Source organism: Gobius niger, assembly GCF_951799975.1.
Source record: "Gobius niger genome assembly, contig: SCAFFOLD_54, whole genome shotgun sequence".
NCBI classification, from domain to species: Eukaryota; Metazoa; Chordata; class Actinopteri; order Gobiiformes; family Gobiidae; genus Gobius; species Gobius niger.
In genome coordinates, this window is record NW_027639121.1 from 15,813 (window position 1) to 159,505 (window position 143,693).

General features: G+C 42.9%; 3 protein-coding genes across 3 annotated transcripts in view; 1 reads left to right on the top strand and 2 right to left on the bottom strand.

The window, feature by feature from the left end:
• Positions 1-27,738: 27,738 nt before the first annotated feature.
• LOC306982862 (structural maintenance of chromosomes protein 1B-like) lies at positions 27,739-75,431 on the top strand (the record flags this gene model as incomplete). Its single annotated transcript, XM_079583313.1, has 28 exons — positions 27,739-27,847; positions 29,791-29,979; positions 35,413-35,525; positions 35,599-35,802; positions 37,377-37,615; positions 37,678-38,008; positions 43,604-43,981; positions 44,064-44,354; positions 44,458-44,730; positions 44,866-44,948; positions 47,362-47,569; positions 50,209-50,394; positions 50,470-50,535; positions 51,535-51,660; positions 57,731-57,877; positions 59,172-59,309; positions 61,779-61,895; positions 62,131-62,237; positions 63,598-63,739; positions 63,804-63,949; positions 64,016-64,169; positions 64,964-65,062; positions 66,697-66,853; positions 68,104-68,258; positions 68,334-68,485; positions 68,601-68,670; positions 68,791-68,901; positions 75,240-75,431. The coding sequence occupies 28 exons, from the start codon at positions 27,739-27,741 to the stop codon at positions 75,429-75,431; spliced, it is 4,683 nt and encodes a 1,560-aa protein (XP_079439439.1).
• A 12,083-nt stretch (positions 75,432-87,514) lies between these two features.
• wee1 (WEE1 G2 checkpoint kinase) lies at positions 87,515-113,771 on the bottom strand. The gene is made up of 10 exons (XM_079583309.1): positions 113,304-113,771; positions 108,030-108,238; positions 105,763-105,829; positions 105,499-105,671; positions 101,555-101,823; positions 94,734-94,826; positions 94,581-94,666; positions 94,333-94,503; positions 89,225-89,370; positions 87,515-87,672 (listed from the first exon to the last, which is right to left on the bottom strand). The coding sequence occupies exons 1-10, from the start codon at positions 113,766-113,768 to the stop codon at positions 87,516-87,518; spliced, it is 1,836 nt and encodes a 611-aa protein (XP_079439435.1). The 5' UTR covers positions 113,769-113,771; the 3' UTR covers position 87,515.
• Positions 113,772-124,339: 10,568 nt separating this feature from the next.
• znf143b (zinc finger protein 143b) overlaps positions 124,340-143,693 on the bottom strand; it is a gene marked incomplete at its 3' end in the record, with an annotated part of 28,509 nt that continues 9,155 nt past the window's right edge. Inside the window, exons 5-15 of the mRNA XM_079583311.1 lie at positions 143,249-143,442; positions 142,696-142,770; positions 142,421-142,531; positions 142,262-142,337; positions 142,060-142,185; positions 138,609-138,788; positions 136,386-136,616; positions 131,576-131,709; positions 130,820-130,996; positions 130,590-130,712; positions 124,340-124,423 (exon numbers count right to left, since the gene is read on the bottom strand). Of these exons, the coding sequence (XP_079439437.1) occupies positions 124,340-124,423; positions 130,590-130,712; positions 130,820-130,996; positions 131,576-131,709; positions 136,386-136,616; positions 138,609-138,788; positions 142,060-142,185; positions 142,262-142,337; positions 142,421-142,531; positions 142,696-142,770; positions 143,249-143,442 (1,511 nt within the window). The remainder of the gene's footprint in view (positions 124,424-130,589; positions 130,713-130,819; positions 130,997-131,575; positions 131,710-136,385; positions 136,617-138,608; positions 138,789-142,059; positions 142,186-142,261; positions 142,338-142,420; positions 142,532-142,695; positions 142,771-143,248; positions 143,443-143,693) is intronic.

A 143,693-nucleotide genomic window follows, 5' to 3' on the forward strand; every position in this document is an offset into this window, starting at 1 on the left:
GGTCCTCATGGAGCTCACAGTCCTGCTCTTTGGTCCTCATGGAGCTGACAGTCCTGCTCTCTGGTCCTCATGGAGCTGACAGTCCTGCTCTTTGGTCCTCATGGAGCTCACAGTCCTGCTCTCTGGTCGTCATGGAGCTCACAGTCCTGCTCTTTGGTCCTCATGGAGCTCACAGTCCTGCTCTTTGGTCCTCATGGAGCTCACAGTCCTGCTCTTTGGTCCTCATGGAGCTCATAGTCCTGCTCTCTGGTCCTCATGGAGCTGACAGTCCTGCTCTCTGGTCGTCATGGAGCTGACAGTCCTGCTCTTTGGTCCTCATGGAGCTGACAGTCCTGCTCTTTGGTCCTCATGGAGCTCACAGTCCTGCTCTTTGGTCCTCATGGAGCTCACAGTCCTGCTCTTTGGTCCTCATGGAGCTCATAGTCCTGCTCTTTGGTCCTCATGGAGCTCACAGTCCTGCTCTCTGGTCCTCATGGAGCTCACAGTCCTGCTCTTTGGTCCTCATGGAGCTCACAGTCCTGCTCTCTGGACCTCATGGAGCTCATAGTCCTGCTCTTTGGTCCTCATGGAGCTCACAGTCCTGCTCTTTGGTCCTCATGGAGCTCACAGTCCTGCTCTTTGGACCTCATGGAGCTCATAGTCCTGCTCTCTGGTCCTCATGGAGCTCACAGTCCTGCTCTTTGGACCTCATGGAGCTCATAGTCCTGCTCTCTGGTCCTCATGGAGCTCACAGTCCTGCTCTCTGGTCCTCATGGAGCTCACAGTCCTGCTCTTTGGACCTCATGGAGCTCATAGTCCTGCTCTCTGGTCCTCATGGAGCTGACAGTCCTGCTCTTTGGTCCTCATGGAGCTGACAGTCCTGCTCTTTGGACCTCATGGAGCTCATAGTCCTGCTCTTTGGTCCTCATGGAGCTGACAGTCCTGCTCTTTGGTCCTCATGGAGCTCACAGTCCTGCTCTTTGGTCCTCATGGAGCTCACAGTCCTGCTCTTTGGTCCTCATGGAGCTGACAGTCCTGCTCTCTGGTCCTCATGGAGCTCACAGTCCTGCTCTCTGGTCCTCATGGAGCTCACAGTCCTGCTCTTTGGGCCTCATGGAGCTCACAGTCCTGCTCTCTGGTCCTCATGGAGCTCACAGTCCTGCTCTTTGGTCCTCATGGAGCTGACAGTCCTGCTCTCTGGTCCTCATGGAGCTCACAGTCCTGCTCTCTGGTCCTCATGGAGCTCACAGTCCTGCTCTCTGGTCCTCATGGAGCTGACAGTCCTGCTCTTTAGTCCTCATGGAGCTCACAGTCCCGCTCTCTGGAGGCTACTGGATGACCTGAGGGTGCGGTTGGAGGGTTTCCGTGATATGAGTTCTTGCAGGTATTGTGGAGCGTGACCAGCAGGATTTTATAGTCGATCTGGGCAGAAACCGGGAGCCAGTGCAGTGAAAACAGGACAGGTGTGATGTGCTCGTACTTCCTGGCTCGCACAAGTGTTCTCGCTGCACTGTTCTGTATGTACTGGAGTCTCTGGATGTCTTTGGCAGGAGCCCAATAAAAAGTCCGTTACAGCCGTCCAGCCTTGAGGAAACAAAGGCATGGATAAGTTTTTCTGCATCAGGAACGGTTAAGAGAGGACGGAGTTTTGCGATGTTTCGGAGGTGAAAAAAGGACGTTTTACACAGGTTCTTGATATGATGAGAGAAGTTTAGTTGAGGGTCGAACCGGACGCCGAGGTTTGTGACTGCAGGGGAGAGATTAATGGTCTGATTGTCAAGGATGAGCTGCGGTATGGATGAGGGGTGAGTCTGATGAGATGTGCCAACAAGTATTGCCTCAGTTTTGGTGCTGTCCTCAAGGCCGTGACTCGCTTCAGTGCTGCAGGTGGACTTGGGGCAGTTCGGACATAAAAGCTGTGTGTCATCAGCATAACAGTGGCAGGATATCCCATGTTTGCTGATGACATTACCGAGGGGGAGCATGTAGGTTGTGAATAGTATGGGGCCGAGTACCGACCCCTGTGGGACCCCACACGTGACTCGGTGTGGCCTGGATTTGCATGTCCCCAATTGGACAGACTCGGTTCTGCCGGATAGGTATGACTGGAACCACTGTAAAGCCGTGCCTGACAGTCCAATGGCGGTGTGGAGGCGATCCAAGAGAATGGCATGGTCCACTGTGTCAAAGGCCGCCGTCAGGTCGAGGAGGAGGAGTAGAGATGGTGAGGTCATTCGTTACCCTGAGCAACGCTGTCTCTGTGCTGTGGGCAGAGCGAAAGCCTGACTGGAACTTCTCAAACAAGTTGTTGTACTTGAGGTGGTTCTGGAGCTGGCTGGCAACTACCTTCTCCAAGACTTTGGACAAGAAGGTGAGGTTGGAGATAGGCCTGTAGTTAGCAAGAACCTCTAAGTCAAGTGTGGGCTTCTTGAGACTGGGGCGTATGATGGCAGCCTTGAGAGAAGATGGAACATGGCCATGGTGAATTGAGAGGTTTACACATTGGGTGATAACAGAAATAACTGCAGATACAAGTGGCTTGAGCAACACAGTTGGGATAGGGTCCAGTGTACAGGTGGATGATTTCATTCCTGCAATGATTTGTTCAACATAGGTTTGCTGAACCTCTGCAAAGCAGTGGAGGGCAGGCACACTGCTGACTGAGGCAGAGGGGACAATAGATGACTTAGAATTTGAACCGGCCAGGGATGAGCGGATATTGTTGATTTTGGATCTAAAAAAGTCAAGAAAGAGATCACATCGCTCCTCCGAGATTTCATTGGAGGATGATGGTTGAGCTTTCAGCAGGTGGTTTATAGTCCTGAAGAGCTGCCTGGAATTTCCAGAATGTGCATGGATGTGGATTGAGTAGTATTTTGCACGTGCGTCTTTCAAGGATGTAAAATAGGCCTTTTGATGGTCTCGGAAAGCCAGCTTGTGGACAGTAAGTCCAGACTTTCGCGAAAGACGCTCCAAGACACGGCCTGCTGTTTTCATTTGGCGTAGCTCCTGCGTGAACCAGGGGGCAGAGCGCTCAAATCTGACTTCTCGAGTCCTAATAGGAGCACGGAGGTCAAGAACACTGCTCAAGGATGTATTGTAGTGCTCCACTAGTTCATCCACTGTTGTATTGGCCGCACAGGTGATAGACTGAAGGTCTGCAGCCATGGAGTTTAGGTTTATTCGCTTCCAATTTCGAAAAGTGATATGGCGTTTAGGTCTTATACTTGGTAGAGAGAATGCAAGCGTCATAGAGACCACCTGATGGTCAGACACACCCAAATCATAGACTTCAACACCACCAATGGAAGGAGAGTCCGTGATAACCAGGTCTAATGTGTGGCCTCTGGAGTGTGTGGGGGTCTTCACATGCTGCTGGAGGCCAAGACAGTGTTGTGGATTTTCTTGCTTAATAAAGCTTAAGAGAAGTTTGTCTAGTCAACATGTGAAGTTTATTACACAATGCATCGCGGAGAAGTTACCCATAACGCTGAGTTATGTTTAAGCTCTCCCTGCTCAGCTTTGGCCTCCTCTTTTATAAGGTGGGCACCACAGACAGAGCAGCAGGACAGGGGTCATGCACAACAAAGGGAAGCCCAGAAACACAGAGAAATGGTAATACAGTTGGAGATGTTAATGCAGCCACCAAAAGGCACTTTGCATGGTAATGAAATCATGGTGGCGTTTGGAGGCAGAAGGAGATCTTTTGCTGTTGGAGAGATGGGCCATTTGGGACCTTTGTCTAAAGGTGCGAGGGCCTCGTCTGGGGTCCAGGGAAGGCCGGTCTCTCTACCTGGTTTAGTCAAAGGCCCAGCAGGGGACCCAAGACAGGACGCCAGTGTGGTCACCTATCTAACTAACTAAATACTAATACTAAAATGCCATAACAACAGTCAAGCAGGCTAAGAAACTCTGCAGCAGTATGACAGGAGGGACAGAAGTGCGCGACGCGTGTGGGAGAGGACCAGATGGATGGGATTGTAGCCGCACTGTGTTGGAGGAAAACAAACTTTTTGCGGCCGCTTCGATGGATGTACCGTGGCCGGCGTGCAAGCCCAATCTGCTTTATGGCTGGGTTACAGGGCGGAGGGAAAGCCCTATTGTTGCTGAGCAGTCTGGAGATGGAAGGTTTCAGCATTTCGTCCGGTCACCGCGAGAGCCGCCCAGTGCGCCAGGCTTCAGATAGCAGGTAAGTTACGCAGTCCGTCAGGCATCCAGTAGCAGCAAAGTTCCAACAGCAAAAGGTTTTAAAAACAGTACTGTTTCTTGAAATAAAAACGCGTTAAGTTAGCATTAAAATCCTTTTAAAACCAATAGCAGGGACGGAGAAGCGGCGAACAATCAACGCCAGCCCCGGGTCGTCCTCTCCGTGGTTAAAATGGCGGTGGTTAAAATGTGGTTAAAATGACCACATTTGAACCACATTTTAAAATGACGACCCGGGTCATTTTAACCTCTAAACCTAATCAAAGTTTAACCTCTTCACCTCCACCTGGACTGAGCACATTTTCTCTAGTTTGGCTTTACCCAAATCTAAAAGCTTCTTGAGGAAAAGAGTCAAAATAGTGACGATCGAGACGTAAACCAGGGTCAGAACACGACAAAAAAAAGATGAAAAGTGGAGCTCCGTGGAGACTCTGGAGCTCCGTGGAGACTCTGGAGCTCAGTGGAGGCTCTGGAGCTCCGTGGAGACCCTGGAGCTCCGTGGAGGCCCTGGAGCTCAGTGGAGGCCCTGGAGCTCCGTGGAGGCTCTGGAGCTCCTTGGAGACCCTGGAGCTCCGTGGAGACTCTGGAGCTCAGTGGAGGCCCAGGAGCTCCGTGAAGGCCCTGGAGCTCCGTGGAGGCCCTGGAGCTCCGTGGAGACTCTGGAGCTCCGTGGAGGCCCTGGAGCTCCGTGAAGGCCCTGGAGCTCCGTGGAGGCCCTGGAGCTTCCATTCATCTCCAAGTCATTCCCCACAAACACACAGGAGCTGGAGCGACATGACCTTCAGCGCTGAAATGGACCCGTGTCTGAGCAAACACAGAGGAGCCTCGTGACCTTCACAGCTTTAACATCACAGATCCAGTTTCTGTATCTGTTGGTTGATAAAAGGATGTTTCCGTTTTGTCGGCTCTTCGTCTCGCCCTCAGATCCTGGACTTTCTGCTGCCGTTACATAAGGCTCTAAGAAAAGGCAGCGAGGTTAAAAATAGCTCGCGCTGGAGTATTTTTAGAAGCGGCCGTGTCTCTGGAGCTGGATATAGAAGCGTCCGACCAAACGTTTAAACGGCTCCTCTGACGGGGGAACATCACGGAAACATCTGTGCGGGACAGTGTTCCAGCCCCATCACCATCACTTCCACAAATACATGTTTTAACCTCTTACCACCCGCCATAAACAAGTGCAGTCTGTCCTCTTTTGGCTGTGGAGCACCTCATTTGAAAGCTAAGACCTTTTCATTTTTGTCACATTTTTGTTGAATTTTTGTAATTTTTTTGTTGAGTTTTTGTATTTTTTTTGTATTTTTTTTGTCACATTTTTGTAGTTTTTTTTCCACATTTTTGTTGAATTTTTTTCACTTTTTGTTGAATTTTAGTAATTTTTTTGTTGAATTTTTGTCACATTTTGGTTGAGTTTTTGTCATTTTTTTGTTGAATTTTTTTCATTTTTTTTTGAGTTTTTGTCACTTTTTGTTGAATTTTTGTCACTTTTTTGTAGAATTTTTGTCACATTTTTGTTGAATTTTTGTCACTTTTTTGTTGAATTTTTGTCACATTTTTGTTGAATTTTTGTCACTTTTTTTGTTGAATTTTTGCAATTTTTTTGTTGAGTTTTTGTCACATTTTTTTTGAGTTTTTGTCACATTTTTTTTGAGTTTTTGTCACATTTTTGTTGAATTTTTGTAATTTTTTTGTTGAGTTTTTGTCACATTTTTGTTGAGTTTTTGTCACTTTTTTGTTGATTCTTTGTGACATTTTTGTTGAGTTTTTGTCACATTTTTGTTGAATTTTTGTAAAGTTTTTGTTGAATTTTTGTAATTTTTTTGTTGAGTTTTTGTCACATTTTTGTTGAATTTTTGTAATTTTTTTGTTGAATTTTAATCACATTTTTGTTGAGTTTTTGTCACATTTTTGGTGCTTTTTTCCCAAGAAGCTTTTAGATTAGGGTAAAGCCAAACTGGAGAAAATGGGATCCGTTCAGGTGGGAGTTAAGAGTGCATTTTCCCCAGGTCGGCTTTTTATTATTATTCTTTTGATCGGCATCATCAGCAAAAAGAGCGGGAAAGGCGGTCGTAGAAACAGAAGCAAAATCATTCATATAAATAATAAATAATAACGGTCCCAAAACTGAACCTTGTGGCGCACCATACTCCACGGAATTCCTTTTAGGTTCATGTTTTTGTTGTTTTTTTAATCATTTTTTCTAGTTTTTCTCACGTTTTTGAAGGGTTTTTTTGTCCGTGTTTTTTTTTTTAAATGATCTCATGGAGTCAGACCTTATGTAAATTAGAGTTTTAATATTTCCTGTGAAATCGCCCACACTGCTCAGACTGTAAAGTAACTGTGCAATAACCTCGGTGCAAAACTATGTGCAATAACCTCTGTATCAGCTGCACTTATGGACAACCAGACTGTAAACTCTGCACCTCCATATTCTACTTTTATTATCTGTTCTCATTTATCCTATTTTTATTTATTTCCTTATTATTATAGCTCCGCCCCTTGAGACTTTTGTTTTTACTGATTGTTCATGAGATTCTGTTTCCCCCCGAGGGACCTCACTGAGGCCGTTTGAAGATCAAGAAAGGGTTTATTTATTTCCTCCAGATAAAGAAAAGAAACCAAACACTTACTTCAAATGTAGGATGTACTTTACTGCAAATACTTTTAAAGAACATCACATCACTACTTCATTATAACTGTACTCAGGCAGAAGTAAAAAGTACTGTAAGATAAACCTACCTGAGAAAATGTAACTGAGTACTCCTCTGCAGTTACCTGAGTGAATGTATCCGAGTACTCCTCTGCAGTTGAGTAGCCCCCCCTCCCTCCTGGTCCCTGGCGGGGGCTCATGCCGGCCTGTAAAGTCAGGAGAAAGTGCTAAATTGTGTCGTTTTCTGGGGGGGCCTCGGCGGAGCGAGGCTTCATGAAACATTCAGCGGCTCCACCGGCTCCACCGGCATCACCGGCATCAGCGGCATCAGCGGCTCCAGCGGCTCCAGCGGCGCCGCCGTGAAATATTCAGGCAAAACGAGCGGAAAGTGAGTGTTATTTTTAGACGCGGCGCCGTGACAGAAACACAAGGAGGAAAACATGAAACATTCAGGCTTTACATAAAGAGCATGAATTATACACACGGCGGTGACGGCTTTATTATGCATGGAGGAGCTAACGCTAACGCTAACGGGGGCACACGAGGCTCCGCCCACAACACTATAACCAGAACACTCTGAGCTAACGCTAACGGGGGCACGCACTGAGCTAACGCTAAAGGGGGCACAAGAGGCTCCGCCCATTAACTACAACCAGAACACTCTCAACTAACAAGGACAAGCGCTGAGCTAACGCTAAGGGGGCACGCACTGAGCTAACGCTAACGGGGGCACACGAGGCTCCGCCCACAACACTATAACCACAACACTCTGAGCTAACGCTAACGGGGGTACACACTTAGCTAACGGGGGCACACGAGGCTCCGCCCATTAACTACAACCAGAACACTCTCAACTAACAAGGACAAGCGCTGAGCTAACGCTAACGCTAAGGGGGCACGAACTGAGCTAACGCTAACGGGGGCACGCACTGAGCTAAAGCTAACGGGGGCACGCACTGAGCTAACGCTAACGGGGGCACACGAGGCTCCGCCCACTACACTATAACCACAACACTCTGAGCTAACGCTAACGGGGGCATACGAGGCTCCGCCCATTAACTACAACCAGAACACTCTCAACTAACGAGGACAAGCGCTGAGCTAACGCTAACGCTAACGGGGGCACGCACTGAGCTAACGCTAACGGGGGCTCGCACTGAGCTAACGCTAACGGGGGCACGCACTGAGCTAACGCTAACGGGGGCACGCACTGAGCTAACGCTAACGCTAACGGGGGCACGCACTGAGCTAACGCTAACGAGGGCACACGAGGCTCCGCCCACTAACTACAACCAATACACTCTCAACTAACGAGGACAAGCGCTGAGCTAACGCTAACGGGGGCACACGAGGCTCCGCCCACTACACTATAACCAGAACACTCTGAGCTAACGCTAACGAGGACGAGCGCTGAGCTAACGCTAACGAGAACAAGCGCTGAGCTAATGCTAACGAGGACAAGCACTGAGCTAACACTAACGAGGACAAGCGATGAGCTAACGCTAACGAGGACAAGCGATGAGCTAAAGGGGACACGCGCTGAGCTAACGTTAACGAGGACAAGCGATGAACTAACGCTAACGGGGACAAGCGCTGAGCTAACGCTAACGAGGACAAGCGATGAGCTAACGCTAACGAGGACAAGCGATGAGCTAAAGGGGACACGCGCTGAGCTAACGCTAACGAGGACAAACGCTGAGCTAACGCTAACGGGGACAAGCACTGAGCTAACGCTAACGGGGACAAGCGCTGAGCTAACGCTAACGAGGACACGCACTGAGCTAACGCTAACGAGGACAAGCGCTGAACTAACGCTAACAAGGACAAGCACTGAGCTAACGCTAACGAGGACAAGCGCTGAGCTAACGCTAACGGGGACAAGCACTGAGCTAACGCTAACGGGGACAAGCGCTGAGCTAACGGTAACGAGGACAAGCGCTGAACTAATGCTAACGAGGACACACGAGGCTCCGCCCACTACACTACTAACCAGAACATTCTGAGCTAACGCTAACGAGGACAAGCGCTGAGCTAACGCTAACGAGGACAAGCACTGAGCTAACGGTAACGAGGACAAGCGCTGAGCTAACGCTAACGAGGACAAGCGCTGAGCTAACGCTAACGAGGACAAGCGCTGAGCTAACGCTAACGAGGACAAGCGCTGAGCTAATGCTAACGAGAACAAGCGCTGAGCTAACGCTAACGAGGACACACGAGGCTCCGCCCACTACACTACTAACCAGAACATTCTGAGCTAACGCTAACGAGGACAAGCGCTGAGCTAACGCTAACGAGGACAAGCGCTGAGCTAACGCTAACGAGGACAAGCGCTGAGCTAACGCTAACGGGGACAAGCGCTGAGCTAACGCTAACGAGGACAAGCGCTGAGCTAACGGTAACGAGGACACACACTGAGCCAATGCTAACGGGGACAAGCGCTGAGCTAACGCTAACGAGGACAAGCGCTGAGCTAACGCTAACGGGGACAAGCGCTGAGCTAATGCTAACGAGGACAAGCGATGAGCTAACGCTAACGGGGACACGCACTGAGCTAACGCTAACGGGGACAAGCGCTGAGCTAACGCTAACGAGGACACGCACTGAGCGAATGCTAACGGGGACAAGCGCTGAGCTAACGCTAATGAGGACAAGCGCTGAGCTAACGAGGACAAGCGCTGAGCTAACGCTAACGAGGACAAGCGCTGAGCTAACGCTAACGAGGACAAGCGCTGAGCTAACGCTAACGAGGACAAGCGCTGAGCTAATGCTAACGAGAACAAGCGCTGAGCTAACGCTAACGAGGACAAGCGCTGAGCTAACGAGGACAAGCGCTGAGCTAACGCTAACGAGGACAAGCGCTGAGCTAACGCTAACGAGGACAAGCGATGAGCTAACGCTAACGAGGACACGCACTGAGCTAATGCTAACGGGGACAAGCGCTGAGCTAACGCTAACGGGGACAAGCGCTAAGCTAATGCTAACGGGGACAAGCGATGAGCTAACGCTAACTGGGACAAGCGCTGAGCTAACGCTAACGAGGACAAGCGCTGAGCTAACGCTAATGGGGACAAGCGCTGAGCTAACGCTAACGAGGACAAGCGCTGAGCTAACGCTAACGAGAACAAGCGCTGAGCTAACGCTAACGAGGACAAGCGATGAGCTAACGCTAACGAGGACACGCACTGAGCTAATGCTAACGGGGACAAGCGCTGAGCTAACGCTAACGGGGACAAGCGCTAAGCTAATGCTAACGGGGACAAGCGATGAGCTAACGCTAACTGGGACAAGCGCTGAGCTAACGCTAACGAGGACAAGCGCTGAGCTAACGCTAATGGGGACAAGCGCTGAGCTAACGCTAACGAGGACAAGCGCTGAGCTAACGCAAACGAGAACAAGCGCTGAGCTAACGCTAACGAGGACAAGCACTGAGCTAAGGCTAACGAGGACAAGCGCTGAGCTAATGCTAACGAGAACAAGCGCTGAGCTAACGCTAACGAGGACAAGCGCTGAGCTAACGAGGACAAGCGCTGAGCTAATGCTAACGAGAACAAGCGCTGAGCTAACGCTAACGGGGACAAGCGATGAGCTAACGCTAACTGGGACAAGCGCTGAGCTAACGCTAACGAGGACAAGCACTGAGCTAAGGCTAACGAGGACAAGCGCTGAGCTAACGCTAACGAGGACACACGAGGCTCCGCCCACTACACTACTAACCAGAACATTCTGAGCTAACGCTAACGAGGACAAGCGCTGAGCTAACGCTAACGGGGACAAGCGCTGAGCTAATGCTAACGAGGACAAGCGATGAGCTAACGCTAACGGGGACACGCACTGAGCTAACGCTAACGGGGACAAGCGCTGAGCTAACGCTAACGAGGACACGCACTGAGCGAATGCTAACGGGGACAAGCGCTGAGCTAACGCTAATGAGGACAAGCGCTGAGCTAACGAGGACAAGCGCTGAGCTAACGCTAACGAGGACAAGCGCTGAGCTAACGCTAACGAGGACAAGCGCTGAGCTAATGCTAACGAGAACAAGCGCTGAGCTAACGCTAACGAGGACAAGCGCTGAGCTAACGAGGACAAGCGCTGAGCTAACGCTAACGAGGAAAAGCGCTGAGCTAACGCTAACGAGGACAAGCGATGAGCTAACGCTAACGAGGACACGCACTGAGCTAATGCTAACGGGGACAAGCGCTGAGCTAACGCTAACGGGGACAAGCGCTAAGCTAATGCTAACGGGGAAAAGCGATGAGCTAACGAGGACAAGCACTGAGCTAACGCTAACGAGGACAAGCACTGAGCTAACGCTAACGGGGACAAGCGCTGAGCTAACGCTAACGAGGACAAGCGCTGAGCTAACGCTAACGGGGACAAGCGCTGAGCTAATGCTAACGAGGACAAGCGATGAGCTAACGCTAACGGGGACACGCACTGAGCTAATGCTAACGGGGACAAGCGCTGAGCTAACGCTAACGGGGACAAGCGCTGAGCTAACGCTAACGAGGACACGCACTGAGCGAATGCTAACGGGGACAAGCGCTGAGCTAACGCTAATGAGGACAAGCGCTGAGCTAATGCTAACGAGAACAAGCGCTGAGCTAATGCTAACGAGAACAAGCGCTGAGCTAACGCTAACGAGGACAAGCGCTGAGCTAACGAGGACAAGCGCTGAGCTAATGCTAACGAGAACAAGCGCTGAGCTAACGCTAACGGGGACAAGCGATGAGCTAACGCTAACTGGGACAAGCGCTGAGCTAACGCTAACGAGGACAAGCGCTGAGCTAACGCTAACGAGGACAAGCGCTGAGCTAACGCTAACGAGGACACACGAGGCTCCGCCCACTACACTACTAACCAGAACATTCTGAGCTAACGCTAACGAGGACAAGCGCTGAGCTAACGCTAACGAGGACAAGCGCTGAGCTAACGCTAACGGGGACAAGCGCTGAGCTAACGCTAACGAGGACAAGCACTGAGCTAACGCTAACGAGGACAAGCGCTGAGCTAATGCTAACGAGAACAAGCGCTGAGCTAACGCTAACGAGGACAAGCGCTGAGCTAACGAGGACAAGCGCTGAGCTAACGCTAACGAGGACAAGCACTGAGCTAACGCTAACGAGGACAAGCGCTGAGCTAACGCTAACGAGGACAAGCGCTGAGCTAACGAGGACAAGCGCTGAGCTAATGCTAACGAGAATAAGCACTGAGCTAACGCTAACGAGAACAAGCGCTGAGCTAACGCTAACGAGGACAAGCGCTGAGCTAACGAGGACAAGCGCTGAGCTAATGCTAACGAGAATAAGCGCTGAGCTAACGCTAACGAGGACAAGCGCTGAGCTAACGCTAACGAGGACAAGCGATGAGCTAACGCTAACGAGGACACGCACTGAGCTAATGCTAACGGGGACAAGCGCTGAGCTAACGCTAACGGGGACAAGCGCTGAGCTAATGCTAACGGGGAAAAGCGATGAGCTAACGAGGACAAGCGCTGAGCTAACGCTAACGAGGACAAGCGCTGAGCTAACGAGGACAAGCGCTGAGCTAACGCTAACGAGGACAAGCGCTGAGCTAACGCTAACGAGGACAAGCGATGAGCTAACGCTAACGAGGACACGCACTGAGCTAATGCTAACGGGGACAAGCGCTGAGCTAACGCTAACGGGGACAAGCGCTAAGCTAATGCTAACGGGGAAAAGCGATGAGCTAACGAGGACAAGCACTGAGCTAACGCTAACGGGGACAAGCGATGAGCTAACGCTAACTGGGACAAGCGCTGAGCTAACGCTAACGAGGACAAGCGCTGAGCTAACGAGGACAAGCGCTGAGCTAATGCTAACGAGAACAAGCGCTGAGCTAACGCTAACGGGGACAAGCGATGAGCTAACGCTAACTGGGACAAGCGCTGAGCTAACGCTAACGAGGACAAGCGCTGAGCTAACGCTAACGAGGACAAGCGCTGAGCTAACGCTAACGAGGACACACGAGGCTCCGCCCACTACACTACTAACCAGAACATTCTGAGCTAACGCTAACGAGGACAAGCGCTGAGCTAACGCTAACGGGGACAAGCGCTGAGCTAATGCTAACGAGGACAAGCGATGAGCTAACGCTAACGGGGACACGCACTGAGCTAACGCTAACGGGGACAAGCGCTGAGCTAACGCTAACGAGGACACGCACTGAGCGAATGCTAACGGGGACAAGCGCTGAGCTAACGCTAATGAGGACAAGCGCTGAGCTAACGAGGACAAGCGCTGAGCTAACGCTAACGAGGACAAGCGCTGAGCTAATGCTAACGAGAACAAGCGCTGAGCTAACGCTAACGAGGACAAGCGCTGAGCTAACGAGGACAAGCGCTGAGCTAACGCTAACGAGGAAAAGCGCTGAGCTAACGCTAACGAGGACAAGCGATGAGCTAACGCTAACGAGGACACGCACTGAGCTAATGCTAACGGGGACAAGCGCTGAGCTAACGCTAACGGGGACAAGCGCTAAGCTAATGCTAACGGGGAAAAGCGATGAGCTAACGAGGACAAGCACTGAGCTAACGCTAACGAGGACAAGCACTGAGCTAACGCTAACGGGGACAAGCGATGAGCTAACGCTAACGAGGACAAACGCTGAGCTAACGCTAACGGGGACAAGCGCTGAGCTAATGCTAACGAGGACAAGCGATGAGCTAACGCTAACGGGGACACACACTGAGCTAATGCTAACGGGGACAAGCGCTGAGCTAACGCTAAAGAGGACAAGCGCTGAGCTAATGCTAACGAGGACAAGCGATGAGCTAACGCTAACGGGGACAAGCGCTGAGCTAACGCTAACGAGGACAAGCGCTGAGCTAACGCTAACGGGGACAAGCGCTGAGCTAATGCTAACGAGGACAAGCGATGAGCTAACGCTAACGGGGACACGCACTGAGCTAATGCTAACGGGGACAAGCGCTGAGCTAACGCTAACGGGGACAAGCGCTGAGCTAACGCTAACGAGGACACGCACTGAGCGAATGCTAACGGGGACAAGCGCTGAGCTAACGCTAATGAGGACAAGCGCTGAGCTAACGAGGACAAGCTCTGAGCTAACGCTAACGAGGACAAGCGCTGAGCTAACGCTAACGAGGACAAGCGCTGAGCTAATGCTAACGAGAACAAGCGCTGAGCTAACGCTAACGAGGACAAGCGCTGAGCTAACGCTAACGAGGACAAGCGCTGAGCTAACGCTAACGAGGACAAGCGATGAGCTAACGCTAACGAGGACACGCACTGAGCTAATGCTAACGGGGACAAGCGCTGAGCTAACGCTAACGGGGACAAGCGCTGAGCTAATGCTAACGGGGAAAAGCGATGAGCTAACGAGGACAAGCACTGAGCTAACGCTAACGAGGACACGCACTGAGCTAACGCTAACGGGGACAAGCGATGAGCTAACGCTAACTGGGACAAGCGCTGAGCTAACGCTAACGAGGACAAGCGCTGAGCTAACGCTAACGGGGACAAGCGCTGAGCTAACGCTAACGAGGACAAGCACTGAGCTAACGCTAACGAGGACAAGCGCTGAGCTAATGCTAACGAGAACAAGCGCTGAGCTAACGCTAACGAGGACAAGCGCTGAGCTAACGAGGACAAGCGCTGAGCTAACGCTAACGAGGACAAGCACTGAGCTAACGCTAACGAGGACAAGCGCTGAGCTAACGCTAACGAGGACAAGCGCTGAGCTAACGAGGACAAGCGCTGAGCTAATGCTAACGAGAACAAGCGCTGAGCTAATGCTAACGAGGACAAGCGCTGAGCTAACGAGGACAAGCGCTGAGCTAATGCTAACGAGAATAAGCGCTGAGCTAACGCTAACGAGGACAAGCGCTGAGCTAACGCTAACGAGGACAAGCGATGAGCTAACGCTAACGAGGACACGCACTGAGCTAATGCTAACGGGGACAAGCGCTGAGCTAACGCTAACGGGGACAAGCGCTGAGCTAATGCTAACGGGGAAAAGCGATGAGCTAACGAGGACAAGCACTGAGCTAACGCTAACGAGGACAAGCACTGAGCTAATGCTAACGAGAACAAGCGCTGAGCTAACGCTAACGAGGACAAGCGCTGAGCTAACGAGGACAAGCGCTGAGCTAATGCTAACGAGAATAAGCGCTGAGCTAACGCTAACGAGGACAAGCGCTGAGCTAACGCTAACGAGGACAAGCGATGAGCTAACGCTAACGAGGACACGCACTGAGCTAATGCTAACGGGGACAAGCGCTGAGCTAACGCTAACGGGGACAAGCGCTGAGCTAATGCTAACGGGGAAAAGCGATGAGCTAACGAGGACAAGCACTGAGCTAACGCTAACGAGGACACGCACTGAGCTAACGCTAACGGGGACAAGCGATGAGCTAACGCTAACTGGGACAAGCGCTGAGCTAACGCTAACGAGGACAAGCGCTGAGCTAACGCTAACGGGGACAAGCGCTGAGCTAACGCTAACGAGGACAAGCGCTGAGCTAATGCTAACGGGGACACACGAGGCCACAAGAGGCTCCGCCCACTGCACTACAACTATAACCAGAACCAGAACTACACGCTAACGGGGGCGCACAAGGCTACGCCCACTAGCTAAAACCAGAACACTCTCAACTAAGCAAACGAGGACAAGCGTTAGCGCGTTAGCTCAGCGTTAGCTCAGCGTTAGCTCAGCGCTTGTCCTCGTTAGCGTTAGTTCTGGTGCTGGTTCTGAGACATTTTATACAAGGCAGTTATTCTAATTTACTGCATTCACAGACCAACAGAAGGTTTGTCATCATTGTAGTGTGATATAGACTAGTGCTATGGGACTGACAAAAGCAGAACACCCCCTCTTTAAGTAACGCAGTAACGTAACGAGCTGCTTTTCCAGAGGAGAAACCAGCTGAACTTCACTGATCAAAAAAATCGCCCCAGATGTTTCACACTGATCTCTTCTTCTTCAGACTTCCCTGACGCTGATCAGACGCTTGTGGATTTGTGGACCCTCTGACGCTTTGGCCTTTAGTGTCTGTCGGCTCAGAGATTCGATAACGGCTCTGGATTTCACTCAGACGGTTCTCCATGACCGTCCGAACTTCCCCGCGAAGCCTCTGTCGTTCCTGCGGTGAGGAACGTGGTGAAGAACGTCGGAGTGAATCCTGTTTGAGGACTCGGGCTGCGGGAGAACACGGCCCACACAAATGCACTTCCCACGAGCGCATTAAAGTTTCAGCGCCGCACAGAGCGGAGCCTCATCCATAATTCACTGTTCTCCGGGAGCCGCGGCGCCCCCTGCTGGAGCCCGGTCCCGGGGGACGCTTCCAGGAAACCATTTAAACCCGCTTATATGAGACGGTGCGAGTCCAAACGCAGAAGTATCACAGTGAGGAGGTCGAGGAGGGGGTCGTGGGTTCGATTCCTGGAACTGGAGATCCGCAGCAGCTCAGTTTTACTCTCCGGCCTCCATCTTAGACTCGTCCTGTTCTGGATTTAGTGCTTCTTGCTGTTTCCTCACCAGAGGCCAGTTCTGACTGACCGTCCTGTAGCCGAGTCCACAAACCCTGACATGGAGCTTCAGGGGTTCCTCAAAGCTCTTCATCAGTTGGGTTTGTGAGACGTTGGTGTGAAACAGGAGGAGGCATCACTAATTCATGATGGACGTTCTACAGCGCCTTGAACCGAGCAGCTCCTGATGTTCATTATTACAACTGAAACACTCGAGAAATAAGCCTTTTTCATGACGTCGCCGACAATCCATGGACTTCTGCTCTTCCTCCTCTTCTCCTCTTCTCCTCTTCTCCTCTTCCTCCTCTTCTCCTCTTCCTCCTCTTCCTCCTCTTCTCCTCTTCTCCTCTTCCTCCTCTTCTCCTCTTCCTCCTCTTCTCCTCTTCCTCCTCTTCCTCCTCTTCTCCTCTTCCTCCTCTTCTCCTCTTCCTCCTCTTCTCCTCTTCCTCCTCTTCCTCCTCTTCCTCCTCTTCCTCCTCTTCTCCTCTTCCTCCTCTTCTCCTCTTCCTCCTCTTCTCCTCTTCTCCTCTTCCTCCTCTTCTCCTCTTCCTCCTCTTCCTCCTCTTCTCCTCTTCTCCTCTTCTCCTCTTCCTCCTCTTCTCCTCTTCCTCCTCTTCCTCCTCTTCCTCCTCTTCCTCCTCTTCCTCCTCTTCTCCTCTTCCTCCTCTTCTCCTCTTCCTCCTCTTCCTCCTCTTCCTCCTCTTCTCCTCTTCTCCTCTTCCTCCTCTTCCTCCTCTTCCTCCTCTTCTCCTCTTCCTCCTCTTCTCCTCTTCCTCCTCTTCTCCTCTTCCTCCTCTTCTCCTCTTCCTCCTCTTCTCCTCTTCTCCTCTTCCTCCTCTTCCTCCTCTTCTCCTCTTCCTCCTCTTCTCCTCTTCTCCTCTTCCTCCTCTTCCTCCTCTTCTGCTCTTCCTCCTCTTCCTCCTCTTCTCCTCTTCCTCCTCTTCTCCTCTTCCTCCTCTTCCTCCTCTTCCTCCTCTTCTCCTCTTCCTCCTCTTCTCCTCTTCTCCTCTTCCTCCTCTTCCTCCTCTTCTCCTCTTCCTCCTCTTCTCCTCTTCCTCCTCTTCTCCTCTTCTCCTCTTCCTCCTCTTCCTCCTCTTCTCCTCTTCCTCCTCTTCCTCCTCTTCTCCTCTTCCTCCTCTTCTCCTCTTCCTCCTCTTCTCCTCTTCTCCTCTTCCTCCTCTTCCTCCTCTTCTCCTCTTCCTCCTCTTCTCCTCTTCTCCTCTTCCTCCTCTTCTCCTCTTCCTCCTCTTCCTCCTCTTCTCCTCTTCCTCCTCTTCCTCCTCTTCTGCTCTTCCTCCTCTTCCTCCTCTTCTCCTCTTCCTCCTCTTCTCCTCTTCCTCCTCTTCCTCCTCTTCCTCCTCTTCTTCCTCTTCTCCTCTTCTCCTCTTCCTCCTCTTCCTCCTCTTCCTCCTCTTCTCCTCTTCCTCCTCTTCTCCTCTTCCTCCTCTTCTCCTCTTCTCCTCTTCCTCCTCTTCCTCCTCTTCTCCTCTTCCTCCTCTTCTCCTCTTCCTCCTCTTCTCCTCTTCTCCTCTTCCTCCTCTTCTCCTCTTCCTCCTCTTCCTCCTCTTCCTCCTCTTCTCCTCTTCCTCCTCTTCTCCTCTTCCTCCTCTTCTCCTCTTCTCCTCTTCTCCTCTTCCTCCTCTTCTCCTCTTCTCCTCTTCCTCCTCTTCCTCCTCTTCCTCCTCTTCTCCTCTTCCTCCTCTTCTCCTCTTCCTCCTCTTCTCCTCTTCTCCTCTTCTCCTCTTCTCCTCTTCCTCCTCTTCCTCCTCTTCTCCTCTTCTCCTCTTCCTCCTCTTCTCCTCTTCTCCTCTTCCTCCTCTTCTCCTCTTCTCCTCTTCCTCCTCTTCCTCCTCTTCTCCTCTTCCTCCTCTTCTCCTCTTCCTCCTCTTCCTCCTCTTCCTCCTCTTCCTCCTCTTCTCCTCTTCCTCCTCTTCCTCCTCTTCTCCTCTTCCTCCTCTTCTCCTCTTCCTCCTCTTCCTCCTCTTCTCCTCTTCTCCTCTTCCTCCTCTTCCTCCTCTTCTCCTCTTCCTCCTCTTCTCCTCTTCCTCCTCTTCCTCCTCTTCTCCTCTTCCTCCTCTTCCTCCTCTTCTCCTCTTCCTCCTCTTCCTCCTCTTCTCCTCTTCTCCTCTTCCTCCTCTTCCTCCTCTTCTCCTCTTCCTCCTCTTCCTCCTCTTCTCCTCTTCTCCTCTTCCTCCTCTTCTCCTCTTCTCCTCTTCCTCCTCTTCTCCTCTTCCTCCTCTTCCTCCTCTTCTCCTCTTCCTCCTCTTCCTCCTCTTCCTCCTCTTCTCCTCTTCCTCCTCTTCTCCTCTTCCTCCTCTTCCTCCTCTTCTCCTCTTCCTCCTCTTCCTCCTCTTCTCCTCTTCCTCCTCTTCCTCCTCTTCTCCTCTTCCTCCTCTTCCTCCTCTTCCTCCTCTTCTCCTCTTCCTCCTCTTCTCCTCTTCCTCCTCTTCCTCCTCTTCTCCTCTTCCTCCTCTTCCTCCTCTTCTCCTCTTCCTCCTCTTCCTCCTCTTCTCCTCTTCTCCTCTTCCTCCTCTTCCTCCTCTTCTCCTCTTCCTCCTCTTCTCCTCTTCCTCCTCTTCCTCCTCTTCTCCTCTTCCTCCTCTTCTCCTCTTCCTCCTCTTCCTCCTCTTCTCCTCTTCCTCCTCTTCCTCCTCTGCTCCTCAGAGTTTGACAAAGCAGAGGATTCTGTTTAATCTGAAACAGGGCTCGGGTAACACTCGTGTGGTTCCGGGATGGGGTTGGCAGCCATGTTTTTATGCTAATACCAGATGTTGGGAACATGTTTCATGAATATGCCACTCGCGCTTCGCCTTCATTTGTTTTTCATTGGAGAAATGTTTGCCAATTTCTGCAGAATAAAATCTTCTTCTCAAAATCTTAGCCTCATAGGTTTAAAAATGAATAAATACATAATATCAGTTTTTTCATGGAGGAAACAAGATGGCTGACGAAACTGAACTGGTTGATACTACCAGATTTTCTTAAGGCGAGACACTGAAGGTGAATAGGGAAAAAAATGTATATTTACAGATATCAATTTGAAACATTTGCTGTAGATTAACTGGCATAAATGTAAGAAAAAAATACATGGCAAGTTTTCTGTCATTTTATCTTTTCATATAAGAACAAGGTGTTTTATGCCTAAAAATGCCCCAAATTTCCCATCTTTTCAGTGATGAGATCTGAATAATGGATGGAGCTACATTCAAATGTATGGTTTCATTTTATTGATGAATGAGTTGCCAAGACTTTTTCAGAGCGGATTTTAGATTTCTTGTTTAGTTTTAAAACAAGCTGTTTTTTAGTGGAAAATTTAGTGAAAATTAAATTTTCGACCTTTTTTTTTGGACATTCAAAACTCAATAAATGGGGCTTAAGGGATTAAATAATAAAAAATCCCTCTGAAAAAACCTTCCAAATATTGTTCAGTCCGAGGCTGTAAAATTTGAAGTCTTTAGGTCCGACTGACGTGGACATAGTGTCGCCACAATGACAGAAAAATGTGTTCTGAGAAAAAGGCCCTTGAAATCGCATTCTCCCATATAAGTCTATGGGGGAACATTGAATCAGCGCAATATTTAAACATGTTACTGTGAAGATTAGGTACATTTTCTGTTTCCGGGTGAAAGCTTGTATGTTCAGAGACCAATTTGGCCCAAAACCTGAAAAAAAAATAGTTTTGCCTGTAGTGTCTCCCCTTAAATCTTAAATGATTTACTGTACATAGACTTCATCAACCTCGTGCAGTGAGCAACATGTCATCTTCATCAGTTAATGCACAAATACATTACATGAAAGTAATGGGTGAATGTGAACTGAAATGTCACATAAAATGAAATATGTTCAGTAAATCTTCATGAAATTAGCCTAGTTTGTGTCTCAGCAGAGATGCCCAGACTTCCCGATCCACGCACACCTCCTCCAACTGTTCTGACCTCGACCTCCTCCAGCTGTTCTGACCCCGACCTCCTCCAGCTGTTCTGACCCCGACCTCCTCCAGCTGTTCTGACCCCGAGGCCACACCAGGCCGTCTGTCCATCTCACGCTCCATCCGTCCCTCACTGAGAACAAGACCCCGAGATACTTGAACTCCTCCACTTGAGGTAAGGACTCCCCACCGACCTGGAGAGGGGAAGGAGAACCATGGCCTCAGATGTGGAGGTGCTGATCCTCATCCACTGAAGGTCCAACAGAACAACATCGTCCGCAAACAGCAGAGATGAGACTCTGAGGCTCCCAAACCGGACGCCCTCCGGCCCCTGGCTGCGCCCTCTGTCCATAAAAGTAATGAACAGAACCGGTAACAAAGGGCAGCCCTGAGGAGACCAACACGCACCGGGGCCCCACACTCCCGGAGCACCCCCCACAGGGCACCAAAAATGTGACAAAAATTCAATAAAAATGTGACAAAAAATCAATAAAAAAGTGACAAAAATTCAACAAAAACGTGACAAAAATTCAACAAAAAAGTGACAAAAATTCAACAAAAATGTGACAAAAATTCAATAAAAATGTGACAAAAAATCAACAAAAACGTGACAAAAATTCAACAAAAAAGTGACAAAAATTCAACAAAAATGTGACAAAAACTCAATAAAAATGTGACAAAAACTCAATAAAAATGTGACAAAAATTCAATAAAAATGTGACAAAAACTCAATAAAAATGTGACAAAAATTCAATAAAAAAGTGACAAAAACTCAACAAAAATTCAACAAAAATTCAACAAAAAAGTGACAAAAATTCAACAAAAATGTGACAAAAACTCAATAAAAATGTGACAAAAACTCAACAAAAATTCAACAAAAATTCAACAAAAATTCAACAAAAATGTGACAAAAAAGAAAAAAAAAAGAAAAAACATACAAAAGGTGACACAACGCAGCAACAGTGTGAGGAAAAAGATCAGTTTTGTGGGTCTTAGCTTTCAAATGAGGTGTTACACAGCCAAAAGAGGACAGAATGCATTTGGTCCCCGGACCCCATACTCCCGGAGCCCCCCCCACAGGGCACCACGAACGCTTTCTCCAGATCCACCAAACACATGTGGACTGGTTGGTTGAACTCCCACAAACCCTCGAGCACCCGATGTAGGGCGTATATATCTCTCCCGTCTTTAGCCGCCGCCGTCTCCCACAAAGGAAATGACCATATTTGGGAAAGACCAGACATGGTGGAGGCACTTCCTGGACAAATCTCAGACTCAAAGCCACAAAACATCAGAGAATAAACACAGAGAAAGTTTGGGTTTCGTGCCCCGTCCCGGTGGCTCAGTGGTTCTCCTGTTCTCCGGCTCTCGCTCCCTGGGGAACCTCCGTGTTGTAAAAGTGCTCTGTTCTTTTCTTGAAGGGCTAATTATCAGCGTGTGTGAATTTGCAGAACAAAGGCCGAATCCACCGGGGCTCAGAGGAAAACGCTGAATCTGCAGAGAGAGGGGGGAGGACGGGGGGGGAGACGGGGGAGGACGGGGGGAGACGGGGGGGTCAGTGAATCTGCTGAAGCTACAGAATCAGGTTAATATACTTGGACAAAAGAGAGGAGGTCAGTGGCTGCGCACGACAAAATATCAATAAACCGGACCCGTTCCTGTTTCCTGTGGATGAAGCCGAGTCGGGGGCGGAGTCTAACGATTACGCTGGTCATTCATTAATCGCTCGGTCGAAAAAAAGGCGTCTGGAAATTAGCATCTTTCCCCAATCGATTTCCCTCATGAAGCTAAAGAGGGGCGTGTCCACGGAGGAAACTTAAAGTGAAGGTTTTTAACGCCTTAATCGGCCCCCGTTTTTACAGACTGAGATATGTTCTTACCTGAGCTGTGACGAGTTCTTTAGGACCTTACACACAATTAAACAATGTGGATTTTCTAAGCGGATAAAAGGGGGAACTGTATTGTAAGGCGTAATAATACCAGGAGTAGTTTGGCGTCCGCACAGTAAAGTGAAGATTTTGTCACATTTTTGTCATTTTTTGTCATTTTTTGTCATTTTTTGGTCACATTTTGTCAATTTTTTGTCATTTTTTTGTCATTTTTTTGTCGTTTTTTTGTTATTTTTTTGTCATATTTTTGTACATTTTTTGTCATTTTTTTGTCATTTTTTTGTCGGTTTTTTGTGGTTTTTTGTCGTTTTTTAATCTTTTTTGAATCTTTTTTTGTCATTTTTTGTTATTTTTTTTGTCATTTTTTGTTATTTTTTTGTCTTTTTTTGTCATTTTTTTTATCTTTTTTTGTCATTTTTTGTTATTTTTTTGTCTTTTTTTGTCGTTTTTTTATCTTTTTTTGTCATTTTTTGTTATTTTTTTGTCGTTTTTTTTATCTTTTTCTATCTTTTTTGTGGGTTTTTTGTTGTTTTTTTGTCATTTTTTTGTCGTTTTTTTGTCGTTTTTTTGTCATTTTTTTGTAAATTTTTTGTCATTTTTTTGTAATTTTTTCTCATTTTTTTTTATCATTTTTTTTATCATTTTTTTGTAGTTTTTTTGTCGTTTTTTTGTACATTTTTTGTCATTTTTTTGTCGTTTTTTGTCGTTTTTTGTCGTTTTTTAATCTTTTTTTGTCATTTTTTGTTATTTTTTTGTCATTTTTTGTTATTTTTTTGTCATTTTTTTGTCGTTTTTTTGTCGTTTTTTTGTCGTATTTTTGTACATTTTTTGTCATTTTTTTGTCGTTTTTTGTCGTTTTTTAATCTTTTTTTGTCATTTTTTGTTATTTTTTTGTCTTTTTTTGTCGTTTTTTTTTATGCAGGCTGGTGACCAAAGCTCGGAGGCGTCTCCAGGAGGTGGGGGCGTTCCTAGGAGGACTCAGGCAAACCTATCCCTAAAATGGCCGCCATCAGAGTTTTTACAGATTACTCAGAAATACGTGAATGTGCCAAGGCAACACTTCAGCCATGTTTTTAATGAGGGAGTGACAGAATAACATGATGGAAAGCTTGAAAAAGTCCATTTTGCATAATACCCCCCCTTTAAGTGTTGAAAGTAGCGCCACCTGCTGTTCATAGAGGCTTTTCAAGTGAACCGAACACATGACTTTGGAAAGGGGGTTCTGTTTGTCTTTCAAATGCATAAGTAAGTGCATTCATGTCATACAGTGTAGAATGTGATGGTTCTTTTCAGTTAAAAAACAGAAACTGAATCACCCTCTGGAGCAAACGTGTTCTGGGATCGATGCTAAGTTTATAAAAAAGCAGCAGATTCCGGATGATGAAGCATAACTGTTTGTGGAGGTGCCTTTTCTCTGCAGCTCAGACCTTTGCCTCAGTGAGTGTTTGTCACGTGGGAAGGATTGACTGTGTGTGGTGTTTCAGCGCCATCTGCTGGCTGCTTTAGGAAACACACGCCACCGTCAAATACAACGTTTTCTTACGTTTATTCCACCAGTAACAAGGTATTATAATAAAGACCCATCAGGAACATCACAGCCCAGTGTAATGTCTTATTGTAGTGACTGGTTTGAAGACCTGCAAAACACATCTGAATGGATCTTTTTCCTCTGCTTTTTTGGGGGGGTTTTCTTCACATTTTTGCCACGTTTTCCTCTCTTCGTTTTACATTTTTGTCACTTTTTCATCACTTTTTCTGTCACACTTTTGCCACTCTTTAGTTGCATTTTCACCTTTGTTTTCATCAAATTTTTGTCCCTTTTCTGTTTTTTTTTTGTTCGTTTTCATGACTTTTTCCGTCTCGTTTTTGGCGTTTTATTGACACTTTTTTCAACATTTGGGCACAAAAAAAGAAAATGTGCAATAATAACAATTAAAGCCGCAAGCGGCATCGAACGGCCCTCGCGGGCCGTGCCTCCTTTAGCGGCTCTATCTATCCGTGCCACAACCCTACCAAGGGCGCCAGACTGCATTTTATTGTCCTGATGTGCCATTAATCTTTGTGCGTAAACATCTCAGCAACATTTTTAGCCACTCCATGTGAACAATGGCTCCAGCCTGCAGAGGGCGCTAACGCGCCCGTAATCTTTTTAATTTCACAATTAGCATCAGGCGGCCCTAACGGGCCGTACTTCCATGACCACTGTCCCCAAGATCCTGACAGGGGGCGCTAACGCGCTGTAATGTTGTATTATGTGAGATTCATGTGTCAGCCCCATTAGAATTACATGGGGGGCCCTGGGCGTCACCATAGCAACACCGTACAAAATACGGTATGGGTCTCATTGGCTTTTTGGATCGGGACACCATCAACTATTTTTGTACCGAATTTCATCCATTTCCGACAAACTAATTTTTTTCCCATAATGCAATTTTTCTTCTGCACCTGGAGGGGGCGCTATCGCGCCCAATGGCACTTTTTAACAATTGGTGCGTCCAGGGGTGAAAGGTCAAGAAAATGTATATTTCCGATTTTTAATCGGAGTTTGTTTGTGCGAATGGGAGCGATTTTTAGTTTTTGATGAATCGCAAAATACTTCGGAAAGATTGCGGCTTCGCCGCAAACAAACCGTAAGACTTAGCCAAAAAATGTGGATAACTTTTGATGCCCCACATCTCGAGATGAGCTGGAGCGATTTTGAGCTCATTTTGTCAAACGCCCTAGGAGGAGTTCGTTAAAATGCGACGTCAGCGAAAACCATGACTCAGCATTCTCCAGGTTTCCAGTCAAAATGGCGGACTTCCAGTTTGTCAGGTGGCGTGGCCACAATAATATTTTTTGTTTGTCGTCACATGACGAATATCTGTACCGAATCTCGTCGCTCTACGACAAAGTTGACGTTGGCCCCGGTTGGTCCCGCCTCCATCGACGCAATGTATTTAGATTCACCATGGCAACACCGTACAAAAAACGATATGGGTCTCATTGGCTTTTTGGATCGGGATGCCATCAACTATTTCTGTACCGAATTTCATCCATTTCCGACAAACTAATTTTTTTCCCATAATGCATTTTTTCTTCTGCACCTGGAGGGGGCGCTATCGCGCCCAATGTCACTTTTTCACATTTGCTGTGTCCAAGGGTGAAAGGTCAATAAAATGTATATTTCCGATTTTTAATCGGAGTTTGTTTGTGCGAATGGGAGCGATTTTCAGTTTTTGATGAATCGCAAAATACTTCGTAAAGATTGCGGCTTCGCCGCACACAAACCGTAAAACTTAGCCAAAAAATTTGGATAACTTTTGATGCCCCACATCTCGAGATGAGCTGGAGCGATTTTGAGCTCATTTGGTCAAACGCCCTTGGAGGAGTTCGTTAAAATGCGAAGTCAGCGAAAACGCTGACTCAGCATTCTCCGGTCTTCCTTTCAAAATGGCGGACTTCCGGTTTGTCAGGGGGCGTGGCCACAATATTTATTTTTTTTTGGCGTCACATGACGAATGTCTGTACCGAATCTCGTCGCTCTACGACAAAGTTCACTTCGGCCCCTCCCCCATTGGCGTAATGTATTTTCACTTTTGTAGGTGGCGCTGTCGCGCCATTTTTTTTTTCCCCAACATGAAACACACATTTTAATTAATTTTTCACCGGACCTGAATTTTGGGCAAAGTTTGGTGAGTTTTCGACTATGTTCAGGGGGTCAAATTCCTGCTCAAAGAGCAGAAGAAGAAAGAAGAAGAAGAAGTAGAAGAAAGAATAATAATATTTTTTACAAAAACAATATCGTCGCTTTCGCGACGATATCATATTATACATTTTTGGAAAGCTTTCAACGATCCGCACGCACCCGTGGGGTTCCTGGGTGGATGACGAGCGCTTCGCGCTCGTCATCCACTATATACCCCCATTCACACTATATACCCCCATTCATTTTAATGCAATAATAAGTATAAAGGGCCCACACCGCTGGTGTGGGCTTCACTGTTTTACATGGTGAGTTTACGGTTGACATGGGGACAGCGCTTCGCGCTGTTTTTGTGCGCTCCGCGCACTTAGGTTCAGTGCGCTGCGCGCACTGCGCTGTGATTACGAATACAATAGGCCCTTGCGACGGCAGGCCGCTCGGGCCTAATAATCCACCGAAATGATTGGAAAAGGAGCTCAGACACCGAAACACAAAAACATTTTCTTTCCTCTGCCTGACTCCAGTAGGAAAAATGGTTAGATTTGGGTCAAGGCGTTATCTTTATTTCTACGTCTTATTCTGAACCTCTTACCCCTCATTATGCAGGTATCCAGGCATTACCCAAATGCAAAAGCTTCTCCACTGGAACTTAACGTAACGCATCATTTGAAAGCTAAGAACCGGGACTTTTTGTCTCTTTTTGCCGCTGTTTTGTTGCTTTTTTGTCACATTTTCGTTTCTTTTTTGCCAAATTTTTGTCACTTTTTTGTCCATTTTTTGTCACATTTTTGTAACATTTTTGTGTCTTTTATGCCAAATTTTTGTCACTTTTTTGTCACAATTTTGTTTCTTTTTTGCCAAATTTTTGTCACTTTTATGTCACATTTTTGTCACATTTTTTGTCACATTTTTGTTTCTTTTTTGCCAAATTTTTGTCACTTTTATGTCCCATTTTTGTCCCATTTTTGAGTATTTTTTGTCACATTTTCGTTTCTTTTTTGCCAAATTTTTGTCACTTTTTTGTCACATTTTTGTCCATTTTTTGTCACATTTTTGTGTCTTTTATGTCACATTTTTGTCACATTTTTGTGTCTTTTATGTCACATTTTTGTCACATTTTCGTTTCTTTTTTGCCAAATTTTTGTCACTTTTTTGTCACATTTTTGTCCATTTTTTGTCAAATTTGTGTCCATTTTTTGTCACATTTTTGTAACATTTTTGTGTCTTTTTTGCCAAATTTTTGTCACTTTTATGTCACATTTTTGTCACATTTTTGAGTATTTTTTGTCACATTTTCGTTTCTTTTTTGCCAAATTTTTGTCACTTTTTTGTCACATTTTTGTCCATTTTTTGTCACATTTTTGTGTCTTTTATGTCACATTTTTGTCACATTTTTGTGTCTTTTATGTCACATTTTTGTCACATTTTTTGTTGCTTTTTTCCCACTTTTTTATTTATTTTGGGGCACTTTTTTGTTTCTATTTTGTCCCCTTTTGTTGCATGTTTTGTTGTGTTTTCATCCTTTTTGTCGCTATGTTGACGGTTTTCCATAAGCTTTTAATTAGTTTTAGGGTAAAGGCATGAAGGCAAGCTGAACTGGAGAAATTGTGCTCGGTTCGTGTGGGGGTTAAGAGGTTAATAGACTTCACTGCGCGCTCCTTCTGCAGTTTGAGACCAGCTTTTTTTCTAGCTTGGCTCTTGTATTTTTATTTTTTTTTACCATTTTGACAAAAGAAATAACTCCTTGATTAAATAACCAAAAAAGTAGAATATTTTTTTAATTTTAATTTTATAGTTTACATTTGACGTCGTTTCGTTTTCCCGCCGCGGACCCGCCCGCGAAAACCTTCCGCAGCTCCGTGACTTTTCTTACCTCATATTCTCCCTAAATCTTCGCAAACATGGGGTATCTGAAGCAAATAGACGTGGAGAACTTTAAATCGTGGCGTGGGAAGCAGACCATCGGGCCGTTCCTGAGGTTCAGCTGCATCATCGGGACAAACGGATCCGGTAAAGTTTTATTTTCAGTTGGAAAAGTTCACCGCGCTAACGTTAGCTTAGCATTAGCTTAGCATTAGCTTCCTCCGCACTGCTGCGCCCATTACCGGACAAAGCCCATTAGCGCGGTTTTAAGCCTGGTTATTAGCCTCAAAAATTCACAAAGCATTGGAGCTGCTTTACGTAATACATTCTAGTTGACATAGTTTGAAAATAACCCGTGTTTTTAGTTTTAATTGTGTGTAATGTAACTTTTGTCAGAAGCTATGCGGGAGCTAATGGCTAAAGCTACAACTTGCTAAAGCTACTGTTTTAAGTTATTTATAAAAGTGGTATTAATCTGATTTTTTTTTTCATGTGTAGTAATTCAATGTAGTTATTATAGCTTACATTACAGCTTAATTCTTTGTTTGTGGCATATTTTAGTGAAGTTCAATGTCTACAACACTGATCCTATTACTGCAATACTAGGTGAATTTTTATATAACCTCTTACAGTTCGGCTTTACCCAAATCTTAAAGCCTCTCGACTGGAGAGCAATGTCTCATTTAAAAACTAAGACCAACAAAAGTGATAGTAACTATATTTGTCACATTTTTGTCACTTTTTGATGATTTTTGTCGTGTTTTGTCACTTTTTGTTGTAGCTTTTAGATTTGGATAAAGCCAAACTGGAGGGATAAAGATAGAGATAAGGATAACAAGAAACCACAACATCTCATTAGGTCATCTGTCTCAGTGGTTCTCAACCTTTCGGAGCCGCGACCCCCATTATAACAGTTAGTTAGGATCGTGACCCCCACCCGGGTCAGACCATGGGCAAAACAGGGACATTAAACCCCTTAACTCCCACCTGAACCGAGCACATTCTCTCCAGTTTGGCTTTAGCCCAATCCAAAAGCTTCTGGACAAAAGCTGTGAAAATAGCGACAGAACTGAGACGAAAACAATGATGGAAATGTGACAAAAAAGTGACAAAAAAATGACAAAAATGTGATAGAATTTGACAAAAATTTTTTACAAAAAATTGACAAAAAAGACAAAAAATTTGATAAAAATTTGACAAAAATGTGATAAAAATTTGACAAAAAATTAAAAAAAATTACAAAAAAGACAAAAAAAGACAAAAAAATGACAAAAATGTGACAAAAATTTGACAAAATTTTTTTAAAAAAAGTGACAAAAAATTGACAAAAAAATGACAAAAATGCGATAAAAAACAACAAAAATTTGATAAAAATGTGACAAAGAAAATGAAAAAAATTGACAAAAAAGACAAAAATGTGACAAAAAAATGAAAAAAAAATGTGATAAAAATTTTACAAAAAAGTGACAAAAAATTGACAAAAATGTGACCAAAAAATGACAAAAATGTGATAAAAAATAACAAAAAATTTATAAAAATGTGACAAAAAAAATGTGACAAAATGTGATAAAAAAATGACAAAAAAAAATGATGAAAAAGCTACAAAAATGAGTTGAATACCCAACAAAAAAATGTGATGTCGTGAGGAAAAAGATCCTCTCGGTTCAGGCGGGAGTTAAGAGGTTAACCTATACAACTCTTAAAAAACAAAGAAAAAACAATGGCTAAAACAAAAATGAATTAAATTTACAACAAATAATGGCGCCCTGGTAAAATAGCATGTATGCTACGACACCATAATAATAATATTAAAATATATATTTTATCTACATGCTCTGGCGACCCCCCCACATTTGTCTCGCGACCCCCAGGTTGAGAACCCCTGATCTATCTGACTGAGATGGACAAGTGCTGCTGACAGTCTAAGATCTCTCGCAGTTTTTAGCCTCTGTTTTGGCCCTGAGATGGATGTTACAGTTTAGATTTGACACAAGTTAGTTTGCATCGTTACAGATAGATGTTCTTAATGTTGTTTTAATGTTGTATTTTGTTCCTCCATGGACTGACGGCCTGTTTTCTGTATTTCCCAGGGAAGTCTAACGTGATGGACGCCATCAGCTTCGCCATCGGAGAGCGGACCTCGACCCTGAGAGTGAAGCATCTCCGAGACCTGATCCACGGAGCTCACATCGGCGCGCCAGTGTCCAGGAGCGCCTCTGTGTGTCTGTGCTACTGCAGCGAGGGGGAGGGGGAGACCAGCTTCAGGCGCACCATCAACGGTTTGTACCAGAGTTAACTTCAGCGCTCGGCGTAGAGTCTGCGGTGCTCAGCGAACAGGCAGGACAAGGTCGTTCAAACCCGGCCTCAAGCTCATTGTGTCGTTTGTTCTGTTTGTTTCATTCCAGTTGTGGATTCATCGACGAAAAGATTTTGTCATAATTTTAGTCAAAGTCGGACGTTTTCTTATTCAGTTTAACCGATAGTCAGTGCTGTTAACGGCACAAACCGCTGCACATTTCCCTCCCGGAGTGCTCTGATGCTGAGGTCAGTCTGAGGCGGAGTCCAGCTGTCACTTTTCTCTCGTTAGTTCATGTGCGGCTTAGACTGAGGACGTTAAGTGATCACATGCAGGGTTCTAGACTGCGACCAAAATGCTCGCATATGCGACTATTTTTAGAGAATGTGCGAGTAAAAAAAAAAAGTGGTAGCATCTGTGCGAGCAAAAAAAAGAAAAAGTCTAATAGGCTTTATGAGGAGTGCTGCAAATGACGTTATAAACAGCGTCTCCAGAGCACTCCTCTGAGAACACACACACACACACACACTGCACAAACACGCACGCACGCACCCAAGCTTCCACTATTATTGAAGAAGTCAGCTGGTAGTTTACGCTAAACGTTTTGTCCAGGCCAGTGCCCCGCTCTCCCTGTTTGTCTGTGGGACAGGTGAAATACAGACAGCAACAGAAGCCACGTGTCCCGACATGAATTAACCTTCTATTACTTTCTGCCAATACGCACTTTCCCACAGTTTATTCCCCAAAGAAGAATCTATTTTCACTTTTATGTTCGCCTTTTGGGGCGGTAGCGCTGCAGCCGAGCAGCGAGCTCACGAGCGCAGGTCAGAGAGAAGCACGAGCTCGAGCGGAGACAAGAGCGACTGGAGAGGAGGAGACAGGAGCAGAAAGAGTTTAGCGGTTTATGTTCCTACCTGAGCTCGCTCTGATCTCCTCGCGGTCAGAAAAAGCTTGTTTTAGAGCGCAAATGTAAAGCTAACAGAGAGCTAACGTAAAGCTAACGGAGAGCTAACAGCTGCTGTTATGGCCCGCCCTCGGCCGCAGCAGATTGAGCTCCTGTATTTTATTTAGGCTTAGGCTAAAACAGGTACTTTTTGCCTGTGATTAATACGTCTTAATTGGCAGTAATACATAATTTTCTAAGTGAATATCCTGCAAGTGACAGAGATGTATTATATAAAATCACTAATATTAATATGAAAAACTCAATTTTAACACTATTTTAGTCATTGTTAGGATAAATTATAAGTTATTTCGAACATGTTTATAATTGTCCTTGTTTTAATTTATTAAAATGGTGAATTTTGATATTGTGTCTCTGCAACCAAAATATTGTCTGTGCGACCAAATGAAAAAGTTGGTAGCGCCAGCGCTACTAAAACAAAAGTTAGTCTTGAGCCCTGACATGAACATTTATATCACAGAGACTATGACGTATTGGGTCATTTCTTCATTAGCTTTATGTTTTTTGCGCTCACGTTCGCCCTCCTCAGGTTTATGGGCAGGTTGAAAGTTGGCTTTTGTCAGGACATGTCTTGTTTCTTGAGCATCTCAGATTCAGATTCATTTATTGGCCATTTGCAGTTTGAAAAACCACATTGGGAAAAAAAAAAATGACATGTAAAACATGTAAAAAGACACAATATGAAAAAAAACAGAACAAACAAACACTGCCACATTAAAAGCCTAAATACAAAACACTGCACAATCGATAAATACGATAGAAGTGCCTTGTTTAAAGTGATCACAGCTTGAGGAAAGAAACTGTTAATATGTCGATCAGTAGAACATATGATGGAGCGATACCTTCTCCCTGAAGGAAGCATCTCAGAAAAGGCCTGAGCCGGGTGGCCTGAGGCGTCATTTGCAAGTTTTAAAGCTCGATTCAGTCGTCGAGCTTTACATGTGGCTCCAGGAGCGGCAAAGTGCAGCCAGTGGTCCTGAAGCTGAGAGAACCACTTTGTTCAGAGCCTTCTTCTCTTTCAGAGTGAGACCAAAACACACTGTGATACAACTGGTCAGGACACTCTCAATTACACAATAATAAAAGTTCAGAGGAATCCTAGTATTTTGGGTAAACTCTCGAAGCCTGCGTAAAAAGAAGTGTCTCGCTTTCTTAGCAGAGTTCATCGTATGAGAGCTCCAGTTCAAGTCACGAGAAAGAGAAACACCCAAGAATTTACATTTCTCAACAATCTGCACGTCAGAATCATGGAGAGTCACAGGCAACTGATTCCTATTGTGACAAACATCAATAACAAGTTCACATGTTTTTGTTGTTTTCTCTCCTCACTGAACAACATTCTCCACCTCCTCACGATAATGAGATTCATCATTTGAACTGATCAGCCCAATGATGGTCGTATCTTGTTTTGTTACTGTGTGGACATGTAGAGCAGCTGCACCGCCTCATCACTGCTCGCTAAATGTGTCTCTCAGCCGCCGTCATTACGCCACATAAGTTAAGCACAGTGACGGGCTCGTCCTAGCTTTGTTTCTACTCGGCGTTGTTTCAGACTTTCTTTTTTTGTGGCTGTGGATGGAGGTGAGTGCGCACTGATGTGAGAGGAGTGGAGACACTGTCGGTCTGTGCCCGCCGATTAGAAGAGTAAAAGTGTTGCCAAACTTCATATATTTTGTGAAAAGACTAAAATAACATTATGTGGAAAACAGAGGTCACATTAACCGAAAATTCTCCGTCATTTACGGAATATTTTTTACTTTGACGGAAAATTTCAAAGGCCGTCCGTCATTTTGAAGGATTGAAAATCAAGCCCTAACGAAAATAAAGACACTTTTCATAGCGCCCGGGGCTCTCTCTCTCTCTCTCTCTCTCTCTCTCTCTCTCTCTCTCTCCCTCTCTCTCTCTCTCTCTCTCTAAAGTTTCTTATCTTGGATGAGCTCTTACAAGTTGTATCACTGCCTCGCTAGCTAACTTTCCTGACCCGGGCGCTAACAACAACACGGGGAATAAAACCACGATGCAAAAGCAGTTAAAGGCTAATAATATCCTTCCCTCTGGAGCCGCTCTTCTCACGTAAGTCTCAGGACGAGCTCACCTATGTCCCCCCCCCGGTAAACATTGTCCCGTTCACCCACCGTTTATTACATTCCGTTAAAATTGACAAATGCAAATAATCAGCTCCACTTTACATTTGTATGAGCGTAATCTGAGCCTGATGTTGATGAGCAGGTGACGCTGAAAACATTTCTGTTGCAAAATGTACCAAGACTGTTCAGCTCAGGTTTAGTTTAGCTCCATTTATCCTGCAATCTCACATTTTTACTGACATAAATAACATGCAGCCTATATATATATACATTTATTAAAAAACGTTTATGAGAGATTAATTCATGAAGGATAAAAATGGCTCATGACGGATTTTTTTCAACCCTGTCTTTCAAAATGAAGGAGAGAAATTATCCCGAGGGAAACCACTGATGGAAAAGTAGTAAGAATGAAGCTCCTGGTTAAAAATATATATTAAGTGCCAGCAGCAGAGTTTACACAAGGTTACGGAAATAGAAACAGTTAATCGGTTAACCATCCACATCCTTAGTCAAGAAATGTATTTTGTGCTTAAAATGAGACCTAAGCCAAATGAAAAGTACACTGCGTTCCAAATTATTATGCAAATTGGATTTTTGGGTCAAAAAGGTAAAAAAAAAAACAGTTATAATGAAACTTATGGATGGTATCGTGTCTCGGGGCTCTATGAATCACTGACATTAATCTCAGAGACCTGGGATGAGTAGTTTTCAGGTTAAGCCCAGTTAAGGGAAAAACTACTGAAAATGGGTGTTCCACTTTATTATGCAGATCATCATTATCAAGCAATATGGTAAAGAAAAGGGGACTGTCTGCTGCTGAAAAGCGTGAAATAGTTGAATGTCTTGGTCTAGGTATGAAAACCTTCGATATTTCATGAAAGATTAAGCATAATCATCATACAGATAAGAGATTTGTGGATGATTCAGAGCACACTCCGGTTTGTGCAGATAAAGGCACAATATGGACGGTTTCTGCCAGACAAACACATCAGATTAAGAGAACAGATGCTACAAAGCAGCATACAGGTATTTGAAGCTGCTGGTGCCTCTGGAGTCTCCCGAACATCAAGGTGTAGGACCCTCCAGAGGCTGCAGTTGTGCATAAACCTTCTATCCGGGCCTCCCCTAAACTGTTCATTGAAGCTGATGAACAGAAACAGCTGCTACGGGCTCAGAAATACATGAAGACTCATTTTCAAACAGTCTTGTTCACTGATGAGCGCCGTGTAGCCCTGGATGGTGAGATCAATGGAGTAGTGGATGGTTGATGAATGGCCACTATGTCCCAACAAGGCTGTGACGTCAGTAAGGAGGTGGCGGAGTCATGTTTTGGGTCAGAATCATGGGGAGAGAGCTGGTCGGCTCCTTTAGAACCTTTTAGGATCCCTGAAGGTGTGAAAATGTACTTTGAAAAATATGTGGAGTTTCTGACTGACAACTGTCTTCTATGCTACAAAATGAAGAGCCGTGCTTTCCCGAACAAAATCCTCTTCATGCATGACAACACACCATGTCCTGCTGTAAAGAAAACCTCTGCATCACTGGCTGCTATGGGCATAAAAGGAGAGAAGCTCATGATGTGGACCCCCTCCTCCCCTGACCTCAGCCCTATTGAGAACCTTTGGAGCCTCAACAAAAAAAACTTCTATGAGGGTGGGAGGCAGTTTTCATCCAAACAGCAGCTCTGGGAGGCTATTCTAACATCCTGCAAACAAATCCAAGCAGAAACTGTCCAAAAACTCACAAGTTTAATGGATTTAAGAATTTTGAAGCTGCTTCACACAAGGGCTCCTATGGTCAAATATAACTTGACCTGTTAATATTTTTTTGATTGAAATAGCTTTTGATTTCAGTAAATATGACCTCCTAATGCTACAAATACAACAAATGACCATTTTCAGTTAATTACAAACTTTAAAATGTATTGAAACGATGAGTTGCATAATAATTTGGAACAGTGGATTTTCAGGTTTTTACTATATTTATTTTTGAAAAAAATACTGTTATCACTAAGACATTTTTTCCACCACATTTAAATGATCCTCTACCAGGTAAAGACTTGAAAATTATGCTGACTCTCATTTGAGTTGACAATTTAGAAAATCTTAGAAAAATGTCATTTGCATAATAATTTGGAACGCAGTGTAGTTAATGAGACTAAAACTGTCACTGAAATCTCCAGATTAAACTACATAAAGAGTAAAAGAAGGGATTAAAACATGTGAACAGTTTGAAACAGCCTCATATCATTTAAATTCAGAGGCAGAGGAACAGGTCTGTGCTTTGGGAGAACAGGTAACTAAAATGTAGATGTCAAAATGAACTCTGTTGACTGAGTGGTTTTCTCTGTAATGTTTGTTCTCAGGTGATTCTTCTGAATTCCGCGTCGACGGCGTCCAGATGTCTCTGAGCCAGTATCTGAAACAGCTGGAGGAGATCGGCGTCATCACCAAAGCCCAGAACTGCCTCGTCTTCCAGGTTTTTACCGGAGCAATATTAACCCAGCACTCACTGGCTCTACACGGATGTAAGTGTGCGGTGTCTCCTGCAGGGGGCGGTGGAGTCCATCGCCCTGAAGGACCCTAAAGAGCGCACGAGGATCTTCGAGAGCATCAGCCAGTCCCGGGAGCTGGCCTCGGAGTACGAGCAGAAGAAGAGCGCCATGCTCCGCGCCAAAGAGGACACGCAGTTCCACTTTAACAAGAAGAAGTCGGCCGTGGTGGAGCGGAGGCAGGTCTCACAGGAGAAACTCGAGGTGAGCGCCTTTAACAAACTGCTTTTTCACTTACATTTTAGAGTTCAACAGTAACATTCAGCAGCATCTACACTTTAGTCGCTCCTACAGACACTTTACACCAGGGGTGGCGAACACGAGGCTCTCGAGCCGCATGCGGCTCTTGGCTAATCAGAGTGCGGCTCTTTGCATGACTGGATAATACAATGCTGCTCTTTACAAGAGTATTGGTACATATTTCCCATAAACTGTAAAACAGTCTTTACGAATCTTGACCAAAAATCCAACCACCCTCCTACAGACCCGGTTTCCATCTCTACATGAATGAGAGCCCGTCTCACCCTCGTTTTCAAGGCGGCGTCAAAAGGTGCCAGCCTCACTCACAGCAGGATGTAGTTAAACAGGCAGGCAGATCGTGGCTCTGGGATCAGCTTCTGTGCTTTTCAGGTTTCAGCTACACCTTATTTGATGAAATTTGGCCTCATATCCACAGAAAAAGATCAAAATTAGGAAATGGAAAAAAGCGGAGCTCTAACGTAGCATATGATACGAAGAGCGACATCGCGTATCGCGGAAATACGCAAAGTCATTGACTTTTCTTCCACATGTGACAGAAACTGTAACAAATACAACTTAAAACAGACTCTCAGACGTCCAGAGGCTCCTGATTAAAGTTGATGAACTTTGTGCAGCCTAGAGTGCCTTCTCTCTGCGCAGTCCAGTCAGGACGAAGCTGCAGGCACTGAGCCACAGGCCAGGGGTGAATCAGAGGAGGGGGCTCAGTGGGCAGGGCCCCACATACAAACACACCCCAGCATTACAAAAAAAAAATTAATCTAATTCTGTCCCAGTCAGAACAGAACACATTATATGTAATCACGCAAATGGTCGGTGGCCACAAAAAAAAGGAATAAATTAACATGAATCTGTTTAATGGTTCTATTTGACAAATAAGTTAGTACCGGTATAAAAAATGTATGGTACCCAGCCCTATTTGTGGCAGTTTTTATGATAAAAGGTGGCCATACCACCTTTGCTCTGCCCAATCCCGTCAGACCTTGGAAGCTCAGCAGGAAGGGCCTGGTCGGTACTTGGATGGGAGACCGTTTGGGAACAGCAGGAAGCCTCGCGAATGTAGTGAGTGAGTGAGTGGTTGGTGGTGGTCGGAGGGGCCGATGGCGCAGACTGGTTGCCTCGCTTCCGTCAGTCTACCCCAGGGCAGCTGTGACTACAATAGTAGCTTACCACCACTGAGTATGGAGTGAACGAATAGTGCAATGTAAAGCGTCTTTGAGTGTCCAGAAAAGCGCTGTATAAAACCAATGTATTATTATTATTATTATTAAAATGATAGAAAATAAATAGTTAATAAATATTTATGTTGACAGCAATCTTTACATCTCTAAATGATGTTTTCCCCGATCCACCTGCAGCGTCTCGCCTTTAACAAGTATTTTTGCGCTTATGAGAAGAAAAACACATCCTCTTTATATTAAGTGAAGTGCAGGGCTCTCTACAGTTTGTATCCAGATCTAAACCCTGAGTAACATATGGTTCATCAGCCGTGTCAGTGTCGGCGTCTCTGCTTCCTTCAGGCGGAGAAGTACCAGTCGCTGCTGGACGAGCTGAACGAGCGGCGTCTGGAGCTCAGCCTGACCAGACTGTTCCACATGGAGCGCAGCATCAGGTCAGTGAGCGACGACCTGAGGAGGAAGCAACAGGCGGCGGCCGCCAAACAGACGGGCGTGTCCGAGTGCGAGCAGCGCGTCAAGGCTCACAAGAGAGAGCACGGGAGGCAGCAGAGGGAGCTGCAGCAGACGGACAAGGACATACGGTCAGGAGTCAGTGTAACCCGGGTCTCTCAAACGCAGGGCTGAAGACGCTTTGTTTCCGCAGAGCTCAGGAGACGGCGCTGTCCCAGTGCCGCGGCCACTACATCAAGGCCAGAGTCAACTCGTCCCACCACCAGAAGAAGGCGGAGGAGGCTCTGAAGGCCCTGGCCCGAGCGAAGCAGCAGCTGGCGGTGAAGGAGCGGGAGCTGGAGGACGGGAGGAGCGAGCTGGAGGCGCTGCAGGAGGCGTGGAGGAGACAGGAGGCCGAGGCGCTGAGGCTGAGGACGTCCCGGGACATCCAGCTGGACCAGGGGCAGGTGAGGGACGAGGACCACACGGGACTGAAGCTGGAGCGTTTCTCTTTAGGACTGAACGTGTGTCAGGGCTGGATCAGAGTCTCGTGTCTGTTACAGCTGGAGCTAGGGCTGTGCAATTAATCGAAATTCGATTACGATTTCAATTAAAACAGTAAATGATTACAAAATTAGCATAATCGTAAAAAATCGATTATAATTTTTTTTTTTCAATGTAATTATTTTTTTGTTTTTTTTAATTTTTTCAATTTATTTTTTTCAAATTTATTTTTTCAAATTTTTAATTTTTGGATTTTAATCACTTTTTAGCTGGATTTTTGTCTTTTTTTTGATGAATTTTTGTCACTTTTTTGATGGATTTTTGTCATTTTTTTAATGGATTTTTGTCATTTTTTTAATGGATTTTTGTTACTTTTTTGATGGATTTTTGTCACTTTTTTGATGGATTTTCGTCACTTTTTTGCTGGATTTTTGTCACTTTTTTGATGGATTTTCGTCTTTTTTATAATGTTTTTTTGTCATTTTTTTGCTGGATTTTTGTCTTTTTTTGCTGAATTTTTGTCACTTTTTTGATGGATTTTTGTCATTTTTTTAATGGATTTTTGTCATTTTTTTAATGGATTTTTGTATTTTTTTAATGGATTTTTGTCATTTTTTTTGCTAGATTTTTGTCTTTTTTTTAATGGATTTTTGTCATTTTTTTGCTGGATTTTTGTCATTTTTTTAATGGATTTTTGTCATTTTTTTAATGGATTTTGGTCATTTTTTTAATGAATTTTTGTATTTTTTTGCTGGATTTTTGTCTTTTTTTGCTGGATTTTTGTCATTTTTTTAATGGATTTTTGTCATTTTTTTAATGGATTTTTGTCATTTTTTTAATGGATTTTTGTCATTTTTTTAATGAATTTTTGTATTTTTTTGCTGGATTTTTGTCTTTTTTTGCTGGATTTTTGTCATTTTTTTTGCTAGATTTTTGTCTTTTTTTAATGGATTTTTGTCTTTTTTTTTGCTGGATTTTTGTCATTTTTTTGCTAGATTTTTGTCTTTTTTTTAATGGATTTTTGTATTTTTTTGCTGGATTTTTGTCTTTTTTTGCTGGATTTTTGTCATTTTTTTTGCTAGATTTTTGTCTTTTTTTAATGGATTTTTGTCTTTTTTTTAATGGATTTTTGTCATTTTTTTTGCTGGATTTTTGTCTTTTTTTGCTGGATTTTTTTCACTTTTGCTGGATTTTTGTCACTTTTTTGATGGATTTTTTAAAGGCAACAAATAATCGTTTGAATAATCGTGATTTCAATTATGACAAAAATAATCGTGATTATTATTTTTTCAATAATCGAGCAGCCCTAGCTGGAGCGTTTCTCTTTAGGACTGAACGTGTGTCAGGGCTGGATCACAGTCTCGTCTGTTACAGCTGGAGTGTTTCTCTTTAGGACTGAACGTGTGTCAGGGCTGGATCACAGTCTCGTGTCTGTTACAGCTGGAGCGTTTCTCTTTAGGACTGAACGTGTGTCAGAGCTGGATCACAGTCTCGTCTGTTACAGCTGGAGCGTTTCTCTTTAGGACTGAACGTGTGTCAGGGCTGGATCACAGTCTCGTGTCTGTTACAGCTGGAGCGTTTCTCTTTAGGACTGAACGTGTGTCAGAGCTGGATCACAGTCTCGTCTGTTACAGCTGGAGTGTTTCTCTTTAGGACTGAACGTGTGTCAGGGCTGGATCACAGTCTCGTCTGTTACAGCTGGAGTGTTTCTCTTTAGGACTGAACGTGTGTCAGAGCTGGATCACAGTCTCGTGTCTGTTACAGCTGGAGTGTTTCTCTTTAGGACTGAACGTGTGTCAGAGCTGGATCACAGTCTCGTGTCTGTTACAGCTGGAGTGTTTCTCTTTAGGACTGAACGTGTGTCAGAGCTGGATCACAGTCTCGTCTGTTACAGCTGGAGCGTTTCTCTTTAGGACTGAACGTGTGTCAGGGCTGGATCACAGTCTCGTGTCTGTTACAGCTGGAGCGTTTCTCTTTAGGACTGAACGTGTGTCAGGGCTGGATCACAGTCTCGTGTCTGTTACAGCTGGAGTGTTTCTCTTTAGGACTGAATGTGTGTCAGAGCTGGATCACAGTCTCGTCTGTTACAGCTGGAGTGTTTCTCTTTAGGACTGAACGTGTGTCAGGGCTGGATCACAGTCTCGTCTGTTACAGCTGGAGTGTTTCTCTTTAGGACTGAACGTGTGTCAGGGCTGGATCACAGTCTCGTGTCTGTTACAGCTGGAGCGTTTCTCTTTAGGACTGAACGTGTGTCAGAGCTGGATCACAGTCTCGTGTCTGTTACAGCTGGAGTGTTTCTCTTTAGGACTGAACGTGTGTCAGGGCTGGATCACAGTCTCGTCTGTTACAGCTGGAGTGTTTCTCTTTAGGACTGAACGTGTGTCAGGGCTGGATCACAGTCTCCTGTCTGTTACAGCTGGAGTGTTTCTCTTTAGGACTGAACGTGTGTCAGGGCTGGATCACAGTCTCGTGTCTGTTACAGCTGGAGTGTTTCTCTTTAGGACTGAACGTGTGTCAGAGCTGGATCACAGTCTCGTGTTACAGCTGGAGTGTTTCTCTTTAGGACTGAACGTGTGTCAGAGCTGGATCACAGTCTCGTCTGTTACAGCTGGAGCGTTTCTCTTTAGGACTGAACGTGTGTCAGGGCTGGATCACAGTCTCGTGTCTGTTACAGCTGGAGCGTTTCTCTTTAGGACTGAACGTGTGTCAGGGCTGGATCACAGTCTCGTGTCTGTTACAGCTGGAGTGTTTCTCTTTAGGACTGAATGTGTGTCAGAGCTGGATCACAGTCTCGTGTCTGTTACAGCTGGAGTGTTTCTCTTTAGGACTGAACGTGTGTCAGGGCTGGATCACAGTCTCGTGTTACAGCTGGAGTGTTTCTCTTTAGGACTGAACGTGTGTCAGAGCTGGATCACAGTCTCGTCTGTTACAGCTGGAGTGTTTCTCTTTAGGACTGAACGTGTGTCAGGGCTGGATCACAGTCTCGTCTGTTACAGCTGGAGCGTTTCTCTTTAGGACTGAACGTGTGTCAGGGCTGGATCACAGTCTCGTGTCTGTTACAGCTGGAGTGTTTCTCTTTAGGACTGAACGTGTGTCAGGGCTGGATCACAGTCTCGTCTGTTACAGCTGGAGTGTTTCTCTTTAGGACTGAACGTGTGTCAGAGCTGGATCACAGTCTCGTCTGTTACAGCTGGAGTGTTTCTCTTTAGGACTGAACGTGTGTCAGGGCTGGATCACAGTCTCGTGTCTGTTACAGCTGGAGCTAGGGCTGTGCAATTAATCGAAATTCGATTACGATTTCGATTACAACAGTAAATGATTACAAAATTAGCATAATCGTAAAAAATCGATTATATATATTTTTTTTCAATGTAATTATTTTTTAGTTTTTTTAAATTTTTTCAATTTATTTTTTCAAATTTATTTTTTCAAATTTTTAATTTTTGGATTTTTGTCACTTTTTTGCTGGATTTTTGTCTTTTTTTTAATGAATTTTTGTCACTTTTTTGATGGATTTTTGTCATTTTTTTAATGGATTTTTGTCATTTTTTTAATGGATTTTTGTCACTTTTTTGATGGATTTTTGTCACTTTTTTGATGGATTTTTGTCACTTTTTTGCTGGATTTTTGTCACTTTTTTGATGGATTTTCGTCTTTTTTTTAATGGTTTTTTGTCATTTTTTTAATGGATTTTTGTCATTTTTTTAATGGATTTTTGTATTTTTTTGCTGGATTTTTGTCATTTTTTTGCTGGATTTTTTTCACTTTTGCTGGATTTTTGTCACTTTTTTGATGGATTTTTTAAAGGCAACAAATAATCGTTTGAATAATCGTGATTTCAATTATGACAAAAATAATCGTGATTATTATTTTTTCAATAATCGAGCAGCCCTAGCTGGAGTGTTTCTCTTTAGGACTGAACGTGTGTCAGAGCTGGATCACAGTCTCCTGTCTGTTACAGCTGGAGTGTTTCTCTTTAGGACTGAACGTGTGTCAGGGCTGGATCACAGTCTCGTGTCTGTTACAGCTGGAGTGTTTCTCTTTAGGACTGAACGTGTGTCAGGGCTGGATCACAGTCTCGTGTTACAGCTGGAGTGTTTCTCTTTAGGACTGAACGTGTGTCAGGGCTGGATCACAGTCTCGTCTGTTACAGCTGGAGTGTTTCTCTTTAGGACTGAACGTGTGTCAGGGCTGGATCACAGTCTCGTGTCTGTTACAGCTGGAGCGTTTCTCTTTAGGACTGAACGTGTGTCAGAGCTGGATCACAGTCTCGTCTGTTACAGCTGGAGTGTTTCTCTTTAGGACTGAACGTGTGTCAGGGCTGGATCACAGTCTCGTCTGTTACAGCTGGAGCGTTTCTCTTTAGGACTGAACGTGTGTCAGGGCTGGATCACAGTCTCGTGTCTGTTACAGCTGGAGTGTTTCTCTTTAGGACTGAACGTGTGTCAGGGCTGGATCACAGTCTCGTGTCTGTTACAGCTGGAGTGTTTCTCTTTAGGACTGAACGTGTGTCAGGGCTGGATCACAGTCTCGTCTGTTACAGCTGGAGTGTTTCTCTTTAGGACTGAACGTGTGTCAGAGCTGGATCACAGTCTCCTGTCTGTTACAGCTGGAGTGTTTCTCTTTAGGACTGAACGTGTGTCAGAGCTGGATCACAGTCTCGTCTGTTACAGCTGGAGTGTTTCTCTTTAGGACTGAACGTGTGTCAGAGCTGGATCACAGTCTCGTCTGTTACAGCTGGAGTGTTTCTCTTTAGGACTGAACGTGTGTCAGGGCTGGATCACAGTCTCGTCTGTTACAGCTGGAGTGTTTCTCTTTAGGACTGAACGTGTGTCAGAGCTGGATCACAGTCTCGTCTGTTACAGCTGGAGTGTTTCTCTTTAGGACTGAACGTGTGTCAGGGCTGGATCACAGTCTCGTGTCTGTTACAGCTGGAGCTAGGGCTGTGCAATTAATCGAAATTCGATTACGATTTCGATTACAACAGTAAATGATTACAAAATTAGCATAATCGTAAAAAATCGATTATATATATTTTTTTTCAATGTAATTATTTTTTAGTTTTTTTAAATTTTTTCAATTTATTTTTTCAAATTTATTTTTTCAAATTTTTAATTTTTGGATTTTTGTCACTTTTTTGCTGGATTTTTGTCTTTTTTTTAATGAATTTTTGTCACTTTTTTGATGGATTTTTGTCATTTTTTTAATGGATTTTTGTCATTTTTTTAATGGATTTTTGTCACTTTTTTGATGGATTTTTGTCACTTTTTTGATGGATTTTTGTCACTTTTTTGCTGGATTTTTGTCACTTTTTTGATGGATTTTCGTCTTTTTTTTAATGGTTTTTTGTCATTTTTTTAATGGATTTTTGTCATTTTTTTAATGGATTTTTGTATTTTTTTGCTGGATTTTTGTCATTTTTTTGCTGGATTTTTTTCACTTTTGCTGGATTTTTGTCACTTTTTTGATGGATTTTTTAAAGGCAACAAATAATCGTTTGAATAATCGTGATTTCAATTATGACAAAAATAATCGTGATTATTATTTTTTCAATAATCGAGCAGCCCTAGCTGGAGTGTTTCTCTTTAGGACTGAACGTGTGTCAGGGCTGGATCACAGTCTCGTGTCTGTTACAGCTGGAGTGTTTCTCTTTAGGACTGAACGTGTGTCAGGGCTGGATCACAGTCTCGTGTCTGTTACAGCTGGAGCGTTTCTCTTTAGGACTGAACGTGTGTCAGGGCTGGATCACAGTCTCGTGTCTGTTACAGCTGGAGTGTTTCTCTTTAGGACTGAACGTGTGTCAGGGCTGGATCACAGTCTCGTGTCTGTTACAGCTGGAGTGTTTCTCTTTAGGACTGAACGTGTGTCAGGGCTGGATCACAGTCTCGTGTCTGTTACAGCTGGAGCGTTTCTCTTTAGGACTGAACGTGTGTCAGGGCTGGATCACAGTCTCGTGTCTGTTACAGCTGGAGTGTTTCTCTTTAGGACTGAACGTGTGTCAGGGCTGGATCACAGTCTCGTCTGTTACAGCTGGAGTGTTTCTCTTTAGGACTGAACGTGTGTCAGGGCTGGATCACAGTCTCGTGTCTGTTACAGCTGGAGCGTTTCTCTTTAGGACTGAACGTGTGTCAGGGCTGGATCACAGTCTCGTGTCTGTTACAGCTGGAGCGTTTCTCTTTAGGACTGAACGTGTGTCAGGGCTGGATCACAGTCTCGTGTCTGTTACAGCTGGAGTGTTTCTCTTTAGGACTGAACGTGTGTCAGGGCTGGATCACAGTCTCGTGTCTGTTACAGCTGGAGCGTTTCTCTTTAGGACTGAACGTGTGTCAGGGCTGGATCACAGTCTCGTGTCTGTTACAGCTGGAGCGTTTCTCTTTAGGACTGAACGTGTGTCAGGGCTGGATCACAGTCTCGTCTGTTACAGCTGGAGTGTTTCTCTTTAGGACTGAACGTGTGTCAGGGCTGGATCACAGTCTCGTGTCTGTTACAGCTGGAGCGTTTCTCTTTAGGACTGAACGTGTGTCAGGGCTGGATCACAGTCTCGTGTCTGTTACAGCTGGAGCGTTTCTCTTTAGGACTGAACGTGTGTCAGAGCTGGATCACAGTCTCGTGTCTGTTACAGCTGGAGCGTTACCAGGAGCTGAAGGAGGTTTCTCGGAGGCAGAGCGCCGTGTTAAACCAACAGGCCGAGAAACTGCAGTGGGAGATCAGCGCCGACCAGGAGAGACTGGCCCTGGACCAGCGCCGCTGCAAAGAGGCCCAGGTCAGAGCGGGGTCATGGGGCTTTCAGGGCCAGCGTTAGAGCCAGCCAGAGGTTCACAAACTGAGCTGAACCTCACTGAACTGAAACTATCTCTGATTCTTCCTGGTTATGTGTACAATAACGTGCTGTTTTCAGGCCGGGATCAAGAACTACCAGAACCAGCTGGAGGATGTGACTCGCCGAGCGGAGAAGCTGGAGGAGTACACCGCCATCTGCAGGTACGTCCTGTTACTGCAGACGCTGAGCCGAGTCCACAGACAACAGGACATTTCAGAAACTCAGTGTCGAGCTTTTGTTTTGTTCTGGCAATAGTAAAAAGACTTACCCCAAAAGTTTAGTTTTAGGGATTTTTCTTCGTTATTCTTCCATTATAGCTTAGTTTTGGTCCTGATTTAGTTTTTTTAAGTTAAGTAAAGTTTTAACAGTTTTATTGACATGTTTTTGTAGTTTTTGACATGTTTTTGTAGTTTGTTTAAAAATGTGTTTTCATAGTTTTTTTATGTGTTTTCGTAGTTTTTTTATGTGTTTTCGTAGTTTTTTTATGTGTTTTTTGTAGTTTTTTGACGTGTTTTTGTTGCCTTTTCATCAGGGCTCCACACTAACTTTTTTCATGACCGTCCCGACACCGTCCCGAAAACCATTTGGCATCGTCCCGAAATGGATGTGAACCGTCCCAAATTTTATGGAGCTCTCGCTCTTTTATAGGGAAGAGGGGGGCATGCACACTCGCTTACATAAATATTAGGGCTGCAACTATCGATTATTTACATCAATTTGTCGAGTAATCAGATATGTATTGTATTTATATTGAAAAACTACATTTCATGACTTTAGAGCAGATTATAAAAGGAGAAAAAAATGTTTCAAACAAAGGATCTTTCTGCTAGAAACAACATCATTTATTCTTAATTTCTTATCAGTTTGTCCCAAAAGCAGCAACATGTGACTCTCATAAAGAGACGCCTGTCCTTATGTCCATGACGAGGAGAGAGAGCAGCTTCAGAGTGTCTTTATATTATTCAGTACTTTTATTCCTTTTCAAGTGAAGTAGGTCCTGACTGGAGACAGCATCTTGAAATGTTCTGCTGAAGCTCAGGTGATTCATTTCTTTTCCCGGGATCTCAACCAGAGGGGTTTCCTAAAAGAGGAGAAACATTTTATTTATTTTTGTCATAGTATTGCTATAGCAGGGATCAACGTGTCAATTTTTATGGTCCATAAATGTATTTCTTGTGAGCCATGAAAGGATGGATATGAGAAAGTTTAAAGTACAGATGAAACAGTGTGACTGTTGGAGTTTTATTCTTCTTTTTTAATAGTGTGACCACCTCAAATAGTTTAAACAGACCAGTGGGACAATTTGGTAGAACTTTGAAGTACAGAGGAATTAGTTTAGTTTTTCATAGATCAGGTATTTTTTTTTATCCCACTAAAATAGACACACCTTTTCATTATAACAACTTTATAACACTGGCGAGCAACAGATCGCAATATATTATTAAGCAGTGAGACACAAAAATCATGAGGCTTCAGTGATAAAGTGGGACATGTTAAGCAGGAGAACGGACACGGCTCTGCAGGACAGTCAAAAGAGGGACAGGTGGTCACGCTATGTAGATCTGTGTATTTATTTATCTTAATTTAAATCGTAGATACAGCGTAAAGATATTTAGTGCAAACCACTTTGCAGCGACGGAGAATTAGATACAGTAGGATGTAAAAGTCTGTGTTTGGTGAGGGGGGGAGAGATAAGTTCGCCGTCATACCTATGTCACACTTTGAACAGTGGATGAAAGTGTAGAAGGTCCTGATGGTGAATCATCACTGATGCAGTTGTTAGCATTGTTGTAGCGGTAGCGGGGGAGCCGCGTCCTTTCGCCTCGTTCGCCTCCGTCTTGTCTTCGCCTCTCGTTGTGGAGTTTCTTCTTGTTTGAGCCGTGTTTTGATGATTACAACAGCCTGGTTCTCCGCTCTGCTACCTGGCTCTGCCCGGCTACGAGGTTTAGCACCGCGAGCTCCGCTCTGGTGTTTAACCACAGAGCTGTGCTCTTCAAAAGCGGCCGTGCGGAAACAAGCGCCGCGTAAAGTTCCGGGCGCGTAGGCCCCGTTTCATACGGTTTTAATCAGAAATATTAATTAAGCGAATAATCGAAGCGGGAAAATAATGTTCGAAGCATTTTACTAATCGAGTTAATCGATTTTATCAATGAATCATTGCAGCCCTAAAAATATATGTATATTAAAAAATGGTTAAAGGCCTATCGTCCCGAGACCGTCCCGGGTAGGATCTCATCTCGTCCCGTGCTGTTTTTTTTCTGTCCGGGGAAGACAGGACTATGTTAGTGTTGAGCCCTGCTTTTCATAGTCTTTTCCTTGCTTTTTTGTCTTGGTTTTGCCATGTTTTTGTTGCTCTTCTGTGGCTTTTCTCAAGAATCTTTTTAGATTTGGGTAAAGCCAAACTGGATAAAATGTGCTGGGTTCAGGTTTTCCTCCGCTCTGTCCAACATCTACGTCTGTGACAGAAAACCCTGAAACAAACCACTCGCTCGCGCTGAACTCTCTCCCTCCAGTCCAGGCTTTAATACTCCAGCATATGTAAACAGAATATGTCAAAAGTCCCGTGTGTCGCAGGTCGTCCATAGAGGATCTCTCGGAGCGCGAGGGGACCCTGAGGGCGGAGCTGCAGACGGGCCGGGACAGAGCGGAGGAGCTGCAGCAGGAGCTGGAGGCGGTGCTGGAGGAGCTGGGAAACGCTCGACTGGAGACGCACGAAAACAAGCGTGAGACGCGGAGGAAGGAGATCCTGGAGAGACTGCAGCAGCTGTGCCCCGACACCGTGGTAAAGGCAGTAAAGAGAGTTAAAGAGAGTTAAAGAGAGTTAAAGAGGGGGTGTTCTGCTGTTTTCAGTCCCATAGCACCAGTCTGTAAATGCAGTAAATTAGAATAACTGCCTTGTATAAAATGTCTCTCTCAAAATGGCTGTAGTGAATGTCTTGCCCAAACAAACGTGATGAGGAGCGATGAGGTCCAGATGAACCGCTTTATCCTCGCCAAGATTATTATTTATTAAATCATGTTATTTATTAACCTCTTAACTCCAACTTTTTTGTCTTTTTTTTTTGTCTTTTTTTTTGTAAATTTTTTGGGTCAAATTTTTGTCATTTTTTGGTCTTTTTTTGTGTGATTTTTTGTGATTTTTTTGTGATTTTTTTTGGTCATTTTTTGTCATTTTTTGGTCAATTTTTTGTCATTTTTTCGTCACCTTTTTCGTCACCTTTTTGTCACATCTTCACTGTTTTCTCAAAATGGCTGTAGTGAATGTCTTGAAATAGGCCTCTGTCTCTTTAAGAACCTCTGAGCCTTTAGACACGCCCCCTCCACACGCTGTCTGTGGCATCAGTGGGGAGGGGGTTCTGCTGAGGAGCAGTGGTTGGTTACTCGGCTGGTGACCAAAGCTCGGAGGCGTCTCCAGGAGGTGGGGGCGTTCCTAGGAGGACTCAGGCAAACCTATCCCTAAAATGGCCGCCATCAGAGTTTTTACAGATTACTCAGAAATACGTGAATGTGCCAAGGCAACACTTCAGCCATGTTTTTAATGAGGGAGTGACAGGATAACATGATGGAAAGCTTGAAAAACTCCATTTTGCAGAATACCCCCCCTTTAAAGAGTGTTAAAGAGAGTTATAGAGAGTTAAAGCGAGACATTGCAGGGGAAACAGGGACAAGAAATCAATGTGAAACTTCAACTGCAGATTACTGAAAAATGTACTGCAGGTTTTCTGTCCTTTTATGTTTCTTTCAGATGAGGTATTCATGTGTAATCATGGTCAAAGCTGCTTATATTTTAGCAACAAAATCTGAATCATGGACAGATCCAGGTTTAAATGTGTGGTTTTATTTCGTGATATATTAGAGCAGGGTGTCCGCAGGGTCTTAAAAAGTCTAAAATTCAAGAATCCAAATTTAAGGTCTTAAAAAGTCTAAAATTGGGCCTATTTGGTCTTAAATCCAGGGTAAACTGGTCTTAAAAATTAATGTTCAACGACCGAATTATTTGCGCACAATTTAGTTTAAAAAGTCGACAGATAAAGTCCCAGAAGCAGCGATGAGGAGCCGCCGGTGCCGCTCATGGTCCGAGAGGGCGAAGCGACGCTGACGCACTGGCCGCCGCCACAAACAACGTAAACTCAGCGATAGTGGAGCGAGGCAGAAGGACTCTCCTTCAGAGCTTTATCCTCCCAAACAAACCACTGAAATCAGCAGAGGTTAGGAATCCAGAACATGAGCGAGGTGTGGCTGATGGATCCGTAACGCTGCTGTCGGGGGAAAGACACGTCCGATATGAAACAACTTGTAGATAATCCTTCACTGTAAATATCCAACTCAAGGTCATGAACGGCATCATCACAATAAAGTTTGTCCAAATGTTGGGAAACACAAAGCTAACGCTCCTCTGCTCAGGGACAGAAGGAAAGAGAAAGTCCTGTTACTTTAGAAACATCAAAACATCTGACAAACAAGTTTAGAAAACATCAAACCTGGACTAGATTCTGGCTTAATATTAAGATCATTAAAATAATGATGATAATTAATGAGTTGTAAAGTTGACAGTGTTTTGTTCTTTGCAAACGAGTGGAAAAGCTGCTTTTATTTTTAGAAACAGTGAATGTTTAACCAGCTCAAGTATTACAAAGCATTTTAAATACAAAAACTAAATATCTGTTGTTTTCTTTCATTCAGTCGATAATTGTGAGTAATTATTCAATCTCAATATTCTTATTATGGGATAAGGTTGTTAAAACTTGAATGGTTGTTAAAATGCCTAATGTGAAAAATGAAGTTCTTACATTTGTACATCCCACTGTGAAATCAGAAACAACAGTTTGACACTTGGATTTTTGTGACAGTGATTTTCTGTACAGTCCATTTATATATTGCGCGTTCAAAAACAGGTCTTATTTTTGAGATTTTGTGGTCTTAAAAAGGTCTTAAAGTCTTAAATTTGACTTGTCCAACTCTGCAGACGCCCTGTAGAGGGAATTTGGATTGCTTAGATTTTGAATAAACTAGTTATTAGTGAAATAGTTTGTTACTTCCACCGGAAAAAGGTGCTTCCCTCTTCAGAGTCTTTGCCTCAAGTAGAGGAGTTCAAGTATCTGTTGTTGTGGTGAAGAGAGAGCTGAGTCGGTGACAAAGCTCTCGATTTACGCTCCCGCCCTCACCCATGGTCATGAGATTTGGGTAACGACCGAAAGGACAAGATCGCGGATACAAGCGGCCGAAATGAGTTTCCTTCGCAGGGTGGCTGGGCGTGAGGAGCTCAGTTACCCAGGAGGAGCTCGGAGTAGAGTAGGGAAAATTTGGTCTTTTTTTTTTACTCTGACATTGAAACTAAAACTTTAGGAGGAAACGAGCGACACATCTCACGTGGTGTTATATTTTCAGTGCTTCTAATCCATGTTCTTTGTCTCTCCTTAGTTCGGGCGCCTGTCGGACCTGGTCAGCCCCATCCATAAGAAGTACCATCTGGCCGTGACCAAAGTGTTCAGCCGCTTCCTCAACGCCGTCGTGGTGAGCTCGGAGCGCGTGGCCCGAGACTGCATCAAGTTCCTGAAAGACGAGCGCTGCGAACCCGAGACCTTCCTGCCCGTCGACTACCTGGACGTAAGACTGACGAGAGCGAGAGAACAGAACTTTGAGGACTTTGAGGAGTTTGTAGATGATTAAATCTTCTTCCAGGTGTTTCCTCTGAGCGAGCGGCTGAGGGAGCTGCCTGGAGCCAAGATGGCGGTGGACGTGGTTCAGGTGAAACCGCATCATTTACTTTTTTAACTTTGTTTTTCACATTTTTGTCTCTTTTTCACTTTTTTGTCTGTTTTTTGTTTTTCACGTTTTTGTCTCTTTTTCACTTTGTTTTTCACATTTTCTTCTAGGTTTTTTTTCATGTTTTTGTCTCGTTTTTTCACGTTTTTTTCATGTTTTTGTCTCGTTTTTTCACGTTTTTGTCATGTTTGTGTCTCTTTTTTTGTTGCTTTTTTCACATTTTTTTCTAGTTTTTTTCCCGTTTAGTCCTGTTTTTTCACGTTTTTGTCTTTTTTTCCACATTTTTCATTTTTTTTTCACGTTTTTCTCTAGTTTTTCCACATTTTGTCTCTTTTTTCAGATATTTTTCTTGGGTTTTTTTCTGATTTTTTTTCCCTTTTTTTCATTTTTTCTAGTTATTTTCACATTTTTGTCTCGTTTTTTCACGATTTGTCATGTGTGTGTCTCTATTTTTGCTTTTCTCACATTTTTGTCACGTTTTTGTTCACATATTTGTCTATTTTTTTTTCACGTTTTTTTTATTTTTTTAAATTTTTGTCTGTTTTTTTGTTTGTCACGTTTTTTAATTTTTTACCACTTTTTTCCTAGTTTTTTTTTCACGTTTTTGTCTCTTTTTCAGATTAGTTTCTTTATTTTATTTTTTTTAGATTTTTTTTCAAAATTTTTTTTCTTTTCATTTTTCTAGTTATTTTCACATATTTTTCTCTCTTTTTTTATTTTTTACATTTTTTCACTTTTTTTCATGTTTTTGTCTCGTTTTGTCTCTTTTTATTCAGATTTTTGTCTTTTTTTTCCAGATTTTTTTCACTTTTTTTTTTTTTCATTTTTTCTAGTTATTTTCACATTTTTCTCTCTTTTTTTATTTTTTACATTTTTTCACTTTTTTTCATGTTTTTGTCTCGTTTTGTTTTATTCAGTCTCATTTTCTTGCTACAGTTCCCGGATGGACCGACGTGTTAACGCTGTTTGAGGTTTGTGCAGGTGAACTCTCCGGCCATCGCGGCTCAGCTGAGGCGAGTGGTGCAGTTCGTGTGCGGGAACACGCTCGTCTGTGACTCCATTAAAGAGGCTCGAGCTTTGGCCTTCGACAAACACGAGCGCCGCAAGGTTTGACTGTTCAGACACTCAACCAACGCCTTCAGACACTCAACAAACGCCTTCAGACACTCAACCAACGCCTTCAGACACTCAACAAACGCCTTCAGACACTCAACAAACGCCTTCAGACACTCAACAAACGCCTTCAGACACTCAACAAATTGCCTTCAGACACTCAACAAACGCCTTTAGACACTCAACAAACGCCTTCAGACACTCAACAAACGCCTTCAGACACTCAACAAACGCCTTCAGATACTCAACAAACGCCTTCAGACACTCAACAAACGCCTTCAGACACTCAACAAACGCCTTCAGACACTCAACCAACTCCTTCAGACACTCAACAAACGCCTTCAGACACTCAACAAACGCCTTCAGACACTCAACAAACGCCTTCAGACACTCAACAAACGCCTTTAGACACTCAACCAACTCCTTCAGACACTCAACAAACGCCTTCAGACACTCAACAAACGCCTTCAGACACTCAACAAACGCCTTCAGACACTCAACCAACTCCTTCAGACACTCAACAAACGCCTTCAGACACTCAACAAACGCCTTCAGACACTCAACAAACGCCTTCAGACACTCAACAAACGCCTTCAGACACTCAACAAACGCCTTTAGACACTCAACCAACTCCTTCAGACACTCAACCAACTCCTTCAGACACTCAACCAACTCCTTCAGACACTCAACCAACTCCTTCAGACACTCAACCAACTCCTTCAGACACTCAACCAACTCCTTCAGACACTCAACAAACGCCTTCAGACACTCAACAAACGCCTTCAGACACTCAACAAACGCCTTCAGACACTCAACAAACGCCTTCAGACACTCAACAAACGCCTTTAGACACTCAACCAACTCCTTCAGACACTCAACAAACGCCTTCAGACACTCAACCAACGCCTTTAGACACTCAACCAACTCCTTCAGACACTCAACAAACGCCTTCAGACACTCAACCAACGCCTTCAGACACTCAACAAACGCCTTCAGACACTCAACCAACGCCTTCAGACACTCAACAAACGCCTTCAGACACTCAACCAACTCCTTCAGACACTCAACAAACGCCTTCAGACACTCAACCAACGCCTTCAGACACTCAACAAACTCCTTCAGACACTCAACCAACTCCTTCAGACACTCAACCAACGCCTTCAGACACTCAACCAACGCCTTCAGACACTCAACCAACGCCTTCAGACACTCAACCAACGCCTTCAGACACTCAACCAACGCCTTCAGACACTCAACCAACGCCTTCAGACACTCAACCAACGCCTTCAGACACTCAACCAACGCCTTCAGACACTCAACCAACTCCTTCAGACACTCAACCAACGCCTTCAGACACTCAACAAACGCCTTCAGACACTCAACAAACGCCTTTAGACACTCAACCAACTCCTTCAGACACTCAACAAACGCCTTCAGACACTCAACCAACGCCTTTAGACACTCAACCAACTCCTTCAGACACTCAACAAACGCCTTCAGACACTCAACCAACTCCTTCAGACACTCAACAAACGCCTTCAGACACTCAACAAACGCCTTCAGACACTCAACCAACGCCTTCAGACACTCAACCAACGCCTTCAGACACTCAACCAACTCCTTCAGACACTCAACCAACGCCTTCAGACACTCAACAAACGCCTTCAGACACTCAACCAACGCCTTCAGACACTCAACAAACGCCTTCAGACACTCAACCAACGCCTTCAGACACTCAACAAACGCCTTCAGACACTCAACAAACGCCTTCAGACACTCAACAAACGCCTTCAGACACTCAACCAACGCCTTCAGACACTCAACCAACGCCTTCAGACACTCAACCAACGCCTTCAGACACTCAACAAACGCCTTCAGACACTCAACAAACGCCTTCAGACACTCAACAAACGCCTTCAGACACTCAACCAACACCTTCAGACACTCAACAAACGCCTTCAGACACTCAACAAACGCCTTCAGACACTCAACCAACGCCTTCAGACACTCAACAAACGCCTTCAGACACTCAACAAACGCCTTCAGACACTCAACAAACGCCTTCAGACACTCAACCAACGCCTTCAGACACTCAACCAACGCCTTCAGACACTCAACCAACGCCTTCAGACACTCAACAAACGCCTTCAGACACTCAACCAACGCCTTCAGACACTCAACAAACGCCTTCAGACACTCAACCAACGCCTTCAGACACTCAACCAACGCCTTCAGACACTCAACAAACGCCTTCAGACACTCAACAAACGCCTTCAGACACTCAACCAACGCCTTCAGACACTCAACCAACGCCTTCAGACACTCAACCAACGCCTTCAGACACTCAACCAACGCCTTCAGACACTCAACAAACGCCTTCAGACACTCAACCAACGCCTTCAGACACTCAACAAACGCCTTCAGACACTCAACAAACGCCTTCAGACACTCAACCAACTCCTTCAGACACTCAACCAACGCCTTCAGACACTCAACAAACGCCTTCAGACACTCAACAAACGCCTTCAGACACTCAACAAACGCCTTCAGACACTCAACAAACGCCTTCAGACACTCAACCAACTCCTTCAGACACTCAACAAACGCCTTCAGACACTCAACAAACGCCTTCAGACACTCAACAAACGCCTTCAGACACTCAACAAACGCCTTCAGACACTCAACCAACGCCTTCAGACACTCAACAAACGCCTTCAGACACTCAACCAACGCCTTCAGACACTCAACAAACGCCTTCAGACACTCAACAAACGCCTTCAGACACTCAACCAACTCCTTCAGACACTCAACCAACTCCTTCAGACACTCAACAAACGCCTTCAGACACTCAACAAACGCCTTCAGACACTCAACAAACGCCTTCAGACACTCAACAAACTCCTTCAGACACTCAACAAACGCCTTCAGACACTCAACAAACGCCTTCAGACACTCAACAAACGCCTTCAGACACTCAATAAACGCCTTCAGACACTCAACAAACGCCTTCAGACACTCAACAAACGCCTTCAGACACTCAACAAACGCCTTCAGACACTCAACAAACGCCTTCAGACACTCAACCAACGCCTTCAGACACTCAACAAACGCCTTCAGACACTCAACAAACGCCTTCAGACACTCAACCAACTCCTTCAGACACTCAACAAACGCCTTCAGACACTCAACAAACGCCTTCAGACACTCAACAAACGCCTTCAGACACTCAACCAACTCCTTCAGACACTCAACAAACGCCTTCAGACACTCAACAAACGCCTTCAGACACTCAACCAACGCCTTCAGACACTCAACCAACGCCTTCAGACACTCAACAAACGCCTTCAGACACTCAACCAACGCCTTCAGACACTCAACAAACGCCTTCAGACACTCAACAAACGCCTTCAGACACTCAACCAACGCCTTCAGACACTCAACCAACGCCTTCAGACACTCAACAAACGCCTTCAGACACTCAACCAACGCCTTCAGACACTCAACCAACGCCTTCAGACACTCAACAAACGCCTTCAGACACTCAACCAACGCCTTCAGACACTCAACCAACGCCTTCAGACACTCAACAAACTCCTTCAGACACTCAACCAACGCCTTCAGACACTCAACCAACGCCTTCAGACACTCAACAAACGCCTTCAGACACTCAACAAACGCCTTCAGACACTCAACCAACGCCTTCAGACACTCAACAAACGCCTTCAGACACTCAACAAACGCCTTCAGACACTCAACCAACGCCTTCAGACACTCAACCAACGCCTTCAGACACTCAACAAACGCCTTCAGACACTCAACCAACGCCTTCAGACACTCAACAAACGCCTTCAGACACTCAACAAACGCCTTCAGACACTCAACCAACGCCTTCAGACACTCAACCAACGCCTTCAGACACTCAACAAACGCCTTCAGACACTCAACCAACTCCTTCAGACACTCAACCAACGCCTTCAGACACTCAACCAACGCCTTCAGACACTCAACAAACGCCTTCAGACACTCAACAAACGCCTTCAGACACTCAACCAACGCCTTCAGACACTCAACAAACGCCTTCAGACACTCAACAAACGCCTTTAGACACTCAACCAACGCCTTCAGACACTCAACAAACGCCTTCAGACACTCAACAAACGCCTTTAGACACTCAACCAACGCCTTCAGACACTCAACAAACTCCTTCAGACACTCAACAAACGCCTTCAGACACTCAACAAACGCCTTCAGACACTCAAAACTCATCACCCTCTGAACATTTTCTCCTGTGCGGCTTTACCCTAATGTCCATGTCTGCCAGGTCTGGGCTGATTTAACCTCTTAACTCCCGCCTGAACCGAGAGCATTTTCTCCAGTTTAGTTTTACCCAAATCCTGTAGGCCAGTGTAACGCCTCATTTGAAAGCTAAGATCTACAGAACTCATCTAAATGGATCTTTTTCCTCACGTCAGCACGTTTTTTTTCCATCTTTTTTTGGACATTTTTATTTTTGAACATATTTTATTGTCATTTTTAGTCTTTTTTTGGCCTTTTTGTAATTTTTAGCCGTTGTCATTTTTTGTCACATTTTTTGTCTTTTTTTGTCACATTTTTTCTTTTTTTTCCCCGTCTTTTTTTGTCATTTTTTGTCACATTTTTGTCACATTTTTTGTCTTTTTTGGTCATTTTTTGTCACATTTTTTGTTGTTGTATTTTTTGTCATTTTTTGTGTCATTTTTTGGTCATTTTTGTCACATTTTTGTCACACTTTTTGTCTTTTTTTGTCATTTTTTGGCCTTTTTGTCATTTTTTGTCACATTTTTTGTCTTTTTTTTTAGTCACATTTTTTGTCTTTTTTTTTTGTCACATTTTTGTCACATTTTTTGTCTTTTTTTGTGTCATTTTTAGTCACATTTTTGTCACATTTTTTGTGTTTTTTTGGTCATTTTTTGTCACATTTTTTGTCATTTTTGGCCACATTTTTTGTCTTTTTTGTTGTATTATTTGTCATTTTTTGGTCATTTTTTGTCATTTTTTGTGTCATTTTTTGTGTCATTTTTTGGTCATTTTTTGGTCATTTTTGTCACATTTTTTGTCTTTTTTTTTGTCATTTTTTGTCTTTTTTAGCCTTTTTTAGTCATTTTTTGTCACATTTTTTGGTCATTTTTTGCCACATTTTTTGTTTTTTTTGTTTGTATTTTTTTTATTTTTTGTCATATTTTTTGTCACAGTTTTTGGTCATTTTTTGCCACATTTTTTGTCTTTTTTTGTCACTTTTTTGTCAAGGTTTTCTCACTTTTTTGTCACATCTTCATCATTGTTTTCGTCTCAGTTTTGTCGCTATTTTCACAGCCTTTTTCCAGAAGCTTTTGGATTGGGGTAAAGCCAAACTGGAGAAAATGTGCTCAGTTCAGGTGGGAGTTAAGGGGTTAATAACGTGTGTTTCCTCTGGTAGACCGTGGCTCTGGACGGCACCATGTTTGCCAGGTCTGGGGTGACTTAAACCTTTACCGAGCTGAATGACGTGTGTTTCCTCTGGTAGACCGTGGCTCTGGACGGCACCATGTTTGCCAGGTCTGGGGTGACTTAAACCTTTACAGAGCTGAATATCGTGTGTTTGCTCTGGTAGACCGTGGCTCTGGACAGCACCATGTTTGCCAGGTCTGAGCTGATTTAAACCTTTACAGAGCTGAATATCGTGTGTTTGCTCTGGTAGACCGTGGCTCTGGACGGCACCATGTTTGCCAGGTCTGGGCTGATTTAAACCTTTACAGAGCTGAATGACGTGTGTTTGCTCTGGTAGACCGTGGCTCTGGACGGCACCATGTTTGCCAGGTCTGGGGTGACTTAAACCTTTACAGAGCTGAATATCGTGTGTTTGCTCTGGTAGACCGTGGCTCTGGACAGCACCATGTTTGCCAGGTCTGAGCTGATTTAAACCTTTACAGAGCTGAATATCGTGTGTTTGCTCTGGTAGACCGTGGCTCTGGATGGCACCATGTTTGCCAGGTCTGGGGTGATTTAAACCTTCACAGAGCTGAATAACGTGTGTTTCCTCTGGTAGACCGTGGCTCTGGACGGCACCATGTTTGCCAGGTCTGGGGTGATCTCCGGAGGCTCCAGTGACCTCAGGAATAAGGCTCGCTGCTGGGACGACCGAGAAGTGAAGAGTCTGAAGGAGCGGAAACACCGGCTCATGAAGGAACTCGCCGTAAGTTTCTCTTTTCAAAGTCGTTCCAAGGCGAGACGCTGCTGGCGAAAACGTCGATCGACACAGTGGTCAGTGTGGAGAGCTCGTTTCATCCCTGAACATCTTAGTTTTAATGTCAGGAATAAAAAGACGCTTGTTTCATGACTTTTTCCTGTTTTTGTCTCGGGTTTTTTTTTCACATTTTTCACATTTTCTTCTAGTTTTTTTCATGTTTTAGTCTTGTTTTTTTCAGGTTTTATTCTCGTTATTTTCAAGGTTTTGTCATTTTTTTTTCACTTTTTTTTCTAGTTTTTGTCATGTTTTTGTCTCATTTTTTCACATTTCTGTCTCGGTTTTTTTCACATATTTTTCATGTTTTAGTCTCGTTATTTTCAAATTTTTTTCATTTTTTTCCTAGTTTTTGTCTCTTAGTCACATTTTTGTCTCGTTTTTTTTCCACATATTTTTCATGTTTTTGTCTTTTTTTTCACATTTTTTCTAGTTATTTTCATGTTTTAGTCTTGGTTTGTTTCACATATTTTTCATGTTTTAGTGTCGTTATTTTTAAGGTTTTGTAATTTTTTATCACTTTTTTTCTAGTTTTTTTCATGTTTTTGTCTCGTTTTTTTTCTCATCTTTGTCTTTTTTCATGTTTTTGTCTAGTTTTTTTTTTTTTTCACATGTTTCACATTTTCTTCTAGTTTTTTTCATGTTTTGTTTTAGTCTTGTTTTTTTCAAGGTTTTGTCTTTTTTTTCCATTTTTTTCTAGTTTTTGTCTCGGGTTTTTTTCACATTTTTGTCGTTTTTTTCACATATTTTTCATGTTTTTGTCTCGTTTTTTGTTGTTTATTTTTCACATTTTCTTCTAGTTTTTTTCATGCTTAAGTCTTGTTTTTTCCCACACATTTTTCATGTTTTAGTCTCGTGTTTTTGCATTTTTGTCTCGTTTAAAAAAAATAATAATCATGTTTTAGTCTCGGTTTTTTCAAGGTTTTCTAATTTTTTTCACTTTTTTTTTTTTTTTGTGCCTGTTTTTTGTTGTTGTATTTCAACTTTTTTTTGCCATGTTCTTGTCTTGTTTTTGTTGCTTTTTTTCCCTTGCTTTTTTGTTTTGTTTTCGTTCTCGTGCTTTTGGCCCTATTGTTATTGCATTTTCGTCCTCGTTGATGCTTTTCTGAGGAAGCTTTTAGACTCGTCCCGGTCTCAGCTGGCTCTAGCTGTAGTACTACAGGTTGTTGTGCTGGCCTGGTTACGTTGACACAAAGCAGCCACACCAGAGGGTTTCCACGGGGACTGACGCTGTGTTTGTGTCCAGGAGCTGATGAAGCTGAGGAGGAAAGAGTCCGACCTGAAGCAGATCCAGGCTGAGTGTCACGGCGCTCAGACCCGACTGAAATACTCGTCTGTGGATCTGGAGCTGCTGAGGAAGAGAGCGCTGCCCAAGATACAGGCCGTACGACTCACACATGGAATAAAAGTCCACAGGTTTAAATCGAGACGCTGCGGATGAAAATATACGTCTGTTCCCTCATCAACAACCACTCCACAACTCGTGTTTTTCCAGTTCTTTAACCCCTTAACTCCCACCTGAGCACATTTTCTCCAGTTTGGCTTTACCCCAATCCAAAAGCTTCTGGAAAAAAGGTGTGAAAATAGCAACAAAACTGAGACGAAAACAATGATGGAAATGTGACAAAAAAGTGAGAAAACATTGACAAAAAAGTGACGAAAAATTGATGAAAAAATGGCAAAAATGTCACAAGAAATTGACAAAAATTCGATAAAAATTTGACAAAAAATGACAAAAATGTAGCAAAAAAGACAAAAATTGGATTAAAAAATGACTAAAAAATTGAAAAAAAATGTGACAAAAAATGACCAAAAAAATGGGACAGAATGTGACAAAAAATTAACAAAAATGTGATAAAAATGTAACAAATAAAGCACAAAAATTTGACCAAAAAATTACATAAATGTGACAAAAAATTACAAAAAATGACCAAAAAAAATTACAAAAATGTGACAAAAAATTACAAAAATAGGACAAAAATGTGATAAAAATTTGACCAAAAAAAGTACAAAAATGTGACAAAAAATTAACAAAAATGTGACAAAAAATGACCAAAAAAAATTACAAAAATGTGACAAAAAATTACAAAAAAAGTACAAAAATGTGACAAAAAAATGACCAAAATGTAGCAAAAAAAGACAAAAAATTGATTAAAAAATGTGACAAAAATATGAAAAAATGTGATAAAAATTGACGAAAAAGTAACAAAAATGAGTTGAATACCCAACAAAAAAAACATGGGAAAAAAATCTGATGACGTGAGGAAAAAGATGCTCTCGGTTCAGGCGGGAGTTAAGAGGTTAAAGATACTTGCCTTCAAACTCGATACCTGTCCGACACCGATACTAAAACATTTGTCATCTAGAACCAGAAAGCAGAACAATAATGTGTGGGAGAGCTGCATGATGAGGCGAAAAATGTGGGAAGAAATTGTGGAAAAAATAAGGAATTTTATTGTTAAAACATGATTCTGGGAAAAAACTGGGGAAAATCTTAGGAATAATTGGGGCAAAAATTAAGAAAAAAAGTAAGAAAATAGTTTGTTTTGGTATCTGCTTTCAATACTTTTATTTTTTCGATACTGGTAGTACAGAGAGCTTTAAAGAGGGGGTGTTCTGCTTTTGTCAGCCCCATAGCACCAGTCTATATCACACTACACTGATGACAAACCTTCTGTTGGTCTGTAAATGCAGTAAATTAGAATAACTGCCTTGTATAAAATGTCTCTCTCAAAATGGCTGTAGTGAACGTCTTGAAATCGGCCTCTGTCTCTTTAAGAACCTCTGAGCCTTTAGACACGCCCCCTCCACACGCTGTCTGTGGCATCAGTGGGGAGGGGGTTCTGCTGAGGAGCAGTGGTCGGTTACTCGGCTGGTGACCAAAGCTCGGAGGCGTCTCCAGGAGGTGGGGGCGTTCCTAGGAGGACTCAGGCAAACCTATCCCTAAAATGGCCGCCATCAGAGTTTTTACAGATTACTCAGAAATACGTGAATGTGCCAAGGCAACACTTCAGGCATGTTTTTAATGAGGGAGTGACAGAATAACATGATGGAAAGCTGGAAAAAGTCCATTTTGCAGAACACCCCCCCTTTAAAACAGGATTCTGGAAAAAACTGGGGGAAAATTGGGAAAATCTTTGGAATAATTGAGGCAAAAATAAGAAATAAATGTGGAAAAAAATTAGGGGAAAAAAATAAAAGAATTGTTTTTTTCGGTGTCTGCTTTCAATACTTTTATTTTTTTGGCTCCTGGTAGTACCTAAAGCTTAACGGTACCCGGCCTTAGTCCTAACGTTCTCTGCTCATATTAGGGCTGAAACGACTAAGCGATTAATCAATGACTAATCGATTATTGAAATAGTCGACAACTATTTTAGTAATCGACTAATCGTTTTCTGGTTCACACAGACTAAAATGGAGCAAAAATGACATAAAAATGAAGTATTTTTTGATGAAAACCTATTTTGTTTATATAGTTAGGGTCTGTGTACATTTTGTTCATTGTAAATTTCATGAATAGAGCCTCCAACAAACATTTCCCTTTAGTTTACTCCATCAACACATCTGCAAGCAGCGCCACTTAAGCTATATGTGATTAAAAAAAATAGAAAAAATACAGTTTTCCTACAGCGTTCACAGCCAAGCGATTACTCGATTAATCGTAAAAATAATCGATAGGTTAATCGATTACAAAATAGTCGTTAGTTGCCGCCCTCGCTCATAGTATCACTTTTTTCTTAATGTTCCAAACTTCATGAATGCTGGCGTTCTGTAAACACTAAACATTAAGGACAATACAAGGCGTGAACACGGAGGCCTGTGAAACGATCTCATGATGTTGCTTCTTGTGCAGGACATTTCCCGCCTGGAGAGCGACCTGTTGAACCTGGAGTCTGAGATCCAGATGCAGCAGGAGCTTCTGGAGGAGAAGGAGCAGAAGCTGAGGTCCATCAGGGACGAGATGGAGCAGGTACAGCAGCAACAGGGAGCTGCTTTGGCCTTAAATGTCATTAAAAACATAACTTTATTCAAACCCCCCAAAGCAAATGCTGAAGTTTATGAGACAACTTCTACTACTTCTCCTCTGACAACACGAACCTCACAAAGAACATCCTAAATGCACTTTAACGAAGGTTTCTCCATCAGCTCTAAAGTGATAAACCTGTGTCTACATGTGTTTCTGTGATGAATCTGGCTCTGCTCAGATGGAGGACTCGGTGTTTGCTGATTTCTGTGAAGAGATCGGCGTCGGCAGCATCAGAGAATACGAGCAGGAGCATCTGAAACTCCACACGGAGCTGGACAAGAAGAGGTACGAGCTGCTGATCTCTGCTGATGCACGATTATGCTTTATATGAAATACAAAATTACAGCTTTAACTCACCATTAATTGAAAAAAATATATAAGAATTGGGATTTAATTGATCACAATTAATTGTTTTGACCAAACTCACAGCTGGTTCTGAGCCACACATGACCTGACAGACGAAGCTCTTGTTTTAACTACGGTTGTGAGCCAGAGGTCTCCAACCTTTTCCAGTGAGGAAGTACTTTTATCTAACAAAAGCGACAGAGAGTTACTACTGCATCAAAGAGGCTTGTCTTATGATGCTATTTCAATGAAAATTACTCCTTATCTTCAACTTCATACCTAAAAGTTTGCGGATTCTGTTCAGCACCAAAAAAAATGTTTTTCATTCTTTTTTTTCTACTTTTCTGTCGTCTTTTTGCTGCGTTTTTGCCACTTTTCACATTTTCGTCCCATTTTTGTCGCTATTTTTTTCAAGAAGTTTTTAGATTTGGGTAAAGCCAAACTGGAGATAATGTTCAGATGGGGGTTAAGATAGGGCTGTGCAATTAATTGAAATTCGATTACGATTTTTAGCATAATCGATTTTTAAATTTGTTTTTAAATTTGTTTTTCAATTTTTATTTTTATTTTTATTTTTTCAATTTTTGTAAATTTTTATTTTTTTTTTATTTTTTTTTCTTCATATATATATTTTTTCTTATATATATATATATATATATATATATATATTAATTATTATTATTTATTTTTGTAATTTTTATACTTTTTTAATTTTTTCTTTTTTTTCTTTTTTTTCTTTTTTTTTCATATATATATATTTTATTTTTTTCATATATTTTATTTTTATGTATTTTATTTTATTTTTTTCCTTTTTTTTTTTTTTTTTCTTCATTTTTTCATTCATTTATTTATTTATTTGTTTTTCACGGCGCTGGGATTATTTTCCCTTCGCATTTCACGTGCCGCGGCTCATGCTTTTGCCTGACACAAAAACAAACGGCGCTGTGTGATGATGTCATCAGGCCGCGCTGCTCAGTTTGCTTGCGCAGGTGTGAGGCCTGGCCAGCAGGGGGCAGGTGTGAAACAGGGACCTCTCCTTAATCGAGGCAAACTTGAAAAATCATTTGTACTTTTATGACTGTTCATGTTTTTCAGTTTTTTTTCAGTTTTTTTTTAAGGCAAATAATCGTTTGAATAATCGTGATTTCAATTATGACAAAAATAATCGTGATTTTCTTTTTTTTTTTTCAATAATCGAGCAGCCCTATGTTAAGAGGTTAATAATCAAGAGCTTGTTGTTTTTGGGTAAAGCAGTGCGTTGGGATCCTCAGTTATTACAGAGTTGTGCTGCCCCCTACAGGCTGCAGTTCGAGAGCCAGCTGGCCCGGCTGAACGCGCAGCTCGAGTACGAACAGACTCAGCTTCAGCAGCAGAAGAAGAAGCTGCAGACGCTTCAGGAGGCGGTGGAGCGAGAGCGGGGCGTCGTGGAGGAGCACAGCGAGGTACGGCTTCAGGACCTTCACCTGTCTCTTTGTTTCGCTCGAGTAACGTCTCTTAACGCCGCAGGACGAGAGGAAGCTTCTGTCCGTGGTGGAGGAAGGACAGAACAAGGTGCAGGATCTGAAAAACCAACTCCTGACGAGGAAAAGTCAAGTGTCCAGCGCCAAAGCGGAGCTGGACCTGAAGCTCCAGAAGCTGCAGGACATCAAAAAGTACAGATTTCCTTCAGACCCGGGTTTAGAGTCCGGGCTTAGACCTAAACGTCCCGTCTGTTTCAGGGAGCTGGTGAAGCTTCAGAGAGACGTGATGATGGCGGAGTCAGAGCTGGAGCAGCAGCGTTTGTTCAGACACAACCTGCTCCTCAGCTGCAAGATCCGAGGCCTGCCCATCACTCTGCTGTCAGGAGACCTCCAGGACATCGCAGAGGTTCAGGTGAGGAACGTCTCTGCTGTCAGGAGACCTCCAGGACATCGCAGAGGTTCAGGTGAGGAGAACGAGTACTGGTGAGGAACGTCTCTGCTGTCAGGAGACCTCCAGGACATCGCGGAAGTTCAGGTGAGGAGAACGAGTACTGGTGAGGAACGTCTCTGCTGTCAGGAGATCTCCAGGACATCGCAGAAGTTCAGGTGAGGAACGTCTCTGCTGTCAGGAGACCTCCAGGACATCGCAGAGGTTCAGGTGAGGAACGTCTCTGCTGTCAGGAGTAGGACTAAAGGCTAAGTATCGAATCCAGGAACAGAAAAAAACTCTTCTCTCTTTGGATGCAAGTTTTGATGCTGTTGGTCCAGGGACAGACTTGTTTCAACTCAAATATATGATTTTTTTCTCCCCCGATTTCAATTTGCCATTTTTTTCTTGTTTTCCCAATTTTTCCCTCTCATTTTTGCTAATTTTTTAATAACTGGTAATATTCCCTATTTGCTCAAATATGTTCAATTTTGTATTTTTACTTTTTTTCATTTTTTCCTCAGTGTATTACTTTTTAAATGTTTTTTTTTTCTTATTTTTGCTCCAATTTGTATTACAAAAATAAGGAATTTGTAGAAAAAAATTGACAAAAATTCAAGAAAAAAGGGCGAAATATGAATAATTGAAAAAAAAAAAGAAAAAATAGGGGAAAAAATGGGAAATGAGAAAAAAGTAGGACAAAAGAAATTGAAAAAAATGGGGGAAAAGTGTTAGTAGTGTTCCAGTTCCAGTAGTGATGTCGAGGTGTTTGTCTTCAGCTGGAGGCAGACTCTGAGAGCACACTGTCCACGGTGGAGATCTACCAGAGAGAAGCTCAGCTCGTCATCGACTTCTCTCCTCTGAGCCGCAACATCCAGGTCAGAAAAACACCTTCACATTTAGATCAGGTCCCAGAGAGAAGAGAGTTCCTCCTGCTGAACTGGCCCTGCTCTTTTTAAAGGGGGGGTGTTCTGCAAAATGCACTTTTTCAAGCTTTCCATCATGTTTTTCTGTCACTCCCTCATTAAAAACATGGCTGAAGTGTTGCCTTGGCACATTCACGTATTTCTGAGTAATCTGTAAAAACTCTGATGGCGGCCATTTTAGGGATAGGTTTGCCTGAGTCCTCCTAGGAACGCCCCCACTTCCTGGAGACGCCTCCGAGCTTTCGTCACCAGTCGAGTAACCAACTACTGCTCCTCAGCAGAACCCCCTCCCCACTGATGCCACAGACAGCGTGTGGAGGGGGCGTGTCTAAAGGCTCAGAGGTTCTTAAAGAGACAGAGGCCTATTTCAAGACATTCACTACAGCCATTTTGAGAGAGACATTTTATACAAGGCAGTTATTCTAATTTACTGCATTTACAGACCAACAGAAGGTTTGTCATCATTGTAGTGTGATATAGACTGGTGCTATGGGACTGACAAAAGTAGAATACCTCCTCTTTAAGGCACTGCAGGTGAACAAGGGGGACAATTTAAATGTAATTTTCAAAACGTTTTCAAAACTTTTCCAAAGGTTTCAGGACTTTTTACATTTGTATTATTTGTAAACATTTCCAAATTTAAAAAAAAAACCTTTTCTATTTCTTTTCTAAACTTTTCCAAAATGTTTTAAACTTTTTCAATTAAAAAAAAATAAAAAATTAAAGTTGTTTTTTTTTACTTTTTCACATATTTTTATTTCTAAACATTTCCAAATTTTAAAAAAACTTTTCCATTTTTTTTTCCATTTCAAAAGTTTTTCCATATTTTTTCTAAACTTTTCCAAAATGTTCAAAACTTTTTCAATTTAAAAAAAAATGAAATTAATTTAAAGTTGTTTTTTTTTTTACATTTTCCCATGTTTTTATTTCTAAACATTTCCAATTTTTTAAAAACTTTTCCATTTTTTTTTCCATTTCAAAAGTTTTTCAAAACGTATTTTTTTCCCCAAAATTTTAAAAACGTTTATTTAAATAAAATTAATTTAAAATTGTTTTGTTTTTTTACTTTTAGACATATTTTTTATTTCTAAACATTTCCAAATTTTAAAAACTTTTTTCCATTTTTTTCTAAACTTTTCCAAAATGTTCAAAACTTTTTCATTTTTTTTTTTAAATCAAATTCATTTAAAAGTTTTTTTTTTTTTTACATTTTCCCATGTTTTTATTTCTAAATATTACCAATTTTTTTTTAAACTTTTCCAATATTTTCTTCCATTTCAAAACTTTTTCCAAAACGTATTTTTTAAATAAAATTAATTTAAAATTGTTTTTTTTTTTTTACTTTTACACATATTTTTATTTCTTAACTTTTCCAAAATGTTGAAGTGTTTCAAAAAAAAAAAAAAAAATGTCTCCAAAATTTTAAAAACGTCTCCAAAATGTTTTCAAATGTTTTTTTTAAAATAATTTTCCAACTTTTTCCAAACTGTTCCAAACTCCCACAAAGGAAATGATGCTTCCCTGCAGTGTCTCGCCTTAACTCTTCTGTAAAGTGCATTGATGGTGTTTCATGCTGTGGTGTCCAGGCTCTGCAGGACGAGCAGGAGGTGGAGCAGTGTGTGGAGCAGCTCAACGACTCCATCCTGTCTCTGGAGGAGGTTCTGGGTCGAACCTCGGCTCCGAACCTCAAAGCTCTGGAGAAGATGAGACACGTGAAGGAGAAGCTGCAGGACGTGGTGGAAGGTCAGACCGTGAAGCCATGATTAAATATAGAGCTGTGGGAAGATGTTTTAGTGAGGGGGCGCTGAGGGACAAAATCTACCCCAAAATACTTCTTCTGTTTATTAACCTCTTAACTCCCGCCTGAACCGAGAGCATTTTCTCCAGTTCAGCTTTACCCAAATCCTGTAGGCCAGTGTAACACCTCATTTGAAAGACCAACAAAACTAAATCTTTTTCCTCACGTCAGATTTTTTTTCATCACTTTTTTTGGTGGGCAGTCGTCTCATTTTTGTCAAATTTTCATGACTTTTTTGTCACTTTTTCGACAAATTGGTCGAATTTTTTTGTCAAATTCTTATCACTTTTTCGTATTTTTTTTCTCAATTTTTCGGCAAATTTTTTTCACTTTTTTGTCAAAGTTTTGTCCTTTTTTCTAATTTTTTTGTCACTTTTCCGGCAAATTAGTCGCACTTTTTCGTCAATTTTTTCTCCATTTATCGGCAATTTTTTCTAAATTTTTTCGGCAAATTTTTGTCCATTTTTGTCATTTTTTCTAATTTTTTTGTCAGTTTTTCGTCAAGTTCTTCGTCAAATTCTTCGCATTTTTTTGTCAAATTCTTATCACTTTTTCGTCCATTTATTCGGCTAATTTTTCTCACTTTTTTTGTCAAATTTTGGTCAATTTTTGTCACTTTTTCGTCAAATTCTTGTCACTTTTTTGTCAAATTCTTGTCACTTTTTCGTCCATTTTTTCTCAATTTTTCGGCAAATTTTTCTAAATTTTTATCTCACTTTTTTTGGTCAAATTTTAGTCCATTTTTGTCATTTTTTCTAATTTTTTTGTCACTTTTTCGTCAAATTATTTGCATTTTTTGGTTAAATTCTTGTCACTTTTTCGTCCATTTTTTCCTAAATTTTTCTCACTTTTTTCATCAATTTTTTGTCACTTTTTTTGTCACTTTTTCGTCAATGTTTTCTCACTTTTTTCACGTCCTTGTTTTCGTCTCAGTTTTGCTGTTATTTTCACACCTTTTTCCCAGAAGCTTTTGGATTGGGGTAAAGCTGGAGAAAACGTGCTCGGTTCAGGTGGGAGGTAAGGGTTTAATATTGCCTGCAGTTCACAAACTATCCACCAGGGGGTGCTGCAGCGCCCTCAGCACCCTGGGTTCCCACGTTCTTGATTAAATATTAGGACAGTGAGGGTCAGTGATCAGGCGTGTTCAGGCGTGAGAGCCGAGGATCTGACGTGTTCGTGTTTCCGTGTTTCTCAGCGTTTGACGTGAGCAGCCGAGCGTCGCGTAAGTGCAGTCAGGAGTTCGAGGCGGTGAAGAGCCGTCGCTGTCAGCTGTTCACTCAGTGCTTCGAACACGTGTCTGTGAACATCGACCGCATCTACAAGCACATCTGCAGGAACAGCAGCGCGCAGGTAACACACGCTTACAACACGCTCACACAGGTACCACACGCTTATGTTTAAGCCTGTTCTGACCGCTCTGTGAAGGCGATCTTGAGCGCCGAGAACCCGGAGGAGCCGTATCTGGGAGGAATCATCTACAACTGCGTGGCTCCAGGGAAGAGGTTCATGTCGATGGATAATCTGTCGGGAGGAGAGAAGGCTCTGGCCGCGCTCGCTCTGGTCTTCGCCATCCACAGGTACGAGACACGTCACATGGTCCGTGTCCTCGCCTCTGTGTGTCTGTCCTCCGATCCTCATCCTCCTCAGACCCAACCCGGACCCAGCTCATTTATTCACTCTGGTCTCTCTCAGTTTCCGCCCGGCTCCGTTCCTCATTCTGGACGAAGTGGACGCCGCTCTGGACAACTCCAACATCGGGAAAGTACGTCTCACACAGGCCTGGAAGAGCCAAATATAATAATATATATATCATATTAACGTGACTCGTTAAAGTGACTCGTTAAAGTGACTCGTTAAAGTGATATTCGAGTGTTTTCTGCAGGTGACGGATTTTATCCGGGAGCAGTCGCAGCGACAGATGCAGATCATCGTCATTTCTCTGAAGGAGGAGTTTTTCTCTAAAGCCGACGCCCTGCTGGGAGTTTACTCTGATGTAACGGAAACACCTATAATGCACCCATAATGCACCTATTTTACACTTATACACCTAATTTACACTTATACACCTATAGTCAGTGTTGGGAAAGTTCATTTTCTACATGAACTAGTTCAAAGTTCAGTTCACAAATTTCAAAATGAACTAGTTCGTTCATAGTTCATAATTGTTTAAAGTAAATAGTTTGTTCATAGTTCCAAAAATGAACTAGTTCATAGTTCTTTTTTTTTTTTTTTTTTTTGCTGCGAGCTGTTATTGAGGCATGAAAACGGATCGGGGTGAAAAAGGTGAGAAGTATATTTCCCCCTTAATGCAACGATCTTCAGTATTTTGAGATGCATTTTTGCCAACCTTGGGAGAGCTGGAGAAAGTTGAGCCAGTTCAGCCACGAGTCAAAAATATTATGGCTATCACTTAATGTTAAAGCTCTTTCATGTCAGCCTGTCACTGTCATGGTTCTGTCTGTGTTCTGTCCCCTGTTTTGGTTCTGTGTCTAGTCTTTTATTTTGTCATGTCTGTTCTGTCCTTGTGGTTTTGCTTTGCTTCCCTTGTGTTGATTACCTGTCCCGCCCTAATGTGTTTCACCTGTTCCCTGTTCCTTCTGTATTTAGACCCCTGTGTTTTCCCTTGTCCTTGTCGGTTCATTGTATTCTATTGGTGCGTTGTGTGTGTGTCCTCTGCCATGTTCCTGTGCTAAGTGAGTTTTGCGTTTTTGTCTGTTCTTGGCCTTTGCCATTAAATTTCCTTTAAACCTGTTTTTGCTTTTGGGTCGAATCCCCACCACAACGTAACAGTCACTGTTTTATGAGTGGATTTTGGATATCTTTGCTAATCATATTTTATTTTATTATTATTATTTTTTTGTTTTTGTTTTGTTTTTAAGTTTAATTGGAAAATTCTTAGTGGAAAATGCAGCTACACATATTGAATTGCATTTGTGTTAATTTGGTAAACTAATCATGTGAATAAGATTGTTTTAGGAGCTAATTTGTAGTTAAAATCCACATTGTGACTTTATGCAAATGAGTGGCACCGCGGAGCAGGGGGAAAGGGAGACTCGCTTCGTAGCCTCACACTGTGGCTCGCGGGCACCGTGTGGACCCGCTGGTGACCGGTGCCAGGGCCTGTGCCAGAACCATAAACAGCAGAGTTCACCGCCACAGAACTGGACACAGTCGGGCCGTGGCCGCGGGGGCGGAGCGGAGCGAGCGCGAGCTACACCGTGGACCCGCCAGAGTTTAGAGCCGCTGGTAAACTCTGACGGCGCGGCGGGGTTTTATAATCACTGATATAAGAAATCTGGCACCATAATGAACGAACGTAAATAGAACGCGAAATGCCGTTCACAGACACCAGAATGAACGTGTTCATGGGTTCGTTCATCAGGCAGTAACACTGTGCGTTCAGTTCGCGTTCGCCCAAAATATGAACGTGTTCATGAACTTTCGTTCAATGAACGCGTTCAGGTACATCACTGCCTATAGTACACTTATACACCTATAATACATCTATAGTACACCTATACAAAGGGCTCAAGACTAACTTTTTTTTTGTAGCGCTGGTGCCACCAACTTTTTCATTTGGTCGCACAGACTCGAGACACAATATCAAAATTCATCATTTTATTTAATTAAAACAAGAACATTTGGGCCTCCTTTTACGCTGGCCAGACGTCCTCCATGTATTCACTTCTTCACATCACAGTCAGCCAGCTCTGGTCCCTCACAGTGTCAGTGTGAAACATCAGATTTGATTCTGTTCTGAGCTGAGAATCCTCTCTCACACACAGCTGAAGAGACCGGGAGCACCAGCATAATCTCGACAACTTGTAGAATGTTCTGAGATGGAAGGGCAGAAAAAAAAAAAATCAAACTTTTTTCATTTGTTTCTTGACAGAGGAAATAATAACCATATATGCATAGTTACCTGAAAGTCTGTGCAGTACGGCTCTTCTGTGAGCATGACGTCCCACAGGCCAAGATATGTCTTGTCTTTAAACATGGAAAAGACACACATCTTCAGCTCCTCTGTGGCTTTGGGTTTATCACAGCCATTTCTTTATAATACAATGAAATTAGAGCAGTTTATAGTTGTCTAAACGTTAATTATATGGGGAAAAAGGACAGAAGAGAAGTGCTCTAGGAGAAAATCAACTTCTTTCACCCCATAATCAAAGCGACTGTGCCTTTCATCTGGCCAGGAGTGATGATTAAACACATTAAAACATCTCTCACTGCCTTGGCTGGTAGCAAAATCCAAGCTACCAAGAAGACTGTGCTTCAAATGCCTGATAGTGGCATCACAGGTCAGTTTTATAGCTTTCTGGAGCCTCGGGGCAGATAGATCAATGTCACCCCTCAAGTGAGTGATTCCCTGTTAAAAGAAAGAAAAAAAGGTCACCAGTGAAACATCTGTTTGAACATTATAATATGTTTATTTCAAAATGGATAAAACATGAAGATTTACTTCTATTTTGACATTTTAAAATCAAAAATATACCTGAAATCTGTCTCATCCCCTGACTGCTTCATGACTGCAGTAAAGTCAACCCGTCTGCCATTTTGTTCCATCATTTTGATGGTGTCCAGAAGGGTCTCAATGCCACTTATTGCCTGACAATAACTTAGTCTTTTTAACTAGCTTGTGCAGATTAAAATTGGCCATTTTTCAATTCAATGTAAAATACCTGGGGGAGGATGACCGTGTTTCTCTGCAGCAGTGAGCTGAACCTGCTTATTACACCAAAAAGATCAGACAGGAAGTATGTGACAAAGTGGGTTTGTCCCATTGTGTGTTTGTTATTTTGCTTTGTTTGTTTCGTTTGCGATATCCACCAGCAAACAATAACCTCAGATTCATGTTTAAGTTAATAATTATCCATTTACAACTTTGTTTATTCATTTACTCAAACATTTACCTGTACCACCTGGTGAGAAAGGAAGGGGCGTGGTCTTTGTCGGCCATTTTAAAAACTTCAGGCTGAACCATGTGGAGGGGGAGAAACTAGGAATGGTACCTACCGGTGGGAGGTCCTTTCCCATTAGGGGAGGTATAAAAGCTGACTGCTGTAGTCACTAGGAGGCCATTTTGTATCTGTGTGTCAGAAGTTCTGTTTGCATGAGCAATAAATGTCTGGTGAGAACTCTAACTTTGTTAAGTCTGCACCATTTCAACCCCTCGTGGCAGCTTCTTCACAAAGTAGCAGAATGCCACAAAAGTCCCATCTTCCATCGTGTTTTTTTACCTGCAATATATGTTATGTTCAGTATAAATAAAGGTTTAATCAAAAGAGCACTACATACACCTTCTTTGCTCTGCCTGCGACGTCAGCATTGGTTGATGTACTCGTCAGGTGGTCCATATGGGTGGAGACCACAGCATACTGCCCAGGACACTGGTAGCTACCCTCAGTCCCTGGCTTCAGCGGAGTGTTGAGGCTCCGTGAAACATGAGGGAGCCACTTTGTTCCTTTGACTCCACCTGGGGAGTTCACCTGGACCCCTGGATCAGTCCCCAAAGCCCTTAGCTCTCTCAAGGATTTTGGTCTGAAATGGTAGGTTTTTTCCAGACAAAGTGGAGAAGGTCATATACTTGACCAACAAGCGCCACCTCCCTCTGGACATTCAGCAACTCCAGTTCTAGTCTGTTAAAACACAACACATTATATCACTAGTGTTAGACATTGTATATGTATATTGTCAGCTATTATGCCGATGAATTGGGCGCAGGCCACGTCGTTTGCATAAGTCGGGTTAACATTGAGGCCATTTTTCTTCATCAGCAGGATTTGAGACTTAAATTTTGAGAAGGGCAGTTCCTCTTATGTTGTAAGCGGTGTTAAACTTTAAAATCACTTCGTTTCCTTCTGTTGTGCTGTTATTGTTTTCAGTTCTCTTAAATGAAGACGGTAGTGTTTCTGTTGTCATGCAGCGTTCTCTGCCAGTGTTGTGCTTTTTGCTCTCTCCGTGTCTCCGTGCAGCTTCATACTTTCGGATTTAAATTGTGTTGAACCAGTTACAAATTTGGATTTACCAGCGGTCGTCACTCCGTGTTTCTTGTAATAAACACAGGTCATGACCAAACCGTCATACCTAAGCCCGGGATATCGCTTCAACCAGTGGGACTGAACACTGTATTGTTTCCGCTTCTCTTCATGATCAGCTTCTTCTATCTCCTCGTCTATGACCTGCCTGTGTAGCGGGTCGGCCCTTCACTCTGCACGACCACCAGCCAGGAAAACTCTCTGCGTTGTGTCTTGAATCATGGAGCCGTACACAGGGGTTTGCTGATGAGGGGGGGCTTTACTGTGTGAAACAAAAATCTAGAAAACACCGTTGCTCATGCGCATGAGCAACGGTCGCTTAGTTCAGTAGATACTAAGAAACGTTTTTTTCAAGAGCTGTACTAAACAAACACAAAAACAAAAACTCTGATTCACACATTAACTGGCAGGAAAACGTGACAAAATACATTTCCAACAAAGATCCAATCTATTTTTAACATAAATATGATTTTTAGTGATATTTCTTATATTAACTGATTAAGAGAAACTCCGGTGTAACGTCGAGATGCACTTCTTTGTCGAGCTGCACTGACAGTATCAACGCGCATGTGCTCATGTCTTTGTCTCTCATTAAAGACGAGTTATCAACAGCTGGTAAACTTTGTCTTTCATAATATGACGTAACTAAAGAGCAGTCGACTCTTTCCTCAGCAACTTTTATGACATTTAAACGCTCATGCTTTATGATTATTGACAAAACTTGTACTTTTTTTGTCTTTAAAGCCTATATCTTCAACAGACAGATATTTAAAGGCAAATTGTTTAAGCAGCTGCGTCATTTACTAATTACATGTAGAACAGACTGCCTAATTCGACAGTGAAATGTATGAAATCATGTTATTTGCTGAAAAAGCGTAACTCGATGGCTGAATGTAAAATGGCTCGATAATTCTGCACATGCGCAGCAACGAGAAGTCGTGCAACTCGACAAGCCTCTGTTTCCATTGTGCACCGGCGGCTCACCTCCCCTCCGTCCTCCTCATCGCAACTGAGGAGACCGGCGCAAAGGGACCGGAAGTAGCACGCGCTGCCGCTGTCAAAATAAAAGTCTAGATTGGAAAACCTATGTACATTTTACAAAATAAAACCACAAGGGAAACAGAAAGGACAGACCAGGATTTTAATGAAATTGACAGACACTAAGACCACACGGGCTACACCTGCTCTGCTCTCGCTCTCTCGTGATATCCTTGTCTTCATCTCCTCCTCCCTTCCTTTCTCTGCCTGTGGTTCCTCCTGACTGGCATTTTTCTTGAAATAATCACAAATTGTTCGCTTCGTTTTACGTGATTTGTTGTTTCCGCGGGGTTAAATATACGCATGCGTCAATGTTTACATTCTTTACATGGCCCAGGCCCTGTGTGTTTGATGCCGATGTGTGTGAGAGTGTGTGTGCGCGTGACAGCTTCAGAAAAGTGCTCTGTTGGTACCGTTCTTTTTTCTTTCTTTTTTTTACTCGCACGTTCTCTAAAAATAGTCGCGTCTAGATCCCTGCCTATACACCTATAATAATACACTTATACACCTTTATTATCCGGCTCTTCACAACGTAAGTAGAAGCTCCGTTGATTTGAATGGGATTTCCCAACGTTCTACCGGTCATTATTTTCTGATAAAGGACGTCTGAAAAAAATAATGACGCTGCCAATGGCAACGGAGTTGGTGCTTTCATATCACTCCACACGTACGTAGTAGCGACACTATCTGTCCCGTCACTGAGAGAGAAGTCGGGGAATCGTTCGTGAAGTTAGCGTGAGTCTGACTTTCAACTTACCCAGAGATTCACCACCATTCCTCCAACTGCGCCTTCAGCTAAGTAGCTAGGCTAGCTGCTAGCCGTGCTGCTTCTAGCCTAGCAAAACGTTACTGAGCAACGCGCAAACTTTTGGGAACTATTTGTTGCAGAAGTCATTAAATAAACCTTTCGACCTTCATAAAAGCGTACGAAGTTTATGTTGTGTGTGTTCAGTTGGCAAATGGCCGGATAATAAGCGGATAATGTGTAGAACGCTGGTCATTATCGGGAAAATAAGCACCTTCAGGGCGAAACAAGACCCCTCCACTTCGCGTCGGGGTCCGGTTTGCCCTGTCGGTGCTTATTTTCCCGATAATGACCAGCGTTCTATACATTATCCCTCACATAATACACTTATACACCTACAATACACCTATAATACACTTATACACCTATATAACACCTATACATTATACGCCTATACTTACACACCTTCCTATTGGCCCCGCCCTCGATCGTTCTCTCGTTTCTCCGCAGTTGGACGAGTGGATGTTCAGTCGGATCCTGACTCTGGACCTTCGCCCGTATCCGCTCACCGACGACGACCACGAGACGCCACGGGAACAACACGCCGGGACCACACGGGAACAACACGCCGGGACCACACGGGACCAACACGCCGGGACCACACGGGAACAACACGCCGGGCCCAGCTCACAGTCTGCATGAAGCTTTTCTATTCGCTCCTTTAGCCCCTTTTTCTCACCTTTAACCTGTTCATTCTGAGGCCGTTTTAATATTTGCAGCTCCTTTGACTCTTTAAGTTTTAGCCTTTGCCTGTTCATAATCCACGGTTCACTTTTGTAAAACATTGTGTGTGTGTTTGCCGTGTTCGGGTCTAAAAGAGCAGGTGCTGCGTTTAGAAAATATCTCACACGTTGAACTGTTGAGATGTTTGAGTTTGAGTTTTCGTGTCATTTCTCTTTTATCAAAAACTGTTTAACTTTAAACTTTGTTAAAAATCTGTTCACAGTTTTAATTAAAAGTCCTGTTTTAACGTTTGTCTTAGTTTTTGTCACATTAGATGATTTTACCAGAGGAGGATTTTAGATTCAGCGAGAGCCAGATTCATAAAAACATTTATTCTTCACTGACACGAAACCAGGATCAACTTTAACTTTTTTAGGTCAATTAGAATTTGTTCAATAATTTCTATTTATTAAAAGCCAGAAGAATAAATACAAATTAATTAAAATAAAATCTCTGTATGATGTAAATTAACCTCTTAACTCCCGCCTGAACCGAGAGGATCTTTTTCCTCACGTCAGATTTTTTTTCCATTTTTTTGTTGGGTTTTCAACTCATTTTTGTAACTTTTTTCGTCCATTTTTTTATCACATTTTTGTATATTTTTTGTAGTTTTTGTTAAATTTTTAAAACAGTTTTTTCATTTTTTTTGGAAAATTTTTCGTCAATTTCTTGTGACCTTTTTGCCACTTTTTCATCCATTTTTTGTCACTTTTTTGTCACATTTCCATCATTGTTTTGTTTGGTATTCAACTCATTTTTTGTCATTTTTTTGGTCTTTTTTTTTTTATTTTTTGGTAAATTTTTTATCAAATTTGTGTCATTTTTTTGTCATTTTTTTGGTCATTTTTTAATAAAATTTGTGTCATTTTTTTGCTACATTTTCTTCAATTTTTGGTAACTTTTTTGTCACATTTTTGTCATTTTTTGTCACTTTTTTTGTGTCATTTGGTCATTTTTTGTCAAATTTTTTATCAAATTTTGTCAAATTTTTGTCATTTTTTCGTCAATTTTTTGTCAATTTCTTGTGACATTTTTTGTGACATTTTTGCCACTTTTTCATCCATTTTTCGTCACTTTTTTGTCACATTTCCATCATTTTTTTGTTGGGTTTTCAACTCATTTTTTAGTCATTTTTTGGTCAAATTTTTGTCATTTTTGTTTAATTTTTTATCAAATTTGTGTCTTTTTTTTGCTACATTTTCGTCAATTTTTTGTCAATTTCTTGTGACATTTTTGCCACTTTTTCATAAATTTTTTGTCACATTTCCATCATTGTTTTGTTGGGCGTTCAACTCATTTTTTTGTCATTTTTTGGTCAAATTTTTGTCATTTTTTTTTTATTTTTTGGTCAATTTTTTATCAAATTTGTGTCAATTTTTTGTAAATTTCTTGTCACATTTTTGTCAAATTTTTGTCATTTTTTTGTCCATTTTTTGTCAATTTCTTGTGACATTTTTTGTGACATTTTTGCCACTTTTTCATAAATTTTGCGTCACTTTTTTGTCACATTTCCATCCTTGTTTTCGTCTCAGTTCTGTCTCTATTTTCTCACCTTTTTTCCAGAAGCTTTTGGATTGGGGTAAAGCCAAACTGGAGAAAACGTGCTCGGTTCAGGCGGGAGTTAAGGGGTTAAACCAGAGCAATGCCATAAAACACCTCCTCACTGCGTCAGGCCCTGAGAGCTGCATGAGCGCCCCCTGCTGACAGAATCACCGTAAATCTCACTCACCGAGACCCTGAAATTCAGCAGCAACAACAGCACGTGACATTATCCTCATGCTGCTCCTCGTGTGGCCACTAGAGGTCAGTGAAGCGACTCCACCAGACCCGGAAGCTTCAGAGGGAGGTTTATTAAAACATATTTACAGAACAGCTTTATGTACAGAGAGAACAAAGTGATTTTCTTCAAACAGGAGAAAAACTAAAGACGAAACGACACGATTGTTTCTAAAGCGGCGGAAAAAAGACAAAACGGGACCAAACCATGATGGAGACAAACGGATCGAGAAACTTAAGACGAATCCATGACTTTCTGTTCAGTTTAACAACACTTTACTCTTTAAACCACAATGAGCTGAAACACTTTAACCTCAAACAAACGGATCCATGAGTTTGGCAGTTTAAGAACTCGAGATTCTGGTTAAAAACACACGAGGAACAAACATTTAAATTAAGGAAACGGTTAAAACAAAACGTGAAAATCCCTCTTTTTGAGACTAAAACGTTGTGACGCTCGGAGATTAAAGCGTAAAAACACATAAAAACAAAGACAGGAAGGAGGAGCCGGTTTGTCGGATCCAAAATGGCCGCCGTCGCCGTGTCAGTTTCCGCGTCGCTCTCACAGTCATAGCAGCAGCAGCTCTTTTACCTTTAGCCTTTTTTTTTTCTTTTAAACACTTTTTTGTACTTTTTCTTTTAAACATTTCCACGAATCGTTTGAGGGAAACTCGATTTGAAAAGTGCTTTGATCGAAAGCTTTACATTCAACAAGGAAACAGGAAACAGGAAGAGAGTTCCCGTTCGCTTTTCCCAAAGACTTTTCACAGACGGAGAAAAAACTCTTTACGTTTTTATAGAAATGGTCGAAACTGCAGATATTTGTAGGTTTCGGATCTGGTTCGATACTGGAGGCTCGAGTATCGGCCGATATTAACCGATACCAAGAGACTTTATGAATGAGTGGAAATGAAATAAGTCAAAAAAAAGCGGCAGAAACTCGATAAAAACGCTTCAAAACATCACTTTTGTCGGCCGACAAAAAAACGACAAAAATGACAAAAAAACGACAAAAATGACAAAAAAACGACAAAAAATGACCAAAAAAATGACAAAAAAATGACTAAAAATTGACAAAAAATGACTAAAAATTTACCAAAAAATGACAAAAAAACGACAAAAAATTGACAAAAAAACGACAAAAAATGAACAAAAAAATGGACAAAAAATTGACAAAAAAGACAAAAAAAATGACAAAAATTGACAAAAAATGAACAAAAAAAGACGAAAAATTTACAAAAAAATGAAAAAAAGGACAAAAAACGATAAAAAATGGACAAAAAATGACAAAAAAGACAAAAAAATTACAAAAAAACGACAAAAAACGACAAAAAAATTACAAAAAAACGACAAAAAATGACCAAAAAACCGACAAAAAACAACAAAAAAATTACCAAAAAAATTACCAAAAATTGACCAAAAAAAGACGAAAAAATTCACAAAAAAATTACAAAAAATGTCACTTTTTTCGTCCATTTTTTGTCACTTTTTTGTCACATTTCAATCATTTTTTTGTTGGGTATTCAACTCATTTTTTTGTCATTTTTTGGTCAATTTTTTGTCATTTTTGTTTAATTTTTTGGTCAATTTTTTATCAAATTTTTGTCATTTTTTTGCTACTTTTTCATAAATTTTTAGTAATTTTTTGTCATTTTTTCGTCTATTTTTTGTCAATTTCTTGTGACATTTTTGCCACTTTTTCGACACTTTTTTGTCACATTTCCATCATTGTTTTCGTCTCTATTTTCTCACCTTTTTTCCAGAAGCTTTTGGATTGGGGTAAAGCCAAACTGGAGAACACGTGCTCGGTTCAGGTGGGAGTTAAGGGGTTAAACCAGAGCAATGTCAAAAAACACCTCCTCACTGCGTCAGGTCCTGAGAGCTGCATGAGCGCCCCCTGCTGACAGAATCACCGTAAATCTCACTCACCGAGACCCTGAAATTCAGCAGCAATAACAGCACGTGACATTATCCTCATGCTGCTCCTCGTGTGGCCACTAGAGGTCAGTGAAGCGACTCCACCAGACCCTGAAGCTTCAGAGGGAGGTTTATTAAAACATATTTACAGAACAGCTTTATGTACAGAGAGAACAAAGTGATTTTCTTCAAACAGGAGAAAAACTAAAGACGAAACGACACGATTGTTTCTAAAGCGGCGGAAAAAAGACAAAACGGGACCAAACCATGATGGAGACAAACGGATCGAGAAACTTAAGACGAATCCATGACTTTCTGTTCAGTTTAACAACACTTTACTCTTTAAACCACAATGAGCTGAAACACTTTAACCTCAAACAAACGGATCCATGAGTTTGGCAGTTTAAGAACTCAAGATTCTGGTTAAAAACACACGAGGAACAAACATTTAAATTAAGGAAACGGTTAAAACAAAACATGAAAATCCCTCTTTTTGAGACTAAAACGTTGTGACGCTCGGAGATTAAAGCGTAAAAACACATAAAAACAAAGACAGGAAGGAGGAGCCGGTTTGTCGGATCCAAAATGGCCGCCGTCGCCGTGTCAGTTTCCGCGTCGCTCTCACAGTCATAGCAGCAGCAGCTCTTTTACCTTTAGCCTTTTTTTTTTAAACACTTTTTTGTACTTTTTTCTTTTAAACATTTCCACAAATCGTTTGAGGGAAACTCGATTTGAAAAGTGCTTTGATCGAAAGCTTTACATTCAACAAGGAAACAGGAAACAGGAAACAGGAAGAGAGTTCCCGTTCGCTTTTCCCAAAGACTTTTCACAGACGGAGAAAAAACTCTTTATAAAAATGGTCAAAACTGCAGATATTTGTAGGTTTCGGATCTGGTTCGATACTGGAGGCTCGAGTATCGGCCGATATTAACCGATACCAAGAGACTTTATGAACGAGTGGAAATGAAATAAGTCAAAAAAAAGCGGCAGAAACTCGATAAAAACGCTTCAAAACATCACTTTTGTCGGCCGACAAAAAACGACAAAAAATGTCAAAAAATTGACCAAAAAAAAGACAAAAAATTGACAAAAAAAACGACAAAAAAATGACAAAAAACGACAAAAAAACGACAAAAAATGGACAAAAAAATGACAAAAAAACGACAAAAAAATGACAAAAAACGACAAAAAAACGACAAAAAACGACAAAAAAATGACAAAAAAATGACAAAAAAAAACGACAAAAAATTGACAAAAAATTGACCAAAAAAAAGACAAAAAATTGACAAAAAAAAACGACAAAAAAATGACAAAAAACGACAAAAAAACGACAAAAAATGGACAAAAAAATGACAAAAAAACGACAAAAAAAATGACAAAAAACGACAAAAAAACGACAAAAAACGACAAAAAAATGACAAAAAAATGACAAAAAAAACGACAAAAAATTGACAAAAAAACGACAAAAAAAACGACAAAAAATTGACAAAAAAATGACAAAAAACAACAAAAAATGGACAAAAAATGACCAAAAATTTACCAAAAAAAGACGAAAAAATTACCAAAAAAAATTACAAAAAAATTACAAAAAAAGACTAAACTTGTCGGCCTTTCAAACGAGGCGTGTTGCTCTACAGAGGCTCTAGATTTGGGTAAAGCTGAACTGGAGATGAAAGGGTTGAAAGTGCTTCCCGTGAGTGAAAAGGTTTCCAGTTTCAGATCAGTAAAGTCTTTTCAATCATCAATGATCTCGATTCATAAAAGATCGCTGGACTTTTCGTTTCACACTCACTGAGAAGAGAACGGTTTCACGAGACGCTTTAGTTGGAGAGCATCAGCTTTACCTCAATCTAAAAGCTCTGTTTTAACCTGTGAGTTCTTTCTGTTTCAGTAGCAGGTTTTCAGTTACTTCCTGTTTGTGTTTGAGCCTAAACCTCCGCGTGTGAGAAAAGTCTGAGGGCAAAACGAGGAGGGTTTGACTTCAGGAGCCGGGACGAGTTCAGGCTTTGACGGAGCTGATCTTCAGAGTCGTGTTTCTGGAGGAGGAGGAGCTCGTGAGTCCAGAGCTTCTTCTCGGTCTCGCTGCAGATCTTTGGAGGAAAAACGTCCAGTTCGTTTCTGATCTGCAGACGTTTCTACCAGTTCATTCGGGCTCAGGTTCCAAAGTGTGAAGTCGTTCTGAAGTTTGATGCAATGATTTTACCAGAGGAGGATTTTAGATCCAGCGAGAGCCGGATTCATAAAAACATTTATTCTTCACTGACGCGAAACCAGGATCAACTTTAACTCTTTTAGGTCAATTAGAATTTGTTCAATAATTTATATTTATTAAAAGCCAGAAGAAAAAAAAATCTGTGTATGATGTAAATTAACCTCTTAACTCCCGCCTGAACCGAGAGGATCTTTTTCCTCACGTCAGATTTTTTTCCCCATCATTTTTTTGTTTGGTTTTCAACTAATTTTTGTAACTTTTTTCGTCCATTTTTTTATCACATTTTTGTATATTTTTTGTCAAATTTTTAAAACATTTTTGTCATTTTTTGGGAAAAATTTTCGTCAATTTCTTGTGACTTTTTTGCCACTTTTTCATCCATTTTTCGTCACTTTTTTGTCACATTTCCATCATTGTTTTGTTGGGTTTTCAACTCATTTTTTTGTCATTTTTTGGTCAAATTTTTGTCTTTTTTTTGTCATTTTTTTTATTTTTTTGTCAATTTTTTATCAAATTTTTGTCAAATTTATGTCATTTTTTCGTCCATTTTTTGTACATTTCTTGTGACATTTTTGCCACTTTTTCCTAAATTTTTTGTCACTTTTGTGTCACATTTTTGTCATTTTTGTCACTTTTTTGTGTGTCATTGTTTGGTCATTTTTTGTCAAATTTTCATCAAATTTTGTCAAATTTTTGTCATTTTTTCGTCCATTTTTTGTCAAATTCTTGTGACATTTTTTGTGACATTTTTGCCACTTTTTCCATAAATTTTTTGTCACATTTCCATCATTGTTTTGTTGGGTATTCAACTCATTTTTTTGTCAAATTTGTCATTTTTTATTTATTTTTTTGTCATTTTTTAATCAAATTTGTGTCATTTTTTTGCTACATTTTCGTCAATTTTTTGTCCATTTCTTGTGACATTTTTGTCATTTTTTTTTTTGTTTGTTATTTTTTTGCCACTTTTTCATAAATTTTTGGTCATTTTTTGTCAAATTTTTATCAAATTTTGTCAAATTTCTGTCATTTTTTCGTCCATTTTTTGTCAATTTCTTGTGACATTTTTGCCACTTTTTCATAAATTTTTTGTCACTTTTTTCTCACATTTCCATCATTGTTTTCGTCTCAGTTCTGTCTCTATTTTCACCTTTTTTCCAGAAGCTTTTGGATTGGGGTAAAGCCGAACTGGAGAAAACGTGCTCGGTTCAGGCGGGAGTTAAGGGGTTAAACCAGAGCAATGTCAAAAAACACCTCCTCACTGCGTCGGGTCCTGAGAGCTGCATGAGCGCCCCCTGCTGACAGAATCACCGTAAATCTCACTCACCGAGACCCTGAAATTCAGCAGCAATAACAGCACGTGACATTATCCTCATGCTGCTCCTCGTGTGGCCACTAGAGGTCAGTGAAGCGACTCCACCAGACCCTGAAGCTTCAGAGGGAGGTTTATTAAAACATATTTACAGAACAGGTTTATGTACAGAGAGAACAAAGTGATTTTCTTCAAACAGGAGAAAAACTAAAGACGAAACGACACGATTGTTTCTAAAGCGGCGGAAAAAAGACAAAACGGGACCAAACCATGATGGAGACAAACGGATCGAGAAACTTAAGACGAATCCATGACTTTCTGTTCAGTTTAACAACACTTTACTCTTTAAACCACAATGAGCTGAAACACTTTAACCTCAAACAAACGGATCCACGAGTTTGGCAGTTTAAGAACTCAAGATTCTGGTTAAAAACACACGAGGAACAAACATTTAAATTAAGGAAACGGTTAAAACAAAACGTGAAAATCCCTCTTTTTGAGACTAAAACGTTGTGACACTCGGAGATTAAAGCGTAAAAACACATAAAAACAAAGACAGGAAGGAGGAGCCGGTTTGTCGGATCCAAAATGGCCGCCGTGGCCGTGTCAGTTTCCGCGTCGCTCTCACAGTCATAGCAGCAGCAGCTCTTTTACCTTTAGCCTTTTTTTCTTTTAACACTTTTTTGTACTTTTTCTGTTAAACATTTCCACGAATCGTTTGAGGGAAACTCGATTTGAAAAGTGCTTTGATCGAAAGCTTTACATTCAACAAGGAAACAGGAAACAGGAAGAGTTTTCCCGTTCGCTTTTCCCAAAGACTTTTCACAGACGGAGAAAAAACTCTTTATAGAAATGGTCGAAACTGCAGATATTTGTAGGTTTCGGATCTGGTTCGATACTGGAGGCTCGAGTATCGGCCGATATTAACCGATACCAAGAGACTTAATGAATGAGTGGAAATGAAATAAGTCAAAAAAAGCGGCAGAAACTCGATAAAAACGCTTCAAAACATCACTTTTGTCGACCGACAAAAAACGACAAAAAATGACAAAAAAATTGACAAAAATTGACCAAAAAAACGACAAAAAAATGACAAAAAACGACAAAAAATGACAAAAAAATTGACAAAAATTGACCAAAAAAAACGACAAAAATGACAAAAAAAACGACAAAAAATGACCAAAAAAATGACAAAAAAATGACTAAAAATTGACAAAAAATGACAAAAAAACGACAAAAAATTGACAAAAAACGACAAAAAATTGACAAAAAAAAGACGAAAAAATGACAAAAAAATTGACAAAACATTTCTGTATGATGTAAATTAACCTCTTAACTCCCGCCTGAACCGAGAGGATCTTTTTCCATCATTTTTTTGTTTGGTTTTCAACTCATTTTTGTAACTTTTTTCGTCCGTTTTTTTATCACATTTTTGTCTTTTTTTGTAGTTTTTTTCAATTTTTTAAAACATTTTTGTCATTTTTTTTGGGAAAATTTTTCGTCAATTTCTTGTGACATTTTTCGTCACTTTTTTGTCACATTTCCATCATTGTTTTGTTGGGTTTTCAACTCATTTTTTGGTCAAATTTTTGTCTTTTTTTATTTATTTTTTGGTCAATTTTTTATCAAATTTGTGTCATTTTTTTGCTACATTTTTGTCAATTTCTTGTGACATTTTTGCCACTTTTTCATAAATTTTTGGTCATTTTTTGTCATTTTCGTCAATTTTTTGTCATTTTTTCGTCTATTTTTTTTGACATTTTTTGTGACATTTTTGCCACTTTTTCATAAATTTTTTGTCACTTTTTTGTCACATTTCCATCATTGTTTTGTTGGGTTTTCAACTCATTTTTTTGTCTTTTTTTTTGTCTTTTTTTTTTTTTGGGTAATCTTTTAATCAAATTTGTGTCATTTTTTTGCTACATTTCCGTCAATTTTTTGTCCATTTCTTGTGACATTTTTGCCACTTTTTCATAATTTTTTGGTCACTTTTGTGTCACATTTTTGTCATTTTTGTCACTTTTTTGTGTGTCATTGTTTGGTCATTTTTTGTCAATTTTTTATCAAATTTTGTCAATTTTTTGTCATTTTTTTGTCCATTTTTTGTCAATTTCTTGTGACATTTTTTGTGCCATTTTTGCCACTTTTTCATAAATTTTTTGTCACATTTCCATCATTGTTTTGTTGGGTATTCAACTCATTTTTTGGTCAAATTTGTCATTTTTTATTTATTTTTTTGTCATTTTTTAATCAAATTTGTGTCATTTTTTTGCTACATTTTCGTCAATTTTTTGTCCATTTCTTGTGACATTTTTGTCTTTTTTTTTTTTGTTTGTTATTTTTTTGCCACTTTTTCATAAATTTTTGGTCATTTTTTGTCCATTTTTTATCAAATTTTGTCAATTTTTTGTCATTTTTTTGTCCATTTTTTGTCAATTTCTTGTGACATTTTTTGTGCCATTTTTGCCACTTTTTCATAAATTTTTTGTCACTTTTTTCTCACATTTCCATCATTGTTTTCGTCTCAGTTCTGTCTCTATTTTCTCACCTTTTTTCCAGAAGCTTTTGGATTGGGGTAAAGCCAAACTGGAGAAAACGTGCTCGGTTCAGGTGGGAGTTAAGGGGTTAAACCAGAGCAATGTCATAAATCCCCTCCTCACTGCGTCGGGTCCTGAGAGCTGCATGAGCGCCCCCTGCTGACAGAATCACCGTAAATCTCACTCACCGAGACCCTGAAATTCAGCAGCAATAACAGCACGTGACATTATCCTCATGCTGCTCCTCGTGTGGCCACTAGAGGTCAGTGAAGCGACTCCACCAGACCCTGAAGCTTCAGAGGGAGGTTTATTAAAACATATTTACAGAACAGCTTTATGTACAGAGAGAACAAAGTGATTTTCTTCAAACAGGAGAAAAACTAAAGACGAAACGACACGATTGTTTCTAAAGCGGCGAAAAAAAGACAAAACGGGACCAAACCATGATGGAGACAAACGGATCGAGAAACTTAAGACGAATCCACGACTTTCTGTTCAGTTTAACAACACTTTACTCTTTAAACCACAATGAGCGGAAACGCTTTAACCTCAAACAAACGGATCCATGAGTTTGGCAGTTTAAGAACTCAAGATTCTGGTTAAAAACACACGAGGAACAAACATTTAAATTAAGGAAACGGTTAAAACAAAACATGAAAATCCCTCTTTTTGAGACTAAAACGTTGTGACACTCGGAGATTAAAGCGTAAAAACACATAAAAACAGAGACAGGAAGGAGGAGCCGGTTTGTCGGATCCAAAATGGCCGCCGTCGCCGTGTCAGTTTCCGCGTCGCTCTCACAGTCATAGCAGCAGCAGCTCTTTTACCTTTAGCCTTTTTTTTTTTTTAAACACTTTTTTGTACTTTTTCTTTTAAAACATTTCCACGAATCGTTTGAGGGAAACTCGATTTGAAAAGTGCTTTGATCGAAAGCTTTACATTCAACAAGGAAACAGGAAACAGGAAACAGGAAGAGAGTTCCCGTTCGCTTTTCCCAAAGACTTTTCACAGACGGAGAAAAAACTCTTTATAGAAATGGTAAAAACTGCAGATATTTGTAGGTTTCGGATCTGGTTCGATACTGGAGGCTCGAGTATCGGCCGATATTAACCGATACCAAGAGACTTTATGAACGAGTGGAAATGAAATAAGTAAAAAAAAAGCGGCAGAAACTCGATAAAAACGCTTCAAAACGTCACTTTTGTCGGCCGACAAAAAAATGCCGAAAAAACGACAAAAAATGACAAAAAATTGACCAAAAAAAGACGAAAAATTTACTAAAAAATGACAAAAAAAAGAAAAAAAGACGAAAAAAGACAAAAAAATGACAAAAAAATGGACAAAAAACGACAAAAAAATGGACAAAAAATTGACAAAAAATGACAAAAAACGACAAAAAAACGACAAAAAAATGACGAAAAAATGACAAAAAACGACAAAAAAATGACAAAAAAAAAGACGAAAAATTTACTAAAAAATGACAAAAAAAATGACAAAAAAAACGACAAAAATAAAAAAAAAAATGAAAAAAAATTGACAAAAAAAAGACGAAAAAATTACAAAAAAAGACTAAACTTGTCGGCCTTTCAAACGAGGCGTGTTGCTCTACAGAGGCTCTAGATTTGGGTAAAGCTGAACTGGAGATGAAAGGGTTGAAAGTGCTTCCCGTGAGTGAAAAGGTTTCCAGTTTCAGATCAGTAAAGTCTTTTCAATCATCAATGATATCGATTCATAAAAGATCGCTGGACTTTTCGTTTCACACTCACTGAGAAGAGAACGGTTTCATGAGACGCTTTAGTTGGAGAGTATCAGCTTTACCTCAATCTAAAAGCTCTGTTTTAACCTGTGAGTTCTTTCTGTTTCAGTAGCAGGTTTTCAGTTACTTCCTGTTTGTGTTTGAGCCTAAACCTCCGCGTGTGAGAAAAGTCTGAGGGCAAAACGAGGAGGGTTTGACTTCAGGAGCCGGGACGAGTCCAGGCTTTGACGGAGCTGATCTTCAGAGTCGTGTTTCTGGAGGAGGAGGAGCTCGTGAGTCCAGAGCTTCTTCTCGGTCTCGCTGCAGATCTTTGGAGGAAAACGTCCAGTTCGTTTCTGATCTGCAGACGTTTCTACCAGTTCATTCGGGCTCAGGTTCCAAAGTGTGAAGTCGTTCTGAAGTTCGAGCTCCTCAGTAGAAGCTTCAGTCCTGGTTCAGTCCTGGTTCAGTAGAAGGTCCTGGTCAGTAGAAGGTCCCGGTCAGTAGAAGGTCCCGGTCAGTAGATGGTGAGGCTGACCGAGCGGTTCATCTTCTTCCCGATCAGGCGGCTGTTTCTCGGCGCCGTTTGCAGCGTCGACCTGGTCTGGACTCGATCCGTCGACAGGACCTTCTCCTCGGCCGCGGCTCGAGCCAACTGGGCCTTTTTCAGCTCCCTGAGACAAACCGGGACACGTTAAACAAACACGTTAAACAAACCGGGACACGTTAAACAAACCGGGACACGTTACAGACTTTATTCTGCAAGCTTTCCATCCTGTTATTCTGTCACTCCCTCATTAAAAACATGGCTGAAGTGTTGCCTTGGCACATTCACGTGTTTCTGAGTCATCTGTAAAAACTCTGATGGCGGCCATTTTGAGAGAGCATTTTAACCTCTTAACTCCCGCCTGAACGGACGCCATTTTCTCCAGTTTGGCTTTACCCAAATCAAAAGAAGCACCAAGAGAGCCACAAAAAATGAGAAGAAAACAAGGATGTAAACGCGACAAAAATTCAACAAAAATGTGACAAAAATGTGACAAAAAATCGACAAAAATGTGACAAAAATGTGACAAAAAAGTGACAAAAATTCAACAAAAATTAGACAAAAAAGTGACAAAAATTCGACAAAAATTCGACAAAAAAGTGACAAAAATTCAACAAAAATTAGACAAAAAAGTGACAAAAATTCAACAAAAATTCGACAAAAAAGTGACAAAAATTCAACAAAAATTCGACAAAAAAGTGACAAAAATTCAACAAAAATTCGACAAAAATGTGACAAAAAAGTGACAAAAATTCAACAAAAATTCAACAAAAATTCAACAAAAATGTAACAAAAATTCAACAAAAATGTGACAAAAATTCAACAAAAATTCAACAAAAATTCGACAAAAATTCGACAAAAAAGTGACAAAAATTTGACAAAAATGTGACAAAAATTCAACAAAAATGTGACAAAAATTCAACAAAAATTCGACAAAAATTCGACAAAAAAGTGACAAAAATTTGACAAAAAAGTGACAAAAATTTGACAAAAAAGTGACAAAAATGTGACAAAAATTCGACAAAAATTCGACCAAAAAGTGACAAAAATTCAACAAAAAAGTGACAAAAATTCGACAAAAAAGTGACAAAAATGTGACAAAAATTCGACAAAAATGTGACAAAAATTCAACAAAAATGTGACAAAAATTCAACAAAAATGTGACAAAAATTCAACAAAAATTCGACAAAAATTCGACAAAAAAGTGACAAAAATTTGACAAAAATGTGACAAAAATGAGACAAAAATTCAACAAAAATTTGACAAAAATGTGACAAAAATTCAACAAAAATTTGACAAAAATGAGACAAATTTAACAAAAATGAAAAAATGGAAGAAAAAAAAGAACAAAAAAACATACAAAAGGTGAAACAACACAGCAACAACGCGAGGAAAAAGATCAGTTTTGTGGGTCTTAGCTTTCAAATGAGGTGCTACACAGGCCTATATAACAGCCACAGAGGACAGAATGCACTTGGTTCAGGCGGGCGGTAAGAGGTTAAAACAAGGCAGTTATTCTAATTTACTGCATTTACAGACAGAAGGTTTGTCATCATTGTAGTGAGATATAAATGGTGCTGTGGGACTGGAAACAGCAGAACACCCCCTCAGGCGGCCTCAGGTACTACACTAGGATAACCTACACTAGTATAAGTAGTATAAGTAGTATAAGTACGTACTTCTCCAGTAGTGCGTTCTTGAACTTCTCCGCGTTCAGCTCCACCCTCAGCTGATCCGCGTCCATCCGCGCCGCCGTCAGCAGCACCGGCGCTCGCATCAGCTCCGAGGTCGAAGGTCGCCGCGCCGGGTCAGGGTGGATCATGAGCTGGAAGCACACGGCAGTCAGTACACTGTGGAAGCTCCAGGAGGAAACCCCTCAGTCTGAAGCTCTAAGAGGAAACCCCTCAGTCTGAAGCTCCAGGAGGAAACCCCTCAGACTGAAGCTCTAAGAGGAAACCCCTCAGTCTAAAGCTCCAGGAGGAAACCCCTCAGACTGAAGCTCCAGGAGGAAACCCCTCAGACTGAAGCTCCAACAAGAGGAAACCCCTCAGTCTGAAGCTCCAGGAGGAAACCCCTCAGTCTGAAGCTCCAACAAGAGGAAACCCCTCAGACTGAAGCTCCAGGAGGAAACCCCTCAGTCTGAAGCTCCAGGAGGAAACCCCTCAGTCTGAAGCTCCAAGAGGAAACCCCTCAGTCTGAAGCTCCAGGAGGAAACCCCTCAGCCTGAAGCTCCAGGAGGAAACCCCTCAGACTGAAGCTCCAACAAGAGGAAACCCCTCAGTCTGAAGCTCCAGGAGGAAACCCCTCAGTCTGAAGCTCCAACAAGAGGAAACCCCTCAGACTGAAGCTCCAGGAGGAAACCCCTCAGTCTGAAGCTCCAGGAGGAAACCCCTCAGTCTGAAGCTCCACGAGGAAACCCCTCAGTCTGAAGCTCAAAGAGGAAACCCCTCAGTCTGAAGCTCCACGAGGAAACCCCTCAGTCTGAAGCTCCAGGAGGAAACCCCTCAGACTGAAGCTCCAACAAGAGGAAACCCCTCAGTCTGAAGCTCCAAGAGGAAACCCCTCAGACTGAAGCTCCAACAAGAGGAAACCCCTCAGTCTGAAGCTCTAAGAGGAAACCCCTCAGTCTGAAGCTCTAAGAGGAAACCCCTCAGTCTGAAGCTCCAGGAGGAAACCCCTCAGTCTAAAGCTCCAACAAGAGGAAACCCCTCAGACTGAAGCTCCAGGAGGAAACCCCTCAGTCTGAAGCTCCAACAAGAGGAAACCCCTCAGACTGAAGCTCCAACAAGAGGAAACCCCTCAGTCTGAAGCTCCAACAAGAGGAAACCCCTCAGTCTGAAGCTCCAACAAGAGGAAACCCCTCAGTCTGAAGCTACAAGAGGAAACCCCTCAGTCTGAAGCTCCAACAAGAGGAAACCCCTCAGTCTGAAGCTCCAGGAGGAAACCCCTCAGTCTGAAGCTACAAGAGGAAACCCCTCAGTCTGAAGCTACAAGAGGAAACCCCTCAGTCTGAAGCTCCAAGAGGAAACCCCTCAGTCTGAAGCTACAAGAGGAAACCCTCAGACTGAAGCTCCAACAAGAGGAAACCCCTCAGTCTGAAGCTCCACGAGGAAACCCCTCAGTCTGAAGCTCCACGAGGAAACCCCTCAGTCTGAAGCTCCACGAGGAAACCCCTCAGTCTGAAGCTCCAGGAGGAAACCCCTCAGTCTGAAGCTCCAAGAGGAAACCCCTCAGACTGAAGCTCCAGGAGGAAACCCCTCAGTCTGAAGCTCCAAGAGGAAACCCCTCAGTCTGAAGCTCCAAGAGGAAACCCCTCAGTCTGAAGCTCCAAGAGGAAACCCCTCAGTCTGAAGCTCCAAGAGGAAACCCCTCAGTCTGAAGCTCCAACAAGAGGAAACCCCTCAGACTGAAGCTCCAACAAGAGGAAACCCCTCAGACTGAAGCTCTAAGAGGAAACCCCTCAGTCTGAAGCTCTAAGAGGAAACCCCTCAGTCTGAAGCTCCAACAAGAGGAAACCCCTCAGTCTGAAGCTCCAACAAGAGGAAACCCCTCAGACTGAAGCTCCAACAAGAGGAAACCCCTCAGACTGAAGCTCTAAGAGGAAACCCCTCAGTCTGAAGCTCTAAGAGGAAACCCCTCAGTCTGAAGCTCCAACAAGAGGAAACCCCTCAGTCTGAAGCTCCAACAAGAGGAAACCCCTCAGTCTGAAGCTCCAACAAGAGGAAACCCCTCAGTCTGAAGCTCCAACAAGAGGAAACCCCTCAGACTGAAGCTCCAACAAGAGGAAACCCCTCAGTCTGAAGCTCCAACAAGAGGAAACCCCTCAGTCTGAAGCTCCAACAAGAGGAAACCCCTCAGACTGAAGCTCTAAGAGGAAACCCCTCAGTCTGAAGCTCCAACAAGAGGAAACCCCTCAGTCTGAAGCTCCAACAAGAGGAAACCCCTCAGACTGAAGCTCTAAGAGGAAACCCCTCAGTCTGAAGCTCTAAGAGGAAACCCCTCAGTCTGAAGCTCCAACAAGAGGAAACCCCTCAGTCTGAAGCTCCAACAAGAGGAAACCCCTCAGTCTGAAGCTACAACAAGAGGAAACCCCTCAGTCTGAAGCTCCAACAAGAGGAAACCCCTCAGACTGAAGCTCCAACAAGAGGAAACCCCTCAGTCTAAAGCTCCAAGAGGAAACCCCTCAGTCTGAAGCTCTAAGAGGAAACCCCTCAGTCTGAAGCTCCAACAAGAGGAAACCCCTCAGTCTGAAGCTCCAACAAGAGGAAACCCCTCAGTCTGAAGCTCCAACAAGAGGAAACCCCTCAGTCTGAAGCTCCAACAAGAGGAAACCCCTCAGTCTGAAGCTCCAACAAGAGGAAACCCCTCAGACTGAAGCTCCAACAAGAGGAAACCCCTCAGTCTGAAGCTCCAAGAGGAAACCCCTCAGTCTGAAGCTCCAAGAGGAAACCCCTCAGTCTGAAGCTCCAGGAGGAAACCCCTCAGTCTAAAGCTCCAACAAGAGGAAACCCCTCAGACTGAAGCTCCAGGAGGAAACCCCTCAGTCTGAAGCTCCAACAAGAGGAAACCCCTCAGACTGAAGCTCCAACAAGAGGAAACCCCTCAGTCTGAAGCTCCAACAAGAGGAAACCCCTCAGTCTGAAGCTCCAACAAGAGGAAACCCCTCAGTCTGAAGCTACAAGAGGAAACCCCTCAGTCTGAAGCTCCAACAAGAGGAAACCCCTCAGTCTGAAGCTCCAGGAGGAAACCCCTCAGTCTGAAGCTACAAGAGGAAACCCCTCAGTCTGAAGCTACAAGAGGAAACCCCTCAGTCTGAAGCTCCAAGAGGAAACCCCTCAGTCTGAAGCTACAAGAGGAAACCCTCAGACTGAAGCTCCAACAAGAGGAAACCCCTCAGTCTGAAGCTCCACGAGGAAACCCCTCAGTCTGAAGCTCCACGAGGAAACCCCTCAGTCTGAAGCTCCACGAGGAAACCCCTCAGTCTGAAGCTCCAGGAGGAAACCCCTCAGTCTGAAGCTCCAAGAGGAAACCCCTCAGACTGAAGCTCCAGGAGGAAACCCCTCAGTCTGAAGCTCCAAGAGGAAACCCCTCAGTCTGAAGCTCCAAGAGGAAACCCCTCAGTCTGAAGCTCCAAGAGGAAACCCCTCAGTCTGAAGCTCCAAGAGGAAACCCCTCAGTCTGAAGCTCCAACAAGAGGAAACCCCTCAGACTGAAGCTCCAACAAGAGGAAACCCCTCAGACTGAAGCTCTAAGAGGAAACCCCTCAGTCTGAAGCTCTAAGAGGAAACCCCTCAGTCTGAAGCTCCAACAAGAGGAAACCCCTCAGTCTGAAGCTCCAACAAGAGGAAACCCCTCAGACTGAAGCTCCAACAAGAGGAAACCCCTCAGACTGAAGCTCTAAGAGGAAACCCCTCAGTCTGAAGCTCTAAGAGGAAACCCCTCAGTCTGAAGCTCCAACAAGAGGAAACCCCTCAGTCTGAAGCTCCAACAAGAGGAAACCCCTCAGACTGAAGCTCCAACAAGAGGAAACCCCTCAGTCTGAAGCTCCAAGAGGAAACCCCTCAGTCTGAAGCTCCAAGAGGAAACCCCTCAGTCTAAAGCTCCAACAAGAGGAAACCCCTCAGTCTGAAGCTCCAACAAGAGGAAACCCCTCAGTCTGAAGCTCCAACAAGAGGAAACCCCTCAGTCTGAAGCTCCAACAAGAGGAAACCCCTCAGTCTGAAGCTCCAACAAGAGGAAACCCCTCAGACTGAAGCTCCAACAAGAGGAAACCCCTCAGACTGAAGCTCTAAGAGGAAACCCCTCAGTCTGAAGCTCTAAGAGGAAACCCCTCAGTCTGAAGCTCCAACAAGAGGAAACCCCTCAGTCTGAAGCTCCAACAAGAGGAAACCCCTCAGACTGAAGCTCTAAGAGGAAACCCCTCAGTCTGAAGCTCTAAGAGGAAACCCCTCAGTCTGAAGCTCTAAGAGGAAACCCCTCAGTCTGAAGCTCCAACAAGAGGAAACCCCTCAGTCTGAAGCTCCAACAAGAGGAAACCCCTCAGTCTGAAGCTACAACAAGAGGAAACCCCTCAGTCTGAAGCTCCAACAAGAGGAAACCCCTCAGACTGAAGCTCCAACAAGAGGAAACCCCTCAGTCTAAAGCTCCAAGAGGAAACCCCTCAGTCTGAAGCTCTAAGAGGAAACCCCTCAGTCTGAAGCTCCAACAAGAGGAAACCCCTCAGTCTGAAGCTCCAACAAGAGGAAACCCCTCAGTCTGAAGCTCCAACAAGAGGAAACCCCTCAGTCTGAAGCTCCAACAAGAGGAAACCCCTCAGACTGAAGCTCCAACAAGAGGAAACCCCTCAGTCTGAAGCTACAAGAGGAAACCCCTCAGACTGAAGCTCCAAGAGGAAACCCCTCAGTCTAAAGCTCCAAGAGGAAACCCCTCAGTCTGAAGCTACAAGAGGAAACCCCTCAGACTGAAGCTCCAAGAGGAAACCCCTCAGTCTGAAGCTCCAAGAGGAAACCCCTCAGACTGAAGCTCCAAGAGGAAACCCCTCAGACTGAAGCTCCAAGAGGAAACCCCTCAGTCTGAAGCTCCAGGAGGAAACCCCTCAGTCTGAAGCTCTAAGAGGAAACCCCTCAGTCTGAAGCTCTAAGAGGAAACCCCTCAGACTGAAGCTCCAGGAGGAAACCCCTCAGACTGAAGCTCCAGGAGGAAACCCCTCAGTCTGAACCCCCCGTGGTCTCCTCAGTCTGAACCCCCCGTGGTCTCCTCAGTCTAAACCCCCCCGTGGTCTCCTCACCTTGAGCAGCGCGGTGAGCTCCGGCGTCAGCAGCTGGGGCACGGCGGGCAGCTTCCCCTGGCGGATCTCGTGCCACTTGTCTCCGTTGGTGGGCAGCGGCTCGGCGCCCGACGCGCTCACCACCGTCAGCGCCAGAGCGAAGATGTCGGCCTTGGATAAGTTACTGTAATCCTGAAAGCACAGACACGTCAGAAACCCGTCAGAAACCCGGCCCTCTGACCTGAGGCTGGAGGTGGAGCTGCACTGACCTCCTGCAGGACCTCGTTGGCCAGATATCGACTGTCTCCTTCCTCCACCTGAGGGTTATTGACCCGCGTCACATGACCCAGGTCACCTGATCACAGCACACGCCCGTTAGCTTCATCACAGAGATAATACAGAACATTCAGAGCGTTCCTCACCGATCTTGTAGACCACGCTGGTGGAGAAGAGCCCGTCCTCCTCGTCAGGATCTTCACACGACGACACGGACTTACGAGAAATGAAGATGTTACCTGAAACACGCCAGATTTAAGTTTAGAAACTGGAACTGCACATCTGTCCTGAAACCTGAAATTACTCCATGTGCACCAGGCCGGTGGAGATGTTTCTGATGTGTTTAGATGTTTCTGATGTGTTTAGATGTTTCTGATATGTTTAGATGTTTCTGATATGTTTAGATGTTTCTGATATGTTTAGATGTTTCTGATATGTTTAGATGTTTCTGATATGTTTAGATGTTTCTGATATGTTTAGATGTTTCTGATATGTTTAGGTGTTTCTGATATGCTTAGGTGTTTCTGATATGTTTAGATGTTTCTGATATGTTTAGATGTTTCTGATGTGTTTAGATGTTTCTGATGTGTTTAGATGTTTCTGATGTGTTTAGATGTTTCTGATGTGTTTAGATGTTTCTGATATGTTTAGATGTTTTTGATATGTTTAGATGTTTCTGATGTGTTTAGATGTTTCTGATGTGTTTAGATGTTTCTGATATGTTTAGATGTTTCTGATATGTTTAGATGTTTCTGATGTGTTTAGATGTTTCTGATGTGTTTAGATGTTTCTGATATGCTTAGATGTTTCTGATGTGTTTAGATGTTTCTGATATGTTTAGATGTTTCTGATATGTTTAGATGTTTCTGATATGTTTAGATGTTTCTGATATGTTTAGATGTTTCTGATATGTTTAGATGTTTCTGATATGTTTAGATGTTTCTGATGTGTTTAGATGTTTCTGATATGTTTAGGTGTTTCTGATGTGTTTAGATGTTTCTGATATGTTTAGATGTTTCTGATATGTTTAGGTGTTTCTGATGTGTTTAGATGTTTCTGATATGTTTAGATGTTTCTGATATGTTTAGATGTTTCTGATATGTTTAGGTGTTTCTGATATGTTTAGATGTTTCTGATATGTTTAGATGTTTCTGACATGTTTAGATGTTTCTGATATGTTTAGATGTTTCTGATATGTTTAGGTGTTTCTGATGTGTTTAGATGTTTCTGACATGTTTAGATGTTTCTGATATGCTTAGGTGTTTCTGATATGTTTAGATGTTTCTGATATGCTTAGATGTTTCTGATATGTTTAGATGTTTCTGATATGTTTAGATGTTTCTGATATGCTTAGGTGTTTCTGATATGTTTAGGTGTTTCTGATATGTTTAGATGTTTCTGATATGTTTAGATGTTTCTGATATGTTTAGATGTTTCTGATGTGTTTAGATGTTTCTGATAGGTTCAGATGTTTCTGATAGGTTCAGATGTTTCTGATAGGTTCAGATGTTTCTGATAGGTTCAGATGTTTCTGATAGGTTCAGATGTTTCTGATAGGTTCAGATGTTTCTGATATGTTCAGATGTTTCTGATATGTTCAGATCAGGGGTGCCCAAAGTTGGCCCACCAGAGTGACCTACTTTTGTTCTGGTGTGGTTAATACTGACTCTCTTCTATTCATTCTCAAAGGTAAATATGGATGCAGTACACCTTTTGGCCACCAGCGTCAAATTGGGGGCGCTGTTTCTCTCCTTTCACAAAGTTAAGGAAACACTGTTGTGGTGTCTTAGTGTTTATCAATTACAGAGCGTTTTAGCATCAACTTTCACAGTTTCACAACTTTTATTGCAAAGGTCGTTGACATTAACATCAGTATATGTTAAAAAGTGACTTATAAAAGAACTGATGCTGAACTGACATTTCAAAATAATCTAATGTGGCGTTTTCTTTGAGTGAGCGGACGAGGTAAAGTCACTGTAGGAGCTGCAGATACAGGTGTGTTTTTACATTTTGCACTAAATTACTACAATGGTTGATGTTTTACTAAAATTAGGCTTTTGCCAGAGTTACCATTTGTTTTAATACAGCATGTTATTTGCATAGATAGAATCAAATGCACATGTGGCTCACGGAAACATTAGAAGCAAATAAAATAAAGTAACTTTATAATTTGCAGTTATGTGTTTTTCGTGCTTGACTTCACTGTGTTTGGCCCCGACTCACTGGGCTTGATGTCCATGAGCACCAGGCCGGTGGAGATGTTTCTGATATGTTTCTGTGTGACTCACTGGGCTTGATGTCCATGTGCACCAGGCCGGTGGAGATGTTTCTGATGTGTGTAGATGTTTCTGTGTGACTCACTGGGCTTGATGTCCATGAGCACCAGGCCGGTGGAGATGTTTCTGATATGTGTGACTCACTGGGCTTGATGTCCATGTGCACCAGGCCGGTGGAGGTGTTTCTGATATGTTTCTGTGTGACTCACTGGGCTTGATGTCCATGAGCACCAGGCCGGTGGAGATGTTTCTGATATGTGTGACTCACTGGGCTTGATGTCCATGTGCACCAGGCCGGTGGAGGTGTTTCTGATATGTTTCTGTGTGACTCACTGGGCTTGATGTCCATGTGCACCAGGCCGGTGGAGATGTTTCTGATGTGTGTAGATGTTTCTGTGTGACTCACTGGGCTTGATGTCCATGTGCACCAGGCCGGTGGAGATGTTTCTGATATGTGTGACTCACTGGGCTTGATGTCCATGTGCACCAGGCCGGTGGAGGTGTTTCTGATATGTTTCTGTGTGACTCACTGGGCTTGATGTCCATGAGCACCAGGCCGGTGGAGATGTTTCTGATATGTTTAGGTGTGTGACTCACTGGGCTTGATGTCCATGAGCACCAGGCCGGTGGAGATGTTTCTGATATGTTTAGGTGTGACTCACTGGGCTTGATGTCCATGAGCACCAGGCCGGTGGAGATGTTTCTGATATGTTTAGGTGTGTGACTCACTGGGCTTGATGTCCATGAGCACCAGGCCGGTGGAGATGTTTCTGATATGTTTCTGTGTGACTCACTGGGCTTGATGTCCATGAGCACCAGGCCGGTGGAGATGTTTCTGATATGTTTAGATGTTTCTGATATGTTTAGATGTTTCTGATATGTTTAGATCAGGGGTGCCCAAAGTTGGCCCACCAGAGAGTGACATACTTTTGTGCTGCGTGTGTAGTGGTTAATACTAACTCTCTCCCATTCATTCTCAAAGGTAAATATGGGCGCAGTTCACTTTTTGACCACCAGCATCAAATTGGGGGCGCTGTTTCACTCCTTTCACAGAGTTAAGGAAACACTATTGTGGTGTCTTTGGTATTTATCAATCACAGAGCGTAACTTTATGATTTGCAGTTATGTGTTTTTCGTGCTTGACGTCGCCGTGTTTGGCCCCGACTCACTGGGCTTGATGTCCATGAGCACCAGGCCGGTGGAGATGTTTCTGATATGTTTCTGTGTGACTCACTGGGCTTGATGTCCATGTGCACCAGGCCGGTGGAGATGTTTCTGATATGTTTAGGTGTTTCTGATATGTTTCTGTGTGACTCACTGGGCTTGATGTCCATGTGCACCAGGCCGGTGGAGATGTTTCTGATATGTTTAGGTGTTTCTGATATGTTTCTGTGTGACTCACTGGGCTTGATGTCCATGTGCACCAGGCCGGTGGAGATGTTTCTGAGATGTGTAGATGTTTCTGTTACTCACTAGGCTTGATGTCCATGAGCACCAGGCCGGTGGAGATGTTTCTGATATGTTTCTGTGTGACTCACTGGGCTTGATGTCCATGTGCACCAGGCCGGTGGAGATGTTTCTGATATGTGTAGATGTTTCTGATATGTGTAGATGTTTCTGATATGTGTAGATGTTTCTGATATGTGTAGATGTTTCTGATATGTTTAGATGTTTCTGATATGTTTAGATGTTTCTGATATGTTTAGGTGTTTCTGATATGTTTAGATGTTTCTGATATGTTTAGATGTTTCTGACATGTTTAGATGTTTCTGATATGTTTAGATGTTTCTGATATGTTTAGGTGTTTCTGATGTGTTTAGATGTTTCTGATATGTTTAGATGTTTCTGATATGTTTAGATGTTTCTGATATGTTTAGGTGTTTCTGATATGTTTAGATGTTTCTGATATGTTTAGATGTTTCTGACATGTTTAGATGTTTCTGATATGTTTAGATGTTTCTGATATGTTTAGGTGTTTCTGATGTGTTTAGATGTTTCTGACATGTTTAGATGTTTCTGATATGCTTAGGTGTTTCTGATATGTTTAGATGTTTCTGATATGCTTAGATGTTTCTGATATGTTTAGATGTTTCTGATATGTTTAGATGTTTCTGATATGCTTAGGTGTTTCTGATATGTTTAGGTGTTTCTGATATGTTTAGATGTTTCTGATATGTTTAGATGTTTCTGATATGTTTAGATGTTTCTGATGTGTTTAGATGTTTCTGATAGGTTCAGATGTTTCTGATAGGTTCAGATGTTTCTGATAGGTTCAGATGTTTCTGATAGGTTCAGATGTTTCTGATAGGTTCAGATGTTTCTGATAGGTTCAGATGTTTCTGATATGTTCAGATGTTTCTGATATGTTCAGATCAGGGGTGCCCAAAGTTGGCCCACCAGAGTGACCTACTTTTGTTCTGGTGTGGTTAATACTGACTCTCTTCTATTCATTCTCAAAGGTAAATATGGATGCAGTACACCTTTTGGCCACCAGCGTCAAATTGGGGGCGCTGTTTCTCTCCTTTCACAAAGTTAAGGAAACACTGTTGTGGTGTCTTAGTGTTTATCAATTACAGAGCGTTTTAGCATCAACTTTCACAGTTTCACAACTTTTATTGCAAAGGTCGTTGACATTAACATCAGTATATGTTAAAAAGTGACTTATAAAAGAACTGATGCTGAACTGACATTTCAAAATAATCTAATGTGGCGTTTTCTTTGAGTGAGCGGACGAGGTAAAGTCACTGTAGGAGCTGCAGATACAGGTGTGTTTTTACATTTTGCACTAAATTACTACAATGGTTGATGTTTTACTAAAATTAGGCTTTTGCCAGAGTTACCATTTGTTTTAATACAGCATGTTATTTGCATAGATAGAATCAAATGCACATGTGGCTCACGGAAACATTAGAAGCAAATAAAATAAAGTAACTTTATAATTTGCAGTTATGTGTTTTTCGTGCTTGACTTCACTGTGTTTGGCCCCGACTCACTGGGCTTGATGTCCATGAGCACCAGGCCGGTGGAGATGTTTCTGATATGTTTCTGTGTGACTCACTGGGCTTGATGTCCATGTGCACCAGGCCGGTGGAGATGTTTCTGATGTGTGTAGATGTTTCTGTGTGACTCACTGGGCTTGATGTCCATGAGCACCAGGCCGGTGGAGATGTTTCTGATATGTGTGACTCACTGGGCTTGATGTCCATGTGCACCAGGCCGGTGGAGGTGTTTCTGATATGTTTCTGTGTGACTCACTGGGCTTGATGTCCATGAGCACCAGGCCGGTGGAGATGTTTCTGATATGTGTGACTCACTGGGCTTGATGTCCATGTGCACCAGGCCGGTGGAGGTGTTTCTGATATGTTTCTGTGTGACTCACTGGGCTTGATGTCCATGTGCACCAGGCCGGTGGAGATGTTTCTGATGTGTGTAGATGTTTCTGTGTGACTCACTGGGCTTGATGTCCATGTGCACCAGGCCGGTGGAGATGTTTCTGATATGTGTGACTCACTGGGCTTGATGTCCATGTGCACCAGGCCGGTGGAGGTGTTTCTGATATGTTTCTGTGTGACTCACTGGGCTTGATGTCCATGTGCACCAGGCCGGTGGAGATGTTTCTGATGTGTGTAGATGTTTCTGTGTGACTCACTGGGCTTGATGTCCATGAGCACCAGGCCGGTGGAGATGTTTCTGATATGTGTGACTCACTGGGCTTGATGTCCATGTGCACCAGGCCGGTGGAGGTGTTTCTGATATGTTTCTGTGTGACTCACTGGGCTTGATGTCCATGAGCACCAGGCCGGTGGAGATGTTTCTGATATGTTTAGGTGTGTGACTCACTGGGCTTGATGTCCATGAGCACCAGGCCGGTGGAGATGTTTCTGATATGTTTAGGTGTGACTCACTGGGCTTGATGTCCATGAGCACCAGGCCGGTGGAGATGTTTCTGATATGTTTCTGTGTGACTCACTGGGCTTGATGTCCATGAGCACCAGGCCGGTGGAGATGTTTCTGATATGTTTAGATGTTTCTGATATGTTTAGATGTTTCTGATATGTTTAGATCAGGGGTGCCCAAAGTTGGCCCACCAGAGAGTGACATACTTTTGTGCTGCGTGTGTAGTGGTTAATACTAACTCTCTCCCATTCATTCTCAAAGGTAAATATGGGCGCAGTTCACTTTTTGACCACCAGCATCAAATTGGGGGCGCTGTTTCACTCCTTTCACAGAGTTAAGGAAACACTATTGTGGTGTCTTTGGTATTTATCAATCACAGAGCGTAACTTTATGATTTGCAGTTATGTGTTTTTCGTGCTTGACGTCGCCGTGTTTGGCCCCGACTCACTGGGCTTGATGTCCATGAGCACCAGGCCGGTGGAGATGTTTCTGATATGTTTCTGTGTGACTCACTGGGCTTGATGTCCATGAGCACCAGGCCGGTGGAGATGTTTCTGATATGTTTCTGTGTGACTCACTGGGCTTGATGTCCATGAGCACCAGGCCGGTGGAGATGTTTCTGATATGTTTAGGTGTGTTACTCACTGGGCTTGATGTCCATGAGCACCAGGCCGGTGGAGATGTTTCTGATATGTTTCTGTGTGACTCACTGGGCTTGATGTCCATGTGCACCAGGCCGGTGGAGATGTTTCTGGTATGTGTAGATGTTTCTGATATGTTCAGGTGTGACTCACTGGGCTTGATGTCCATGTGCACCAGGCCGGTGGAGTGCACGTAGCGCAGGCCGCGGGCCACCTGCAGCAGCAGCTCTTTAAGCTCCGCCTCGCTCAGGAACGCCAGGCGCCGGTAGTTCTCGGTGATGGCGTCGGAGAGCGTGCCGCCGTTACAGTACTCGTTCTGGATCAGCATGTGGTCGTCCTCCGCCCACGCGCTGTAGTACCTCACCACATGGGGGTGCTGTCCCAGGACGGCGTGGGCGTACACCTCCCGCAGGGCGTTCTGCCTGGAGAGAAGAAGAGCGTTAGCCAATCAGAGCAGGGCGTGAAGAGAAGAAGAGCTTTAGCCAATCAGAGCAGGGCCTGAAGAGGAAGAAGAGCTTTAGCCAATCAGAGCAGGGCCTGAAGAGGAAGAAGAGCTTTAGCCAATCAGAGCAGGGCCTGAAGAAGAGCTTTAGCCAATCAGAGCAGGGCCTGAAGAGAAGAAGAGCTTTAGCCAATCAGAGCAGGGCCTGAAGAAGAGCTTTAGCCAATCAGAGCAGGGCGTGAAGAGGAACAAGAGCTTTAACCAATCAGAGCAGGGCCTGAAGAAGAAGAAGAGCTTTAGCCAATCAGAGCAGAGCGTGAAGAGGAAGAAGAGCTTTAGCCAATCAGAGCCGGGCGTGAAGAGGAAGAAGAGCTTTAGCCAATCAGAGCAGGGCCTGGAGAGAAGAAGAGCGTTAGCCAATCAGAGCAGGGCGTGAAGAGAAGAAGAGCTTTAGCCAATCAGAGCAGGGCCTGAAGAGGAAGAAGAGCTTTAGCCAATCAGAGCAGGGCCTGAAGAGGAAGAAGAGCTTTAGCCAATCAGAGCAGGGCCTGAAGAAGAGCTTTAGCCAATCAGAGCAGGGCCTGAAGAGAAGAAGAGCTTTAGCCAATCAGAGCAGGGCCTGAAGAAGAAGAAGAGCTTTAGCCAATCAGAGCAGAGCGTGAAGAGGAAGAAGAGCTTTAGCCAATCAGAGCCGGGCGTGAAGAGGAAGAAGAGCTTTAGCCAATCAGAGCAGGGCCTGAAGAGAAGAAGAGCTTTAGCCAATCAGAGCAGGGCGTGAAGAGAAGAAGAGCTTTAGCCAATCAGAGCAGGGCGTGAAGAGAAGAAGAGCTTTAGCCAATCAGAGCAGGGCCTGAAGAGAAGAAGAGCTTTAGCCAATCAGAGCAGGGCGTGAAGAGAAGAAGAGCTTTAGCCAATCAGAGCAGAGCCTGAAGAGAAGAAGAGCTTTAGCCAATCAGAGCAGGGCGTGACGAGGAAGAAGAGCTTTAGCCAATCAGAGCAGAGCCTGAAGAGGAAGAAGAGCTTTAGCCAATCAGAGCAGGGCCTGAAGAGGAACAAGAGCTTTAGCCAATCAGAGCAGAGCGTGAAGAGGAAGAAGAGCTTTAGCCAATCAGAGCAGGGCCTGAAGAGGAAGAAGAGCTTTAGCCAATCAGAGCAGGGCGTGAAGAGAAGAAGAGCTTAAGCCAATCAGAGCAGGGCCTGAAGAGGAAGAAGAGCTTTAGCCAATCAGAGCAGGGCCTGAAGAGGAAGAAGAGCTTTAGCCAATCAGAGCAGAGCGTGAAGAGGAAGAAGAGCTTTAGCCAATCAGAGCAGGGCCTGAAGAAGAGCTTTAGCCAATCAGAGCAGGGCGTGAAGAGGAAGAAGAGCTTAAGCCAATCAGAGCAGGGCCTGAAGAGGAAGAAGAGCTTTAGCCAATCAGAGCAGGGCCTGAAGAGGAAGAAGAGCTTTAGCCAATCAGAGCAGGGCGTGAAGAGGAAAGGAGCTTTAGCCAATCAGAGCAGGGCGTGAAGAGAAGAAGAGCTTAAGCCAATCAGAGCAGGGCGTGAAGAGAAGAAGAGCTTTAGCCAATCAGAGCAGGGCGTGAAGAGAAGAAGAGCTTTAGCCAATCAGAGCAGGGCCTGAAGAGGAAGAAGAGCTTTAGCCAATCAGAGCAGGGCCTGAAGAGAAGAAGAGCTTTAGCCAATCAGAGCAGAGCGTGAAGAGAAGAAGAGCTTTAGCCAATCAGAGCAGGGCGTGAAGAGAAGAAGAGCTTTAGCCAATCAGAGCAGAGCGTGAAGAGAAGAAGAGCTTTAGCCAATCAGAGCAGGGCCTGAAGAGGAAGAAGAGCTTTAGCCAATCAGAGCAGGGCCTGAAGAGGAAGAAGAGCTTTAGCCAATCAGAGCAGGGCCTGAAGAGAAGAAGAGCTTTAGCCAATCAGAGCAGGGCGTGAAGAGGAAGAGCTTTAGCCAATCAGAGCAGGGCGTGAAGAGAAGAAGAGCTTTAGCCAATCAGAGCAGAGCGTGAAGAGAAGAAGAGCTTTAGCCAATCAGAGCAGGGCGTGAAGAGAAGAAGAGCTTTAGCCAATCAGAGCAGGGCCTGAAGAGGAAGAAGAGCTTTAGCCAATCAGAGCAGGGCGTGAAGAGGAAGAGCTTTAGCCAATCAGAGCAGGGCCTGAAGAGAAGAAGAGCTTTAGCCAATCAGAGCAGGGCCTGAAGAGGAAGAAGAGCTTTAGCCAATCAGAGCAGGGCCTGAAGAGGAAGAAGAGCTTTAGCCAATCAGAGCAGAGCGTGAAGAGGAAGAAGAGCTTTAGCCAATCAGAGCAGGGCGTGACGAGGAAGAGCTTTAGCCAATCAGAGCAGGGCCTGAAGAGAAGAAGAGCTTTAACCAATCAGAGCAGGGCGTGAAGAGAAGAAGAGCTTTAGCCAATCAGAGCAGGGCGTGAAGAGGAAGAAGAGCTTTAGCCAATCAGAGCAGAGCGTGAAGAGGAAGAAGAGCTTTAACCAATCAGAGCAGGGCGTGAAGAGGAAGAAGAGCTTTAGCCAATCAGAGCAGAGCGTGAAGAGAAGAAGAGCTTTAGCCAATCAGAGCAGGGCCTGAAGAGAAGAAGAGCTTTAGCCAATCAGAGCAGAGCGTGAAGAGGAAGAAGAGCTTTAGCCAATCAGAGCAGGGCGTGAAGAGGAACAAGAGCTTTAGCCAATCAGAGCAGGGCCTGAAGAGAAGAAGAGCTTTAGCCAATCAGAGCAGGGCGTGAAGAGGAAGAGCTTTAGCCAATCAGAGCAGGGCGTGAAGAGGAAGAGCTTTAGCCAATCAGAGCAGGGCGTGAAGAGGAAGAGCTTTAGCCAATCAGAGCAGGGCGTGAAGAGGAAAGGAGCTTTAGCCAATCAGAGCAGAGCGTGAAGAGGAAGAAGAGCTTTAGCCAATCAGAGCAGGGCGTGAAGAGAAGAAGAGCTTTAGCCAATCAGAGCAGAGCGTGAAGAGGAAGAAGAGCTTTAGCCAATCAGAGCAGGGCGTGAAGAGAAGAAGAGCTTTAGCCAATCAGAGCAGAGCGTGAAGAGGAAGAAGAGCTTTAGCCAATCAGAGCAGAGCGTGGAGAGAAGAAGAGCTTTAGCCAATCAGAGCAGAGCGTGGAGAGAAGAAGAGCTTTAGCCAATCAGAGCAGAGCGTGAAGAGGAAGAAGAGCTTTAGCCAATCAGAGCAGGGCCTGAAGAGGAAGAAGAGCTTTAGCCAATCAGAGCAGGGCCTGAAGAGGAAGAAGAGCTTTAGCCAATCAGAGCAGGGCCTGAAGAGGAAGAAGAGCTTTAACCAATCAGAGCAGGGCCTGAAGAGAAGAAGAGCTTTAGCCAATCAGAGCAGGGCCTGAAGAGGAAGAAGAGCTTTAACCAATCAGAGCAGAGCGTAAAGAGAAGAAGAGCTTTAGCCAATCAGAGCAGAGCATAAAGAGAAGAAGAGCTTTAGCCAATCAGAGCAGGGCGTGAAGAGGAAGAAGAGCTTTAGCCAATCAGAGCAGGGCCTGAAGAGGAAGAAGAGCTTTAGCCAATCAGAGCAGGGCCTGAAGAGGAAGAAGAGCTTTAGCCAATCAGAGCAGGGCCTGAAGAGGAAGAAGAGCTTTAGCCAATCAGAGCAGGGCCTGAAGAGGAAGAAGAGCTTTAGCGTGAAGAGGAAAGGGGCGGCGACTCACTCGTCGATGGATCCGGCGAGCGGCTTCTTCGACCTCTTGATGGCGTAGATACATCCGTCTAAGCGCTTGACGCACTTGAAGACGGCGCCGAACTCGCCGCAGCCGATCTTCTCCAGCTCCAGGAACTCGGAGGCGTAACGGGACGACATGTCTCCGCCCATCATGGTCACGCGCTGCAAGACAGAGGAGACCATGAAGCTCTGAGGGCGTGAGGAACCTCAGGCGGGAGAACCTAACGCAGAGTGAACCTCAGGAGAGACTGACCTTGGGGGGCGGGAGGATCTCCTCGTCTCCTTCGCCGTCGCTCGGCTCCATGTCCTCGCCACAGGAGCTGCAGAAACAGAAACGTTTAGAATCAGGAGGAAAGAGGAGCTGCATTTAAAACACTTCACTAACACGATACAGACGGAGGCTGCAGTGGGAACCGACCCACAAGCTCCAGCAGGGGGCGGTGTCGTCACTAAATGATCCTCCTGAACTCATGAGCAGCTTCAGCACAAACGCACATGTTTCTTAAAGCGAAATAAAGCCTTAACTTACTCACACTTCAGTCTGAGCCAGGACTAAACCAGGACTAAACCAGGGCTAAACCAGGACTAAACCAGGGCTAAACCAGGACTAAACCAGGTCTAAACCAGGTCTAAACCAGGACTAAACCAGGACTAAACCAGGGCTAAACCAGGACTAAACCAGGGCTAAACCAGGACTAAACCAGGTCTAAACCAGGTCTAAACCAGGTCTAAACCAGGACTAAACCAGGGCTAAACCAGGACTAAACCTGGACTAAACCAGGACTAAACCAGGACTAAACCAGGACTAAACCAGGACTAAACCAGGGCTAAACCAGGACTAAACCAGGTCTAAACCCGGACTAAACCAGGACTAAACCAGGACTAAACCAGGACTAAACCAGGACTAAACCAGGGCTAAACCAGGACTAAACCCGGACTAAACCAGGACTAAACCAGGACTAAACCAGGACTAAACCAGGACTAAACCAGGACTAAACCTGGACCAAACCAGGACTAAACCAGGGCTAAACCAGGACTAAACCAGGACTAAACCAGGACTAAACCAGGACTAAACCAGGACTAAACCAGGACTAAACCAGGACTAAACCAGGACTAAACCAGGACTAAACCAGGACTGGATAAGAAACTAGACTCTTAGACAAAGAGAAAAACACATGGGCAAAAAATATTAATAAATAAAAAACAAAACAAAAACATGGTCTTTAGCTTTAGCCTCAGAGCCTGAAGTCACGGCTGTTGTTCCTAAACTCCAGATCAGAGATGGTCTCTGGGTAAAGTGAGCGCTCACTCTGCTTTGGTAAAGTATCAGAGACAGAGTGAGCGCTTCTCACTGTGTCAGGATCTTTCACTTTGTGGATCAGCCTCAGTGAGTTTAGTAAAGTTTATCTTTAGTAAATCTGTCCTGATGTGGATCTGCCTCTGAGCTCAGGAGGGAAGAACGTCTGAACTCTCTTTTATCAACGCTTTAGTGAGAATTCTGCTCAATAATGAAGTCACAGGAGACACTTCTTTCTCCTTAACGATACTTTATATACACATTATTTTAACTTAATTAAAATAGCACAAGCATCGAAATAAGTCCTGTTAAGGCACCGGTATCGTTAAAGTAGAAGTATGGAAACAAACAAACGGTACCGGGCCGAGGCTGCCCTGTTAGAAACAAAAACGGCCTGAATCAGCTGGTCAGGTGGTCCAGTAAAGTCCTGGGCCTCAGACCAGTTTGGACTTTCTGCATGAGTGACAGTTAGAGAGGACGACATGAAGCATCGTAAAGACACTGAGCATCCTTTGCCGTTAGAGTTTCGATGCTTCCGTCTGGGCGTCGGTTTCTGATGCCAATGAGCCACAGGAACCGTTTAAAGAAAAGCTTTGTTCCCGCTGCCCTTTCCTTTATGAACAAGTCGGGATCAAATCACCCCTGACACGGCTTTTTATCTTTGTTATTGTCATGTGGCTTAAACTTCAGTTGTATCTGAGGCACATCCTGTTAGTATCTGGAGACTTACAAGCTTTGTATTTAAATATGTGATGTTTTATCTTTGTATAATGTGTTTAATGTGTCGACTAGTTCTCAGAATTGCAAAACGAATTTACCCACAGGTACAAATAAATTAACCTAACCTAACCTAACCCAGGCTTTGACCTGAGTCAGTGTGAGGGACGAGAGCAGCAGCAGGAGCAGAACCTTCAGAACGTCTGAGCAGGTACAGGGTTCTCATGGTTCTCCTGTCGGCCACATTCACTCTCTCTCCTTTTGCCTAAACTAAACAAGGCGTCACTAACGGTTCAGATTTAGGCCAGGACGCCGGACCACGGGCTGTTTTTCTCAGGCTGGTGTCGCCGTGCAAGACCGATGTTTGTGGGCGATTATTCTGGAGATATCGGCGTTTATCTGCGTTAGATCGGCCGATATCCGATATAGAAAATCCCTAAATATCGGCCGATCAGGTGCGGGCGTGTTGTGTGTTTCTTAGATCGGGGGCGGGTCTTAAAACTCACTCGTTCCAGTGCGCCCTCTTGCGATTGGCTCGCTGCTGCGTGGCCGACTGGATGAGCAGAGAGTCCGGCGTGAAGGGGTTAAAGTTCACCAGCGGCGTCTGCTGCCGCCGCGCGCTGTCCGTCAGCGCCTTCCCCGATTGGTCGCTCTTGAACAGCGCCACCCTGCGATTGGATGATCCGGCCGACGTCCTGGCTCTGGACAGGAGACTCTGAGGACAGACAGACGGACCGTTAGTATCTATCACAAACACGGAGGGTCTGGAGGTGAAAGACCCGGGACAGGAAGTCACAGGAATGAGATTCTCAGGTTAAACAAACTCTTTTCTGAATCTAAAGACAATAGGAAACACAGGGACGATGGAAAATCTGGATATTTAAAAGACAATCAGACACAGGGCTTGAACAGAAATGAGTGTTTAAAAGGAAATGCCCATATTTGGATGACGGCGTCCTCTCGGCCACACCCCCTGCCGCAGCCTCAGGTCTAAAGCCACAGAAACAAAAAGCTGCTGTGGGCGTGGCTTGAATCTGAGCGTCTCAAACCGTTTGTCCGGGACTCGCAGCTGCCGCCGGCGCCGCCGCCCGGTTTGGAAACGTTTAGAAACGTGAGCTTCTTCTGAACAGATTTGAAAGAAGTCGGATCGTTTTACACCGAACAAAACAGAGCGAGGAGTGAGTTTGGAAACGCCACGAGACTCGGCCACGAGACTCGGCCATGAGACTCTGTCAGGGACAATGGACGCCACAGTGAGGTGACACAATCCTCATAACCCCAGAGCTCAGCCATGAGACCCAGGTTTGGCAGCAGGTCCGGCTCATGTGTTTTACTGCCATTTTAAAACCAAAACACCTCGTGTAGGAGCTTCATCATCATGATACTGGGGGGGCGGGGGGTCAGTGGTTATAACAATAAAGTTCTTCAACCCCCCACACTGATAAATGAGCTTTTATGTCATTAGGCTTCGGTCACATGACGTCGCCTCGTGATTTAAACTGAGGCGGTAACCATGGTAACGGTCGTTATACAGATCTATGGTCTTACTTAGTTTCTTATTTCTCTGTAATTACATGAAACAAAAACTGTCCCAAAGCTCTGAGTCGTCTGTTCAGCTCAGATGAACTCAGCGGCTCGGTAGCCCAGCGTCCGGGTTCGATTCCCACCTGGACGGGCCTTTCTGTGGAGTTTCCATGTTCTCCCCGTGTCTGCGTAGGTTTCCTCCGGGTACTCCGGTTTCCCCTACCACTAAACATAACATGTACAATAGGCCAGGATGAATGAGAGTGTGTTTGTGAGTGTGCCTGGGGGACGACGGATGGAAATCAGCCCAAGGCTGTAATCCGGTGTGGCTCGTTTACATGCATGAGACACATGTATGTTCATTAACATGCACTGTCCCGACCAAATAAACCAATAAATAAAAACATCTCCTCATGAAGGCGTCTGAAAGTGGAGATGATTCAGGAACATGAGCGTGATGTCGGTCAGGAGTTTGTGAATCTGACAAATAAACATTTGGACGTTTCCGAACAGACGATGCCTCAGATTCTCCTGCGAGTTCCTGAACCCAAACCTTAAAACTGCTTCAAATATGAATCACAAAAAAGAAAAGAATCGAAACAAGAAGTCAAACATGTCTCTTAGTGAGAAAACAGTTTGTTACAAGGTCAAAAATGAAGATATTAAAATAAAAGAAACATCCTTTGGTTATAAAAATGAGTCATATTCATCTTGTAAAAAATAAAAATTAAAAATAAATCAGGAATTTAAAGGGATGAGATGGAATGTGCCATGAGCTGGTGTGGACGATGCAGAGAGTCTGTGTTTCTGTTGTGAGAGACGGAGCCGCCTGGGCTCGTTCTACATCATCACTGGAACATGTAGGGGGTGGAAAACACAGCATTTTAACATTTAAACTCCCCTTTAACCCCCACAGGATCACATGCTCTCCAGTTTGGCTTTACCCAAATCTGCCTCTTGAACAAAGCACTAAAACAGTGACAAAAACAGACGAAAATGTGATGAAAACGCAACAAAAGAGCCTCAAAAAAGCCACAACAAAAACATGATAACGTCCATTTAAATCAATTTTGTAGCTTTCAAATGAGCCGTTACTCTGCCCTGTAGGCTGTAGTTTGGGTAAAGCCGAACTAATATTCACATCTGTGTCATGGAACTGAACTCTCTGCAGACGCTCAGTGACACACGGGGGATTCTCGTGTTTAAAGTTCTGTCCCAGTGACGCCCACAGGGACACGCTGTTCTGTTCTCTCTGACATGCTTCACCTACAGCCGTTGCATTGTGGGCCGGTCCTGTTCAAACATTCAAAAATTCCTGGAGTTTAACCCAGTGACCCAGATCTGAGCGCGAGTTGCATAAGTGTCCCACATGTCCCGGGACAGAGTTAAACGCCCGGAAAACCTCCCCGCCCGCCCCAGACGTCAGACCTTTAACGTTTAATAAAGGGCCACGTAATAACGGCTGCTCCTTTAAAGACAAGCCGACAGATTACGTTTTTAAGCAACAGCAGCTGACCTACAAACCTCTGACCGAGCACATTCTGTCCAGGAAACAAGGCATAAGCGAGGACTGAAACAAAACAAGAAGGTTGGAAAAATGTGACAAAAAAGTGAAGGAAAAAGCAACAAATATGTGACAAAAACACAACGAAACAAGTGACAAACAGTGACGACACAAGGAAGAGCTTAGACGAGTTCATGTGTACCTGTCTGGTCTTAGTGTGGTCTACCTGTGTTCCTATGGCTCCAAACGGGGGTGAAGTTGGAAGTGACCGAGCTCTTCCACAAAGACCAGACAGGTACGGATCAACTCGTCTAAAGCGCAGGTCAGAACTGTTCCTTTAAGGCGGGGGGAGGATATCTGACTCTGTATCACTTTATACTGTTTAAAACTGCATTAACTTCTTAACTCCCGCCTGAACAGAGCACATTTTCTCCAGTTCGGCTTTACCCGAATCAGAAAGCTACTTGGGGGAAAAAAGCACCACAACAGCAGCAAAAAATGAGAAGGAAACAAGGATGTAAACGCAACAAAAAAGTGACAAAAGTTCAACAAAAATGTGAGAAAAATGTGACAAAAATTCAACAAAAATGTGACAAAAAAGTGACAAAAATTCAACAAAAAAGGACAAAAAAGTGACAAAAATTCAACAAAAAAGGACAAAAAAGTGACAAAAAAGTGACAAAAATTCAACCAAAAAACGACAAAAATTCAACCAAAAAAGTGACAAAAATTCAACAAAAATGTGACAAAAAATGACAAAAATTCAAAAAAAAAAGACAAAAATTCAACAAAAAAGTGACAAAAAATGACAAAAAAGTGACAAAAAAAAGACAAAAATTCAACAAAAATGACAAAAAAGTGACAAAAGTTCATCAAAAAAAAACGACAAAAACCCAATAAAAAAGTGACACAACTTTAACAAAAAAGTGTCAAAAATTCAACAAAAATGTCACAAAAATGAAAAAATGAAAAGATAAAAAAAAGAATAAAAAAAACATACAAAAGGCGACACAACACAGCAACAACGTGAGGAAAAAGATCAGTTTTGTGGGTCTTAGCTTTCAAATGAGGTGTTACACAGGCCTATATAACAGCCACAGAGGACAGAATGGTTCAGGCGGGGGGTAAGAGGTTAAAACCAGGTGCTCATGTGACCTGTGTCTGTGATCAAGTGTTTCGATGGTTTAGCAACATTAAGCTCTTACAGTTTCCTCAGTTTTCATTCATCAGGTCAGGACTGTGATCCGGGTCAAACATCCTCCAGATTTACCCTTTAAAGAAGCTGCTCATTCACTTAAACCTGATTCTCTGATCACAAACAATGAAAGCGGAGCCGCTACATTAAAGTCTCAGCCCAGTCCCAACTCTTTTCTAACATTTGTGTCGCTTTCAGGCACATTCCACCACTGTAGGGTCACTTAAAGGGTCACTTAAAGGGTCACTTTCACATAAAGGCCAGAGTTTACGACACACAGAAGGAAAACCAGTCCATTAGCAGGGGAAAAGTCAGGTTTAGTGGCTTTAAATCCTTATCTAATGTGACGGAATGTGACCCGTCTGTGATCGACAAGAGGTTTGAGCGATATTTGTGTTTCTGCAGGTACATTATTCTGTAAACGGGATTTAACAGGCTGTAACTGGTGCTATACTTCCTAAAGCATGATGTATCAGGTGTAAAAGCAGCTAATCCTGTAGTTTAACCTCATTTACTCCAGTTCAGCTTTACCCAAATCCTGTAGGCCATTGTAACACCTCATTTGAAAGACCTACAAAACTCATCTACATGGATCTTTTTCCTCACGTCATCACATTTTTTTCCATCTTTTTTTGGGGGGGGGGCAATTCAACTCATTTTTGTAACTTTTTGTCACATTTTTGTCGTTTTTTCGTCACTTTTTTGTCACATTTATTGTCATTTTTGTGTCATGTTTTTGTAATTTTTTGTCACATTTTTTTGTCACTTTTTCGTGATTTTTTTGTCATTTTTGGTCATAATTTTGTCGTTTTTTCATCACTTTTTCGTATTTTTGTAGTCATTTTTTGTCACATTTATTGTCATTTTTTTGTCACATTTTTGTCGTTTTTTCGTCACTTTTATTTGTCATTTTTGGTCATTTTTTTTAATTTATTTTTGTAATTTTTTGTCATATTTTTGTCTTTTTTTCGTCACTTTTTCGTAATTTTTTGGTCACTTTTTTGTGTGACTTTTTTGTCGTTTTTTGTCCTTTTTTTTGTCACATTTTTGTCATTTTTTGTCACTTTGTCGTTTTTTGTCTTTTTTTAGTCATATTTTTGTAAAAATGTTTGTAGTTTTTTTGTCACATTTTTGTCGTCATATTTATTGTCATTTTTTTGTCACTTTTTTGTCAAACTTTTCTCACTTTTTTGTCACATTTCCATCATTGTTTTCATCTCAGTTCTGTCGCTATTTTCCCACCTCTTTTCCTAAGAAGCTTTTGGATTGGGGTAAAGCCAAACTGGAGAAAATGTGCTCGGTTCAGGCGGGGGTTAAGGGGTTAAAAGCTCTACAAACACGTCCGGGGGGGTCTTGTACATGTTAACCCTGCGATCACAGACACCAGGTCACACTAGGGTCTGATTTAACGATGATTTAAACAGAATAAAGTCAAATAAACTCCTTTAAAAAGCCAAACCTGCAGCTGAGAGTCACATTCCTTCACATTATATAAGGACTTACAGGTGGTTTTAAAGAGGAGAAGCTGGTGTTTCAGCCTGGGGGGGTCACACGTACCTTCGGCGTGTGCGGGGTGTCGAACAGCCGCAGCTTCCTGAAGGTTTTGTGCGGGGGAGTGTCTGGACAGTCCGGGATGGGGGAGCTGGACGGTTCCCCCTCGTCCGGAGAGTCCCCGAACAGCCGGGACAGGGGCTTCCTGGGGCTGGGGGAGCATGTGGAGAACAGGCGGCCCGTGGGGGACTGCCGATGTGCGGGAGAAGAGCCGAAGCTCAGATCCTCCTCCTCCTCCTCCTCTTCCCCCCAGAGCTCCACGTCCTCCCCGGACTGGTCCAGGGCGCAGGCCGCCTCCCTGCGCGCCGCCACCGGGGAGTCCATCTCCGTGAAGCCCGACTCTCCGCCCGTGCTGTTGTTCACGTCGTCGATGGGCTCGTCCTCGCCGTCGCTGCCGGAAAAGAGCAGCTTCTGTCGGATGACTTTGCACTGCGGGGACGCGGAGCCGGGTCTGCGGCTGGAGCGCGACATGTCGGACACTTTGTCAAGAGAAAAGTGCCAAAAAAAAGCGTGAAAAACGAGAGCGGAACCCAGACCCGCCGCGTCTCTAACGGGCTTCACCCCCGGTCCGACTGTTAACGTACTTAAAACAAACAAAAACTACGGAAAATCAACTTTTAAAAGCGCCCAAAGTCTGTTAAATGTTCGCAAACTTCCACACGCCCCTCAAACCGCCGCGGCCCGCACTGCTCACCCCCACAAACACGTCCCAAACGCGGCCAAAAAGCTGACACGGAGTCGGTAAAGTCCCCCCGCGGACAGGTGTCGTTCTCCGGTCAGACGATCCTCTCGAACCCCGGGGATAAAGCGTCCGTGAAGCGGAGGAAAGCGGAGTAAACCGGGATGTTGTTGTGGGAGTTAAGATGAAGACGCCCTCCGAGCAGCGCGTGGACCTGCGCTTCCCGCGACCGTTGGTCACGTGCGGCCCGGGGAACCAATCGGCGCGCGGTTGGCGGGTTTGAAAAGGGGGAGGGCTCAACGGGGGTTTCGGGGCGGGGCCCGAGCGCAGAGATAAAAAGGAGAAGCGGGGAAGCGGCGCTCGACCCGCGTGCGGACCGTTAGCAGTCAAGCTAGCCCGGGAGACTTTCAGATTAGCTTTAGCTCAATGTATTTCTCCTATAGCCGTTAGCATCGGCCTCAAAACATCGCAAATTATGAACCAGACAGATGTTTCCAGCTGTTGTCAACACGTTTACGTTAGAAATCATGAATAAATGTGCAGACCTTTGGAGACTTAATGTGTAGAGACAAATTAGTGAATAAAAGTAATAAGCAAATATTATTATTTTATTGCAAAGTCTGAAAAATAGATACAGACGCACCTCTGGAATCGCCCATATATGGTCATGTTTGAAAACAGTTAAGGGGGAAAACTATTTGGAGAAAAATCTAAACTTTCTCTAGTTATTCAAAAACGACTTCGACAAAATTATGAATATATTTTTCTACTAAATAAAGACACAAAGACATGGGGAGGAGCAAAGTGGTTCAACAGCCCATAAACACATAAATAAAGGAGAATGCTAATGCTAACGTTTGCTAGCGCTAGCTACGACTGCCGTTTTTTCGCTTCCACTGAACAATCTGCTGTGAAATAACATCCATATGGACCTGATTTACACTTAGCTTTATTTGTATTCGATAAATGAGTTTATATTTCGCCAAAAAAATGACTAAAAACAGTGAAAAATTGTGTTTCCCTAAAGATTCTATTTCCCCCCTCGGCGAAGCCACGCCCCCTTCTATGACGAGATGCGTCTGTAAAGAAAAGGTTCTCAAAATTATATTACTATACATACATTCTATTATTTTCTTATCTTTCATAAATGCACCACATTCGACACTATTCTAATCTAGCATAAATTAAGATAAACGCTAAACACATCCAAGATTCAGCTTTTTACACATTCAAGGGACGTAAACATCATCTTGTGACACGTACGTGATAAAGAAACCGCCAGTGTTCATTTTACAACATATTTTAATTTAGTTTTAGTCTTTTGACGAAAATGTAATTCGATTTTAGTCTAGTTTTAGTCGACTAAAATTGCAAGTAAATTTAATCGACTGAATTTAAGACTAATTGAGTGGACTTTGCATTGATAATCTTCATTATAATCATGTTTAATGTTGTTCCTCTGCTTCATGTTTCTGCTCCACATGAACAAAGCTCAGAGCTGATCCTTTAAACATGATCTGAGGCTCTTTCAGACGCTCAATACAAGTTTGGATGATTTTAGTCTCTCCTTTTCATTTTTATTTAGTCTGATTTTAGTCGACTAAAACATCTGGACATTTTAGTCACAGTTTTAGTCTCATGAGAAACTTTTAATTTAGTTTTAGTCCAATTTTAGTCGTCAAAAATATCACTTTGACTAAAATGAAGACTAAATATTTCAGTCGACGAAATTAACACTGGAAACCACAGAAAAGTATCTAAATACCGTGAAACAGGTCACACGCCGAACTGTAGCTGCCTTCACCGTTAGCATCGTTAGCGTCGTTAGAGTCGTTAGCATCGTTAGCGTCGTTAGCATCGTTAGCGTCGTTAGCATCGTTAGCGTCGTTAACATCGTTAGTGTCGTTAGCATCGTTAGCGTCGTTAGCATCGTTAGCGTCGTTAGCATCGTTGGCATCGTTAGCGTCGTTGGCATCGTTAGCGTCGTTAGCATCGTTAGCGTCGTTAACATCGTTAGTGTCGTTAGCATCGTTAGCGTCGTTAGCATCGTTAGCGTCGTTAGCATCGTTAGCGTCGTTAGCATTGTTAGCATGGTAAATGGTAAATGGTCTCAACTTATATAGCGTCGTTAGCGTCGTTAGCATCGTTAGCATCGTTAGCGTCGTTAGCATGGTAAATGGTCTCAACTTATATAGCGTCGTTAGCATCGTTAGCGTCGTTAGCATGGTAAATGGTAAATGGTCTCAACTTATATAGCGTCGTTGGCGTCGTTAGCATCGTTAGCGTCGTTAGCGTCGTTAGCATGGTAAATGGTCTCAACTTATATAGCGTTGTTGGCGTCGTTAGCATAGTTAGCGTCGTTAGCATTGTTAGCGTCATTAGCGTCGTTAGCGTCGTGTCACTGGTTATTTTACCGATCATCAAAATGAGCCCATTAGGAAATAGAATAATTATTACCATGAAACATTTGTCTTAGAATATTACATGTTTTCCATCGATTGAACAAAATAACACAAGTTGACGTGAAAACTGCATCTACTGTTTGTTTTGGTCAATTACAGCATAAGAATAATAACATAATAATAATAACATAATAATAACATAAAAATAACATAACAATAATAACATAAAAATAACATTGTAATAACATATGCCGGACCAAGATGGCGGCCGGAGCGAAGCCCCTAAATGCGTCTCTGTGATGTCTACGGGCCTGGGCACTGGCGCCAACGTGGCTTTTTACGTCGAGCACGTAAAGTGAAGTCACCGAAAAACAATAGAGACACATTTGCGTCTGAAAAGGAGCCGCAAAGTCAGTTTTTACACCGAAAACCGAATCAGAACCGGATTAAAACCGGCTCATCCCGTCGCTCTCGGAGAAAACGCTTTGATTTAACTACGGGGAGAAAACGGGGACATTTGCATTGAAGTTAAACAAGGTCTGACAGGAAACTCTCAGTGTTTACATGAAAAAGGGACGATAAATGTCTGCAGATACTGGAGAAAATCCAACAGAAACGACATTTAAACCGAAGCTTCATGATAAAAACAACAATAGGAGGTCATGAGTTGTGTTCCCAAAGAATAAACAAATAAACTACAGACAATTTAAATGTAAAAATAGTTTTCTTTGTTTATTTTGATTGGGTTGGTTTGGAAGAGATCAGCAGTTTAACCCCTTAACTCCCACCTGAACCGAGCACATTTTCTCCAGTTTGGCTTTACCCCAGTCCAAAAGCTTCTGGAAAAAAGGTGAGAAAATAGCGACAAAACTGAGACGAAAACAATGATGAAGATGTGACAAAAAAGTGACGAAAAAATGACAAAAAAAGACAAAAAATGTGATAAAAAATGACAAAAAAATGACCAAAAAATGACCAAAAAAATGACCAAAAAAATGACAAAAAATGTGATAAAAAAAGACCAAAAAAGACCAAAAAAAGACAAAAAATTTGATAAAAAAATGACAAAAAAAGACAAAAAATTTGATAAAAAAAAACAAAAAATGACAAAAAAAATGACAAAAAATGTGACAAAAAATGTGACAAAAAAAATGACAAAAAAAGACAAAAAATGACAAAATAAAAAAATGATTAAAAAATGACAAAAAAAGACAAAAAATTTGATAAAAAAAAGACAAAAAATGACCAAAAAAATGACAAAAAATGTGACAAAAAATGTGACAAAAAATGTGACAAAAAAGACAAAAAAAGACCAAAAAAAGACAAAAAATGTGATAAAAAATGACAAAAAAATGACAAAAAAGACCAAAAATAGTTTTAAAAAAATAACCAAAAAAAAGTACAAAAAATGATTTAAATAAATGAAAATAAAGTTACAAAATGAGTTGAAACCCCCCCCCCCCCCAAAAAAGATGGAAAAAAATGTGATGACGTGAGGAAAAAGATCCATTTAGATGAGTTTTGTAGATCTTTCAAATGAGGTGTTACACTGGCCTACAGGATTTGGGTAAAGCTGAACTGGAGAAAACGCTCTCGGTTCAGGCGGGAGTTAAGAGGTTAAAATCAGAAATTACATTAAATTAATCTTTGTTTAGAGACAAAAACAAGTAAATCTCTCAAATGTAAAACAGACTTTATGATAAGTGTCAATTTCTCCTTTAAATCTGGAGGTTCAACTTCCCGTGAGGCCAAATTATTTAAAAACATCCATTTTCAAAACAAATATAGTAACATTGTGTTTTTATGCAATATAAGTATAAGTGTCTCATCTCCCCACATCTGCATAAACATTACATTTAGTTTAATAATAAATGGCTCTAATCTGAAACGGCTCATCATCGTTAATCATCTGATCACATTAATCATTGTTTTTTAAAAGCACTTTTCACTTTAAAGGGAAATGATGAATATCCAGATCTCGACAGTTCTTCTTGTCTTTGTCTAATGTTATTTGATGTTTTAATGAGTCACCGTATAATTAACCTCTTAATTATACGAACCGAGAGCATTCTCTCCAGTTCAGCTTTACCCAAATCCTGTAGGCCAGTGTAACGCCTCATTTGAAAGCTAAGACCAACAAAACTCATCTAAATGGATCTTTTTCCTCAAGTCATCAGATTCTTTTCCATCTTTTTGGGGGTTTTTCAACTCATTTTGTAACTTTTAGCAATTTTTTTAAATCATTTTTTTGTCAAATGTTTTGTTTATATCGTTATTTTAGTAACTTGTGTCACTGGTTACTTTACTGATCATCAAAATGAGCCCATTAAGAAATAGAAATAATTATTACCATGAAACATTTGTCTTAGAATATTACATGTTTTCCATCGATTGAACAAAATAACACCAGTTGATGTGAAAACTGCATCTACTGTTTGTTTTGGTCAATTACGGCAATTATTTCTATAAAAAGTCATGACGTCAGTGCCATTACATAATAATAACATAATAATAATATAATATAATAAAAACATAATAATAATAACATAAAAATAACATTACAGTAACATATGCCGGACCAAGATGGCGGCCGGAGCGAAGCCCCTAAATGCGTCTCTGTGATGTCTACGGGCCTGGGCACTGGCGCCAACGTGGCTTTTTACGTCGAGCACGTAAAGTGAAGTCACCGAAAACAATAGAGACACATTTGCGTCTGAAAAGGAGCCGCAAAGTCAGTTTTTACACCGAAAACCGAATCAGAACCGGATTAAAACCGGCTCATCCCGTCGCTCTCGGAGAAAACGCTTTGATTTAACTACGGGGAGAAAACGGGGCCATTTGCATTGAAGTTAAACAAGGTCTGACAGGAAACTCTCAGTGTTTACATGAAAAAGGGAAGAGAAATGTCTGCAGATACTGGAGAAAATCCAAACAACATTTAAACTGACACTTCATTATAAAAACAACAATAGGAGGTCATGAGTTGTGTTCCCAAAGAATAAACAAATAAACTACAGACAAGTTAAATGTAAAAATAGTTTTTCTTTGTTTATTTTGAAGAGACCAGCAGTTTAACCCCTTAACTCCCACCTGAACCGAGCACATTTTCTCCAGTTTGGCTTTACCCCAGTCCAAAAGCTTCTGGAAAAAAGGAGAGAAAATAGAGACAAAACTGAGACGAAAACAATGATGGAAATGTGACAAAAAAGTGACGAAAAAATGACAAAAAAAGACAAAAAATGACAAAAAAATGACAAAAAAATGACCAAAAAAATGACAAAAAATGTGACAAAAAATGTGACAAAAAATGACAAAAAATGTGACAAAAAATGTGACAAAAAAATGACAAAAAAAGACAAAAAATGACAAAAAATGTGACAAAAAATGTGACAAAAAAATGACAAAAAATGACAAAAAATGTGACAAAAAATGTGACAAAAAATTTGATAAAAAAAAGACAAAAAATGACAAAAAAAAATGACAAAAAAAGACAAAAAAAGACAAAAAATTTGATAAAAAAAATGACAAAAAAAAGACAAAAAAAATGATAAAAAATTACAAAAAAATGACAAAAAAGACCAAAAATAGTTTTAAAAAAATAACCAAAAAAAAGTACAAAAAATGATTTAAATAAATGAAAATAAAGTTACAAAATGAGTTGAAAACCCCCCAAAAAAGATGGAAAAAAATCTGCTGACGTGAGGAAAAAGATCCATTTAGATGAGTTTTGTAGATCTTAGCTTTCAAATGAGGCGTTACACTGGCCTACAGGATTTGGGTAAAGCTGAACTGGAGAAAATGCTCTGGGTTCAGGCGGGAGTTAAGAGGTTAAAATCAGATATTACATTCAATGAATCTTTGTTTAGAGACAAAACAAAGTAAATCTCTCAAATGTAAAACAGACTTTATGAAAAGTGTCGATTTCTCCTTTAAATCTGGAGGTTCAACTTCCTGTGAGGCCAAAATCTTTAAAAACATCCATTTTCAAAACAAATATAGTAACATTTTATTTTTATACAATATAAGTATAAGTGTCTCATCTCCCCCACATGTGCATAAACATTACATTATATAGTTTCATAATAAATGTCTCTGATCTAAAACGGCTCATCATCGTTAATCATCTGATCACATGAATCATTATTGTTTTTTAAAAGCACTTTTCACTTTAAAGGGAAATGATGAATATCCAGATCTCGACAGTTCTTCTTGTCTTTGTCTAATGTTATTTGATGTTTTAATGAGTCGCCGTATATTTAACCTCTTAATTATACGAACTGAGAGCATTTTCTCCAGTTCAGCTTTACCCAAATCCTGTAGGCCAGTGTAACACCTCAAGCTAAGATCTACAAAACTCATCTAAATGGATCTTTTTCCTCACGTCATCAGATTTTTTTCCATCTTTTTCGGGGGAGTATTCAACTCATTTAGTAACTTTTTAGCAATTTTTTAAAATCATTTTTTGTAATTTTTTGTATATTTTTGGTAATTTTTTTAGTCATTTTTTTAATTTGTTTTATTTTTTGTTATTTTTTGTCACATTTTTGTAAATTTTGTGTCATTTTTTTTGTCATTTTTTTGTAAATATTTTGTCATTTTTTTGTCATTTTTTTGTCAATTTTTTGTCAATTTTTTAGTAAATATTTTGTCCTTTTTTTGTTATTTTTTGTCACATTTTTTGTTATTTTTTTTGTCACATTTTTGTCAATTTTTTTGTTATTTTTTGGTTATTTTTTTGTAAATATTTTGTCCTTTTTTTGTCACTTTTTTTGTCACATTTTTTGTCAAAGTTTTCTCCCTTTTTTGTCACATCTTCTTCATCTACGTTTTCGTCTCAGTTTTGTCGCTATTTTCTCACCTTTGTTCCAGAAGCTTTTGGATTGGGGTAAAGCCAAACTGGAGAAAACGTGCTGGAGGCGGGAGTTAATGAGTCACTGTATAATTAACGAGGCTTTTCCTTCTGTTCTGACGTGATTAAAGTTTATTGATGATTCCTCACTGATCCGTCTCAGATAAATAAACAAAAGCCCCGGGTTGTTCCTGATGTGTTTCCTGATGTGTTTCCTGATGTGTTTCCTGATGTGTTTCCTGATGTGTTCATGTCTCAGCTGATGTGAAGGTCAAAGGTCGGAGGAGAAAATGCTTAAAGGCTGTAACGGTTTGTCATGTGACTCCGGGACAAGTCGGAACATCTTCCTTCAGAACAATATTCACTGTGTGTATTTACTGCAGTACTTTGATACACCATTACTTTCTACAACAACACTTGACTTTCAGCTTTGTCTCACTTTTGTTCCATTTTGACACTTGTAGATTTGGGTAAAGCCGCAGAAAAGGCTGGGTTCAGTATCAGTATTTAAATGATCTGATCTCAGTGAAACTCAAACAGGAACAAAGTGAAGGCGGCGCCGCTTTTAAATCATGAGAAACTAAATACATGTTTACAAATATTCAGTTTGAGTCACTGTTTTCTGGTAAAGTTCTATTTTTTAATTTTTTTTTACCCTAGAACATTTTCAGATCCATAACACGTCACTAACACGGGAGATAAAACACCCGATAACAACATGACGTACATTCAATTATATTAAACTATATTAAACTTTTATATTAAACTGTGTCGTGTCTAATAACATGAAAGAAAAGCCTCATGAGACGACCAGAGAAAAATGATCCAAAATTAATGGAAAATTAGGAACTTGGGAACAAAAACTTCCTAAAAACTGTGATAATGAAGATGTAAAGATGTTTCCTGGATCTGAGAGACTCTGGTGAAGCTTAATGTCCTTCAGGATGTGGAGAATGAACTTTAACCCCTTAACTCCCGCCTGAACCGAGCACATTTTCTCCAGTTTGGCTTTACCCCAATCCAAAAGCTTCTGGGAAAAAGGTGGGAAAATAGCGACGAAACTGAGACGAAAACAATGATGGAAAAGTTGCAAAAATATCACAGAAATGCCACAAGAAATTGACGAAAAATGGACGAAAAATTGACTAAAAAAATGACAAAAATGAGACAAAATGTGACAAAAAAATAACAAAAAAATCACAAAAAATAACAAAAAATGACCCAAAAAATGACAAAAATATGATCAAAATTTGACAAAAAAAAAACCAAAAAATGGACAAAAAATGACAAAAATGTGACAAAAAAATAACAAAAAAATGACAAAGAATGGACAAAAAAATGACAAAGAATGGACAAAAAAATGACAAAAATATGATCAAAATTTGACAATAAAATAACAAAAAATGACAAAAATGTGACAAAAAAATGGACAAAAAAATGGACAAAAAAATGGACAAAAAAGTTACAAAATGTGACAAAAAAATAACCAAAAATAACAAAAAATTGACAAAAAATAAAAAAATGAAAAAAAAATTGACAAAAAAATAAAAAATGGACGAAAATTTGACAAAAAAATAACAAAAAAAAAGACAAAAATGTGACAAAAAAAATGACGAAAATATGATAAAAAATTGACCAAAAAAAATGATAAAAAATTGACAAAAAAGTTAGAAAAATATGACAAAAATGAGTTGAATACCGAACAAAAAAATTATGGAAAAAAATCTGCTGACGTGAGGAAAAAGCTCCTCTCGGTTCAGGCGGAGGTCAGAGGTTTTAATAAACATTAGGACAATTTAAAAGTCCATGGATTAGTAAAGGTTCCTCTGCCAGATCTCAGAACCTAAAGAAAGTCATTAAAACCTCTCGTACAGTATCAGCTGGATGCTCTCGTGACCCTCGGCTCCGGAGGTCGTGTTCTGGAGTCTCACATTTGAGCTGAATCGTTGAAAATGACGGTTCCTCCTCAGATTAAAGAGGCAGAGGCTGGATCATTCCCGCTTCATGTTTGTGAAAGAGTAAAACCAGCACACAGTCGGTTATTCACATGTTTTATTAGAAACGGCGTCGGCTGTACAGGTTACAAAGCGTTTATTCAGGAGCAAAATACTTTCAGAGTCCGTTTATCAAAACCTCTCCATCCGTATGTACAAATAAAAACGACCTTTTGGAAGACGGTTCGACAGGAGTCCCAGTGCAAAATCCAAACGAGTCCAGGAGTCACGGGACCGGAGGCGGAGTCACAGGGCCAGAGGCGGAGTCACGGGACCAGAGGCGGAGTCACGGGACCGGAGGCGGAGCTATGGGCCGGAGGCGGAGTCACAGGGCCAGAGGCGGAGTCACGGGACCAGAGGCGGAGTCACGGGACCAGAGGCGGAGTCACGGGACCGGAGGCGGAGTCACGGGACCAGAGGCGGAGTCACAGGGCCAGAGGCGGAGTCACAGGACCAGAGGCGGAGTCACAGGGCCAGAGGCGGAGCTGTGGGCCGGAGGCGGAGTCACAGGACCAGAGGCGGAGCTGTGGGCGGAGCTATGGGCCGGAGGCGGAGCTATGGGCCACCACACCGGTCTGAGGTTCTTCTCTCTTTAGAGCCAAGTCTTTATGTCGTTGATCCAGAGACAGAATTAAAGGAAGTGACAATTTTTCAGTTTAAATTTTGTCCCATTTTTTTCCACATTTTTGGTAATTTTTCCCAATTTTTTTCTTATTATTTTGCCCCAAATTTTTCTTTTTTTCCCAATTTTTTCTCATATTTTCCACCCAATTTATGCCCCATTTTGTTCACACATTTCCCCCCAGATTCCTCGACCTCGGTGATGAACTCTGATATCGTAACCGCAGATCTTCCCAAACATTATTTAGATCTGGTATCGGAAAAGTATCGGTATCGAAAACCGCGTCACGGACCGGGCGTGGTCAGAGGTGCCGCGATGCCCCGCCCCCATCACGACGCCCCGCCCCCATCACGAGGTCCTGTGGGTCAATCCATCATCTGTGTCGGTTCCGGAGGGTTGCCCAGGACTGACGGCTCCGGTGAGTCCCGGTTCAGTCCCGGTTCAGTCCCGGTTCAGTCCCGGTTCAGTCCCGGTTCAGTCCCGGTTCAGTCCCGGTTCAGTCCTCCAGGCCCGGAGACTCCCCCTGCTGTATCCTCGAGGCGATCCTGATGGCCTCCTCCAGCGACGGGCTCTCGCTCAGCTGCAACAGAAGAGACGCTTTAAGGCGAGACGCTGCAGGTGAACAGGGGAAAAACAATAAATGTAGAGACGTCGATTTGAAACTTTTGCTGAACATCACAGATATAAATATGAGGAAAAAATGTGTTGTGTTTTTTCTGTCATTTTATGTTTTCACATAAAAATAAGGCATTTCGAGCATTAAAATGGCCAATATTTTGGGCAACGAAATCAAAATGTTATGGTTTTATTTTATTGACATATTAGTGACTAAGATTTTTTTTTTTTTTTTTTTGAATTTTTGTTGAATTTTTGTCACTTTTTTGTTGAATTTTTGTCACTTTTTTGTTGAGTTTTTATTGAATTTTTGTCACTTTTTTGGTGAATTTTTGTCACTTTTTTGGTGAATTTTTGTCACTTTTTTGTTGAGTTTTTATTGAATTTTTGTCACTTTTTTGGTGAATTTTTGTCACTTTTTTGTTGAGTTTTTATTGAATTTTTGTTACTTTTTTGGTGAATTTTTGTCACTTTTTTGTTGAGTTTTTATTGAATTTTTGTCACTTTTTTGGTGAATTTTTGTCACTTTTTTGTTGAGTTTTTATTGAATTTTTGTCACTTTTTTGTTGAGTTTTTATTGAATTTTTGTCACTTTTTTGTTGAATTTTTGTCACTTTTTTGTTGAGTTTTTATTGAATTTTTGTCACTTTTTTGGTGAATTTTTGTCACTTTTTTGTTGAGTTTTTATTGAATTTTTGTCACTTTTTTGTTGAATTTTTGTCACTTTTTTGTTGAGTTTTTATTGAATTTTTGTCACTTTTTTGTTGAGTTTTTATTGAATTTTTGTCACTTTTTTGTTGAGTTTTTATTGAATTTTTGTCACTTTTTTGTTGAATTTTTGTCACTTTTTTGTTGAGTTTTTATTGAATTTTTGTCACTTTTTTGTTGAATTTTTGTCACTTTTTTGGTGAATTTTTGTCACTTTTTTGGTGAATTTTTGTCACTTTTTTGTTGAGTTTTTATTGAATTTTTGTCACTTTTTTGGTGAATTTTTGTCACTTTTTTGTTGAGTTTTTATTGAATTTTTGTTACTTTTTTGGTGAATTTTTGTCACTTTTTTGTTGAGTTTTTATTGAATTTTTGTCACTTTTTTGGTGAATTTTTGTCACTTTTTTGTTGAGTTTTTATTGAATTTTTGTCACTTTTTTGTTGAGTTTTTATTGAATTTTTGTCACTTTTTTGTTGAATTTTTGTCACTTTTTTGTTGAGTTTTTATTGAATTTTTGTCACTTTTTTGGTGAATTTTTGTCACTTTTTTGTTGAGTTTTTATTGAATTTTTGTCACTTTTTTGTTGAATTTTTGTCACTTTTTTGTTGAGTTTTTATTGAATTTTTGTCACTTTTTTGTTGAGTTTTTATTGAATTTTTGTCACTTTTTTGTTGAATTTTTGTCACTTTTTTGTTGAGTTTTTATTGAATTTTTGTCACTTTTTTGGTGAATTTTTGTCACTTTTTTGTTGAGTTTTTATTGAATTTTTGTCACTTTTTTGTTGAATTTTTGTCACTTTTTTGTTGAGTTTTTATTGAATTTTTGTCACTTTTTTGGTGAATTTTTGTCACTTTTTTGTTGAGTTTTTATTGAATTTTTGTCACTTTTTTGTTGAGTTTTTATTGAATTTTTGTCACTTTTTTGGTGAATTTTTGTCACTTTTTTGTTGAGTTTTTATTGAATTTTTGTCACTTTTTTGGTGAATTTTTGTCACTTTTTTGTTGAGTTTTTATTGAATTTTTGTCACTTTTTTGTTGAATTTTTGTCACTTTTTTGTTGAGTTTTTATTGAATTTTTGTCACTTTTTTGGTGAATTTTTGTCACTTTTTTGTTGAGTTTTTATTGAATTTTTGTCACTTTTTTGTTGAGTTTTTATTGAATTTTTGTCACTTTTTTGTTGAATTTTTGTCACTTTTTTGTTGAGTTTTTATTGAATTTTTGTCACTTTTTTGGTGAATTTTTGTCACTTTTTTGTTGAGTTTTTATTGAATTTTTGTCACTTTTTTGTTGAATTTTTGTCACTTTTTTGTTGAGTTTTTATTGAATTTTTGTCACTTTTTTGTTGAGTTTTTATTGAATTTTTGTCACTTTTTTGGTGAATTTTTGTCACTTTTTTGTTGAGTTTTTATTGAATTTTTGTCACTTTTTTGTTGAGTTTTTATTGAATTTTTGTCACTTTTTTGTTGAGTTTTTATTGAATTTTTGTCACTTTTTTGGTGAATTTTTGTCACTTTTTTGGTGAATTTTTGTCACTTTTTTGTTGAATTTTTGTCACTTTTTTGGTGAATTTTTGTCACTTTTTTGTTGAGTTTTTATTGAATTTTTGTCACTTTTTTGTTGAGTTTTTATTGAATTTTTGTCACTTTTTTGTTGAGTTTTTATTGAATTTTTGTCACTTTTTTGTTGAGTTTTTATTGAATTTTTGTCACTTTTTTGTTGAATTTTTGTCACTTTTTTGTTGAGTTTTTATTGAATTTTTGTCACTTTTCTGTTGAATTTTTGTCACTTTTTTGTTGAGTTTTTATTGAATTTTTGTCACTTTTTTGTTGAATTTTTGTCACTTTTTTGTTGAATTTTTGTCACTTTTTTGTTGAATTTTTGTCAATTTTTTGTTGTCATTTTATGTTTTCACATAAAAATAAGGCATTTTGAGCATTAAAATGACCAATATTTTGGTAACGAAATCAAAATGTCTGGTTTTATTTTATTGACATATTCGTAACCAAGATTTTTTTCAGAGGGGATTTTGGGATATTTTGTTCATCAGTGAAAAAATCTGTAAAAACTCCATTTCCGTCTGTTTTTTGGGTTCAAAGCTGAATAAATCAGGCGTGAAAACATCAACACTTCCACCTGCCTTTACTGAGCATGTTTTCTCCAGTTCAGCTTTACCCAAATCTCAAAGCTTCTTGAAAAACACAAGGAAAGATATTTGTTTGGATGAGTTTTTAGGTCTTTCCTGGACCATGAGCTGTGAGCTTCAGATTTCAGACCTTGGAGGGTTCAGAGGTTAACAGTGAACCCCAGGTCCTGCTCAGGCTCCTCCCCCTCCATGTAAATGAGGGCGGGGCCCCAGTTTAACAGAAACCACAGGGATTATTGTGTCAACAGAAGAAACTCCAGCTGTTTGCGGCGTAAACGCGGCCACACTTCAGAGCTCAGAACAAACACGGCGGCGGCGAAGGCGGCGGCGAGGTCCACACGCAGAGAACATGTGCAGAGAAGACCCAGAGAAGAGGGTTGTTCACGGTTAGCTTTGCCTCCAGCCGTGGGAGGATTCTCTGTCCTCATTATTCTTCTCTGGGTCTGTTTTCTGTTGATGTTTTGCCTTAGAAATGCGTTAAAGTTTGGACACGCCTCTGTTTCATTGTTCTCAAACAAAAGGCAGAAACAGGACGAGCTTCAGGAGGAGCTTCAGATCTGGTCCCGGAGTCGTGACGGACCTGTTCCTTTGGGGAGAGCGGGTCTAAAGTGCTTTTATCTAAAATCCCCTCGATGGTAATTTTCCCGTGTGAGTACATTTCCACAGACTCCAGCCGGACTCGTCACTGACGGAGCAGGTTTGGGACCGAAACCAGAGCAAGAAGAAACTTTTCCACAAACCTGTCCCTCTGCAGCAGCGACACGTCCTGAAGCTCTGATGCTTTATCATGAACCTCTTACACCCGCCTAAACCAAACGCATTCTGTCCTCTTTGGCCGTTATATAGGCCTGTGTAGCACCGCATCTGAAATAGATTTACTTCAATTTTGTCACATTTTTGTTGATTTTTTGTCATTTTTTGGTTGAATTTTTGTCACTTTTTTGTTTGTGTTTTTGGTTGAATTTTTGTCACATTTTGGTTGAATTTTTGTCACATTTTTGATGAATTTTTGTCACTTTTTTGATGAATTTTTGTCACTTTTTTGATGAATTTTTGTCACTTTTTTGTTGAATTTTTGTCACTTTTTTGTTGAATTTTTGTCACTTTTTTGATGAATTTTTGTCACTTTTTTGATGAATTTTTGTCACTTTTTTGTTGAATTTTTGTCACTTTTTTGTTGAATTTTTGTCACATTTTTGTCGCGTTTACTTCCTTGTTTTCTTCTCATTTTTTGTGGCTGTTTTGGTGCTTTGTGATTGGGGTAAAGCCAAACTGGAGACAATGTGCTCCGTTCAGGTGGGAGTTAAGGTTAAAAATACGTCTCTGTGAGAATTAAACAATGCAGGAGAAACAGCTCCCCCTGTTGGCGGCTTTAGGAATCACCGTCTTACCCCATTTTAACCAACACATTTTCTCCAGTTCAGCTTCACCCAAATCTAAAAGCTTCGTGACTGGAGTTTACAGCCTGTAGGCCAGAGAAATGTCTCATTTGAAAGCTAAGAACTACAAAACTCATCGCATCTTTTTGAAATGTTTTGTCAAGACTTTGTTACTTTTTTGGATGATTTTTTGTTGTGTTTTTGTCACAGTTGTGTCACTTTTGTGGCTTTTCCATCATTTTTTAGTCGTGCTTTTGTCGCTTGTTTGTGGAGGCGTGGCTTACGTGTGTGGAGGCGGGGCTTAGGTGTGGGGAGGCGGGGCTCACCTGTACAGCGATGTGCGTGTGTGGAGGCGGGGCTTACGTGTGTGGAGGCGGGGCTTACGTGTGTGGAGGCGGATGTAACCCGGGTGACAAAACCCTATTAAATATCCTTTCTGGTTGTTTGTCCGTTTATGTTATGTGCGTTTACGTTACGTGCGCGTCATTGCGTCACATGGTCACGTGACCTAGCGCTGCTATCAGACTAGCATAATAGCCGGTAGTGGGTAGCTACCGGTAAGAGCGAGAGGGAGACGCTGTATGAGGTTGCCTCAGGTATGTGTTTGTTTTACGCGTTAATCATAAATCAGTCTTCTACACTGAAATGCAAATATGTTGAACTGTAGGAGCCGACTACCGGAGCCGTGGGTCGTCGCGCGGGAGTGTTTGTGCTTGCGTTTATCTGCGGAATTGGTAAGTCGCGTCTGTAGCTTTTCGTAGCCGAGCCGCTGCATTTGTTTTCAAGGGAGCGCTTGGCATTCACGTGCCCGTTTCTCCGAATATAACTAAGTGAAATGGTATCACTGATTTGTGATATCATGAATGTACTGCTGCTTCTTTAGCATACGGTTAATGTTTTGATGTGTGTTAATGCTGTGCATCCGAGGCACTTTATGATGCAGTCCAGTCACTGTGTCGTACGCACCTTATTTATGGATGCGGTGTTTATATTCTGAGATTATTAGAGTGATGAATATTTTAATAGAACAATTATTGTATTATCTATTCTAATTTATGCATTGAATCAATCTATTGTACAATAAGGAAAATGTTTTGCTACTTTGATACTTGATATTTAGCATTTAGTATTTGAATGTATCTGTGCGCACTAGAATCTTAACTGGTCCTGTCCTTTTACGCAGGCCAGGTTGGATGGCGAGCTTTGAGCCCGAGCTAGAGCCTGTTTGAAACGTTGAACCTGGATCCAAATGAACTGAATGAGCTGAACTGAATTCACCCAACCGAACCCCGGGCTGGTAGGAGGCTCCTCAGCAGCCGCCCTCTCTATTTTTGTTTCATTTTGGTCGCCAACATCGCAACCCGTTCATCGCGGTCCCTTTATGAACTGTTACTTCCCCTCACCAAACCCCCTGGACTTTGCCACCTCGACGTGGAAGTTGTGGGGGCCGTATGAACTTTTCCACCTGTTGCTTAATACCATCGTTGGTAGAAAGAAGACTTTGAAGAGAGTGTAAATAGTATATATATATTGAGAGTTTATGCACTGTGAAATGTGTGAATGGCCATTCGAATATTGTTGATACACATGTTTTATTTGTTTATTTTTCCTATTTATCACAATATATTATTTGGTACCACTTAAACTTAATCCTTGTGTTCAGTCTTCATTACTCCATTCCTAGAGCCGAATTTAGAACTTCTGATCTAGCCCAGTTTCTTAATATTTGATACTCTAAGTAACTACTTAATAGAATAACTTATAGGTTACACAGGGCTCACCTGTACAGCGATGTGTTTGTGGAGGTGGGGCTTACGTGTGTGGAGGTGGGGCTTACGTGTGTGGAGGCGGGGCTTACGCTTGTGGAGGCGGGGCTTACGTCTGAGGAGGCGGGGCTCACCTGTACAGCGATGTGCGTTCCGTTGGACGTGGCGAGCAGCGTGACGGGGCCGTCGTTCTGCTCCTGACCGTACGCTTCTTCTACCGTCTGGAACGCGCTCATGTCGGGCGTCATGATCGCCACCTGCAGGACACGGGGGAGGTTAGGTTTACCCGCTGTGCCCGTGGCTGTGCCCGTGGCTGTGCCCGTGGCCGTGCCCGTGGGTTCGGGTTTACCCGCCGTTTACTCGCCTGCTCGTCCGTCCCGTCCGCCGTCACCATGGTGAGCGTGTGCCCCCCGTGGCTGGTCAGGTGGTGCGTCCTCTGGCCCGTCAGCTCGTGCGCCGGGATCGTGATGGTCGTGCCCTCCTGCGTCACCATGGTGATGGTCCCGCCCATCGCCTGCAGCTCCGCCTCCGAGATGCTCACCTGGGAAAGGGTCACGGTGGCACAGCGGTTAGAGCTCGCGCTTCACACACAGAAGGGGCGGGGCTTCCTCTAAAACATGTACAATAGGCCTGTAGTAACAGTAGGAGGAGCTTATTATGGTGTGTGACCTCACACTTAAACGTGGCCCATTCATTCCTATGGCTTAGCTTAGCTTAGCTTAGCTTAGCTTAGCTTAGCTTAGCTTAGCGGCAGCCAATCATTGACATAAAGCCTGTCCAGAGTGAGGCCCGGGGGCCAGATACGGCCCTCAGACCAGTTTTTGCTGACCTTAGGGATTTATGTTTTATTGGCTCATCCCCAGAGATGATACTTTTTACAGCAACTTTAATAATACCACACGATTAAAGCCACAAAAGGTAACATTTATGGTGAGACGGAGCTGCGTGACGGTTGTGTCCAGTTAACGCGGGATATTAAGCCATGTTTCTCTTAAACTTCTCAACTAAATAAATCATATCAGTGTGAGCTTTTGCACCGGACTCATGTATTCAGAGGAGCAGTTTCCTCATGGTTCTTAGTTTGTTCCATCAGTAATTATGTTCCTCAGAGCTCCCTGACCTGCTGCTGCGTCCCGTCCTCCTGTGTGACCAGAGCCAGGTGTTGTCTCATCTCTGTGGGGTCGGTCACAGGTTCCACTCCGGACTCTTCTCCCTCCGCTCGGCCGTACGTCACACTCGGGTCGTCCACGGTGTCTGAGTCAGAGCAGAGAAGAAGAAGAGAAGTTTCACATGAGGCACAAACACCAGGTCAAACACCAGGTCCTTCACGCTGGAACAGGGCTCAAAGTATAATACAATACAGCTACTTTTTAATATCTGCTACTCCTTTAAACAGACTCTTTGATGATTTATAAATAACAAACATTTGCTCTCAGACTCTTATTTTCCTCTTAGTTTTTCTATTGCTTTAAATCCACAACAATCCCACACTCAGACTCTCTCCTGAGGGTAAAGTCTGGAGTCCTTCACTCATTCTGCCACAGCTTGTAATGATGAGCAGCGGGGCCCCCTTGTGGTGTAACATCAGAATACACAGAGGTACTTAGGGACCAGTGGGCGTGGGTTGGAAGCAGGGGCGTAGCACCAAATTCTGGGCCCTGGGTACAAACTATCTTGGTGGACCCCCCATATGAAATTCACATTTCATATTCTATGTTCTTTGACCACATAACTGGTTTAGTGGTTTGACAGTGCAGTTCATTTATTTTCTACTATAACTTTATTATATTTACCTTAACTAAGGAAAAAATGGGTCGGCAAAAAAGTGCTTCATTTACAAACACATGTCCTATACAATGGGTACTTAGGTCATGGTTTGTTTGTTTGTTTCAGTTACAGAAACTGAATAACCTTTAATCCTGTAGTGACAGATATTTAGATCCGGGTGGAATGTTCTACTTTCATTGGGCCAATTGAAATGGCTGGTTTTAGGTCGAGCATAATGATTATTAGCATCACATTAAACAGGAGGACTGCATCAGGACATGGGATATTTGTGCTGAGAATAACATGACTTTAAAATAGGCTTTTTTTTTTACCACAAAATGATGATACTATGATGTCTCTGTGGCCACAGGCCTGAACACAAAACTCAAGGCTTCAGTCTGATTTAGTCTCACCATATTTGAAGCCTTTAAGTGTGTTGTCAGTAAATTGTTGTTGTATAAAGTTATGTTGGAATAGACTAAATGGCAGCAGCTCCACCGTTTCAGTAGAACCAGGTTCACTCGTCTCCAAAGCTGCTCATTTATAATGTGTGAATCCAAATGTGCGCGGCTAATTAGCATCATTAATTCGACTTTTGTCCCTGTATTGGCCTGATGCTCAATTATAATAAACATGAGGAAAGAGAAACTTTAGAGGTTAAAACGAGGAGAGAAGGAGCTCTGTCTCTGACTCAGAGCAGGCAGAGGCAGGACTCACCTCATGTTTAAGTGTCGTTTATGACAGAAAGTTTCCTCTCAGCTCCGCTAGAACAGGCTAGTGTTAAATAAAAGCACATTAGACGAGGTCAGACTAAGATCTGTCATTCATTACAGAATCCACCTCATCAGAGTCACTGCTGAGCTGAAGCTGGTGCTGAACACCGGTGTGTGGGCTGAACCATGTGGCTCATTTTTAAAGGGGTGTCAGGGCCTGAGATATTATCAATCATTATTGTTTGTGCAAAATTCTGTGTAGCAGCACTTGTATTAAAGCCGGTTGTTCAGTTCTTATAGAATCAACTATGAGGAAACTTAGAAAGTACAATACAGAACACTTTATGCAGCATTTTTGAGGTCCCCACCCCTGCTCTGGGCCCTGGGTACTCAGGACCCTTTACCCCCCCCAGTCCGACGCCCCTGGTTCGAAGTACCTGTGGGCATGGATAGGGAGTACCTGAGGGCATGGATAGGAAGTACCTGAGGGCGTGGATAGGGAGTACCTGAGGGCATGGATAGGAAGTACCTGAGGGCATGGATAGGGCGTACCTGAGGGCATGGATAGGGAGTACCTGAGGGCATGGATAGGGAGTACCTGAGGGCATGGATAGGAAGTACCTGAGGGCATGGATAGGGCGTACCTGAGGGCATGGATAGGGAGTACCTGTGGGCATGGACAGGGAGTACCTGAGGGCATGGATAGGGAGTACCTGAGGGCATGGGTTGGAAGTACCTGAGGGCATGAGTTGTAAGTACCTGTGGGCATGGATAGGGAGTACCTGAGGGCATGGACAGGGAGTACCTGAGGGCATGGATAAGGAGTACCTGAGGGCATGGACAGGGAGTACCTGAGGGCATGGATAAGGAGTACCTGAGGGCATGGGTTGGAAGTACCTGTGGGCATGGATAGGGCGTACCTGTGGGCGTGGGTTGGAAGTACCTGTGGGCGTGGGTTGGAAGTACCTGAGGGCGTGGGTTGGAAGTACCTGTGGGCGTGGGTTGGAAGTACCTGTGGGCGTGGGTTTGAAGTACCTGTGGGCGTGGGTTTGAAGTACCTGTGGGCATGGATAGGGCGTACCTGTGGGCGTGGGTTGGAAGTACCTGTGGGCGTGGGTTGGAAGTACCTGTGGGCGTGGGTTGGAAGTACCTGTGGGCATGGGTTGGAAGTACCTGAGGGCGTGGGTTGGAAGTACCTGAGGGCGTGGGTTGGAAGTACCTGAGGGCGTGGGTTGGAAGTACCTGAGGGCGTGGGTTGGAAGTACCTGAGGGCATGGGTTGGAAGTACCTGAGGGCATGGATAGGAAGTACCTGAGGGCATGGGTTGGAAGTACCTGTGGGCATGGGTTGGAAGTACCTGTGGGCGTGGGTTGGAAGTACCTGTGGGCGTGGGTTGGAAGTACCTGTGGGCGTGGGTTGGGAGTACCTGAGGGTGTGGGTTGGAAGTACCTGAGGGCATGGATAGGAAGTACCTGAGGGCGTGGGTTGGAAGTACCTGTGGGCATGGATAGGGAGTACCTGTGGGCATGGGTTGGAAGTACCTGAGGGCGTGGATAGGAAGTACCTGTGGGCATGGATAGGAAGTACCTGAGGGCATGGGTTGGAAGTACCTGTGGGCATGGGTTGAAAGTACCTGTGGGCGTGGGTTGGAAGTACCTGTGGGCGTGGGTTGGAAGTACCTGTGGGCGTGGGTTGGGAGTACCTGAGGGTGTGGGTTGGAAGTACCTGAGGGCATGGATAGGGAGTACCTGTGGGCGTGGGTTGGAAGTACCTGTGGGCGTGGGTTGGAAGTACCTGAGGGCGTGGGTTGGAAGTACCTGAGGGCGTGGGTTGGAAGTACCTGAGGGCGTGGGTTGGAAGTACCTGAGGGCGTGGATAGGGAGTACCTGAGGGCATGGGTTGGAAGTACCTGAGGGCATGGGTTGGAAGTACCTGAGGGCGTGGGTTGGAAGTACCTGAGGGCGTGGGTTGGAAGTACCTGTGGGCATGGGTTGGAAGTACCTGAGGGCGTGGGTTGGAAGTACCTGAGGGCATGGGTTGGAAGTACCTGAGGGCGTGGGTTGGAAGTACCTGAGGGCGTGGGTTGGAAGTACCTGTGGGCATGGGTTGGAAGTACCTGAGGGCGTGGGTTGGAAGTACCTGAGGGCATGGGTTGGAAGTACCTGAGGGCATGGGTTGGAAGTACCTGAGGGCGTGGGTTGGAAGTACCTGAGGGCGTGGGTTGGAAGTACCTGAGGGCATGGGTTGGAAGTACCTGTGGGCATGGGTTGGAAGTACCTGAGGGCGTGGATAGGGAGTACCTGAGGGCATGGGTTGGGAGTACCTGAGGGCGTGGGTTGGAAGTACCTGAGGGCGTGGGTTGGAAGTACCTGAGGGCGTGGGTTGGAAGTACCTGAGGGCGTGGGTTGGAAGTACCTGTGGGCATGGATAGGAAGTACCTGAGGGCATGGGTTGGAAGTACCTGTGGGCATGGGTTGGAAGTACCTGTGGGCATGTATAGGAAGTACCTGAGGGCATGGGTTGGAAGTACCTGAGGGCGTGGGTTGGAAGTACCTGAGGGCGTGGGTTGGAAGTACCTGTGGGCATGGATAGGGCGTACCTGTGGGCATGGATAAGGAGTACCTGTGGGCGTGGGTTGGAAGTACCTGAGGGCGTGGGTTGGAAGTACCTGTGGGCATGGGTTGGAAGTACCTGAGGGTGTGGGTTGGAAGTACCTGAGGGCGTGGGTTGGAAGTACCTGAGGGCGTGGGTTGGAAGTACCTGAGGGCGTGGATAGGGAGTACCTGAGGGCATGGGTTGGAAGTACCTGAGGGCATGGGTTGGAAGTACCTGTGGGCATGGGTTGGAAGTACCTGAGGGCATGGATAGGGAGTACCTGTGGGCATGGATAGGGAGTACCTGTGGCCATGGGTTGGAAGTACCTGAGGGCGTGGGTTGGAAGTACCTGAGGGCATGGGTTGGAAGTACCTGAGGGCATGGGTTGGAAGTACCTGAGGGCATGGGTTGGAAGTACCTGAGGGCATGGGTTGGAAGTACCTGAGGGCGTGGGTTGGAAGTACCTGAGGGCGTGGGTTGGAAGTGCCTGAGGGCATGGACAGGGAGTACCTGTGGGCATGGGTTGGAAGTGCCTGAGGGCATGGACAGGGAGTACCTGTGGGCATGGATAGGGAGTACCTGTGGGCATGGATAGGGATCACCTGAGGGCATGGATAGGGATCACCTGTGGGCGTGGATAGGGAGTACCTGTGGGCATGGGTTGGAAGTACCTGTGGGCATGGATAGGGAGTACCTGTGGGCATGGATAGGGAGTACCTGTGGGCATGGATAGGGATCACCTGAGGGCATGGATAGGGAGTACCTGTGGGCATGGATAGGGCGTACCTGTGGGCATGGATAGGGAGTACCTGTGGGCATGGATAGGGATCACCTGAGGGCATGGATAGGGAGTACCTGTGGGCATGGGTTCGAAGTAGGCCTCCTGCTCCTCCTCGATGGGCTCCGTGTCGTTGTGGGCGGTGCGCTTGTGCATGGCGAGGGTGGAGATCTGCTTGTAGGTCTTGCCGCAGTGGTTGCAGTTGTAGGGCTTGCAGGGCGTGTGCACCACGTGGTGTTTGTAGAGGCTGGAGTATTCGGTGAAGCGTTTCCCACAGCCGGGCACCGTGCACACGTACGGCTTCTCTCCTGAAACACAACACACGGGTTCCAGTCCAGGCCAGAGGCTGCAGTGAAAACACGGATCTTTGTCCAGATCTGTCCTGAACATCAGAGCAAAAACAGAACAAACTCTCCCTTTACAATGTTTATGTTTTAACAGAGAGAGCTTCATTCTGATCAGCGGCAAATTAGTGATTCACAATCCTGATTCAGTGATGTTTAGTTTCCGTCATGTTTAGTCTTAGGCTCAATCCGAAACCATCAAATTGTCGCCTCTAAGCACTAACACAGCAACTAACTCCTTAACCTTTCATGGGTCGACTGTTAGATCTGTGCAGTTCGGGAACTAGACCTTCAGCTGCATTTGAACAATCCGTCCGTCCTTAAACAGGGGAAAGGGAAGTGACATCACCAACAGCTGTTTTTCTTCTTCTTTAAAGTTATTGGTGGAGCGCAGGCCAAACAAAAGTGCATGTCGCCCCCTAGTGTCCAACAACAACATAGTGTCCAAACAAAGACATTTAAGGAGAAAAATAAATCCAAATGATCCAAACATTTCCCTTTAGTGTTATTTTATATCAACAGCTGTTTCTTGAAGCTACATTATGCAAATGATCCATGTGGCTTAAGTTTCTACTAAATGAAAACAAAAGCATTTAATCCGTTTCCTGAGTTTCCTCTTTAACACTGACATGTGACTGAGCTGTGGGGACGACAACATGGATTTATCACTTTATAAAGTTTGGCTTGTGCAGAATCTTATTTATTATTATTAAATGTGCTCCTGTCAATCAACAGTGGTTGCGCATGAATCACTGAGGGTGGGGGCGAGGGGGGATTGGCGCAGTGGCTTATGGGACGGCACATAGCTCCTAATCACCGGTTAGTTAGCATCAGAGGTCCCTATGCTAAAGTGGCTATTATAGTTAGCATCAGAGGTCCCTATGCTAAAGTGGCTATGATAGTTAGCACCAGAGGTCCCTATGCTAAAGTGGCTATGATAGTTAGCATCAGAGGTCCCTATGCTAAAGTGGCTATGATAGTTAGCATCAGAGGTCCCTATGCTAAAGTGGCTATGATAGTTAGCATCAGAGGTCCCTATGCTAAAGTGGTTATGATAGTTAGCATCAGAGGTCGCTATGCTAAAGTGGCTATGATAGTTAGCATCAGAGGTCCCTATGCTAAAGTGGTTATGATAGTTAGCATCAGAGGTCGCTATGCTAAAGTGGCTATGATAGTTAGCACCAGAGGTCCCTATGCTAAAGTGGCTATGATAGTTAGCATCAGAGGTCCCTGTGCTAAAGTGGCTATGATAGTTAGCATCAGAGGTAGGGCTGCAACTAACGATTATTTTGGTAATCGATTAATCTACCGATTATTTTTACGATGAATCGATTAATCGCTTGGCTGTGAAAGGTGCATGGGAAAATTATTTTTTCCATTTTTTTATCACATAAAGCTAAAGTGGCGCCGCTTGAGGACATGTTGATGGAGTAAACTTAAAGTAAACGTTTGTACGAGGTTCTTTGGGCTAATTCTGCTTTCTGACTGGACGAGACAAAGACAGATATTTATGAAATTTACAATGTACAAAACACTGCAGACCCTCACTTTAAAAACAAAGTAGGTTTTCATCCAAAATACATAATTGTCATGTCTTTTTTGCTCTACTTTAGTCTGTGTTCACTAGAAAACGATTAATCGATTACTGAAATAGTTGACAACTATTTTAGTAATCGATTAGTTGTCGATTAATCGATTAGTTGTTTCAGCCCTAATCAGAGGTCCCTATGCTAAAGTGGCTATGATAGTTAGCATCAAGGCTCCTTTTCCTACCTACTTCCTAACTGACTAACCAATTCGGAAGCAACTTGCCATGGCGGACGCTGACGCACATCCGGTTTGGCGTAAGAGCTCTTAGCAATCTGATGGTTTCGGAAGGAGCCTTAGTTTCTGTGATGTTTAGTCTGTGTTTCCGTGATGTTTAGTTTCCGTGATGTTTGTGCTTGGGGTCCAGACCTGTGTGGATCCTCATGTGGTTCTTGTAGTTGGTGGCGCTGGCGAAGCTCCGCCCACAGCTGGGCTCGGAGCAGTAGTACGGCCGCTCGCCCGTGTGCGTGCGGATGTGGACCTTCCTGATGTTGGAGGTGGTGAAGGAGCGGCCGCAGCCGTCCACCGGACACTTGAACGGCTTCTCCCCTGGAACACAAACATGTGCGGTCAATCTAAGGGTCGGCCATTTTCTTTAGAGCAGAACAACACTGGAACCTTTCATCTCTGGTAAAACAGTCGGCTAAATCCTGGAGGAGGTTTTCATAACACATGTTTCATAGTTTTCTCCCTCGACATCTTAAGGTCAGCACACACAATAGAATAGAAAAGGGGGTCCACACTACACGACTGGATTCGGTGCGATTATAGAACGTGTGGGGGTTCACACTTAACGACTGAGAATCGTCAGAGCGACTCACGATTCTGACAAACAGCTGATGTTTTATAACACAGCGCGTCTGTCGTCTCTACGGCTTCAAAACTGACCCCAAATCCACAAAGACAGGCCTGTGTTTGTGAGCGTGGGATAACGTGTGTGTCCCGATTGGTCAACGGTGTCAACAATGTCACAACACCGCAGCGCTAGCTTACTGCTACTACCAAGCTTCAACTGGGCTGTTGTTCTGTCACATGGAGATAAAAGTCGGCGACAGGAAGAAGCGGGACGTGTTTCAGAGGATTTAATAAGAAAAGGAGACGTGGGTCAACCTCAGGATGGAGGAGATGGAGGAGACGGAGGAGAAAGCGGGGAGGCTAGCCACCGTTAGCGACGAGGTGAAGCTGAACAGTTCGTCTCCAAACTCAGTAAGAGCCGCTAAACTCTGTTCGTGGTTGAAATGTAGCTGGAAAAGGTGGTTGTGGTGAACTTTTTGGTGATATAAAGTTGTGCTGTTTCGTGTGTGGGGCTGTGGCCATGAAATGAGTTGTTTGTGCCGCTGGTTTAACAGAGAAGTGAAAAAAGGAGGCGCGGCGGTGTTTTCCTGTCTTTATATCACTCTGTCATTCACATTTGTGTCGGTAAAATCACCCACGTTTCTCCCGTGCGTCCAAAATCAGGCTTAAAAATCAAACATGTTTGATTTCCTACGTCTAGTCGCGTCTTTCTGCCGCCCACACTACACGACCCCCCCACACTACACGACCCCCCACACTACACGACCCCCCCACACTACACGACCCCCCCACACTACACGACCCCCCCACACTACACGACCCGACTCTGTGTGACCGCCTTCGACTAGACGCGGCTCGATTAGACTCGGCACGACTGAGAATTAGAGCGAAATCGGGCATAAAAGTGGTGTAGTGTGAGCTGACCTTTAGTTTTTATGTTTTTAAAAAAATGACTTGAAAAATAAAGAAATAAAGAAAACCTGTTGTTTTCATTGTTTTTTTTGTTGAGTTTTTGTTGGTCTTTCATCTGTTTTTTCGGTTACTATTAGTTTTCATCACGTGTTTGTCGCCCTCTAGTGACTTTTGTATCACTATTGTCGCTTTTCGGGCACGTTTTTATTGCGTTTTAATCCTTACTACTCCTAGGTGGGGGTCAAAGGAACAGGCCACAGTTTTTCCATCCTGTGTTCTGCGCGGACGTCGAACTACTCCTGGTATTATTACGCCTTACAATATAGTTCCCTTTTTATCCACTGAGAAAATCCACAAAGTTTAATTTTGTGTAATTATACTTTATCGCGCAACACTTCACGTAAACGTATTTAAATAGGGAAACGTGGAAGAGCTTGGTAGCTTCTGTCTTCACCTGGTTTGAAGCTATATAGGAGGAGAGGCTAAATGCTAACGCCGTCTGTGTTTACGTGACTGAGGACACGCGTGAAGACCAGACAGGTACACATGAACTCAGAGCCGTGGGAAGATGTTTTAGTTAGGGGGCGCTGAGGGACAAAATTCACCCCAAAAAAACTTTTTCTGTGCATAAATCCTATTTATTAACCTCTTAACTCCCGCCTGAACAGAGAGCATTTTCTCCAGTTCAGCTTTACCCAAATCCTGTAGGCCAGTGTAACGCCTCATTTGAAAGACCTACAAAACTAAATGGATCTTTTTCATCACGTCATCAGATTTTTTTCCATCTTCTTTTTTTTGGGGGTGTTCAACTCATTTATTGGCTGTTTCTCAATTGCGAGGATCCGTCCTCCGTTTGGCCACTTCGTTGACGTCCTCGGTGGTGGCTCCTCCAAAACGGAGCAGAGTGTCCTCTCTCCGCCGCCTCTGAGCTCAGATGGAACGGCCTCCGGAGCGAGCGGCTGCGTCAGGTCTCGTGTCAATCTATGCTCATTAAAACAACTGTTTTATGAACAACAGAGGCCAGGAAACTGTTTATGTGGAACAAAACTTTTTTTAAAGTGAGTTCAAACTAATAAAGTTTTGCGAGAAAAGAAAAAAGAAACTATGCTGCAGTGCATCATGGGTAATTTCAGCTCTCCGAGGCAGCGGAGGATCCACTGCTGTATCCTTCGTAAATGAGCCAAACGGAGGAGTCGAGCTGCGAGGGGGCGAGTGGTCCAGGTGAAATGGAACCACTTGGCGGCGCCGTGATGACGCGAATGACGTCCAAAGTGGTCGAGACGCCGAGGATCCTGGGAATTGGGAAACAGCCGCTGTGTGTCATTTGTTTTTTTGTTGTCATTTTTTGTTCTTTTTTTAATCCTTTTTTTGTAATTTTTTGTCTATTTTTTTTCTTTTTTTTTGTCACTTTTTGTTCTTTTTTTTGGTCATTTTTTGGTCATTTTTTTTGTCATTTTTTTGTCAAATTCGTATCACTTTTTCGTCCATTTTTTCACACCATTTTTTTTCCGTCAAATTTTTCTCATTTTTGTCAAATTTTTGTCAATTTTTGTCATTTTTGGTACATTTTTCGTCACTTTCTCGTCAATGTTTTCTCACTTTTGTCACATTTCCATCATTGTTTTCGTCTCAGTTTTGTCGCTATTTTCACACCTTTTTTCCAGAAGCCTTTGGACTGGGCTAAAGCTGGAGAGAATGTGCTCGGTTCAGGCGGGAATTAAGGGGTTAATATTGCCTGCCGTTCACAAACTATCCACCAGGGGGTGCTGCAGCGCCCTCAGCACCTCCTGGGTTCCCACGGCCTTGCATGAACTCGTCTAAGCTCAGGTAAGAACATATATCTCAGTATGGAAAAACCGTGGCCTGTTCCTTTAAGAGAATAACGTACCGGTTCAGGAAAAAAATTAAACGGTCCCCAGCCCTGATCACCTGTGTGAGTCCGGGTGTGTTTCTGCAGTCGCCTGTGTGTTTCTGCAGTCACCTGTGTGTTTCTGCAGTCCCCTGTGTGTTTCTGCAGTCACCTGTGTGAGTCCGGGTGTGTTTCTGCAGTCGCCTGTGTGTTTCTGCAGTCACCTGTGTGTTTCTGCAGTCCCCTGTGTGTTTCTGCAGTCACCTGTGTGCGTCCGGGTGTGTTTCTGCAGGTCTCCAGACGTCTTGAAGGACTTGCAGCAGTTGAGCTCCTGACACCTGTACGGCTTCTCCCCCGTGTGCGTCCGCGAGTGACTCTTCAGGCCATAACCTGGAAACCACCACCGCCACAGGGTCAGCCTCACTTCACATCCCACTGTGGTAACTACGGTAACGGCTGGACTGACCTGTGGCGAACTTCTTCCCGCACTGAGGATGGTCGCAGATGTACGGCTTGTCTCCGGTGTGGGACCTCTCGTGGACCTGCAGAGACACGTCAGGTCAGATACAGCAGGAGGAACTCACCCGCTGCTGCTGGAGGGGAAGTGTAGATCAGAGATACGGACTTTGAGGTGGTGCGCGGTGGTGTAGAGCTTCCCGCAGCCGTCGTAGTCACATCTGAACGCCTTCTCCCCCACGTTCGTCAGGCGCCGGTTATCATGGCCCTGAAGAACGATCTGAGACAGAAAGAACCCACGTGTCCCGTAAACCTCGAATCAACAACCGCCCTTCACCTACAATATCACATCTGAAATGCAAGTTTAAATGTGCAAATGTAAGAACATTTGCGTGGCTTGTGTCAGACCCAGTGAGAGCGCCCCCTACAGTATGAAACTCTTACTCTCATGTGGACGCCGCCCCCGCCGTCTGGCTCCAGGCGCCCGAACGGCACCAGCGGGTTCTCGATGTTCTCCACCTGAAACACAGTCCTCCAGAGCGTCAGGAACCGAGTACATGTACTACAGTAGTTTCTGATGAGCAGTACTTCCACCAACACTGCAGGTACACCAGAAACTTCACCCCAGTATCCTCATCTGCTCCGGGTAGTACCTTAGCCGTGTACTGTGTTAGTACTGTGTACTGCATTGTTACTGCGTTGGTACCTTGGCCGTGTACTGCTTTAGTACTGTGTACTGCATTGTTACTGCGTTGGTACCTTGGCCGTGTACTGCTTTAGTACTGTGTACTGCATTGTTACTGCGTTCATACCTTGGCCGTGTACTGTTAGTACTGCGTTAGTACCTTGGCCGTGTACTGCTTTAGTACTGCGTTGTTACTGCGTGTGTACCTTGGCCGTGTACTGCGTGAGTACTGTGTACTGCATTAGTACTGCGTTCATACCTTGGCCGTGTACTGCATTAGTACTGTGTACTGTGTTAGTACTGCATTAGTACCTTGGCCGTGTACTGCTCCAGCACGCTGATGGTCTCGGGGTCGATGGCGCCCTCTGCCTGCAGGTCGGAGACGGTGCCGTCGGCCTGAATGGCCAGGATGGTGTTGGACTGAGGCATGTGCACCGTGTGCTGGATATACGCAGTACTGCCGTCCTCCAGCTGCACCTCCTGCAGCCCCGCCGGGTCGTACGCCTCTGAGGAGAGAGGGGGTTAGGGGAGGACCACCCTGGGACCTCAGGGAGGACCACCCTGTGACATCAGGGAGGACCACCCTGTGACATCATCAGGTGAACGGGGGGGAGGACCACCCTGTGACATCATCAGGGAGGACCACCCTGTGACATCATCAGGTGAACGGGGGGGAGGACCACCCTGTGACATCATCAGGGAGGACCACCCTGTGACATCATCAGGTGAACGGGGGGGAGGACCACCCTGTGACATC

Coding starts and splice junctions, on each gene's coding strand:
- wee1 (XM_079583309.1), bottom strand. CDS start 113,768: ATGTCGCGCTCCAGCCGCAGACCCGGCTCCGCGTCCCCGCAGTGCAAA. Junction 101,824..105,498: donor CTCGCCGGATCCATCGACGA/GTGAGTCGCCGC, acceptor TCTTCTCTCCAG/GCAGAACGCCCTGCGGGAGG. Junction 94,827..101,554: donor GCACATGGACATCAAGCCCA/GTGAGTCACACC, acceptor GGCGTGTTTCAG/GTAACATCTTCATTTCTCGT.